Source organism: Phocoena phocoena, chromosome 3 (assembly GCF_963924675.1).
Source record: "Phocoena phocoena chromosome 3, mPhoPho1.1, whole genome shotgun sequence".
Taxonomy (NCBI): Eukaryota; Metazoa; Chordata; class Mammalia; order Artiodactyla; family Phocoenidae; genus Phocoena; species Phocoena phocoena.
The window spans coordinates 153319284-153457639 of record NC_089221.1 but is presented as its reverse complement, the minus strand read 5'-3'; the positions used below and the strand labels follow the sequence as shown (position 1 = coordinate 153457639).

At 49.6% G+C, this 138356-nt stretch overlaps 8 protein-coding genes, 1 non-coding gene and 1 pseudogene across 11 annotated transcripts; 5 read left to right on the top strand and 5 right to left on the bottom strand.

Annotated features, from left to right (window-relative positions):
• Nucleotides 1-7128: 7128 nt before the first annotated feature.
• Nucleotides 7129-20044, top strand: F12 (coagulation factor XII). The gene is given in 17 exon segments (XM_065873752.1): nt 7129-7185; nt 7541-7598; nt 15669-15786; nt 16485-16521; nt 16524-16557; nt 16841-16951; nt 17091-17222; nt 17389-17493; nt 17640-17781; nt 17867-18096; nt 18194-18425; nt 18688-18808; nt 18811-18826; nt 18922-19071; nt 19635-19732; nt 19734-19784; nt 19877-20044. Coding segments are annotated over 17 exon segments (1860 nt in total).
• A 2647-nt stretch (nt 20045-22691) lies between these two features.
• Nucleotides 22692-23213, bottom strand: LOC136121455 (mediator of RNA polymerase II transcription subunit 28 pseudogene; annotated as a pseudogene).
• A 761-nt stretch (nt 23214-23974) lies between these two features.
• PFN3 (profilin 3) lies at nt 23975-24517 on the top strand. The gene has a single exon (XM_065875237.1). It carries the CDS (start codon nt 24051-24053, stop codon nt 24462-24464), a length of 414 nt encoding a protein of 137 aa, XP_065731309.1. The 5' UTR covers nt 23975-24050; the 3' UTR covers nt 24465-24517.
• A 1272-nt stretch (nt 24518-25789) lies between these two features.
• SLC34A1 (solute carrier family 34 member 1) lies at nt 25790-38647 on the bottom strand. The gene is made up of 13 exons (XM_065873158.1): nt 38572-38647; nt 37506-37635; nt 37208-37357; nt 36994-37122; nt 36597-36740; nt 35544-35655; nt 35225-35420; nt 35046-35141; nt 29522-29591; nt 29066-29233; nt 27706-27822; nt 27481-27605; nt 25790-26822 (listed from the first exon to the last, which is right to left on the bottom strand). Exons 2-13 carry the CDS (start codon nt 37612-37614, stop codon nt 26319-26321), a joined length of 1920 nt encoding a protein of 639 aa, XP_065729230.1. The 5' UTR covers nt 37615-37635; nt 38572-38647; the 3' UTR covers nt 25790-26318.
• An 8869-nt stretch (nt 38648-47516) lies between these two features.
• RGS14 (regulator of G protein signaling 14) lies at nt 47517-61357 on the bottom strand. 2 transcript variants are annotated; one of them, XM_065874451.1, is made up of 15 exons: nt 61167-61357; nt 54295-54316; nt 53927-54105; nt 53474-53566; nt 53245-53388; nt 52742-52885; nt 52514-52625; nt 52074-52186; nt 51410-51613; nt 49398-49471; nt 49024-49150; nt 48865-48946; nt 48716-48762; nt 48523-48637; nt 47517-48240 (listed from the first exon to the last, which is right to left on the bottom strand). In XM_065874451.1, exons 1-15 carry the CDS (start codon nt 61209-61211, stop codon nt 48038-48040), a joined length of 1704 nt encoding a protein of 567 aa, XP_065730523.1. In that variant the 5' UTR covers nt 61212-61357; the 3' UTR covers nt 47517-48037. The 2 variants fall into 2 exon arrangements, with proteins under 2 accessions (XP_065730523.1, XP_065730524.1); XM_065874452.1 differs by lacking the exon at nt 48523-48637 and having other exon boundaries at nt 48223-48240; nt 49398-49474; nt 61167-61211.
• Nucleotides 61358-64463: 3106 nt separating this feature from the next.
• On the top strand, nt 64464-84200 carry LMAN2 (lectin, mannose binding 2). The gene is made up of 8 exons (XM_065873331.1): nt 64464-64714; nt 64885-65003; nt 77936-78053; nt 78884-78963; nt 79112-79273; nt 79365-79479; nt 82184-82303; nt 83514-84200. The coding sequence occupies exons 1-8, from the start codon at nt 64498-64500 to the stop codon at nt 83672-83674; spliced, it is 1092 nt and encodes a 363-aa protein (XP_065729403.1). The 5' UTR covers nt 64464-64497; the 3' UTR covers nt 83675-84200.
• Nucleotides 84201-113055: 28855 nt separating this feature from the next.
• LOC136121835 (U6 spliceosomal RNA) lies at nt 113056-113162 on the bottom strand. Its single transcript, XR_010655836.1, has one exon. It is a non-coding gene; the product is annotated as a U6 spliceosomal RNA (small nuclear RNA).
• Nucleotides 113163-127378: 14216 nt separating this feature from the next.
• Nucleotides 127379-131907, top strand: MXD3 (MAX dimerization protein 3). Its single transcript, XM_065874469.1, has 6 exons — nt 127379-127521; nt 127789-127894; nt 128552-128581; nt 128713-128827; nt 131152-131335; nt 131410-131907. The coding sequence occupies exons 1-6, from the start codon at nt 127452-127454 to the stop codon at nt 131523-131525; spliced, it is 621 nt and encodes a 206-aa protein (XP_065730541.1). The 5' UTR covers nt 127379-127451; the 3' UTR covers nt 131526-131907.
• A 253-nt stretch (nt 131908-132160) lies between these two features.
• PRELID1 (PRELI domain containing 1) lies at nt 132161-135583 on the bottom strand. 2 transcript variants are annotated; one of them, XM_065873951.1, is made up of 5 exons: nt 135297-135583; nt 134499-134724; nt 133109-133222; nt 132917-132995; nt 132161-132706 (listed from the first exon to the last, which is right to left on the bottom strand). In XM_065873951.1, the coding sequence occupies exons 1-5, from the start codon at nt 135386-135388 to the stop codon at nt 132555-132557; spliced, it is 663 nt and encodes a 220-aa protein (XP_065730023.1). In that variant the 5' UTR covers nt 135389-135583; the 3' UTR covers nt 132161-132554. The 2 variants fall into 2 exon arrangements, with proteins under 2 accessions (XP_065730023.1, XP_065730024.1); XM_065873952.1 differs by having other exon boundaries at nt 132555-132673; nt 135297-135388.
• A 64-nt stretch (nt 135584-135647) lies between these two features.
• On the top strand, nt 135648-137921 carry RAB24 (RAB24, member RAS oncogene family). Its single transcript, XM_065874110.1, has 8 exons — nt 135648-136160; nt 136244-136312; nt 136522-136600; nt 136708-136775; nt 136864-136963; nt 137191-137241; nt 137379-137441; nt 137561-137921. Exons 1-8 carry the CDS (start codon nt 136044-136046, stop codon nt 137623-137625), a joined length of 612 nt encoding a protein of 203 aa, XP_065730182.1. The 5' UTR covers nt 135648-136043; the 3' UTR covers nt 137626-137921.
• Nucleotides 137922-138356: the final 435 nt, after the last annotated feature.

The window sequence follows — 138356 nt, the reverse complement described above, 5'->3', positions numbered from 1 at the left end:
GTTGATGGAAGGGACCCAGATGTTCAGGGGGAACTGGGCACGCATGTAGAAATTGCTGAGGCGGGGGGTGGGGTGGGGTGGTGTCCACATGGGAAAGTTTCTTTGTAAACTCCTACTGAGCCCCAACCATATGCCAGGCTCTGCCCTTTCACATGCATTCCCATTCAAGCATCTCTACAAGCCTGCCAGATGGTGTGACTGCCATCCCCTCCCTAAAGAGGCGTGGCCTCTTTAGGTTCAGAAAAACTTAGCCCCTGACCCATGGTCACACCAGGGGTTGGTAGTGATTTGAGGTTTTGGTAGTGATTTGAGGTTCAAGACGGGATTTGAAGGTTTCCTGATTGAAGTTCGTTGCTGTTTTTTTCCCTCCAGTCCCTGCTTCTAAGGTCATTGTTTTCCTATTCTTTAAGCTACTGACTTACAGAGCTGATCACTAGCGGTTTTGTTTTGTTTTAGGAACTTCCTGGTAACGATGCATGAATTCTTGCTTGCATCAGTTAGGACTTTTGGTTGCAACTAAAACCGGCTTAAGTAAAAAACCTGAATTTATTGGTTTAAGTAACTGAAAAGTATAGGTGGTGGTTCTGATTTCAAGTGTCATTGCATCCCAGGTCTCAAATGGTGTCACTCAAAATTTGTCTTTCACATATTCTGACTTGGCTTTTAAAGTGTTGTGTTTATTCTCAGGCAGTTTCTGAGATGCTAAACATGGCTGCCAGCAGCTTCAAGGTCACTTCCTACCAACATGGCAACTTTTTTAGAAAGAGAAAGCCTCTATCTTGATTCCAGCAAAAATCCCGGGGTTGCCTCTCATTGGTTTGATTTGGGTCAGGTGTTCATTTTGAACCAGTCACTGAGGACAGAAAGAGGCAGGTTTTTTTTTTTTTCATTGTGAAAAAGTCTCTTTATTTTAAGAAAAAAATTTAGTTAACAAAAAATTTAACAAGTTTCATTTAGCAAAATACACCCAAAAGGAAATCACAATACAAAGAAAGTTTTAAGTCAAGTCCTCACCAATTCCTACAGTATTAGTAATGTGTTTCAATTTCCAAAACTAACTCTTAAAAAGCTTAAACTTAACCTAAAAGATTTTAAATGAAAATAAACTAGAATAACAAATATGAGAAATGTTCCTCTTTGAATAAGGGATCTAGCACCCTGAGTTTTCCTTAAGAGGCAGTGTTCTAATTGACCAGGTCTGGATCACATGCCCACTCCACCCTCAGCTGAGAGATGGGGTAATCTTTCTTATATCCACTTGATGGAAGGGGGAATGGGCCCCTCCCCAAAGGAACATTGAGAGCTCTTACTAGATAAAGGGAGAATGAATGCTAAAGAAGGGAAATGACAGATATCCACCAGAGGTTCTCAAATTATGTTCCGCCCCTGTATATACCTTTAATTTTACGGAAGTCAAAGAAAGAGGCAGTGGGAATGGAGAGAAGTGGAGGGATTTGAGAAATATGTGGGCAGTGTAATGAACAGAACTTGGAGGCTGGTTAGACTTGAGGGATAAGGGAGAGTGAAAGGCCTTGGCTGCAAGCAACAGAACATGGCTCTAGCTACTTAAACAAAAGGGAATTTACTTTATGGGAATGCCCTCAGCGGTTCATAGCATCAACTAGAAGGAACAGGCTTGGAAATAAGAAGGAATTAAGGGCCACTAGAGGATAAGGAAGCAGGAATTACAGCAGACACTTTGGTTGTTTACCTAATATCCAATACCACTCCCCTTCCTCTTTTGCAGAGTCCCAATTCTGTTTCTGTGGCTACTTTACCTCACAGCCTGACTTGGCTCCAGGGTTGATTGGACTAAGACAAGAGATCCCCTTACCCTTGCCAGAGATTGGTTTAGGAGTGTCTGGTAACCCAGTTGTGGCCATTGAGCCATGAGGGGAGGTCTTCTTGGGATTTTGGGGGGAGGAAGGTTTCCTCATTTCTAAGAAAGATCTACTGGAAGGGAAGGTTCCTCTTCACTGGAGTTTAGACGTGATTCTTGGAGCTGTGGCAGCCATCTTGTGACCATGAGGGAATCAGCCTGAAAGTATACACACTGAGGACCATAGTAAACAAAAAGAAGAAGGAATATGGGTTCATGATGACATTGTTAAACCACTGAAAGCACTGTTCCTGGAGCCCCTCCACTCTAGATCTCTTATGATACGAAATGATGCATTTGAATTTCCTTGCTACTTAAGCTTGGCTTTTGGAAGGCATCCTGACTTATGCCATGTAGCAGGGACAATCTGGTCGGGGCACAGTTGGTGCAATGGCAGACTTCCAACCCCAGCTCTTTTCACCATCCTTGGGTGGCCTGTTCAGGATTCAGAGTCCTGGGAGAGAGTGCCCATTGACCACGTTTAGGCCCCTCTGACTATGTTAATATAGGGAGAGGGTGATCTGGTCCATTAGGCTTCCAGAGTGGGAGGTGATCACTAGAAATTTCCCTTCCCCCACACAATGGGGGAGGGGTGACCCCAAATAGAAACTGGGAGACTAGAGGAAGAGGAAGGGGGAATAGATGTTGAACATCCAAATACCCATTAATGTCCATCTCCAGTCCCAACAGACTGGATGCCTCATCTCACATTCCCTACAAAGCACCCTGTGCTCATCACATTCTTCATTTGACATGCTACATTCAGGTTTCTGTGAAGTTGTAGTACTCACTCTGCCTGGAAGCTGTTCTCTCCCTTTCCCACCTACAAAGCCCTATTCATTGTGAAGACCTGTTTAAAAGGCCCCTTCCAGGCTTCCCTGGTGGTGCAGTGGTTAAGAATATGCCTGCCAGTGGAGGGGACACGGATTCAAGCCCTGGTCCGGGAAGATCCCACATGCCGTGGAGCAAATAAGCCCATGCGCCACAACTACTGAGCCTGTGCTCTAGAGCCCACGAGCCACAACTACTGAAGCCCATGCGCCTAGAGCCCATGCTCCACAACAAGTGAAGCCACCACAATGAGAAGCCTGCGCACCGCAACGAAGAGTAGCCCCACTAACCACAACTAGAGAAAGCCCACGTGCAGCAACGAAGACCCAATGCGGCCCAAAATAAATATAAATAAAATAAATTAAAAGGCCCCTTCCATTTGGAGGGAGAGCTGGCTTCTTATCAGGAGAAAGGAGCCAATGTGGGACCAGCTCTGGGCCATGGACTGTATTCAAGAACTGCAATCAAGAACTGACAAAGGGGGCTTCCCTGGTGGAGCAGTGGTTGAGAATCCGCCTGCCAATGCAGGGGATGCAGGTTCAAGCCCTGGTCTGGGAAGATCCCACATGCCGCGGAGCAACTAGGCCCATGCACCACAGCTACTGAGCCTGTGCTCTGGAGCCCGCGAGCCACAACTACTGAGCCCGCAAGTCACAACTACTGAAGCCCGTGCACCTAGAGCCCCTGCTCCACAACAAGAGAAGCCACCACCACAAGAAGCCCATGCACCATAACGAAGAGTAACCCCCACTCACCGCAACTAGAAAAAGCCCATGCACAGCAACAAAGACCTAACGCAGCCAAAGATAAATGAATAAATTTAAAAATACTATATAAAAAAAAAGAACTGATGAAGATGCTTTCATTTTAATGATCTCATCTATACAGCTCACAGTTTCACTTTCATACAGTCTTTTTTTTAATATTTATTTATTTATTTGGCTGCACTGGGTCTTAGTTGTGGCACACAGGATCTTCATTGCAGCGTGTGGGATCTTTTTTTTTTTTTTTAAGTTGCAGCATGCAGGATCTTTTAGTTGTGGCATGTGGGATCTAGTTCCCTGACCAGGGATCGAACCTGGGCCCCCTGCACTGGGAGTGTGGAGTCTTAACCACTGGACCACCAGGGAGGTCCCTTACCATGGCCCTCATCATAGTCTTAATAGCTGTCCCATCAACTTTTTTTGTTTAATCAGTTTTTTAATTTTTTTTTTTTTTTTTTTTTGGTACATGGGCCTCTCACTGTTGTGGCCTCTCCCATTGCAGAGCACAGGCTCTGGATGTGCAGGCTCAGCGGCCATGGCTCACGGGCCTAGCCGCTCCATGGCATGTGGGATCTTCCCGGACCGGGGCACGAACCCGTGTCCCCTGCATTGGCAGGCGGACTCTCAACCACTGCGCCACCAGGGAAGCCCAAATCAGTTTTTAAATTAAAAAAATTTTCTTTTTTAGCTGTGTCAGGTCTTAGTGATGGCATGCGGGATATTTCCTCGCAGCGAGCAGGCTCTTCGTTGCAGTGTGAAGGCTTCTCTCTAGTGGTGGCATGTGCGTTTTCACTCTCTAGTTGTGGCATGCAGGCTCCAGGGTGTGGGGGCTCTGTAGTTTGCAGCACGCAGGCTCTCTAGTTGAGGCGTGCGAGCTTCAGTAGTTGTGGCGCATGGGCTTAGTTGCCCCACGGCATGTGGGATCTTAGTTCCCTGACCAGGGGTCGAACCAGTGCCCCCTGCATTGCAAGGCGGATTCTTTACCACTGGACCACCAGGGAAGTCCCAATAGCTGTCACATCAACTTTTGAAAACAATTGTTGAAGTGGTGCCTCTACTCCTGCCGACCTGTTGCTGTGTTTCTGTTCCAGGAAGTTTTCCATGGCCTACCTCTCTTCCAGCAGAATTAAGGAATCGCTGCATTCTGTCTTCACTTCATTTCCCACAAATTACTTTGTATCAGTCAGGACTTCTTTGAAAGCAATGGAAGTCCATTCAAATTGGTTTTAATTGGTGAATGTAACGGAGAATTCTTGAGGGTATCTCTAGTTTTAGGATCCAGGTTTGCAAATAAAAGAATCAGTAATCAATTTATCTGTATTAGTTATCAAATGCTGGGTAACAAATCATCCTAAAATTTATGGCCTAAAACAACAAAAATCAATTAGGATTTTCTCAAATTCAGAGGTTCAAGAATTCAGGAGCAGCTTAGTGGGATGATCTGGCTTGAGGTCTCTAATGAGGTTGCAGGCCAGATGGTCGGGGCTGCAGTATCCATATCAAAAGTGGTTCATTCACATGGCTGTCCAGTTGGTGCTGGCTGTTGGCAGGAGGCTTTACTTTCTTCCCTCATGGGCCTCTCTGCAGGGCTGCTTAAGTGTCCTCACAGCATGGCAGCTGGCCTCCCCCGGAGTGAGTGATCCATGAGACCAAGGCAAAAATTGCAATGCCTTTTATGATCTGGGCTTGGAAGTCAAACACAGTCATTTCTGCTGTATTCTATTGGACACACAGAACAGCTCTGAATCAGTTTTAGAAGAGACTATTCAAGGTCATGAATCCCAGGAGGTGAGGATCAATGGGGACCATCTAGGAGGTTGCCTCCTACAGCATTCCTCCATCCTTCCTTCCCTGTTTGCTCTGCTATTCCTATATGTGTGCTTCATTCTCAGGTAGGCCTTCCCCAGGCAGTGACAGAGATGGCCATCAACATCTCCAGGCTTGCATTCTTAGGGACCCCAGTGGGAAGAAAGTACCTTTATCATAAAAGTTCTGGTGAAAGTCCCAAGGCTGACTCTGATTGGCCAAACTTGCGTATAGCTTATCCCTGAACCAATCACTGTGGTCTAGAGATACCATGCTCTGATTGGCCAGACCTAGGCCACACCCCCAGCACTAGAACTGAGGGTAGAGTGGGCAGCACTAGAGACTCATGGAGCGGATGAAGGAGGAGTGGTTCCCAAAGGAAAAATCAGGGTGTCCTTACTGAACCAAGGTGGATGGTTGTTGGGCAGGAAAAATAATACATGCCCAACCTATCTCCCTCCTTTGTGCTCCAGTTGCATATTTTAGCACCCCTTGGTTTAGTATTTTTAGTATTTTTATCATGGGATAATTTACTTTCTTTGTAGGTAGAACTCTAAGATGACCCCCAAGTTCCCTGGTGTAAACATACCTTCTCCCAGTCATTTAATCAAACACTAATCTAGAGGCTTCTGTAGAAGAATGCTGCAAATGTAAGTAAGGTCCCAAATCAGTTGACCTTAAGACAGGGAGATGCTCCTTAGTGGGCCTGACCTAATCAGATGTGCCCTTAAAAGTGACAGGGTTCTTCCTGGCAAAAGAAATTCAAAGGGTAAGAGAGTCAACGTGGGGGAGATTCTCTGTTGTTGGCTTGGAAGATCGAAGGGTCTCTATGGCAAGAAATGCAGGTAGCTTCTAGCAGCTGAGAGCAACCCCTGGCTTGCAAAGAAAAAGGGACCTCAGTCCTACAAACACAAGGAACTGAATTCTGCCAATGACCTGAATGACCTTGGAAGGGAATTTCCCCCAGAGCCTCCAGAAAACAGCCTTGATCTCAGTTTTGTGAGACCCTGAGCAGAAAACTGAGTCACGCAGTGCTGGACTTCTGACCCACAGATTTATGAATTAATTAATGGGTATTATTTTAAGCTGCAAAGTTTGTGGTTAATTTTAGGCAGCAATAGAAAATGAATATACTTCTCCATGGACTCTAAGATTCCTAAAGTAGGGAGCTTCTCTTGGATCTCCTTAAACTCCTCATCCCCAATAGGACCCAAAACAAAGATGGTCCCCTCTTCCTGCTTCCAGTTCCACTATCTGGGAAAGAGAGGAGGAGCCCCACTCCTTATTATGCTACTCCCACCCACCAGCTCCCAACTTTCCCATCCTTGGGGGCCCACCAAGGAAACTCTCTGCTTGGCTTTCCATAAACAGCCCAGGAGGGCAGCTCGACCAATCTCTGCTTCCCAGGCCTCAGGGACCTTTGACCAGTTCTATTTTTTTAAAAAATTATTATTTATTTATTTATTTTTGGCTGTGTTGGGTCTTCGTTGCTGCGCACAGGCTTTCTCTAGTTGTGGCGAGCGGGGGCTACTCTTCGTTGTGGTGCGTGGGCTTCTCATTGTGATGGCTTCTCTTGTTGTGGAGCATGGGCTCTAGGCATGCAGACTTCAGTAGTTGTGGCATGTGGGCTCCAGTAGTTGTGGCTCGCAGGCTCTAGAGCTCAGGCTCAGTAGTTGTGGCGCACAGGCTTAGTTGCTCCGCAGCATGGGGGATCTTCCTGGATCAGGGCTCGAACCCGTGTCCTCTGCATTGGCAGGCAGATTCTCAACCACTGCGCCACCTGGGAAGCCCGACCAGTTCTATTGATCTGGACTCCTGGACAAGTGGTTGGACCAACAGAAAGACCCCATGAGGGCTCTGCTGCTCCTGGGGGTCCTGCTGGTGAGCCTGGAGTCAGCGGTTTTGGTGAAGGCTGTGGGAACCAGGAGGGTTGTATTGGGATGGCCCTGGGGGGTCCCTATCACAGCCTTGGCCTCTGCCCATGACCTTTTAGTCTAGGTGATTGGAAGGCCTGTTTGGAAAGACTAGGCAAGCCTATAAGGCCAAAGTAGAGGAGAGAAAGACAGACAGTGCTGGTGGATATGAGCATTACTGGGGAAGGGGGACCTTGAGGAGACAATGAGAGGAGGAAGGAGGGGTCCAGGCCTTCTGAGGAAATCTCTGCGTTTCTGGACTGTGAAAGGAAGCTGTGGACTAGCATGGGATCGGGGCAGGCAACGACTTTCTGGGGAAATTCCCGGCTTTCTTCTCTCTCCCATAGACTCCACCTTGGAAAGCCCCCAAGCAGCATAAGTTCATAAAGAGTGAGCACACAGTGGGTAAGTAGCCTGGGTCCACCTCCTGAGAGACCCTTGAACAGGGATGAGTATGGCAGAGAGTGTGCAGATTGTTAGTCTCTGGCCCTTGGGGTGAGGGGAAGTATCCTGGGCACTCTTCACTCTCATCCCCAGAGTTGTCTGGCTGGCATTCAAACCTGAGAGCCTACTATATGCCAGGTCTTGTGCGCATGGGTGCCGGGGATCCAGAGTGATAGTGAACTATGTGCTCCTTGAGGGCAAGGCTGGAGCTGTATCTGAATGTCTGGTCCAGTACCTGCCAGTCTTCCTCGGTTTCCCCAGCCTCCCCCTTCCTTTCCTCTCCTCAATACATCTCGCAGGCATCAGTCATGCCACACAGAGGCCAGGGCCCTTGACGGACAAGGAAGGATCAAGAGCAGGGCTCTGGAGCCCAAATGCCTCTGAATCCCAGCTTCATCACTTATGTGCTGGATGGCTCTGCACCAATGACTTGACTTCTCCAAGCTTAAATCCCCACCTGTAAAACGAGGCTGGTAATGGTAAAACTCTTAGGGTTGTGGAGAAGGAGAAATGAGTCATTAATCCCAGTGAGGCGCTCAGCCCACAGTTTGGTACATGGTAAATGCTTAAAATATATTGGCTTTTATTATCAAGCTCCCTTTTAGATGGTAGATATCTGCCATCTTCCCCCTGCCATAGCTCCCCATTGCCTGTATTTTTCCAGGCACTAAATATTTACCTAGAATTGTAAACTAGATTGAGCCTGCCCTGGCAAGCCTGCCCTGATGGGATCAGGCCCAGCCCCTTAGCATGACACTGAGGCAATCCTGAGTACCTCACCTCCTCTCCTCAGCACTCCACACCTAGCCAAACTGCTCTCCTCCCTCTAGCCTGACTCAACCTAGCTGCTCTGCCCTTGCCTAATCACCTACTTAGGGTCCTACTCTTCCATGTCCATCCCATTTGCATCTTAAAGGTCCGTCTCAGACCTCTCTCTCTTCCTTTAATGTCCTGTCCCTGATTTGGCCCTCAGCACAAGCGTCATTGGGCCTCTAATAACAAAATAGCAGCTAATGTACTATGTGCCAGACTCTGTGTGTTTTATAGACACAATCTCATTTAAGTTTCACAACACTCCTCTGAAATAGAGTCAATTCTCATTATTCGTGGTAGCCATGTTCTATAAAGTCACCATGAACACTGAATTAGCAAAAACTGAACCATTGCTCCTAGAGGAAATATAGGGTTAGGTTTCTGTTAGCTCTGGTCACAACATTTTCATCAACATATAACCTTGTTTTATGTGTGATTCTGTTTAAAGACACCTTACTTAATATATATTGTTGATTCATTGATATTGAATTCATGGCCAGCAGCACTATAGCTCATGCCTGGACGAAGCTTATCTAACCCACAAGTGTTCTACATAATGTACATCACAGCCCTTTTGCACTTCGGAACACTGGACAGCACTTCAGCACTCTATTTGGGGGCCATTTTCAACAGCAAAATCATGTATCAAAAGCACAAAATTTGAGGGCTTCCCTGGTGGCGCAGTGGTTGGGAGCCCGCCTGCCGATGCAGGGGACACGGGTTCATGCCCCGGTCCAGGAAGACCCCACATGCCGTGGAGCGGCTGGGTCCGTGAGCCATGGCTGCTGAGCCTGCGCGTCTGCGGCCTGTGCTCCACAATGGGAGAAGCCACAACAGTGAGAGGCCCGCGTACCGCAAAAAAAAAAAAAAAAAAAAAAAAAGCACAAAATTTGAAAAGCATGGCACTAAATAGAGCATGAAAAGTACACTTGTTGAGAAGTAAGAAGAACTACAGTCCTGCAGCCTGTGGAACAAAAACCACATTCAGAGAAAGATAGATAAGATGAAAAGGCAGAGGGCTATATACCAGATGAAGGAACAAGATAAACCCCCAGAAAAACAACTAAGTGAAGTGGAGATAGGCAACCTTCCAGAAAAAGAATTCAGGATAATGATAGTGAAGATGATCAAGGACCTCGGAAAAAGAATAGAGGCAAAGATTGAGAAGATGCAAGAAATGTTTAATAAAGATCTAGAAGAATTAAAGAACAAACAGAGATGAACAATACAATAACTGAAATGAAAAATACACTAGAAGGAATCAATACCAGAATAAGTGAGGCAAAAGAACAAATAAGTTACCTGGAACACAGAATGGTGGAATTCACTGCTGCAGAACAGAATAAAGAAAAAGAATGACAAGAAATGAAGACAGCCTAAGAGACCTCTGGGACAACATTAAACGCAACAACATTCACTTTATAGGGGTCCCAGAAGGAGAAGAGAGAGAGAAAGGACCCAAGAAAATATTTGAAGAGATTATAGTCAAAAAATTACCTAACATGGGAAAGGAAATAGCCACCCAAGTCCAGGGAGGGCAGAGAGTCCCATACAGGATAAACCCAAGGAGAAACACACTGAGACACATAGTAATTAACTTGGCAAAAATTAAAGGCAAAGAAAAATTATTGAAAGCAGCAAGGGAAAAACGACAAATAACATACAAGAGAACTCCCATAAAGTTAACAGCTGATTTCTCAGCAGAAACTCTACAAGCCAGAAGGGAGTGGCATGACATATTTAAAGTGATGAAAGGGAAGAACCTACAACCATGATTACTCTACCTGGCAAGGATCTCATTCAGATTTGTTGGAGAAATCAAAAGCTTTACAGACAAGCAAAAGCTAAGAGAATTCAGCACCACCAAACCAGCTCTACAATAAATGCTAAAGGAACTTCTGTAGGTGGGAAACACAAGAGAAGAAAAGGACCTACAAAAACAAACCCCAAACAATTAAGAAAGTGGTAATAGGAACATACATATCAATAATCACCTTAAACGCGAATGGATTAAATGCTCCAACCAAAAGACACAGGATTGCTGAACGGATACAAAAACAAGACCCATACATATGCTGTCTACAGGAGACCCACGTCAGACCTAGGGACACATACAGACTGAAAGTGAGGGGATGGAAAAAGATATTCCATGCAAATGGAAATCAAAAGAAAGCTGGAGTCGCAATACTCATATCAGATAAAATAGACTTTAAAATGAAGAATGTTACAAGAGACAAGGAAGGACACTACATAATGATCAAGGGATCAATCCAAGAAGAAGATATAACAATTATAACTATATATGCACCCAACATAGGAGCACCTCAATACATAAGGCAACTGCTAACAGCTATAAAAGAGGAAATCGACAGTAACACAACAATAGTGGGGGACTTTTAACACCTCACTTATACCAGTGGACAGATCATCCAAACGGCAAATTAATAAGGAAACACAAGCTTTAAATGACACAACAGACCAGAGAGATTTAACTGATATTTATAGGACATTCCATCCAAAAACAGCAGATTACACTTTCTTCTCAAGTGCGCACAGAACATTCTCCAGGATAGATCACATCTTGGGTCACAAATCAAGCCTCAGTAAATTTCAGAAAATTGAAATCATATCAAGCATCTTTTCTGACCACAACGTTATGAAATTAGAAATCAATTACAGGGAAAAAAATGTTAAAAAACACAAACACATGGAGTCTAAACAGTACGTTACTAAATAACCAAGAGATCACTGAGGAAATCTAAGAGGAAATCAAAAAATACCTAGAGACAAATGACAATGAAAACACGATGATCCAAAACCTACGGGATGCAGCAAAAGCAGTTCTAAGAGGGAAGTTTATAGCAATACAATCCTACCTCAAGAAACAACAGACATCTCAAATAAACAATCTAACCTTACACCTAAAGGAACTAGAGAAAGAAGAACAAACAAAACCCAAAGTTAGTAGAAGGAAAGAAATCATAAAGATCAGAGCAGAAATAAATGAAATAGAAACAAAGAAAACAATAGCAAAGATCAATAAAACGAAAAGCTGGTTTTTTGAGAAGATACACAAAATTGATAAACCATTAGCCAGAGTAATCAAGAAAAAGAAGCAGAGGACTGAAATCAATAAAATTAGAAATGAAAAGAAGTTACAACAGACACCGCAGAAATACAAAGCATCCTAAGAGACTACTACGCCAATGAAAGCAACTCTATGCCACTCTATGCCAATAAAATGGACAACCTGGAAGAAATGGACAAATTCTTAGAAAGGTATAGCCTTTCAAGACTGAACCAGGAAGAAATAGAAAATATGAACAGACTAATCACAAATAATGAAATTGAAACTGTGATTAAAAATCTTCCAGCAAACAAAAGTCCAGGACCAGATGGCTTCACAGGTGAATTCTATCAAACATTTAGAGAAGAGCTAACACCCATCCTTCTCAAACTCTTCCAAACAATTGCAGAGAAAAGAACACTCACAAACTCATTCTATGAGGCCACCATCACCCTCATACCAAAACCAGACAAAGACACTACAAAAAAAAGAAAATTATAGACCAATATCACTCATGAATATAGATGCAAAAATCCTCAACAAAATACTAGCAAACAGAACCCAACAACACATTAAAAGGATCATACACCATGATCAAGTGGGATTTATCCCAGGGATGCAAGGATTCTTCAATATACACAAGTCAATCAATGTGATACACCATATTAACAAACTGAAGAAGAAAAACCATATGATCATCTCAATAGATGCAGAAAAAGCTTTTGACAAAATTCAACACCCATTTATGATAAAAACTCTCCAGAAAGTGCACATAGAGGGAACCTACCTCAACATAATAAGGCCATATATAACAAACCCACAGCAAACATCATTCTCAATGGTGAAAAACTGAAAGATCAGGAACAAGCAAGGGCAAGGATGTCTACTCTCACCACTATTACAACATAGTTTTGGAAGTCCTAGCCACGTCAGTCAGAGAAGAAAAAGAAATAAAAGGAATACAAATTGGAAAAGAAGAAGTAAAACTGTCACTATTTGCAGATGACATGATACTATACATAGAGAATCCTAAAGATGCCACCAGAAAATGACTAGAGCTAATCAATGAATTTGATAAATTTGCAGGATATAAAATTAAGGCACAGAAATCTCTTGCATTCCTATACACTAATGATGAAAAATCTGAAAGAGAAATTAAGGAAACACTTCCATTTACCATTGCAACAAAAAGAATAAAATACCTAGGAATAAACCTACCTAGGGAGACAAAAGACCTGTATGCAGAAAACTATAAGAAACTGATGAAAGAAATTAAAGATGATACAAACAGATGGAGAGATATACAATGTTCTTGCATTGGAAGAATCAATATTGTGAAAATGACTATACTACCCAAAGCAATCTACAGTTTCGATGCAATCCCTATCAAATTACCAATGGCATTTTTTACAGAACTAGAACAAAAAATCTTAAAATTTGTTTGGAGACAAAAAAGACCCCGAATAGCCAAAGCAGTCTTGAGGGAAAAAAAACGGAGCTGGAGGAATCAGCCTCCCTGACTTCAGACTAATACTACAAAGCTACAGTAATCAAGACAATATGGTACTGGCACAAAAACAGAAATATAGATCAATGGAACAGGATAGAAAGCCCAGAGATAAACCCACGCACATATGGTCACCGTATATTTGACAATGGAGGCAAGGATATACAATGGAGAAAAGACAGTCTCTTCAGTAAGTGGTGCTGGGAAAACTGGACAGCTACATGTAAAAGAATGAAATTAAAACATTACCTAACACCATCACAAAAATAAACTCAAAATGGATTAGAGACCTAAATGTAAGACTGGACACTATAAAACTCTTAGAGGAAAACATAGGAAGAACACTCTTTGACATAAATCACAGCAAGATCCTTTTTGATCCACCTCCTAGAGTAATGGAAATAAAAACAAAAATAAACAAATGGGACGTAATGAAACTTAAAAGCTTTTGCACAGCAAAGGAAACCATAAACAAGACGAAAAGACAACCCTCAGAATGGGAGAAAATATTTGCAAATGAATCAACGGACAAAGGATTAATCTCCAAAATATATAGACAGCTCATGGAGCTCAATATTAAAAAAACAAACAACCCAATCCAAAAATGGGCAGAAGACCTAAATAGACATCTCTCCAAAGAAGACATACAGATGGCCAAGAAGCACATGAAAAGCTGCTCAACATCACTAATTATTAGAGAAATGCAAATCAAAACGACAGTGAGGTATCACCTCACACCAGTTAGAATGGGCATCATCAGAAAATCTACAAACAACAAATGCTGGAGAGGGTGTGGAGAAAAGGGAACCCTCTTGCACTGTTGATGGGAATGTAAATTGATACAGCCACTATGGAGAACAGTATGGAGTTTCCTTAACAAACTAAAAATAGAATTACCATATGACCCAGCAATCCCACTACTGGGCATATACCCAGAGGAAACCACAATTCAAAAAGATATATGCACCCCAATGTTCATTGCAGCACTATTTACAATAGCCAGGACATGGAAGCAATGTAAATGCCCATCGACAGACGAATGGATAATGATGTGGTACATATAAACAATGGAATATTACTCAGCCATAAAAAAGGAACGAAATTGGGTCATTTGTTGAGACGTGGATGGATCTAGAGTCTGTCATACAGAGTGAAGTAAGTCAGAAAGAGAAAAACAAATATCATATGTTAACGCATATATGGAACCTAGAAAAATGGTACAGATGAACCAGTTTGCAGGGCAGAAATTGAGACACAGTTGTAGAGAACAAATGTATGGACAACAAGGGGGGAAAGTGGCAGGGGTGGTGTGGTGTGATGCATTGGGAGATTGGGACTGACATATATACACTAATATGTATAAAATGGATGAGTTATGAGAACCTGCCGTATAAAAAAATAAATAAAAATTAAAAAAAAAAGACACTTGTTTACAGTAGGAGTTGAAACAAGATGCAGAGCATCACCTTGTTTGACCTCAGCTGGGAATGTGCACTTCAGGTGACTCAAATTTTTCACCGCTCTGTGCATGTCCACAAATGACAGTGAAAGCCCCTTGAGTATTGGTTTGGGGTTACAGCTAAATTTTAGCAAGAAGTGCAGATAAGCAAATATAGAATCTGAATGAGGCTCAATTGTACTATTTTTAAAAATTACAATAGCAATATTTTTATTGTAAAAACTTTATAAATTACGGAAATAGAAAAGAAGGAAAAGTCACCCATAAATCCACTATCTTCCAAAAACCACTGTTACAAATTTTGGAGATTTCTTTCTAGATTTATTTTTTATGCATATGTAAATATATTTTTACAAAAATAGGACCATACTGACATGCTGGGTTTTTAAAAAAAAAAAAAATCATTTATTTATTTATTTTTGTCGGAGTTGGGTCTTTGTTGCTGTGCGCGGGGTTTATCACTAGTTGCCGCGAGTGGGGGCTACTCTTCATTGCGGTGCGCAGGCTTCTCATTGCGGTGGCTTCTCTTGTTGCGGAGCACGGGCTCTAGGCATGCGTGCTTCAGTAGTTGTGGCTCACGGGCTGTAGAGCGCAGGCTCAGTAGTTGTGGCGCACAGGCTTAGCTTCTCTGCGGCATGTGGGATCTTCCCGGACCAGGGCTTGAACCCGTGTCCCGGGCATTGGCAGGTGGACTCCTATCCACTGCGCCACCAGGGAATCCCTGTCTCAACCATTTTTAAGTGTACAGTTCAGTGATATTAAGTACACTTGTATTGTTGTGCAATCATTACCACCATCCATCTCCAGAATTCTTTGCATCTTGCAAAACTGAAACCCTTCATCTGTACTATGTATGATTTTTGCCATTTTTAACAGATGAGAAAACTAAGGCTCAGAGTGGTCAAGTGACTTCAACATTCAACAAGTATTTATTAAGTGCCTACTTTGTAGCAAGCACTCTTCTAGGCCTGGAGGCTGCAGACTTGTCTAAAGTCACGCAGTTAGTAGTTGGTGGAGTCAGGAGTCCACCAACTGACTCCAGAAACCCAACTCTTAAGCAGGATGTGGTCTTGAAGGCACAATGATCTTTTCAAAGGTCTATCCTTTTTCCAACCAGACTCTGAGGGATGGTACCTGGGCAATGGGGCACGGGGAAAGTCATCAAGGAGTGTGTTACCCCTGCAGTTCTCACTGTCACCGGGGAGCCCTGCCACTTCCCCTTCCAGTACCACTGGCAGCTGTATCACAGATTTATCCACAGAGGCTGGCCTGGCCCTGACCCTGGTAAGACTACCCTGGAAGGGTTGGAGCAGGGGTCTGGGGGAGGTGGACTCTGCCCATCCTTCTGTCCAAGGAACCCTGCTTGGAGAGAAGGGGCTGTGATAGGGAACGGCAGCCCAGCCTCTTGGGCAGAGCTAGGAAGCTTCATCTCTTTCTTTCTTTCTTTTTTTATTTATTGAAGTATAGTTGATTTACAATATTGTGTTGGTTTCAGGTGTACAGCAAAATGATTCAGTTATATATATATATATATTTTTTTCAGATTATTTTCCATTATAAGTTATTATAAGATATTGAATATAGTTCCCTGTATTATACAGTAAATCCTTGTTGCTTATCTATTTTATGTATAGTAGTGTGTATCTGTTAATCTCATATTCCTAATTTATCACCCCCACCCCCACTTTGCCCTTTGGTAATTATAAGTTTGTTTTCTATGTCTGTAAGTCTGTTTCTATTTTGTATATAGATTCATTTGTGTTATTGTTTAGATTCCACATATAAATGCTATCACATAATATTTGTCTTTCTCCATCTGACTTACTTCACTTAGTATGGTATCCCCTAGGTCCACCCATGTTACTGAAAATGGCAATATTTCATTCTTTTTTAATGGCTGAATAATATTCCATTGTGTATATACCACATCTTCTTAAACCAATCATCCATTGATGGGCACTTGGGTCACTTCCATGTCTTAAGCCTTATCTCTGTCTACAGGTGTGCTACCACCCCCAACTTCAAGAAGGATCAGCGATGTGGGCATACTGCCTGGAGCCAAAGAAAGTGAAAGGTGCCACACAACCTTTGGCGTGGCACAGGGCCCTTTCCCCGACCCTAGCTACTCTCCTGGGTATCATCAGATCTAAAACATATGGGACTCTGGGCCCACCTACCTCCTTCCCTCCCAGAGGGAGAAGTTCTAAGAGGGGGTAGCCCCATTTTTCAGGTGGGTAAACTAAGGCTTGGAAATTTGGAGGGCCAAGGTCAAAAGACAAGCAGGTTTGGGTAGGGACTTGGCCCCATCTGTTTGATTCAGGCTCCCCACTCTTTCTCCCCCTGTGTTCATCTCTCAGATCACTGCAGCAAATACAAACCCTGCCAGAAAGGAGGGACCTGTGTGAACATGCCAAATGGCCCACACTGCATCTGTCCAGATCACTTCACTGGGAAGCACTGCCAGAGAGGTAAGGAGATGCTGAGGCCAGGGGAGGGGCTGCTGGGGAACAGGGGCAGCCACGGGCCTACTGAAGAGGTCCTGTGGATTCCCAGAGATTTGGCATGGTCCCACACTCTCCTGAGACTACCCTACCCCTTTGTCCCCAGAGAAGTGCTTTGAGCCCCAGCTTCTTTGGTTCTTCCAGGAGAATGAAATATGGCACAGGCTTGAGCTGGCAGGTGTAGCCAAGTGCCAGTGCAATGGTCCGAATGCCCAGTGCAAGCCACTGGCCAGCCAGGGTGAGTAGATCGGTGGGGAGCTGGCCAGGGAGGAGGGCAGAAGGTGGGAAAGAAAGGCTGGCAGGAGGTCAGGTGGTGTGCCAGCGTAAGAGGGAGCTCTCTGGGTGGGGGGGGCGGGGCAGGGGTCTTTGAGCCTAGGGGTGGCTCAACATGCTCCTTCTCCCAGTCTGCCGTACCAACCCATGTCTCAATGGGGGCAGCTGCCTATAGGCGGAGGGCCACCGCCTGTGCAGTTGCCCCACGGGCTACGCTGGACGCTTGTGCGAAGTGGGTGAGTTAGGGTGTCTGGGAAGCAGAAGCCCCGCCCCCACGTGGGAAGGGCTTGCAGAGAGGGAGGAGGGAGAGTGGAGAAGTGGGTGAGAGAGCGGCAGGACACCGTTCCATACCCTAGCTGTAGGGAGCCTTCTCTCTCCCCAGACCACAAGGCGAACTGCTACGGCGTGGCCCGGACTAAGCTCTGGGGTGCACCCTGTCAGCCGTGGGCCTCCGAGGCCACCTACTGGAATGTGACCGCAGAGCAAGCCCTGAATGGGAGACTGGGCGACCACGCCGTCTGCCGGTGCGCGGGTGGGGCAGGGCTGGGCGTCTCTTTCCGCCCCAGGGCCCTCTAGGGCTTCTCAATCACCCCCACCCCGTGGTTGCAGGAACCAAGGCAACGACACCCGCCCGTGGTACTTTGTTTGGAGGGGCGACCGACTAAGCTGGAATTATTGCCGCCTGGCACGGTGCCAGGCCCCAGCCCCGGCGGCGCCCCAAATCCCTCCTCCGATACGGATCTCATCTGGGCACCAGCACTTCCCTTTGCCCTCGCTTTCGGCTTTGCAGAAACCTCAGTCCACGACCCAGACCCCGCTTCGACCCCTGACCTCAGGTTGTTGGGAAAAGTTAAGAATCCGAGCAGAGAAAGCACGGGACGAGCTACATTCCAAGATCGTGGGTCTCCCGGCCCTCAGCCTGGGCTTCTCCCACAGGCTGGTGCTCGCCGCCCGAGCAGCGGACTCCCCTGCCCAGCGCGGGCCCGGCGGGCTGTGGACGGTGGCTCCACAAACGGTTGTCCTCGCTGAGCCGCGTCCTCGGGGGACTGGTGGCGCTCCCCGGGGCGCACCCCTACATCGCCGCGCTGTAGCAGGGCCAAAATTTCTGCACCGGCAGCCTCATCGCCCCCTGTTGGGTGCTGACCGCGGCTCACTGTCTGCAGAACCGGCAAGTGCCTGAGCGCTCAGCTCCCGGCCCTGGATCCCTAGCTCCTCTCTCCTGTGCCCAGCTTCCGCGCGACACCTGAACACGTGCCCTACCTCTACGCGTCCCCTACCTCTACGCGTCCCCGCCCACCTTTCCCCCTTCTCCCTTTCAGAGCTCCCCAGGAGGAAGCTGAAACCCAAGAAGGGGCTCGGAAAGAGGGGGGTCCCGCAGGATGCCTGTGGCCGGCTCTGAGCACGCTTCCTTTTCCCGACCCTGCCCCCAGACCTGCGCCAGAGGAGCTGACAGTGGTACTCGGCCAGGACCGCCATAACCAGAGCTATGAGCAGTGCCAGACGCTGGCCGTGCGCGCCTACCCCCTGCACGAAAGCCTTCTCGCGTTATCACCTACCAGCACGACCTGGGTGCGTGGGGGCGCCCCAGCGGGGATCAGGGGAAAGGGTGGGCGGGGCTCGAAGTCCTAGCGTCCCGGTCTCATGCTCCTCCCCGCTTGGGTTAGCTCTGGTGCGCCTGCAGGAGAGCGCTGAAGGCTGCTGCGCGCACCCGTCGCCTTTCGTTCAGCCAGTGTGCCTGCCGAGTAGCGCCGCCCTCCCGGCCGAATCCGAAGCCGCGCCCTGCGAAGTGGCCGGCTGGGGTCACCAGTTAGAAGGTAGGCAGAACCGCTAGGGGCGGGAGGGAAACCTCTGGCCACCGGGGTAGGCAAGAGAAGGCCGCAGGTTTGGTACCGCCAGGGACAGGTGGGGCCGACCTGGTGGGTTGTGAGGACGTGCAGGGCCCTTGTCTCTGCAGTCTTCTTCTCCAAGAGCTTGGTATTCACTGTTGGGGGGCGTCCCCAAATCTGAGGCGTATCGGGAGAATCGCACTTTCTCTTGATTCCCTCTGGGCACAGAGCTGCAAGGGCTACTAGGACGCTGGCCCGCCCTGGAGCAGTAGGTGGGCTGGATGTGGACCAAGGTTTTGAGACACTGGATGGGAAGTGGGGGTGGGGTTCCGAAGCAGTCCTGCTTCCTCCTGGTTCATTCACATAAACGCTCCTCTCTGGCCTCAGTTTTCTCGTCTATGAAATAGTGTTAAAGGCAAGTCACTCTCTCTCGGGCTTGTTGCGAGGGAGGCAGGAGATTAGCGGGTTTGGAAGAGCCTGGCGCAGCCAGGTCCATGCCCTGGGCGGAGAGGAGTTGGGAGGGGTGTGAGGAAGGCGCTCTCGGTTCGCAGGGTCAGGGTAATATTTCAGCTTCCTGCAGTAGACTCAGGTGCCACTCATCCGCCCGGAGCGCTGCTCCGCCCCCGACGTGCACGGAGCCGCCTTCATCCCCCGGCATGCTCTGCGCTGGCTTCCTCGAGGGTGGCACTGACGCGTGCCAGGTGAGCCCTTGGACCCACTTGGTGCCCTCCTCCAACCCGGTCAAGTGCAGACCCCAAGCCAAGGGCGCTGAGCCGCGTGTCCCCCGACCCAGGGTAACTCCAGGGGCCCTCTGGTGTGTGAGGATGAGACCGCAGAGCGCCAGCTCATCCTGCGAGGCATCGTCAGCTGGGGTTCAGGTTGCGGCGACCACCACATGCCAGGTGTATACACCGACGTGGCCAACTACCTAGCCTGGATCCGGGAGCACACCGCTTCCTGACCGCCCCGGGACTCGTCTTTCCCTCCTGGGCAATTCTGGAATGGAAGTGTGGCTGAGGCGTGATCATAGATAGCAAGGAATGTGTTCCATTCCCCCCAGCGCTGCCAGCCCGGCGCCAGGCATGGCATAGAAATCAGTAAAGTGCTTTTGAAGATGCTTGAAAGGCACAGCTCTTCAGGTGTCCCGTCGGGAAATGCCAAGATAGTATACCTGTGCTCAACTTCTCCACACCCCTTCAGAGAACAGAATCTATTGAGATCTGATGCAAGGTTGAGATTCATGTCCAGCTGACATTTACTAAGCCACACTGTGTACCAACCCTGTGCAAGGTGACTCCACATGTATGAAACTCATATTTTAAGTTTATAGCAGGAGTTCTCAACCTCGACTGTACATCAGAATCACCATGGGGAGCTTTTTGAACCTATGCCCAACATCCACCTCAGGCCAATTATATCAATATTTCTAGGGAAGGGGGGTGGGTGGGTAGCCATTTGTTTTGTTTTGTTTTTTTACAAACAGAAAAAAGTGAAATGTTTATTTGGCAGAAAACTTTTGAAGTTAATAAAGAAATGACAATAACTGGTACACACATTAATTCAAAATATTTTTACTAAGCACCAAATAGAATAGTTCCGGAACTTTTCACTAAGAACCTCTTTCATTATTGAAAGAATGCCTAAAATGTAATCAATTTAGTTAGGTTTTTAATCAAGAAATCTAAAGCTGCCAATCAGAGCTTCTAATTGGCATGAGATGACCAGGTTAACAACCTTGAAATCAGATAATGTGGTTAAAAACAACTTTTAAAAGCTTTGTTTAGGGCTTCCCTGGTGGCGCAGTGGTTGAGAGTCCGCCTGCCGATGCAGGGGACACGGGTTCATGCCCCGGTCTGGGAAGATCCCACATGCCGCGGAGCAGCTGGGCCCGTGAGCCATGGCTGCTGAGCCTGCACGTCTGGAGCCTGTGCTCCACACCGGGAGAGGCCACAACAGCTAGAGGCCCGCGTACCGCAAAAAAAAAAAAAAAAAAAAAAAGCTTTGTTTAACTATATACTCCAAATGAGGGAATTCGTTGCCTCCGGCTGTGTACCATACACACACATACACAAACAAAAATAAGTACTAAGTTATTATATATAAAAGATAATAAATGGTCCCTGCATATTCAGAGGGGAATAATGCCTACTTCTCATGAGGAACAAGGAGACAGATTACTAACTCCAGAGGGAGAACCAAGCAAGGCTGGCAGAAGAGACAAGAAGTCCTGTGTCCTGTGGATACGACGGAGAGGGCCTTTGGAGGCTGCAGAGACCAGGTGGCGTCCAGGCCAGAGGGGAACTTGAGTGGATGTCAAGGTGGGTGGGGCAGGGCCTTCAAGGCTGGAGAAAAAGCGAGCCAAGACACCGAGTCACAGAATTACTGCCTGTTCAAGAGACAGTGCAGCACTTGGTGAGAGAGAAGGGGTGTAATCTAATGAGGGAATGTGAACAACAGAGAGAGGAAAGCCTCATCCAAGGAGACCAGGCACAATGCCGGTTTGTATTTCTCAACAGCAGACCAGGCACAATGCTGGTTTGTATTTCTCAACAGCGGTTCAACAGAGAATCTGAGGTGGCCTGTGCGGCTGGCAGAGGGTAAAATATCTTCCCAAACACCGAGTCTCCCATGCACCCTGCAGCCAACCTCCCACCTCGAGGCCCCAGTCCCTTGGAATCAACACCACCCATTAGCAAGAAATTCATTAATGGAAAAATCTGCTCCAAATAGCAGAACAAACAAACAAAACTCAAAACTCAGAGATGATCACAGCAAACTTTAACCCTCATACTTCACCTATGCCCCTATTGAGAGCAGGGTCCGCTCTGTTACTTAAACTGATTATTGTGGAAATGAATATCACTAGCATATCACTGCTCCGACCACCCCCAAAAGTAAATAAACACTACACAAAATATAAACTTACCCCAAATAAAAGTCAACATTAACTTAAGGATACTACTGGATTCCTATAGCACTAGGTTACTGCAGTACAATAACAGTTACTACGCTAACCTACAATATTATAATCCTCTTCCAACCTATTTACAAAATAGCCTCATTCTGAGGTTCTGGAAGGGTTACATTGTTGCATTAGACTACTCTTCTTGAGGTAGTTCAAAGTCTTGAAAAACAGCAAATTTACATATTTTTATATACTGCCACTGATGGGTAAATTATCATAAAAGGCCTACAACCGAAATCCTCATCCTTTGATATGCAGATCAGATCATACAAGCTTTTCCCCTCAGATCATACAAAGTAATGTAAAACTGGAAACAGAGAGATTAACACTCATTCAAAAATAAAAATAATAACAAGCAGCAAAAACCAAAAACATAAAAAGGAATCTGTAAATGGCATCACACTAACAGCCTTAAACTTTGCTAAAGACAATACACTTGGTTTACCAAAGCAATAAGCATTTTATAAAGTACTCCAGAAATAACACTTATAAAAATAGGGGGAAATTTTTAGATGAGAGCACAAAACTAAAATCATATTCTCTGGCAAAGAGTTCTCCCAAAATGGCATGTCTACAAGAAGTGATGTTTGACAAAACTGTGTTGGCTAACTCAGCCACCAGCTCATGTTCAGGTGGCTTTTCCTCAGGTTTGCTTCATCGGTGAAGGGGTATTTGCAGATGCCTGCTTGAGGTAGGCCAGGGAACCCTGAGGGATGTTGGCTGGCTTTTGGTGCTGCCTGTTGATGTCCTCCAGCACCTGCTGCCAATGTCTCAGTTTTGTTAAGTGCTTCTGGACCAGAGCACCCTTCCGCTGTAATTCGTTCCTCAGTTCCGAGACATCCTCTTTGATAACTTGCTATGGCTTCTGGACAGATAACTGCAATCTTTTTTGGAGGAAAAAACATTCTGTCTGTCTCACAATATCTAGAAATTTCTGGATACACTGATCAACACCAGTTCGAATTTCTTCCTGATCTGTACCATTGACATAATCCTGACTCACCAGAGAAGCAAAGCAGGCCTCGAACTATGACTCCTACTCGTCCACCAAGGTACTGTTAGAAGTTCTCAGAATGCCTGGTATGGCCTGAAGAAGCGAAGCCTAGCCCAAGAACCCCGGCGGGGGTGGCTGCCCGGGGAACATGCCTCCCAGTGGAGCCGCCATTTCTAAAATGGCCTAGCCATTTGTTTTAAAACCTCCCCAGGTGATTCTATCTGCAGCGGAGGTTGAGAACCATGGTTAGAAGTACTCAACATTAAATCAGTGGTGTGGACCCTTAAGGCTGATGGCGTGGAAGACCCTCACCCCTGCCCCAACTGTCACTAGGGCAGCGAGTCTCAAAGTGTGGTTCCTGGACCAGCAGCAGCATCGCCAGGGAACTTGTTAGAAATGCGTATTCTCTGGCTGCATCCCATACTGCAGAATGAGAAACTCTGACTTGGGGCCCAGCAATCTGTTTATCAGCTTTCCAGGAGATTCTGATACTCCTAATGTTTGAGAACCACATTCTGGGAGTTGAATGGTTATCAGGCTGAGAGGTCAGTCAGTTTAGACATGGCACCTTTCTTTTTATTCTTAAACTCGTGTGCTGTGCTTGATGGGCCATTTAAGTGTTCGCTTGTTTGTTTTGACAGTTATTTTGACTCGTGCGATTCCCTCCTTCAGGCTAACTTTATTTTTTTCTGCTTATCACACTTTTATTGTAGAAAATTTGAAAAATATAGGATAAAAGTACGAAGAAATGAAAATCACCTGTATCTTACCATCTAGAAATAATTGCCATTATCTACTAACGTTAGAACTTCATCAGGTGTAAGATATGAACGCCGCCCCACCCTCACCCCATTCTCCAGCGTAGGTATCCGTTCTGTGACCTTGCAGCCATCTCTACGTCACAACCCCGCCCCCCCGAATACGTCATAGTGACCCGGGCGTTCCAGGTGCGCGGCGCAGCAGGACAACCCTCGAAAGTGAGAGGCGAGGGACGCACTCTGAGCCGGAATGGGCGACTGGAAAGGCTACATCAGTGCGGTGCTGCGGGACCAGCGCATCGACGACGTGGCCATCGTGGGCCACTCGGACAATCGCTGCGTGTGGGCATCGCGGCCCGGTGGCCTGCTGGCGGCCATCTCACCGCAGGAGGTGGGTGTACTCACGGGGCCAGACCGGCGCACCTTCCTGCAGGCGGGCCTGAGTGTGGCGGGCCGCCGCTGCTGCGTCATCCGAGACCACCTGCTGGCCGAGGGCGATGGAGTGCTGGACGCGCGCACTAAGGGGAAGGACGGGCGCGCCATCTGCGTGGGCCACACGCCGCGTGCACTCCTCGTGCTCATGGGCCGGCGGGGCGTGCATGGAGGCATTCTCAACAAGACGATGCACGAGCTGATCCATGGGCTGCGCTCGCAGGGCACCTAGCAGGACAGCCAGACAGCGCCAAAATAAAGCCTGACCTGGGCATGGCAGACTCACCCTCCGGTCGTGAGGGGGACAGGGAGGGTTGCAGATGCGGAAAGTACTTTACTAGAAGATCCTTGCAGAATGGGTATCTGGTGAGGTTGGTATTATGAGTCCAGAGGCTTCCCAGCCTCCTGAGCCCTACATCAGGCCCTCCCATGGGTGCCCTGCCTGTGGCCTAACTCCCTAGGCCAGAGTCCAAGGGCCTTGGTGCCTTCTCAGGGTCCTAAGGACGGCCAACCCGAGGAGGGAGTTCTCAAACCCTCTAACTCAGGCCTGAGCATCCTTTCCCACAAAACTTTCCACAGATCTGTGTGGGACATACTGCAAAGGAAGTCCCGTCCCCACCCTCCCACAACACTCACTAAGTTGGAGGCCAGGGTACTTCTCACCCCCTCCACATGGCAAGAGGAAGCACTAGTAAGGGTTGTGAGTGGGGGATGGTGGGGCTGGTAGCCTGGAGAGCAGCTCTAGGGCTTGCAGGCCCTTGCATCTCCCTGCACATACTTCATAGGGGACAGAGGTGGGGGTGGGGAGACACATGTTGCAGACCATCACAACTAGGTCTGGGGCCCTACAGCGTTCCTGCCTCGTTGGGGGTCCAAAGGCCCTGGATATGTCCCTGGACTAGAGGGAGGAACTTTGGCACCCCCCCCACCCCTTGACCCTCCCTCTGCAGGCCTCAGCTCAGGGGACCCTATGGAGGAGGAGGAATTGAAAAGCTTGGGTGGGTTTAAATGAAGGCTGGTTTATTGCCCAAAAGTAGAGGATAAAGGTGAGAGGGAGAGTGGCTAGTTTCTACGCCCTGTGCACTGGGGTCCAAGGCATGACCTCTCTTGCCCATCTCCACCCTGCCTCTCCTTCCCCGAGTGGCCCTGACAGGCCCCCACCTATCACTTGTTTTCTGGAGAACTGATTTTTATCCCAGAGAGAAGGAGGGAGGGAGGCAATGAGGTGGATGAGCAAGAGGCAGATAGAGACCAGAGGAGGTCAGCCTAGTGGGGTTAGCAAAGAGCCTTCCTTACACTTGCCTTAAGGTGGCCCTAGCCGGGGCTCCAGGAAGTTTGAACTGTGGATTGGACTCATTAGGCAGGGCCAGGAGGATTGCTGGGGAGGGCTTGTAGGCTGGCTCCTGCAGGGCACAACAGGCTCTCTTTGGGAGGGGAGATAGTACTGCTGAACCCCAAACCATGGTCTCTCCTCCCCCCTAGATGGAGAGCAAGCAGACCTCCAAGTGCACAATGAGAGTTTCATTTCTTTTCTTTTTTCTTTTTTTTTTTTAAATCAAACAGTGTTGGGGAAGAGGGTTGTAACAATGATACAGAAAACCTGGGTGAGGATGAGGAGGATGATATGATGGAGGAAGGAAGGTGGCAGGGAGGGGGCGAGAATTCAGCCAGTGACTCAGGCTCCCACATCTGTGTGCGAGCAAACAGCTGTAGGTCATGAACTCAGACTCACCCTTACTCCCACCCAGCCCAGTCAGAGTTGTGTGTGCACAAGGACACAGTGCAGGTCTCCAAACACATGTGCAAAGGACTCAAAATCATACCCAAATAACAAGCAGTTGGCATGCACCCCCTCACCCCACCCCCCAGGTGCATCAGTACGCATATGCAGGCTGTCACACAGGCTCACCCCAACATGCCCACATGAGCACATAACACTGTGTCTCAGTTACAAAAGCCCAGACCTCTGAGGACCTGTGCAAGGACAGGTGCATGCCCAGAGCACACAGACACACCCCTCTGCCCTTCTACCCCGGGCACCAGGCACAGGCATTTCCTGACTCCAGGCAGCAGTCTGGGCTGGAGCCTAGAGACGGGTGGCGTTGTGGTGATTGGGCATCGCGAGGCGGGGGGAGGGTGTGGCAGGGGGCAGCTCCTCCAGGAAGACCCTGGCAGGCAGCGGGGGTGAGCGGGGCTCGGGCCTGGCACAGCACAAGGTAGCGCGGGTGATGAGGTGGTCCAGGGGCTGCAGGGAGTGCATCCAGCGGGGCAGGAAGTCCCATGTCTGCAGCCACTTGGGCAGGTGCCCGGGGCTGCGACTCTGCAGCATGCTGACAAGTACCACGAAGGCCAGCAGGGCCCCAGAGGGTGTGCCCACACCTACCATGGCCTGCCAGCCTGCCATGGAGATGCCAAACACCAGCGACGGCAGCAGCAGGAAGCACAGGAGGAGGTAGAGGACGGCGAACCAGCGGTACTTGGCAGTGCGTTTGCCCAGCGCCTTGGCCATGCGGATGGGCAGGCGCGTGCAGGGCACTGGGTACCACAGCAGGATGCCTGAGATGTTGAAGAAGAAGTGGCAGAGGGCAATCTGCAGGGGAGAGGGTGGAGGGGTGGAGGTGGGCAGGGGCGCCAGCTCCTGAGTCAGGATAGATAGCAGTGGCCCTACAGGGTCTGGGCAGCAGGAAAGTCAGCACTTAGGGCTGACATTCCCCCAGTAAAACACTGAAACACTTCTGGACCAGTAGGTAAGTAACTGCCGCCCTGAACTCCCCACATTTCCCCCACTGATCTCCCTCTCAGGAATTCCCCAGCAGATCCTGTCCAGATCCAGTAGCTAAAAGATTCACATCAGTTTCTGGCTTAGGAGCTCTGGCCTTCTGAGTGGGCAACATCCTGGCTTATCAGTTACTCCTTTGCTCCTAGAACAGCAACCCCTTTGCTGTCTGCCCCCCCAGTCCTTGATCCCCCAAACTGAGCCAGCACCCCTTCCTCAGAGTACAAATCCCTCTCCCTCTTGTTTGATTGGTGTGGCTCTCAGTAATGTCTCTCCCCTGTTAAACACTAAGGTCTTGAGGGCAGCACCAGGTATACTTTGTCCGTATGGTTCCCATAGAGTCTGGCATAGCAGGTGGCCCGTAGTAGGCAGTCAAAAACTAATTTGTATGTGTTGTCCTACGTTGGGTCAGGCTCCAGGCACCAGTCCTAGCCCTGTCCCGCCTCTGGCAGGGTTACTCTCCCAAGCGCACCTGGAAAGCACTGGACAGCTTCTCCCGGGGGCTGGCCAGTGCAGCCAGGATGGCCGTGGTGGTGGTGCCGATGTTGGCGCCCAGTGTGAGTGGGTAGGCACGCTCAAGGCTGATCACACCCAGGCCTGGGGGTAGAGGAGAGGACATGGTCTCCCCAGCTCCTTCCTTCAGCCCTTTTCCTGTCAGCCCTGCCCCACCTGATCCTGCCTCGGCGTGGGGACTTACCGATGAGTGGGGTGATGGCCGAGGTGAATACAGAACTGCTTTGGACAACGAAGGTCATGCCAGCGCCCACCACCATGGCAAAGTAGCCTGTGGCCCAGGTGAAGGGGGTGGGAAAGTCTGCGAGCAAACGGTCCCAGCAGGGTCAGTGGGAGGGCATTGGGAGGGGGCGGGGACTTTCCTTTGGGAGGAGGAATCCATGTCAGCTTCCAAGTGGGACCTTGTCAGTCCCCTGCTCGACTGCGGTGGCTTTTCCTGGTCCTCTTGGATCTTGGATTAAAGGCCCTTCTCAGCCTGCTTCTATCATGCTTTTGCTCCCTTGTTCCCTCTACCTGGGACATCCTCCTCACTCCTAAATATTCATCCTCGGGACTCAGCGTGGATATCACTGCCACTGGAAAGCTCTCCCTGACCCCAGCCCCTGGGCAGACGTTGCTTCTCCCTCCTCTGAGCTCCCATAGATCCATGGATGCCCCTTATTCCAGCGTTTGTCATGCTGCCTTTGCCAGTGCCAGGCAGTGTCCCAAAAGCTCAAAATGAGGCTTAAATGGAAGTCAGATGGTATCACTGCCCTGCCCAAACCCCCAAGTGCCCCTATTACCCTGGATAAAGTCTAGGCTCTGAGTGCAGCCTGGGACCTGCTCTGTCCCTGTTACCTCGCTGACCTCTCCCTACCTCTCTCCACCTCACTGAGCTCCCACCACACTGCTGGCCACCTTTTTGTGCCACAGTCCTGCCCAGCTGAGTCCTGCCTTGGAGCCTTTGCACTTTCGGGTAGGTTCCCTCCACCCGAAAAGCTCTTCAGCCACATCTGACTGCTCCACATTTAGGTCCTTGCTCAAATGTCACCTCTGCACAGAAGCCACTGACCACCCATCAAAAGCAGCCTCTTCCATATTCTATTTGCTGTGTTTTGCTTTCTCCTTGGCAGTTACTGCTCTGTCTAAATTTATCCCCCCTCAATCACTTATTTATTGCTTGTCTCTCCCTCTGGGCTGTGAGTCCCCTGAGGGCAGGAGCCATCTCTGTGTGGCTCACCTCTGTATCCCTGGCACCACGCCATGCTTGGCATACAGTAGGGGCTTAATGACTATTAATTGAATCCAACAATGGCCTCTGAGAATCTCTTTGGAGCCACCTGCTAGAATGGAACCACAGCCGGAAGCAGCCACAGATCCCCAGCTGTCAGCACCTCAGGGGCCTCAAAAATCACCTCGTCCAATCTCTTCTGTGTTCACATGGGGAAACTGAGGCTCAGAGATGGTAGGGCTTTACCCAGATCACACACCAAGGCAGTGGCAGGACTCAGCAAGATCCAGAAGGGCCCATCCTGGGGCCTGCCCACCCACTGCTCGAGGCTCACCGGTGTTGATAACCGTCTGAATGACCTTGGCCACCTGGCCCTTGAGCAGAGAGTTGAGCATCTTGACGAGGAGGATGAGGCAGGTGCACAGGAGCACCAGGGAGCCAGCCAGCAGGATGAGCCCCACAGCCAGGTCAGGCAGCCCTGTGTCCACGAAAATGTGGCTGCCTGCGGGAGGGTGGTGGTAGTGGTATCAAGCTTCTGAGAGCTGACTCCCTCAATCCAGCTCCTAGCCCCCAACCTTTGCCACCCTCTTGGGCTCAGAGCCAAAGGCCTTGCCTCATGTCTCTTCAACCTCTAGAGCAGGTTGAACCTCCAGACCAAAGCCCAAGAGCTGGGCTGGCTGACAGCTGTCCTTCTGGGGCTGGAAGCAGCAGTGGCCAGGTGGGAGATGGCCCTGCCTCTGCCAGACTCTGCCCTGCCATGCCAGACATCTCCCACACTGCAGGTACTCACATTTCTCCATGGTGGCATTTCCGAGCATCCGGCTGGTGCTGGCCTCTGCCCTGGGCCTGCGGGAGGGAACCTAGATTAAGAGGAGAGTGACTTAGAGAATTCAGGAAAATGCAGCCTGGGATGGGGGCTAAGGTAGGGGTTAGGGAGAGATGGGGGATGGAGGGGATACAGATGGTCCTCTTTTTTTTTTTTTTTTTTTTTTTTTTTTGCGGTACGCAGGCCTCTCACTGCTGTGGCCTCTCCCGTTGTGGAGCACAGGCTCCGGATGCGCAGGCTCAGCGGCCATGGCTCACGGGCCCAGCTGCTCCATGGCATGTGGGATCTTCCCGGACCGGGGCACGAACCTGTGTCCCCTGCATCGGCAGGCAGAGTCTCAACCACTGTGCCACCAGGGAAGCCCCAGATGGTCCTCTTGACTACATGCCCTTGAATGCTTTGCTTGCCCTCTCTGAGTCTGTTTCCTCCAATGATGAAATGGAGTTGAAAATATCTGCCACAGGAGAATCTGGCTGTAGTCGGCCCTCAGAATATTCAGCCCCATCAACCCACTGATCTGGCTCTCACGGGGGCCCGCAGGGGCCTCCTGATCTGATGGTGTCTTGTCCATGTTTTCTTCTACCTCTCCTTGGCATTGGAGGCTGCTGACCATGGCCCACTTCTTCTGAAAACTCTCCCTTCCCCATCTTTTATTATCAATCCCTGTCTCAGGGCCTCCTCTTCACCAGCATCCTTGCCCTGTCCTCTCCCCTCAGGCACGTAGCCCACGTTCTGTTTTCCTCTTGCTCACTTCCTTATCTGGAGGGGGTGGGGCAGAGGGCCCAGGACCAACATCTCTTCCCTCCCCCACCTACTATCGGTGAAGAGGGGGTTCCTGGAGAGGGCCCTTAAATCAGAAGGCCCAGGACCAAGCAGGTAGCCTAAGTGAGGGGCTCAGCCTTGCGTGGGGGTGGCGGGGAGTGTCCTGGGCCTAAAGGGGCAGCAGCTACTCAGCTCCAGGCCACTGTCACTGTCCAGGGATTTAGCCCAGCTTAGCCAAAGGGCCTGATTCTACAAGAGAAACCACAACTCTGAAGGTTTAGATAAAATCTCCCAATCTGTAAATGTTGGCAACCGCTTTAAGACATACTTTACAATTCTGTGAAGGCCAGTCTGGCCAGTCTGGAACCACTCATTCGTAGCCTTCTTGGGTTAAGGAGTTTTTTCCTTTTCCTTGGCACAGCTTGTGGGATCTCAGTTCCTCGACCAGGGATCGAACCCAGGCCCCTAGCAGTGAAAGCGCGGAGTCCTAGCCACTGGACTGCCAGGGAATTCCCTAAGGAGTTCTTTTTAAAAATGCAACCTGGGCTCCTTACCTTTCCCCCAGGGTCCCATCAGTGAAAGTAGAGAGCGGGCCAGCCTTGGCTAGGAAGAAGCCATGTCACAAAGGAGGACTTGAGCCGCAGAAAGGGGCCCTTACTCCTTGGGCCCCAGGCAAAATGAAAGAGTCACAGCTTCTCCCCGTCACCACCATCTGCCTCCTCTGGGAGCTGATATGGACCCTGGTCCCGTTCCCCCTGTGGGGTCTCCATCTCACATCCCTCTGACCTTCCTGGGTGCTGAGGGTAAGGGCTCAGGTGTGGTGCTGGCACTTGGATTTACAGCTCCTTTATGTTTTATTCTAATCTGTGTCATTTAAAAAAAAATGTGTGTTAGAGATAAGAACCATTTATGGCACCTGACTTTAAATCGGGGTTTATTTTAATGGCATGTACTCCCTTGAGGGGGGGCAGCGTGCTCCTCTGTGTACCCAGTTGGCCATACCAGGGCCCTGGGGCATCCTCAAGCCTGGGCCAAAATTGCAGGCCGAGAAACCAGGAGAAAATAGTCTCTGATGGGCTTGATTGGAAAAGCCGGCTGGGAAAGTGGTGGTAACTGGGAGACAGTCGGGTGTTTGCTGTCTGGCAGATCTGAGTTCAAATCCTGCTTTTATCTCAGCTACCTTGTGCAAGTCATGCCGCCTCACTGAGCCTGTTTTCTCTAAAGCAGGAAAAGTAAAGAGCTGTTGCAAAGGTTACAGGAGGAAATATGTGTGAAGCACTCACGACAGGGCTTAGATCATGACAAGCCTTCGATAAATTGTGCCTCCAAATAAGGATTAGACCCCCTCCTTCCCTGGGCCTATCTAGTATCACATGGTGTGTGGGTACAGGTTGACTTCCTAGGTCAGGGTCAATGGCTCCTGCAGACATGCCTGAAGATCCTGGCCCTGCTGGGAAGGAACTTGGTGGACCATCCTGCACTGCACTGGGTCTAGGGGTCTCTTGGGGGAGGGTTCTCTGGGACCTGGGGAGGCTGGAAGAGGAGGAGAGGAGCTCCACTGGGGTCCCACTCAGTGCTGACAATGTCGGGGCAGGGCAAGGCTGGAGGCTAAGACTTCTGAGGTTTGGAAACTTGACCTTCCTGCCTGGGGTTATGTGGCCCTGGCTGAGCTCAAAGGGCCAGTCCAGAGACCCTAAAGCGCAAGAGAGGAGTGTGGAGGCAGCAAGAGTGGCAGAGAGGGTGTCAACTGCATTGCCAGGTTGGGTGGGCAGAGACGGGAGGGGAAGGAGCAGGCCCTGGGGTTTCCCTGGCCAGCAGAGGGGAAGGTGGGAGCTCCAGCCTAGATAAAGAGCTGCCAGGCCCAGGGTCTGGGGCATAGCCCCAGGATATGCCCATTCCTCCTGGGCCTGGGGTAGGTGGAGGTGGAGGAGAGGGAGGGGCATGTGGAGGGGGTGCCTTAGCCCTGGGCTCAACCCCAGCTGAGCACTCCCTGCTGTGTGACACTGGACAAAACAGGTAACCTCTCTAAGCCTCAGTTTCTTTGTCTGAAGCATGAGGTCCATAATGCTGCCCACATCTCCCCAGGGGCTAGTTGTGAGGAATCTGGGAAGAAAGAGTTTGGGATTTATGTGCTTGCAGAGACAACCCAAATTCAGGAGACACCTCTGGGAACTGAAGCATATGATTAAGCTCACAGAGGAATGTGGGCTCCAAGAATCCTTCCCCTGGGGAAAACCGTGCAGGATGTGGGTGGGTGTGCGCAGTAGTCTCCCCTCCAGGAGAAGAGGTGTTTTAGGGTCCTTGCTTTTCTGGAAGCAGAGCGTGAGTGCTCTGCTAGCAGCGCCATCTGGTGGCAAAGAGGAGAGTTGATATTTACGGCCACACCTACCATCCCTGGAGGTTCTCAAGTGGCTGTGGTCACCTGGAGGCATTCACGCCTGATAGGCAGAGTGGGAAATGGACACATATGGTGGGATATACATCTGGAAGGGACAGCGAAATGGAGAGTCAAGAGTGTGGGCTCCAGATTCCACCAGGATTTTTGTCCTACCTCAATCACATAGACTTGGACAAGCCTGTCTGAACCTGTTTAAAATGGGGTTGTGACAATCCCTGCCTCCCAGGATGCAGGTCCTCAGAAGAAGCTGGTTTAAACCAGGTATGTAGGGTTGACAATCCACACTGTGACCACACAAGAAGGTAATTCCCAGGACAGTGTCAGGACCCTGGAACATCAAGAATTGTTAGGATGCTAACAAACACTGCCTCTGGTTTTTCTTTCACCATCTGGAAAACCCCAGACTGTCAGTCACATAGGTGCCCTGGAGGCTGGCTTAGGCGAGGTTGGGCCTAGCTTGGTGAAAGCTGGAAGCAATGAGAACAGGTTGGAAGGGGCCACAGGAGACTCGGTGGCCAGAGGAAAAACGTGAGTCTTCAGTGCAGGAGCTGCCAGTGCGCGTGGCTGAGTGAGCCACTTTCCAAAGGGGACTGTCCCAGAGAGAGGGCCAGAACAGGGAGCTCACATCCCAGCCCCAGCTACTCTCCAAGCCAAGGAAATCCAGTCTGGACCCTGCTCTCAAGGGAAGGTTTCCCGGGAGAGCTGGGACGAGAAAACAGTGCTCAGGCGAGTGGTAGCAGGCGCAGCGGAGGAACCAGTGAGGACAGCCCCGGCCCAGTGAACTTGGGTGGGTTGCTTCCAGTCCCTTGGCCTCAGGACCAGCATCACTGAGGATTCCATTGGGTGAGAGCTACATTTGCCGGTGCATCCTTCAAGGGGAGACCAGGTGAATGCAGCTGCAGGCAGGCAGCAGGGATTTCAGAGGACTCGAGGATCGCCACGGCTGAGGAGCTCCCTTCCACAGCTTGCTTTCTGTGAAGTTCAAAGTGTGTGACTTTGGTCTCTTTCAGGTTTTGCTGTGAAGCAGATGGGATCTTGGCCATTCAGAGAGCTTGGAGAGGGCCCAGACTGCTCATGAGAAGGGGAGATGTGTTAGAGGGGTCACAAAGCCAGCGTGAAAGCTGTCTGCATGGGCTTTTTGATGTCAAACTGCCTTGAACACTCAGAAGGACTGAGCTGGAGCTGTGTGCCACTCAGATGCAAAGGAACCTCGCAGGGCCAGTTGAAAGAATGTTCTCTGTTCACACTGGGATAAAGTATGGGAACATCAAGTAGCAAGTGAAGAGGGTGTGCTGGGCTTCCGGTTTCCTTGTCTTTCATTCTAAATGGTGTTACTTCTTGTATGTCATAATCAAGAGGGAGCAAATACTGTGGATTATGGTTTTGATGAAGCATTTTCCTTTTTATGGCTGAGTGAGAAAGTGTGCTAATAGTTAGCTTCCATGTTAGCCTGGTGTAATGGCTGGTCCACAAGTGTCCAGCTGATCCAAACGGAGCCTCATTCCAGGCATTAGAAGCCAGAAAGCAGCAGGAAGAGTACAGCAGGACAAGGGGACACCGGCCTGTGGGAGTCTCCAGGGGAAGGAGCCCAATATCAGTACAAGTGGCTGTTGTGTCTCCAGTGAGGTGTCCATGGCCCACTTGTCCTGCTCCTGGACCAGTTTCCTGTTGGTCCTATTTTTCCCAGGCACCCTTATAGCACTCTCTCCCCGCCCACCTCCGCACATTACCTGGGCCCCCAAACACGGCAGAAGTGAGACATTAACCCCCCTGGCCCCCAGGGGAAGAGAGAGCCCTAGATTGCAAGACCTGCGCTTGGGGCCCTGAAGCGGTAGGACAAGCTCTGGAGAGTTTCTTAGCCCCTTGGAGCCAATTTCTCTACCCATGAAACCACAAGGTTGAGCCATATCAGTGGTTCTTCAACTTGAGCGTGGAACAGCCCTAGAGGGCTTGTTGAAATGTAGGCTGCTGGGCTCCACCTGTTTTTTTCTGATTTAGTGGGTCTAGGAGAGGGCCGGATAGTTTGCATCTCTAATGGGTTCCCAGGTGGTATGTGTGCCACTGGTCCACACTTTGAGAACCAATCTCTGGGCTAGATCGATGACATGCTAACTCTAATTGATTGGCAATGGCTGCCTGAAGCTGGTGTGAGGCTGGCAGGGTGTAGCAACATCTGCCATAGGCACAGTATCACCGCAAAAGTGCCCCATATTTGTCCTCCCAGGGTAAATGATCCCCTAGGTCTACATAGAGCTTTTGAACAGACGACACTGGCAGTCAGCTGTCTGAAGAAGGAGTCTTCTCACTGAAGCCAGACCTGGGACTCACCTCCATGGGGTTTGGGTGGCACCAGATCCGGATGAGACTGTGATTTCTCAGGGACTCATCCCCCGTGGCAATGCTGGTAATCACGGACTTGTCCAGCTGTGGGTAAGGTGTGGGAGGGGGGAGTGAGGGTGGGGTCCTACAGTCCCCCAGCCCCCACCCCATGACAGCCCTGCCTCCACCTGAATGATGAGCTTAGTGAAGGGCTCTGTGATGATCTTGAGCAGGTCAGGGGCATCGCGGCCGCCGCGGATGTTGAAGGAGGCCACCACAAGTCGAGTGATGTGGTGCAGGTACCCGGTGGCAGCCTCCAGGGGTAGCAGGACCAGAACTGACAGCCAGTTAAAGCAGTCGTGCACTGTGGCCCCCGCGAAGGCCCTGGGCAGGGAGGCCACGTTGCAGTGCAGGCTGGAGCCAGGATGCACTCAGACTGGGGGCTCCTGGCGTCTGGGACCACCCTCCCCCGACAAGGACAGGCCCCTCACTGCTCCACCCCCTCACCGCCGGAAGTCAGTCCTGTCCCCCGCCTGCATCAGGGCCACGATGGTGTTGGTGACGGAGGTGCCGATGTTGGAGCCCATGATGATGGGGATGGCAGAGCTTACCTCCAGCACTGGTAGAAGAGGGCGCCTCTTAACTAACTGGATAAGGGCCACCCAGCTCCTGCCCCACAACCTCTCCTGTCAGACCCACTGCCCTCATCCCAGCCCCCAGCAGGCATTCCTGCCATGCTGCTGACTCCGCTCAGCCTCAGCACCACAGGTACATGGGGGCACATGCTGTGTGTTTACATGTGTGCATACATGTGAACTGATGTTCACATATGTGTACTGCACCTGTGTATATGTGAACGAGTGTGTGGGTGCATGTCCACGAGGGCATGGGTCCTAAATTCAAATGTGTCTCTGTGCTTGTGTGTGTACATGTGTACACAAGTGTGATGTCACTTTCATGCATCAGCTTGGCTAGTACCCAGTTATTCAGTCCAACACTAACCTAGATGTTGCTGTGAAGGTGTTTTGCGGATGGATTTGCCTCAACCATCAATTGACCTTGAGAAAAGATTAACCTCAATAATCTGGGTGGGCCTCATCTCATGAGATTAAAGGCCCTAAGAGCAAAACTGAGGCTTCCCTGGGGAAGAAGAAATTCCACCTATGCACTGCAGTATTGGCTTCTGCCCAAGAGGCCCAGCCTGCCTCACAATCACGTAAGCCAATTCTTTGCAATAAATTATAGATCTCTATATATCTCAAGCAGGTTCTGTTTCTCTAATTCCTCTGGTTCTGTTCCCTTGATGGATGGAATGAGCGACTGTGTGGCGACATGAAGGTGAGCCTTCCTGAGGCTGTACTCCCTAGTTGCCACCCTTCCCAGCTCCTGGGGCGCCCCTCCTGGCTGAGACTCCAGGCCATGCTTTGGAGAACAGAGTGGGAGACACCAGAGCTGCCCATTGCCCGCGGTCCCTGCCCCGACTCCTGCTCTTCCCACCCCAGCCGCGCGTCCAGCATCCCAGCCCCCAACTCCTTCCCTGGCCCTGGTGGGCTTACTCACAGCCGGAGGAGACCATGCTGACTACGATGGATGTGGAGGTGCTGGAGCTCTGCACCAGCACGGTCACGAGGATCCCCACCACCAGCGCCGCCACCGGGTTGGACAGGATGGCATTGTCCTTAAAGATGTCGCCAGCCACCTTCCCTGGGGAGCATGAGCCAGCGTTGTCCGAGACCCTTCAAAACCCTTCCCTGGTCCCCTCCCCTCCGCCCTACCTCTCCCCTGAGGCTTCCCTGGGGAAGGAGAAATTCCACCTGTGCACTGCAGTATTGGCTTCTGCCCAAGAGGCCCAGCGTGCTTCACAATCACGTAAGCCAATTCCTTGCAATAAATCATAGATCTCTATATATCTCCTGCAGGTTCTGTTTCTATAATTCCTCTGGTTCTGTTCCCCTACCTCCGGCCAGCTGGAAGGCTGAGCTGAGCACGTCCAGGGAGCAGACGAAGAGGTAGAGGAAGACGAGGATCAGTGGTACCTTGAGGAGCGTCAAGCCAGCCCGGCACAGCTTCTGGGCCAACCCAGGCTCTGGAGAGAGGCCAGTCATGAGCACAGTGGCTGGAGGGCTCTGCCAGTGACTGCCGACACCCCTGCCACCCCGACCCAGGCCCACCTGGCTTCTGCTCATCCTCCTGGGCCAGCTTGGCAGGCAGCGGGTCATGGTGCTCCAGAACCTCCCCGTAGGGGCAGCCTTGCTCGGCGAGGGCCACGGGGCCCAGGCTGGGGAAGGCATAGGCTGAGGTCCCTGGAATCCTGTGCAGGACTGGGGAGCGAGGCTGGTCAGGAGTTCCCTGAGGCCCCAGGTCCTGGGGAGGTTGGGAGGGGTGGGCAGAGGGGTGGAGGCCTCCCCACCGGGGCAGGACGTGGGCAACTGAGGGCAAGCAGGGTCCAGGGGTGGGAGCAGCACTCACCCTGTGGGCTGGGCACATAGGTAAACGCCGCCCCACACGTCATGTGCCCCCCACAGACTGAGAGTGGGGAGACAGCCCGGCCCTCCAGCCTCTCTCCGTAGGACATCATCCTGGGTACACACTGTGGGCCCTGCACATCAGGGGCACAGCAACACTGAGTGAGAACTGCTGTGTCCTGGAAACTCATACACACTCACACACCCATCCCTCCACACCCACACCCATACACTCACGTGCTCACTCACACCCATGGTGTGTGATCACAAACATACCTCCAGCGAAGCACACCCTCCAACCCCACACACACACACCCAGAGCTGCACACTCAGGTCTCAACACAGATTTAGGGATTCATTCATTCATTCATTCAGCAAGTATTTATTGAGCATCTACTCTATCTAAGGCACTGAGCTTGATGCTGGGGTACAGCTGGCTAAGTACAGATGCAGCTCCTTCCCCCAGGAAGCTCAAAGTCTAGTGGAGAATCAGATGTCAATGAAATAATCCCTCAAATAGATGGAACATGGCAATGGGAGCAAGTGTTCTAATGACAGATACAGGTGTCACCAGAGTGCCCCTGGGGCACAGGGGTTCATCCTCACAAATGAACTTCTTTCCCCATCCACCCTTACCCCCCAGCAATAAACAAGCACTGATGGGCCTTTCTGCCATGAATGAGGCTCAGACCAGGACTCGTTTAGTTAAGGAGGGCCCCCATCCTGTCCCCAAGTCTGGGAAGCCCTTGACTTGCTTTAGCTGCCCCTGAATTGCCACAGGAGTTCCCGGCTGTTGGGGTGGGAGTGCCCCAGTCTGCTTCAGCACTCCACACTTCACCCCCAACCTTATTCCAAGGACCCTGGCTGTGGGGTTGTGGGGCATGCAGAGCTGAATTCCAAGCCCTAGAAGAGCATGAGTCCGTTTTACTCTGGGGCAGTGAGCCAGGCTGGGCTGGGACTGAGATGTTATAGGGGACAGGAAACAAGAGGCACAGTAAGGACAGAGGTGAGGAGCCTGTTTCCTACTAAGAGTTGGGGATGGGGTTGGGATGTGGGGACCCTGGACTCACCTTGGTGTTCTGTGTTTCAGCTCCTGCTCAGATGCTCAGGGAAGCCCTAGGGGCCTGAGGAGAACCTGGGATCCTCTTCTTTATACCCTCGGGTAAAGGGCAAAGTCCCTGGAACCCTAGCTGCCCTCCCTCTGTTCCCCAACTAACCTCACCCCCCTAGATTCCTCCCGGTTAATTGCTAATCGTCAGCTCTGCAGGGGGAGTCTGTGGACAGGCTCTCCCCTCCCCCACACAGATACTCAGCTAGAACCATGACCCAGACCCAGCAAGGAGGGCACAGATGCATCCCATGCCCCCAGGCAGAGACCCTGATGCCACTCAGGCACCTCGTTCCCAGGGTCCCCAGAGATTCCATGGCTCTGGCCCCTTTCCCTCCTTCTTGGCCTGACAGTACTCTGCAAGGAGTAACACAAACACTCTTCAGCCTTGCCTTGCATCTGAGTGTCTGTGGGTCTCTCTGTGTGTCTTGAGGGGCATTTAGAGGAGAGGGAGTGTGTGATGGAGGAAGCAACAGAAGACAAACCCAGAGAAGCTATGTAGCGCTGAATTGTGGAGGGTCCAAGACCACAGATCCAGGATGTGAGCCTGAGAGAATCTGCCCCTGGCCAGATGGGGCAGGGCCTGGTCTGCATTTTAGAATGGTCCCAGGTGTGTGGGGTTCGGATGTGTCAAAGGGAGTGAGTCTGGAAGCAGAGAGACCGGTTAAAAGGGTGATGAGATGGTCCAGGTGAGAGAGGATGAGGTCTGAATCTAAGTGGGAAGAAGAGGGATGGAGAGGAGAAGATGCATCCCAGGGATACTTGGGCAGGACAATTGGTGTTGGGAGGGTGGGAGGGAGAGGAAATATATCACAGATGGGCTTCTGGATCAGGAAGTTGATGATAACATGAGGTCTGTTGTAGAGTGCCTGAAACCCAGACAGGGGTCTTAGGGAGTCTTTGAGAAGCTCATTTCTATTTACAGGACCTCGGAGCCTGAGTTGGGGCCCATATTCACAGAGAGATGAGAAGGGAGCTTCCCTTCTAAGGGACTAAGATTTTCTCAGATCCAGGAGTGGTGAGTTCCATTCAAGATCTAGCTTGGGCAACTGTCTGAGTGACCTAACATCCATCGGCCCATCCATCCATCCATCCATCCATCCATCCATCCATCCATCCATTCATCCATCCATCCATCCATCCTTCCATCCATCCACCTAGCCAGCCAGCCAGCCAGCCAGCCTTGTGTCTATCCATCCATTTCTAAGCACAGTAGTTGAGTTCCTATTCCATGCTGAGCCAAGATTGCAAGGCCAGCTTCTCTCCTGATCCAAGAAATGGTCCAGTCCCTGAGTCGGCCTGGGATTCTAAGTACTCACCTCCCTGAGCCCTAGTCCCTTCCCTTATAAAATGGCAATGAGCATGAATTTTTCAGTGAGTTGTAGGATTCAATGAGATAAATGACCCATCTCAGTGCCTAGAACAAAGTCCCTCAGCATGTTTGTTCTCTTCATGCCCTCATGCCCTTTTCACTGTCTCCAGGATGGCTGAAGTGTCCCCGCCAAAGAAATGGCCCCATCTCCTCTAGATTCTCAGCCCTGTTTCAGGTCAACAACTCTTGGCTCACCAGCTACTCTGTTTGCTATGGGTCCCCTGAGCTACAAATCTTACTCAACATCTTACACATCTTAGGGCGACACAGACAACAGACTCTGTCGAAGTGGCTAAGAGCAGAGAACAGGCCAGCCTGGGTTTGGATCCCAGCGCCAGCACATTGTGGCCGTGGTAGTTTAGGCCACAGAACCCACAGGGGAGAGAGGGGTTGCGGAGGCGGAGGTGCGGCTGGGATTGGTTTTGAGGAGAGTGACTGTAAGTCCTGGTTTGCCTGGCCAAGTCCAGGTTTATGACCGTTGGCCCAGAGTCCCCTTTCACTCTGCAAAGTGCCCTGGTTTGGACAATAAGCCATTATAGTCTTATGGCTTGTTCTGGAAGATTCTGGGGAAATAAGGCAGGGAATCAGCTACCCAGTGCTTGCTAGAAAGGTCTCCATTCATATCAAAAAGGAAAATAAAGACAATCCTGCTTCTCAAAAACATCACCGTGTTGTTTAAAACACCGCCTTTTGTCCTTTTCCCTGTGCCTTTTCTATCTACTTTGGACTTTGTTGTCTGTGGAAGACTGCATCTTGCTTTTTTTCATCTAACATTATAACATAAGCCTTTTCCTGTGTCTTTACACTTTTTTAATGGTTGCATCACATTCTGTCATGAACCCTAATTTACATGGTGAACCCTTGGGTGTCCTAGAACCTCTCCTACCTGGAGGGAGTCATTTTGGTAAGACTGGCATTCATGCACGGGTGGGAGGGGCGTTGCTGATCCAGGGAAATGCAATTATTACTGAGTTCTTGTGTTGGATTCATCCTTGAGCTGATGGGCTCAGAGATTGTCTGGGTACGTGCACCCCTGCCCACAGGCATGGTCCTCTCCCCTGCCTGCTCCAGTCAGACCCCGGGCAGGAGCAGAGGTATCCAAGGCACTCCTTATGAGCTGGGGGTGTGTCTCCTTTTTAATAAGGGTTGGATCTTTGACAGCTTTGAAGCCTACCTTCCCTGCCCTCGTGGAGCTCAGGGTTTAGCGGGAGAGGCAGTTATTAATCAAATGCATCGCAAGAGAAACAATTACATAATGCTATGGATCTCCACCACTTGCAAAAATATTTTGTGGGGAGTGGGGCTGCCACAGCCCTAGCAAAAGCATGGAGACTTGGGAGCTGACCAGAGCTGCCTTTGGGACTCTTGAGAGCAGTGGAGAAGGTGGCCACACCCCAGACCCCAAGCATTTCAGCCCCTCTGCTCATCTCAGCCCACTCCTGCTCATGGCCTGCCTCCTCTCTGTCTGTGACAGACGCTGTATTCCCCTGAATGGTGAGTCCTGCCCTGTCTGCTCACCTGCACTCTGGCCACGGCCTCTGGGCCCGGAGCCTGGGTGGCTGGTGGTGTCTCACACTGAGAAAGGCACCCAGGAGGAGGAGCAGTTTTGGAGGGAAGATGCAAAGATCCGTCTGTACTGAACTGTACCACTGTGTCTGAGGTGTCTCTGGCGCGAGCAGTTGGAGCTGTGGGTCTGAAGCACGCGATGTTCTCCTTTCCCCAAATGGGGCCTCTTGCATGTTCCAACCTCAGCGAGCAGCGTGTGGTCCAGACACGGAGCCAGACATGGAGGAGGCATCTTCGACACGCGCTTCTTCTCTACCTCTTGGTCTCAAATTCATCCCCCAATTCTCCCAATTTTCCTTTTCTGGGAGCTCCCTAATCCTTTTGCCCCCTCCCTGGTCTGGCCACCATCTCTCAGCTGGGTTATTGTAGTAGCCTTTCTCTCTGATGGCTCCCCTCAATCTAGTCTCCAAAAAAGCAGCCAGCCAGCCTTCCAAAATGCAAACCTCACCATGTCACCCCTCTTCCTTTTAAATCCTACCCCTGCTAGCCCAAAGACCAGCATCCTGTCACAGCCTCAGGGCGCAGCGTGACTTGGCTTCCTGCCTGAGTGGCCTCAGGTGAAGGTGCCCCCAGGGAGAGTGTGCACAGTGAGGAGAGACCCAGCCAAGCCCAGAGGAGCACCCACATTTGAGGGAGGACACAGGAAGAGGCACAGCAGGGATAGGGAGGAAGAGCAGAAAAGCAGATGCCCCAGAAGCCAGGGTTGCCCACGTTTTGAAAGAGATACGCTGGTCAGCAAGATCAAATGCTGCTGAGGTGTCAGGAAACATGAGAACAGAGTGGATTTAGTGGCCCTCGAGAGCCTAGTCGGGGCAGTGCTGTAGGAGGGGAAGGAAAAGGAGGTGGGAGCGGAGATAGCATGGCTAACGTGCATGGGACAGGCTGACAGACACTGAATTTCGTCACACCGACGACAAGGATTTCTCCAGGAGCGGCATGATTGCTGAACGGAGTAGAGAATGGTCCCAAGAGCAAGTGTGTGGTCCAGAAAGGGAGCAATCTGTGGAAGCTGGCACAACCAGCTCCAGTTATTCTCCCTTTCTACAATTCTCTGTTAAGATCCATTTGCTCCTTAAATACACACAATTTGCTGCACGTAAGTTTTCTGCAGGACCTAAAGTTTAACGACAATCAAAGGAGGAAAAATTGACATTCCAGACCATCTGTTCATGACCTGGATTTTTTGAGGGGATCTGGTTAATGACAACAGGGTTTCCCATCAGCACAGTTTGAGAAACTTGTGCCTCTTCTCATCAATATGTTTATTTAATATTCAACCAACATATAAGCCCCACGGAGGCGGCACAGTGCTGTATATCGGGAATATGGGCATCAACATTCCCGCCCGGCATGCAGCCAGCACAACTGCGCACCAACACAGCATGAGTGTGCATTGCACACATGGGTGCATCCTCTCTGTGTCTGTGGTCAAAGCACCCACTCTCACTAGCAGGCTGAGTGACACGGTAGGGGTCACCTGTCACCTCCCTCTGGGAACAGAGCAGTCCCTCCCCTGGCCCTCTTGACTGTCCTCTCTTAGAGAGCCTGGATTTTGATCTGAGCTGCCCGGCACAGGTCAGGCAGGGCCCTGAGACATTGTCCCATCTGAGCCCCACTTTCCAGAGGGGTAGCCCAAGGCTACATTAGATCCTCTGGGTCCAGGGCAGGGGCGGCTGACCTGAGGATGCCCTGTCCTTGTTTGGGGGATAAGTGCCCCATGTAATGATTAATCCTGGTGGCCCAAGTGCCGGTCACTCATTGACTGACAAGGCCAAAGTCTGTGGCCAAAAGAGCTGAGGCTGCTTTGGGCTTTTCTCAGAAATCACCTCTTCCCCCGCAGTTCCCTTCCTTACATGGCCCCAGCCCTATGCCCTTCCTGCTGGCCTCAGGCACCAGGCCTGAACGGGAGGCTGTGGACTCCCAGTTGGTGGTCCCAGACTCTGGCTTCTGGGTTCCAGACCTGAAGCTCGGAGGTTGGCTTCAGACTTCAGGTCCTGGCCTTCATGCTCTGGGCCTGGAGCTTGTCTCCAGTTTCTGGGGTCCCCACTCTGGTTCTGGCCTCAAGTGGGCTCCAGTATCTGAGTTCCAGTCTCGGGCTTCAGTTTTAGACATCAGATGTCAAGCTCGGGGCTCTGGTTCTTGGCGCTGGGCTCTGGGTTCTGAGCCCTAATCTTCAATTTCAGGTTCCAGACACCAGGTTGGGCTTCTGGCTCTTGCCTCCAGGTTCTGGGTCTGTGCTTCAGGCCCCAGATCCAGGCTTTGTGCTCCAGATTCCAAGCTCCAGTTCCACACTCCAAGCTTCAGGTTTTCGGTCTGGGTTCTGGGTTCCTTCAGTGCTTTGGCAATGGGGCAGGAAGATGGGGGCCTCCTTGGCTTGTAGGGTTACCCCGGTCCACCAATCTTAGCTGGCCACTTCGTCCTAGCAGCTGGCACTCTGGGCTGGCCTGCAGGTAGGACGCTATTCATCTCCTTGGCTTTCTGCCTCCGCTTTACCCCCAAGCCAGTTCTCTGGAGACAGGAGTTGAGATGGTCACAGAGCACCACTCACTCAGTCCCTCCCTGCAGGAGTCACAGGACACATGCCCATGTTCATGTCCCTAGCTCTTCTTGGACACCCCCGGGACCATGGTGGACATGAATGGCGCCCCTGTGGTTGTACAGTGGTACGGGCCTGTGCCCAGCTCTGGCTACATTTGACTCACTGTAACCAACCATAGGTGTTCCTCCCCATCTGGGCCTTCATTTCCCTGTGGAAGCTGAATTCCAGCCTCTAATCCCCCACAAGTCTGAGTCACCTGATCACCAGACCAGGCCCCCTACCGGGTGCACTCTGTGCTCGCCCTTGGTGGGGGGGGGTGGCTGTCCCCAGAGAACAGTGCATCAGCACTGGCAGCCCAGCTCCAGGTGAGCAGCCAATGCCTGTAACTGCCCCCACGCTGGCCCAGAGCCAAGGTCACTGTGTGCCCTGTTCTCGCCCTGCGCCCATCCCGTACCCCAAGGCTGTTAAGGTGGGTGGGGGGACAAGAGACAGATTCTTTCTTAGAGGTTTGGAGCCACATGGGGTTGGGCCCCACGGGTGTCCTTGAGGAAGTCACGCCTCCTCTCTCAGCCTGTGAACTCTGTAGGATGGGGGTGTTGGAGGCTGCAGAGTGGTCAGCTGATGCGTGTTCTCTCCCTTCCTTCACACTGGGTGCTGGGTGAACAGGCCGACTCCTCTCCGGGCTTCCCACCTGGTGGGATGAGGGGAAGCAGCTCTGCTACCTTTCCCGACCACCCAGGAGTCCACCTCTGTGCAGTGACTTTGAAACATGGCCTCAGGGGTTAACCAGCTGGTGTTCCTGGCCCCCTTCCTTGTAGCTGGGGCCTGGCCAGGCTGGGACAGTGAGGGCTCAGGGCTGCTTCAGGGGGCATGATGGGGAGGAGATCACGAGGGGATTGTGGCAGAGGGACACACCCAGCCAGTCAAAATGGGCTGAGGGGGCAGTGGGCTGAAGCCCCTAATGGAAGAGTTGGGTACCACTTCTGGAGAAAGGGATGGCAGGCCAGCAGTGACAAAGAAGTGGCTTTGGGGAGTTCTTTGTGATATTATAATTATTTTTAATTGCATCTTTTAAAAAAAGTTAAAGCAAAGGTGAAAGTCTCCTTTGACCACTACCCCTTCTTGGTCTGCTTCCCATCTCCCTGTCAGTTTGGTATGTATCCTTCTAGAACATTCTCTCTCTTTTCTGTACATTTATAAGTGCCTGTGTGTTTGTGGTTTATATAAAGGTATCATGCCATGTTCATTGCTCTGCATTCTCTTACCAAACTGTCTTGGAGAACCTTCCATGGCAGGACATGCTGTACCCAATTCTTTATCTGCTGTGTGGTGTCGCAGAGCATGTGTGTGTTACCCTACCCCCCACCCCTATCCACTTTTGCCCGTTTTCAGGCAATAGACAACCCTGCAGCAATGGGTCTCCACGTGCCCAGAAGTGAGTGATTCTCTAGTGGCACTGCTGGAGTCACATGCTGTGTGTTTTTAATTTTTAGCAGAAATTCCCAAACTCCCCCCAACCTAGAGTAGCCACATCAATGTGCCCTCCTCTTAGAGGGCCCTGGCTCCCCAGTGGGGGTTTCTGCAGCATCCAGGCCCTCCTTGGTGTGTGTCCCTGAGTCAGACAGCCTGAGTGCTGGTGACACCCCAGCGGCAATCCCCTGCATGACCCTGGACTAGTCACTTACCCCCCTGCAGCCTTGATTTCATCCCCACCAGGCTGTTTTGTTGTGAGGACAAAATGAGATAAAGGATGGAGCATGCCTAACTTGGGGACCTCAGGAGATGTGAATTCCTCCTCCTGTAGGGGCTGACCTCTACGGAGGCTCTTCTACCTAGGCTTCAGCCCTCTGCCCCCTCAGCCCATTTTGTTTGGCTGGCTTGGCCCAGCCCTCTGGCGGTTGAGGTCATCTCATGAGCCAGGCTTGGCTACTCAGTGTGGTTCAGGAATGACCCTCTGACCCCAGTCAGAATCCCAATCCTGGTCATTTTCTACCGTCCTTTGGGGATTTGCAGAAAGGACATGCAGGGAGAGAACACGCGTGCAAATGAAGCCAACACAAGAAAGCAGGACTGAGATGGACGGAGATTCCTGACTAAAATGATCTAAACTCCTAAATTTACCCAGCCACTCCTAGACTTCTTCATTAGATGAGCCAATGCATTCTTTCAGTGTGTGTGTGCTTGTGACTCTGAGTGGGATTTCTAAGACTTACAAACACAGAAGTCCCGCTTCATTGAAGGTCTCAGCTTACACATCTCAGCAGAGCTTTCCTGGTCACCTTGTGCTACGGTCTAAATATTTGTGTCCCTCTGAATTCATATGTTGAAATCCCAATGCCCAAGGTGATGGTATGTGGAGGTGGGCCTTCGGGAGGTGATTAGGTAATGAGGATGTAGTGAGATTAGTGCCCTTACAAAGAGACCCCAGAGAGCTCCCTGACCCCTTCCACCATGTGAGGACACAGAAGTTGGCTGTCTACAACCTGGAACAAGGTCCTCACCAGAACCCCACCATGTTTGCACCTGATCTTGGAGTTCTGACCTCTAGAACTGTGAGAAATAAATTTTTCTTGTTTACAAGCCATGAAGGCCCCCTGAGGAAGGCTTGCGCTCGACTTCTAGAGAAAGGCCAGCAAACCGCACTGATCTCTCCCAGGAACTTCAAGGGTGAGGAGCCAGTTACAAGATAGGGGGCAGGTATGGGGAGCCCCTGGCGGAGGGCACAGAAAGTAAAAAGAGCTAGAGTGGGGAAGAGAGCTCAACCTGTTGGAGGTGGTCAAGAGGGCCCCTCACTCCCCCAGTGCCTTCTCAAGGCTCCTGCGTCCCCTTGTTTCCTCTGTCACAGCAGCACCAAGACTGAGTCTAGCTTCTCTGCCCCCAGGCTGGGGCTCTCCTTCTGGGGTTCTCCTTGTTCCTCCTCCCTGTGTGGGCTGTGGGCTTCTCTGGCCACTGGGGGGCAGAGAAGACCACCCAGCCAAAGCAGGCAGGGGGCAGAACCTGCCCCCACCACAAAAACCAGTGTCCTCCTCGAGGCCTTCGATGAATCCAAAGTAGCCCACCGCCATGTCTAGGGACACTTTCAGTCCCCAGTAGAAACAGGACAGTGACCAGACACTGTACTCAGATTCAGAGAACAGCACAATGACACCAGCAGAGGCACAGCTGCCCAGAGGGGTCTACCCCTCCCTCCTCTTCCTCCCCTGCTTCCTCCTTCCCTCCCTCCTTCCCTCTGGCTGTCTCTGTCTGTCTCTCACACTCACACCCCATACTCTGTGCAGTCAGGAAGACAGGTTCTGACAACAGGAAGTCAGGGGGTACATCCTGAGGTCCCCAAGGGCTTCCTGGCGTTGACCCTGGTGACAAAGGCAACACAGTTTGGGGGTGGGGGCGGCACACAGGGTAGACTGGCACACAAGGAACACACCCTATGGCAGAATAATAATTATTATTATAACAATATCATACATCCAGGACAAACCCAGCTGCCCCAAGCCAACTGCAAAATCCAAAAGTCCAGTAGCATCTCTGTGGGTAGAGGGAGGGGCTGCCTGCCTGCCTGCACCCCCAGACCTTACTCATACCAGCTCCCTGAGGAAGAGCCGGCCCCTCTTCCTACTCATTGCTGAGGCCTGGCACATGGTGGGGAGGCTGGCACTGCCAACGCCGCCCCTCCGTGTTGGGCACACCTGCACTGGGGGCTAGGCCCACTTCCCCCTGGTGGCCTGGCAGCAAGGGATGGACGAGCAAGCCTGTAAGGGACCAAGTGGTGGCAGCTGTGGAGTGTCACTCCTCTGAGTCGCCTCTCCATCCCCTCCCAGCTCTTCCTGCGGGCCTGCCCGTGGCAGGAAGGGGCCAGGGACACTCATGGCACAGACAGGGCATGCAGAGCGGGCCCATGGCATGCTTGGCCCGCCAGGTGCCATGCAGCCGGCCTGGACGGTTGGGCAGCTGTCAGAGGGCCGAGTGCGCAGTGGAGTCTGAGGGGCTCCCCTTGGGCTGGGCCGCTGATTCAGTCTGTGGTGGGGCTTCCTGGGAGTTGGCTCCTTGGGCAGGCAGCTGCAGAAATTCTGGAAGCACCAGGTCCTCTTTGCGCAGAAGGCCCCTCTGGTCATGGGCTCCACTGCTCTGCACCCGGTTCAGCAGCTCCACCAGGCCTGGGGATGGCCGCAGAGTCAAGGGGACCATGGGTGCAGACCCACCTATGCTAGCCTACCACAGTCCTGCTGCCCTTACTATGGCCACAGCCTCCCTGACCCCAGCACCAATGCCCCCATCCCGCCCCCTGTCCCAGCCTTTCTGGTCCCTCAACCCCAGTGGACCCTGTTCCAGCCCCAGTGACATCCAGGCCCCTGCCTCAGCTCAAGGCTCTCTAAGGCCACCCACCCTCAACGGTCCCCAACCCTTCTGGTCCCTAGCCACCATCATCCCCAATGTACCTTCAATGTCACAGGTCTGCCGCTTCCCAGTGATACTACTGGGTGCCTGGGCCAGCGAGTTCAGGGACAGTGGAGGGCGGTGGGCGGCCTTGTCCTGGATTGTAGGCGGGCCACCCTGTGAGAATGTGGGGTTAGAGCCACAACCGGAAGGGGAGGCTGGAGGGCAAAAGAGGGTGCCCAGTCCCTCGCTCACCTGGCTGAGGCAGGGGGATATGTCACCAGCTTCAGTGATCTTCACACCTGTGGCAGAGAGGGCCACCGTTCCTGTCTGCCTCTCGCCTGGACCCCCTTCCTCTTGGGCCAGAGCTGTCCCTTACGAGCCCCTGGGCCAACGTCCCTTACCTGGGAGACTGTCCAAAACCAATCTCTCGGCCGCCACCGAACTCACTAGCTTCCTCAGATCTAGTGGCTGCTTCTCGCCTGGCTGAGGGGACAGGTCAGCAGCCCGCGGGACAGGCAGCCCGCCCCGCTCCGCCCCTGCCCCTCGGCTACACGGCTCACCCGACGCAGCGCCACCTGTTGCGGGCTCAGGCCGTGCTTCGCCAGGATGGGCTGCAGCGCCTCCTGCAGCCGCTTGGTGGGCTTGGCGGAGATCCGCACCACGCGCTCCAGCGCCGCCAACTCGAGCCTGCGCGGGACCCTGGCTCTGCGGAAGGTCGGAGAGCCCGCCGCGCCTCTCCCCCAACCCACCTGGGACTGGCCGGAGAGAGGGTGGAGCCTGAACTGGGGAGGTGGGACCTCTTGGGGGTGGGGCCTTAGCCTAAGGGGCGGGGTTAGCACCAGGGGCCGGACTTGGAGGGAGAACAGCAGCCAGAACTGGGACCCAAACGAGTGCTGGGACCCCCGGACCCTAGACTGGAGCGACAGACACTTACTCGAAAGTGATTCTGTTCTCCAGCCGCACTTCCTGGTCCGCCAGCACGGTGCAGTCCTGATCCAGGACCAGGGCCTTCTGCAGGAGCCAGGCAGGGTCTCAAAATTCCTTCTCCTTCCCTCCTCCCCCATCCCCGGGGTCTGAGGGAATAATCATCACTTCCTCCCAGGGCCTCCACTGAGGCTCCCTAAGGGCCAGAGGGAAGGGCCGGTGGTCGGGTAAGCCATAGAGATGCCGACAGAATACAAGACCGGTCTGGATCAGAGCCTAGTGGCAAGAATGCTGGACATGGGGCTTCTCTGGTGGCGCAGTGGTTGAGAGTCCGCCTGCCGATGCAGGGGACACGGGTTCGTGCCCTCGCCCGGGAAGATACCACATGCCGCAGAGTGGCTAGGCCCGTGAGCCATGGCCGCTGAGCCTGCGCGTCCGGAGCCTGTGCTCCGCAACGGGAGAGGCCACAACAGTGAGAGGCCCGCGTACCGCAAAAAAAAAAAGAATGCTGGACAGACTTGGAAAAGGAACAGAGTTATGAGAAACATGGAGGTGGGGTGGGCACGAAATGGTAATGGGGCTGCTTGGTTAAGGGGCAGGCTTAAGTCCTGGATCATGGGGCCACCTCTTCCTGAGCCAGGTCAGGATCTGCCTCCTGGACAGCTGCCCCTTGTCCCTCAGGCATGGGAAAACCAACTGGACCAGCTGGACGCATTTCCTCTCTCACCACCTACCTTTGGTCAGCCACCCAGGCCTTGTCCCTTTTTTTTACACTTGTCCACTTCTCTCCATTCCCACCTACTAAGGACACTTCTTGTCTCCTCACTGCAAAAAGGGCTTTTCCCTGCAAGACAGCTGTGAGGCCAGAAGGATGCGAAGTATCTGGCACAGTGCCTGGCACACAGTAGGTACATAAAAGTAGCTGTAGTAATTACCACCCCTGGAGGCCCTGCTGCCTGCACCAGCCCGGGGCTGGGAGGCAGCCTCTTCCAGGCAATAGGCCTGTGCTGTGCTGCAGGGACAGGTGGAGTGTGGGTGGTGAAGTTATATTTAGCAGACATGAAAACCCATCAGGGATGCAGAGGCTGCCTGGGTGGCCCAAGAAAGTGGGCAGAGCTTCTCTTACTGTGGCCCTCATACTCCCATGCTCCAGGCCCCTGAACCTGCCCTGCACTTCTTCCCACCTGTGCCTGGAATGTCCTCCCCCCACAGCTCTGCCAGGCAAACTTGTCCTCATTCTCATCAATGGCCACCTCTCCCATGAAGCCTCCTGGGACCAACCAGAAATGCCTTCCTTGACCCAGAAACTCTCTGGAACTTCAACTCCTCCTCCTGATCACATCCTGCCTAGCTCACCTCCAGCCTTTGGACCTGGAGGACAGAACTCAGCCTGGCTCCCTCTACCCCCACCTGGCAGGAGCTTAGGACTGTTTACTGGGTGAATGAAATCCTGACGCGTCTCCCTGGGATACAGCATCCTTCCTTTAGATTTCCCCTTATTGGATGGTTTAGTTTAAGTGAATTTTGCCCTAGCCTCCTCTTTAAAGCTATGCTAGTTTGTACCTAAAGGAAAGTTTTTCATAGGTTGGGTGCAGTTGGGTGCCCCTGGTGGCAGAGGAAGTAAGGGATCCCCAAATGGCCATTTCAGGGATGGGCAGTCTGAACTCTGGGAGTGACAGGGGAAAACTCAGCTCCAGCAGTGGTTTTCCCCTACTCTTCCTCCCAGAGACTATCACAGTGAGGACAATGGCTGAAGCTGGAAACCAGGATGGGAATGGGGTGGGGACAGGATTTCCATGGGATGAGAGTGGATATCTGAGTTTGAGTGAGGAGTTGGTGCTGGGTTGATTTGGAGCTGGGCATGGGGCAGGGGGCTGGAGTTAGGAAGGGGGTGGGGATAGGGGATGGGGTTGGAATTAGAAGTGGAATTGGTGTTGGGGTCATGGCTGAGCAGAGACAGGAATGGGGGTGGGTTCAGGATCAGAAAGGGAGTTAGAGTTGGGGAACAGGCCAGGTTCGCACCTGCTCATTGCCCACCAGGTAGACCTTGATGTCAGGTAGAGAGAGGCCTCGTTTCTCACAGATGCCTTCCAGCATGTCACGGATGGTGAGGCCAGGTCGGGCTAGGGCCAAGGAGGCTGTGCCATCAGGCAGGTACACGCAGCAATACTTCCCTGGTCGGCTTTCACTCTCGCCTTCTGAGCTCCCAAGGCTCTTCCGATGGCTCTGATTCAGAGCAGGTGTCAAGGGAGGTGATGTGTACACACGCAAGGACACACAGACAGGTACACAGACAACGTAAGCTCACTGGGGCACACACAGGCATACACATGCCCAAGGGCACACTTGTAGGCAGGCAGGATACATCCTCCTACAGGAATACATGTATGCTCACCCAAACGTATGGGCACCCAGAGACAGGTCCACCCACTGACTGCTACACACGTGCTGTACACACCTGGGCACCCACACATGCACACACATCAGCTGAAGAGGATGTGCACCCATAACATGCATGGGGCCCAATGTGGTGAGGACAGGAAGAAAGTGAGGAGGCTGAGTGGTTGGCCATGTGGATCAAGTGGAGGATGAAGTGGGGCCGGTGACTTGGAATGAGGGTGGCCACACAAAGGGGCCTGAGTAGTGGCCCGAGCCCACACCACGTCTCCCCCAGCAGTGGGCTCACCTCAGATTTGCTGCTGACAAAGGCAAGAAAGCCGAGGTCCAGACTGGCAGAGGAGTTGAGGGACCCCTGGGACTCTCGGCGCAAGGCTGAGTTTGACGCGCTGCCCCCTAGTTCTAGGGGAGAGGGAGAATGAGCAGGACAGCCCCTCCCCCAACCCCTCTGCCGGGGCCTCTCCCCAGCCAGGCGAACCCTGTTGGAGCCCTTTACAGGGGTCTAACGTGGTTTGGGTTCCTGGAAGCTTCGCTGCTGAGGGGGGCTTCCCAAACTTCTGGGGTCTAGCGTGGGAACCGAACCACCAGGGGAACATGGGGGTCACACGGACCTGCATTTCGATTTTCACAGTCTTAGAGACTGCGGGACCAGTAGGAGGAAGGGGGTGTCCTCCAGGCTTGCCCAGACTCCCGACCCCGCTCATCTCTGCGGCCCGCTCCTGCCCTCACCTCTGCGGAAGGACAAGCGGAGTGGGCGGCCCCCAGGGCCCTCAGCAGGAGGCAGCTGCCCCAACTCCTCCACGCCCAGCGGCAGCGACTTTCCGGGCTTCAGCTTCGGCTTCTGCAAGATACAGGGAAGCCACTGGCACTGGGCCGGGCCCCACCCGCAGGCAGACCGTGGGCACACCCTCGCAGATCTGCACCCGGTCGCCTGCCCCCACAGGCCGTCGTCCGCACCTTTCTCGTGGCGTCAGGGCTGCCAAGGCGCGAAGAGCCAGGTTCCCGCAGGGGGCGACCCTCGGCCTCCGCAAGGAGGCACTCGCGGTACAGCGGGGATTTGACGAAGCGTGCATAGCTGTCAAACTTCATCAAGTTGAAGATCTGCGGAACCGGCGCCGGGGCGGTGAGCTGGAGTGGGCGCTCTGCGAGCCGCCAGAGTCCCAGACCCGGCCCTGGGGCTTGGCGGCGTCCGCAACCTAGGGAGCGAGCCCCTAGCCCTTCCTTGCTCCAGGTCCCGCCCCTAGTCCCTCCTTCACTGTCTCCTCTAGTCTTACCTCTGAACCGCGCCCTGCCCAACGTTTAGCTGGGTCCCAGCATCCAGATTTGCACTCTTCCCCACCCCATCCCCACCATCTCTGCCGCTCAGGGTCCGCCGCTGGATCTGGCCCTGCCTCTGCTCCACCGAGCTCCCTTCCAAGGCGCCGCCCCTTATCTCAGGCCGCGCCTCCGGGACCGCTCACCTGAAGCTGCTGTGCCCGGAACATGTCCGGTCGGGGCTCTGCCAGCACCTCCTCGCCGAGCCAGGCCTGCCTGTCGATGTTCACAGGGCTCAGTGCCTGGCTGGACAGAAACTCCTGGTAGATGTTCCGGGCCTCCTGAGCTAACTGGGGCAGGACGGACAGGAGAAGGTCAGGGGCATGGCTCAGGCCCTGGTCTCATCTCGCCACCTCAGTTCCCCCTTCTCCCCACCTGCTGGGTGTCGCTGGCGGGGATCTGCTGGAAGCGCTCGCAGGCCTTCCAGAATGTCACGTTCTCAGCACTGAACTCCTTCTTCAGGAACTCCTGGGGGTGGGGAGAAGGAGGCACAGACACAGAGGCGAGACACAGAGACCCAGTCAGGGGATGTGGTCCAAGAGATTGGTATAGAGAGAGGGCCAAGAGGCCAAGCCAGACAGATAGGGTCAGGCAGACAGATGGGATGAGATCCGGAGGCACAGAGAGAAAATAAGAGGCAGAGAGAAGGAAACTTCCCAGCTGGGAGAAGAGTAAGAGAGTGCCAAAGAAAGGCCAGATGAGGCAGCTGACAGAGGAGTCCCACTCTGGCCAGCCTGAAACTCCATCCATGCCCTCTCCCATGCCCCCCACCCTTCCCCCCATGGTGGCCACTGCCATCTGCCCTCCCTATCCCACCCCAGGGCTTACAGTGAAGTAAGCCAGGCCCAGCGGGTCCTGCAGCAGCCGCTCGAAGGACAGGCCCCAGCTGGCCACAGGCTGCTCCTCGGTGGGGAAGGGGCTGCTGGGGCCACTGGGAAGGCTGTGGATGCTGAGGGAGCTGCCTCGGCCCTCTCCCTGGCCCTGGGGCCCCGCCGTGCTGCTCAGCTCTGCAGGGGGATGGACAAGTGCAGCTGAGCCTTGCAGCCTTCCCCAGCCCCTGGCCCAATCCCATCTCAGGTACTTTTCCTGGAAAGACAGCAAATGGCAGGGGTATCCCCACGCTGTTTCCACATACACCCCCCTCAGCCCCCACCCCCACCCCAGCCCAGGCTTCCTCCACATACTCTGTCACTTACCTCCATCTGAGACAGCCACAACCTACAAGAAACCCGAGGTAGAAAGTCAGAGTAGAGCCCAGGGTGGATTCTCAAGGGATAGTTCTAGGCCCAGCCCCCAGGACTGGAGCTGTGTTCTCTGCCTGGAGGGCCACACTGGGCATTCTCAGCCAGGTCACTCAGGGTTTTGCTCAGGCTGTCCCTGGCTCCCCTTCCATCATGTGCCAACCACTGTGTGCCCTGGGACTTATACCAGGTACACCCCAGTCACCCCTGTTGACCCCCAGCACCCACTGGGTGAGCCTGGGTGTAGAGCACGGTGGGTAGGAACACAAACTTTTAATCTTGTCTCTGCCACTTGCTAGTTGTATGACTTTGGGCAAGTAACTTGTTTGTCTCCATCTGTAAGTGAGGGATGATGATAATAATAGTTAACTTACTTCCTAGGCCTGCTGTGAGGATCAAATCAGTTTAATATATTTCCAGCGTCTAGAATAGTGGCCAGCATGTGGCAGGTGTTATAGCAATGTTTGCTGTTGTCTTTGAGGAAGGAGAGGTGTCTCTGTAACTGATGATCTCCTTATTGCAACTGCCTCCTCTTGGAAACACCCCACCATGGGCAGGGCATAGGATGCTATTTTATAGTAGAGAGCAGTGGTTCTCAAACTTTAGTGTGCATTAGAATGATGGCGGGGCGGGGGGGGAACCTCCAGAGATTCAGTTTCAGGAGAGCCTAAGACTCTCCATTTCTGACAAGATCCCAAGCACTGATGCTGCTGGTTATGGACTACCCTGTGAGTAGCTGTAGAGGCCAATCCCTTCCTCTGCGCATCCCCCCTTCCCCCACATGCACAACTCTGACTTCTCTGGGAATCCCAACCATTAGTGAAACAGAAAACCCCTCCTTTCAAAATGACTCTTGCAGTGGTTTCCCTCGGTCTTCCTAGCAAATCCTCCAGTTTCCTCATCATCTATACACACAAGGTGGTCTCTACCCTTCTCTGACTCTGTTCTGGGCCCTTTCTCCCTCCCACATCTTCCCAGCTTCAAACACACATAGCCAACTTCCTGCTGACATCTCCACCCAAATGCCCCACAAGCCCTTCCAACTCAGCCAGTCCCAATTGGAAACTACCTCTGCCACCACCAAAGCAGGGCACGGAACCAACTTCCCTGAATCTGGTTTTCCTCCCATCACCTGGGCTCCTAACACCAGGGCTTGACTGATCCCCAGTTCCTTCCTCCCTCTCACCTCCTACATTTTCACTAGGTCCTGTCACAGGAGCTTCTGCCACCTGTCCCTTCGTTCCATCCCTACTGGAAACAAGTCTGCAAACATCTCCTCCCCAGGAAGCTTCTCCCTGCCCTCCCGGCTGGAATCTCCCTCTCTGTTCCCCAACCTGGGAGCACCCGGGTCACACATCTGTGGGCCAGAGCTGGCCTGCAAATAAGTAGGACATTATTAATATCAGAATGTTTTTGGGTTTTTTTAACTTTAAAGGGGTTTCCCACATATGAAAGTCAGGAGTTTTACATGAAACCCCAGCTTTCTGCCCCAGCTACCTTGAGCTTCTTCCCAGCATGGCAACCTTGGCTGGCCCTGAGTAGCAACCACTTTCCCTAGAAGGGGTTCACACTCTCCTCAGAGGTCTCTGGGGCCAGTTTGATGCATTTATGTTATTTATGGAGGCAGGCCCCAGACTACCTGAGTTCACATTTGTGCTGTGTGACCTTGGGCAGAGTACTTTACCTCTCTGTGCCTTAGTTTCTCCCTCTATACAGATGGGGCAAATAATGGTCAGGACTTCAAAGGCTTGCTGTGATTAAATAAGTTAAATATACATAGAAAGAGAGCTCATAACACTGTCTGGCATGTGGTAAATATTCAAGGAACATTACTATTATTGTTGTCGCATTAGTATTGGTGTCTGGCCCTGCTTCAGCTTTCAATTTTGCCAAGCCCTGTGGTCGAGGGACGAACACAGGGATCGGGTCTGTCAGACACGGATTCAAATCCTAGCCCTGTCCTTCTCTAGTTTTACAACCTTGGGCCCCTCCCTGAGCCTGCCTCCAAGCTGGAGCACGGGGCTAAGACATTATGGAGGAGGAGGGAAAGCCTGTGCAGAGGGAGGCTGGACGTGGAACTACCCTGCACGCCCTCCCCTGGCTGCCCCAGCCTTCGCCCTCCTGCCTTTGCACTTGCCCATCTCACAGGTTCATGGGAATTCTCTCCCGGGGCTGCAGGACAAAGTCTCAACTCCTAGGGTGTGTGAAGGGGACAAGTTGAAGCCCAAGGTCCCTTCCAGCTGTTCTTTCCCTTTCCTGGCAGCTGCCCTCATGCCTGCACCTGCCTGTCCCACGTTCTTCCTCCCCAGGCTGCTCTGTGGCTGTTCCCAGCCTTGGTTACTGCCCTCCGTCCAGGTCTCCGGGAACCATCCTGACTTTCCCCTCCCACTCCGTGGTGGCCACCTGGCCCTCCCTCTTCCCCGCACCCAGCACACACCGGGCCTCTCTCTGGCCCGCCCTCCAACCCAGGACTCAGCCTCTCCCTTGCTCAGGGCTCTCCACGGCACTTTTCATGTGTCAGGGGGTGGGGCACGGGATGCTCTTGGGCAGCCCAGGACCCCAGGGAAGGCAGAGGGCCCTGGGCTTGGCTTCACTCCTATTTCATTTTGTTCTTTACATCCTGTTGAATGGATCGTGTCTTTATGTGGGGCTGGCTCCCAGGCCCTCTTCCGGCCCCACTCCTCACTCTGGGAGGCAGAGCAGTTGCTGGGTTACCGCTGAAGCTCTGCCTGAGCCTGACTAATAAACCCCTTCAGCCTCCCCCATTGCCCTCCCCCTCACCTCCACCCTACACTTCATCAAACTTCTATTTTCCCCACACCCCTTCACACTCCTGCTTCCTGCTTTACTGTTTCCTCTGCCTGGTATCTGCTCCTGCTTCCCCCACCTTACAGCTCTCCAGTCTCTGACTGTTGACATCAGTCTTCCCTAAACACCAGTTGCCTCGAATCCCCCTGCCCACCACACTGCTGCCCACCTATTTGTAGGCCTCTCCCCTACCAGCCTGTAGCTCCTGGAGGGCAGGCCTATACCATAGGAGAGAATCAGCCTGAACTCCCTCCTCAAAGAGCACCCTCTTTGCCCAGGTGCTCCCAAGCAGCCACAAGGGCCCAAGTTGCCCTCCCCTGCCCTCACAGGAGGCGCTGGCACCCCCTTTGCCAGGGATGCTTTGATTCCGAATGCCCCATGCAGTTCTTCCTGGGCCCCTCTTGCCCCACTAGATATTAATAACCTGGTCTGAGACAGGACGGAGATCCAGAGGTGGCAGGGAGCGGGGATGGGGTCCAATTCCAGATTGACCATTCTGAGGCATGTAACTTCCCTTCTCTGGGGCTCAATTTCCCCCCGGGTAGCATAGGGCTCAGCATTCCCAACCTCCTGGAGCTGCCAGGAAGGGTGAGTCAGCGAGGCCCCATTTGTGAATGTGGCAGGTGTGCAGCAGGGAGAGTGGCACGCTGCTGCTGCCACTGCCTGGTCTGCCCAGGCTCCTGGGTCTGGGGAAGTTGTGCTGAGCAGGGCTGGCCTTGCCCCACCCTGGCTTGCCTGAGGAGAAGTGGTGAGTGAATGGGAGAAAAGGGGAAGAAAGGAGGAGGAAGTGTGTGGTGGCCAAGCGGCAACCCCAACCCATGGTCTGGACTCAGTTTGCCAAACATTTTTCCTTGGAAATGGGCCCTGGGGGAGCCACTGGTATCTGAGAATACAAAGATGAGAGTGACCCGACATTTCCTGAGCTCTCCGACAGACAGAGAACATGGACGGCACACATCCATGTCACACATCCAACCTCACATCCTTATCCTATGTGGCAGGTATTATTACGCCCATTTTACAGATATGGAAACCTTGGCCCAAAGAAATCACACAGCTGGGAAGTGCCTGAGCTGAAATTAGGGCCAAAGTGTGCCTGACTCTGGAAACCTAATGTCTCCCCTCCACTGAGCTGCCTTCCTGGGTGAACAGCAGACGTACCGGGGACCTGGAAGCCCCAGGGCCTCAGCCCTTGTGGCATAGATGGGCAAGGTCGATTGGGGTAAAGGGCTCAGGGGCTCCTGGATGAATTCTGCCCCCTGGAGGGGTGACTTCAAAGGGAGGGCTGATTTACCGAGCATCTTCTGGGCTTGGCGCTCTATATCATCATCTTATTTCATCCCGGCTTGGGGTGACTGAGGCCCAGAGATCCTCTCTGGGTAGACCCACTGAGAACCCTGGCTGCCTGGCTCTTCAGCCTGAGTCAGCTTTGTGGAGCTGGCCTTATGGCCCTGAGCTAGACTCCAGGAATGTAGGCCAAGGTACTGTTGGCTCTGCTTTGCAGGTCTTCCTGTGCAGGGAGACTAACTGGGCACCCTGAGAGTGACAGGATGCAATAACTGCTCCTCTCCAGGCTTTAGGCTCGCCAGCCCTTGGGCCTTGTCCCTGTACACACATCCTGTTTCCCTGCGTGTAGGCCTTTCCCCATGCTCTTCCCTCCTCCAGCTGGCACATCCTTTCAGGACATCTTCCACACCAACAATGCATGAAGTGAGTGGAGAAGTTTGTTCTCCCTCCCGGCCTTCCTCAAGCTTTCTCTATTCCTGACCTACTGCTCTTACCCAAACCTTAATTTTATTCTGGTATTTGCGCTCGTGCCTTTTGTGCCTTGCCAGACCAGGAGCTGTTTGAGGGCAGGGCCTAGGGCTATGGGCCTTGGTCTTGATGCCTGGGACAGGGCCAGCACTGAGCAGGCCCTAAGGAGGGATTACTGAATGAATGCATGAGTGAACAAATGAAGTGGGAGTTGGGACTCTGTGAAGGCATCTCTGGGAGGGAGGCTGGGAGCCATCTGTAAGTGACAGGTTTCATTGCAACCCCCTGACAAGCTGAGTGGCAGAAAGACGAGGCTGACAAATGAAGTTGCCTCAGCAGGTAATGATGGTGGTGGTGGGTGGGGTTGGTGGCAGGAGGAGGTGGGGGAGGACGGAGCCAGGCAGTTCTGGGAGGTGGAGGAGACCTGGCATCGAGTCAGATTGGCCTGGTTCAAATGCGGGTCCCTCTCTTGCCAGCTGCCCTTAGCACGTCATGTACTCCTTTGAACCTCCCTTAGGAGGTGACTCATGGAAGGAGGCTGACAGCTGGCCTACATCTATGCATATCCGATGCTGGTCTGTCCCTCCCTGTCTCAGCTGAGTGTGGCCTCAGAAGGCTGCCCGATGGCCAGCAAGTGGCCAATCTGTGACCCTCAGGATTCCAAGAGGTGGCACAGAGTTCAGAATGGGCCCGGAAAGGGCAAGGATAAACCTGTGTGTGAACGTCGCTGAGAAAAGCAAGTCCATGGGCTTGCAGGGCTGGGGGTAGAGCTTGGGGGCCTTCCCTGCTCTGAATGACTCTTGAGTAGAGAAGCTATAAGTTGATGTGGGATGGGCAGAGGCTGGGTCTCTCTCTGGGCCCCCTCAGCTGCCCTGCAGTTCTGGGCACTGCCCAGAAGCAGCAACCCAGTTGCCCTCTGGGGTGGGCGTGGGAGTGGGTGTGTTCCTCCTTGGCCTGGATGCTTTGGGAGGGGTGAGCCAAGCATCATGCCTCCAGGGAGTGCGAGGCCCATGGATGCTCGAACTTCCAAAGTCATTTTGATGGTAGAGATAGTGAGGTGGGGGACATGGTCAGCTTGGAGGGATTTGCCTCTCTCCTGCCCAATAAAGAGATGCTGGAGGAAGAGGTATGGAGACAGGTCTTGGGAATTAGGAGGAGGAGTAAGGGTGGGGAGTGGCTCAGCTTCTTGGTGAGGCAGGGGATCCTTGAAAAGGGGCTGAGAATGAAGGGGGGCATTGGGCTGACATTTATGGAACCCCCATGGTGGGTCAGGGGGCTCATATTCATTATTCCACTTAATCGTCTCAGCAAGCCTTTGAAATCCATTTCAAACTCCTCCTTTTATAGATGAAGAAACTGAGGGTCAGAGAGGACCCTCTAGTAAGGGACAGCAGAGCTGAGATTAGAACCCAGGTCTCTCTGGACCCATTGGCTTTGTCCCACAGTACTAGGCTGGGGCTGGGTAGGCGACTAGGACACTGGACTTTCTGGAGTTTTTAGGAGGGGCTGGGACTCTGCCAAGTGGCCTGGTGTCCTAGGGAGAGAAGAGAAGACCGACACAGCCAGTTCCATCTGCTGAAGCGGGTCTCTTCATGGGCAGCTCTCACCTGGATGCCAAGCAGCCAGGGAGAGGATTTAGCAGCAGCCAGGGGCACCCTAGTGCTCAGCTCCCCCCACCCGTCCTAGTAGCCCAGGAATAGAACAGACAGAAGCTGTGCCAACCGGGCCTGACCCTGCTGACCCATCCCAGGCTGCCCAAGGACTGCTAGTTCTGGCAGGAAGCCTTTGGAGTAGGTCTAGGTGGAGGTCAGTGACCCATTAAGGGCTGCCCCTTACCTGACCTTGGGCATCAGGACACTGGGTGAGGGAGGGGGCTGAGGTTAAGTGAGGTATGGGGGCTTGGGTCCCCGTAGGGGTATACAGGGGGCAAAGGGCATGCCGGGACTCCCTGCTACCCTAGGATGCAGTCAGCCCCAGATGGTGCCAAGGTAGTAGGTAAGAGAGCAGTGGGGACTGGGCCAGAAGCCTATGCCTGCTCTCCTCTGGCCTCATCACCGGAGTGGCCCCAGGTCCCCATCAGAACCATCCGGAAGGTCCTGGGATGAGGGTGCCAGGTTCTACCACCTGCTGCTGCCTCTCCCCAACTTCTCCCGCCCGCTGGCAGCATGCAGGCTCTAGCCCAGCCCTGCCGGGTGTGCCTGTTGGGCTCCACCCTGGGTGTACCCACCCCCTCCCTGTGGGCCTGGCCTGGAGCCCGCACTCACCATGCGTCCGTTGGGGACGCCCAGGTGCTTGGGCTTCCCTGGCATGCCGCTGCTGTTCACGGGTCCCCACTGCGGGGGGCGCCCACCATGGGGACTGTGGGCAGCTCTGGCCAGAGCCTGCACAGCGAAGGGCAGGCAGCAGAGAGAGAGCCCAGCTCCGCTCCTGCGGGCCCTCACATCCTGAAACACCAGCTCACTACCTCTTTTCTCTTCCACAGGAAGTGTCTCTATAGAAACCGAACCACAGAAAGAAGCAAGGTCTAAGAGAGCGAATGCTTCTTCCTACACACATACACACACACACACACACACACACACACGTGCGCGTGCGCACGCGCACACACACATTCACACGCACATACACATGCTGCCAATGCACCCTTGGCAGTGTCCCATGCAGGCACCAACACACAGCAGAGGCCTCTGTGTGCCCAACAAGGAGCCCAGCCTGGTCTGGCCAAGCCTGGGGAGTTCCAAGGGCACATCTGGGCACACAGAAGTACACATTCACACACCTAGGCAACTTCATACACCCTGCAGGGGCTACCATAGACACGGGGACACGTGTACTGTGAGGTGAGTGTCCACTTGTGTACTTTACTTAGCACATACCTATCCCACACCGGCTGTGTGCTTGGCGTGTGCACACTCAGCACCCCTCCCCCGGCAGTTGTGCACATGCAGTTACTACCTCTGTCCTGAGACATCTCCAGGCTGTCCTTTGCAGGCCTGTTCCTGGGTGTGGACAAACAGATACATTGCATGCATGGTCATGCACACACAGACCCTTCAGGTGTACAGGTTAGAAACACACAGGTTCTCCCTCATCAGGAACACCTGAGCGTTCGGTCATATGTATGCACAGCCCTTCGGACATGTGCATGTGACAGGCACATCTGCCTGTCACATATGAACACAGGCACATATGAACTCAGACACCCCAGTGACATGTGCAACCAAGTATGCACACGCTCACCCACCTGGGCAGGGAACAAATCAGGCGCATCTGTGCCCAAAGACACGTGTGCGTTTATAGTCATTCACATAAAAGTCCCACCTTGGTGTAGTACTGTCGACTGAAGAGGGACACCCTGCTTCCTCAGCCTGGCCCAGTCCTCAGTTGGCCTCTTTCTTACATGTGCATGTACCCACTATGGGACTTGTATTTTACCTAAGTATGGGCTTACTTAGAGCCCTCAAGTCACCCACCACTCCAGTTTGGACCCCTCTTTCTACAAGGATAAGGTGACACCCCTCTTTCATATTCTACCCTCTACTCCACTGCCCCCTTCTAGGGCCATGACCCGAAACCTTCAGAGGTGGAAACTGAGTGATTCTTCACCACAAATTCATGTCCTAGTCCTCCTGGGCACACAGCTAAACTTTAATTTCCCAGGCTCTCTCACAGTCAGGTGTGGCCATGTGCTAACTAGTTCCCGCCAACTGAATGTGAGTGGAGTGATGTGTGCCGAGGCTTTTCAGCCCTTTGTGTCCTCCACATTCTCCCTTCCCCTTTAGCGGACTGGATACAGAAGATGATGAAGCCCTAAGGGCTTGTGGAGCCACAAAAAGGAAGGAGCCTAGGTCTCCACATTAGTGTAAGAAGGCAAGCCATCCATCAACCAGGAACACCAGCCTTGGACTGTTAAGGGAGAGAGAAATCAACTTCTTCTAGCTGTTTTACACATTAGAGTCTATTTGTTATAGCAGTTAGCATTATCCTAGTTAATATACCTCTTCACCCAGTCCTAACTCACTTCTTTCCAGACACCTTGTTCCAGGCCAGACAGACAGAGGGATTCAATAAAGTCAGACTTGGTGTGTGTATTGGGAGTTGCATTTGGGCCTGGAGCATTGCCAATGGTGGTCTTAATAAGGTGCATGACGGTGTCAATATACCTGTGATGGGTGGGTGGCTGTGCCATGGATCAGGGCCTAGCCTCATAGGGGGTTTTAAAGTTTACAAGCTCTCCCCCCTAACATGACCTCTAGACCAAACATTCATTCTTTCACCAATTACTTATTAATCAACTTCTATGTGCCAAGCACTTTTCTAGATGCTGGGGATTAAGTAGTGACTATAGCTGATAAAAATCTAAGCCCTCATGGAGGTCTAGTGGAATGCACATGTCCTTGTTTGCACAGATACAGATAAATCTCTGAAATATACATACATATATATATCGCTAATTTTAAAAAGATGTCTCAGCACTTAATCCTGAAGAAATTCATTCATTCAACAGGACAACTTCTTAAAGGAGCAGGAAACCAACTGTCCCACCCTGTGATCTATAACAGGGGTCATTAATTCAAGTGTCTAGAAGGGCCAGGCAGGTGCTGTAAATTAGTGGCCAGAGTGGAGACTAGCTTAGAAAAGTAAGGCATTTTTAGCAGGGCAGCCCCATGAGCCTAGTGTGGTTGGGTCTTCCAATTTTTCCTGAGAAGCTGGAAATTTGGATTTTTAATTTGAATTTGTCTCCTGATTTAAAATATCGGTAGTTAAGTCATTTACTGAAATAGCATCAGCAAGAGCTCTATTTGGCTGTGGGCCACCAGTTTACCACCTTTGCTCCACGGCCAGCTTTCCCGGACCTTTCCTGGACGCTTCCTGCTGCGCCAGGCAGACACTACAATCGTTTGGATACGAATGGGCCCCAGCTATCACTGGGACGGGATTCGGGTCTGCTCCTCCTGCTGAAACCCAACTGGGCCTGAGGAACTGGGAATGCTGGACGCCATCAAGTAAAGGAATTCTGTTTCCAAAGGCGTGGAGCCAGAAATGGCTAAAAAGTCTCGCCCTAGTGAGTTCTAGGCGGCGCGGGAGTTGGAATTCTAGTCTCCGCCTTCAATTTAGAACTCACGTCTGCTTGGACTGGGAAAGGTTACTCCAGGGACGCCACCAGTGGCCAGAGGCCAAGAGAGTTCCAGGTTTCGTCTTCCCAGCCCGCGCGAGCGGCCCATGCAAACTACAAGTTCCAGCATGCCCCACTTCACAGACGACCCTCGCGCTGCCCGCCGACACAAATCATCCCTCTGCTCCCCGTTGGCCCACAAGCCGAAAGTGCTGTTCCATGATTGGTTGCTGCTCTTGTCGCTCATAAGAACCCATTGCTGAGGCTGGCTGACAGGTGCCTCGCAGCCGCCAAGGCACTCGACCAGGATGGGAGGCTGCTCAGCAAATTACAGCCGTCGTCTCCACGGCAGAGAGGCTTTACTTTTGCTGGCAGTTCCCCGGTGACACTAGGGTTGGAGGGCTTCCGGCCGGAGGCTATTAGATGGAACACCCGGAAGGCGGAAGTCCTAAGACGGAAGTGGTCGAGAGGAAGGGAGAATGGCGGCGGCGGCGGCGGCGGAGGCGGCGGCAGGCTGGGTTTGGCGCTGGGGCTGGGGCCGGCGATGCCCGGGGAGGCCTGGGCTTCCCGGCCCCGGCCCTGGCCCCACTACACTTCTACTTTTTCTCCTGTTTCTGGGGCCGGTGGCTGCCGATATAACTGACGGCAACAGTGAACACCTCAAACGGGAGCATTCGCTCATCAAGCCCTACCACGGTGAGGCCTGGGGCGGGAATGAGTTCAGGGTGAGGGCGAGGCTGGATGGGGTTGGGGAAGGGGTGCCCTTTATTCTGGTCAGAGCAGTTCTGTGGGTTCTCTGCCTCTGGCAAAGCGAGTCCTGGCCTGGCCTTTTACGCACCTGTCTGTGCCCGTGTCTCTGCCCACAGGGGTCGGTTCCAGCTCCACGCTCCTCTGGGACTTCCAAGGCAGCACAATGCTCACGAGCCAGTACGTGCGTCTGACCCCTGACGAGCGCAGCAAAGAGGGCTCTATCTGGAACCACCTGGTGAGTGGTTCCCAAGAGGCTAGGCAGAGCATTAAGTAAGCCACTGCAGTCAGCAGCCTAGACCTGAGCTTAGTTTGAAGGCCGCCCTTCCCTCCTCCGCCCCCTTCCCCATCTTGGTCACACCCGTCAGTAATAACAGGTAATGACAATTGAAGTAACCATGTGTAAGGAGCTGTGCTTGACATTTCGTACACTCTTCTTACTTCATTCCTTCAAAAGCCATGTGAAGTAACTGATGTTATCTCTGTTTCACTGACTAAGAAGCTAAGACTCAGAGTTGAAAGTGCCTTCCCCAAAATCACATAGCCAGTAAGTAGTGGGGCTGTCATCTGCCTGAACTGAACCCTCTCATTAGTGGGATAAATGGAACGAGTGGGGTCTTCACTGGGTATTTTTTGTGTGTTAGGCACTGACTTTAACGTGCCTTATCGCACTTAATTCTCAAACAGACTGATGTAGATGGCTATCCTGAGTCTTTGCAGAGCTAACAGACAGCGAATGGCATAAACAACGTTTAAACTCTGATCTGTCTCATTTCCAAGCCCAGCGATTCATTTGCTACACTTGACCCAGCCTGGACAGTGGAGGAACCCCTTAGAAATACTTGCAGACTCAGTCCCCTTCCTTAGTGCTTGGTTGAGGGTCTAGTCATCAGTGGACTCATGGGCAGTTTAGTTTCTGTGACCTTTGCTGCAGAGGTTAGGGAGCCTCAGGTGTCACTGGTGTGTCATATATAAGCAGTGGCCAAGATCAGCTGCTGCACAGACTCCACACCAAGGAAGGTCAGGAAAGGGGTGAGAGGGGAATAATTGGGGGCAGAATGTATTCCTTCCTCAGCCTGCCTGATCCCAACCGTTCCCATGGCCTAAGCTGTTGGCGAGTGTCCTAGTTTTCTTTGTTACCCTGCTCTTTGGTCCCTTCTGGATGACGTCCCCATTTAGTTCTGAGATCCCACACTGTCCTTGTGTTGCCTCATCTGCCTGTTACCTCAGCTCCACCTCTCCTTCCAGCTAGGGGCATTTGGGAATACTTTGTTTAGCTTTCACTCTGATCCTCAGAGCCTGGGGACTCCTGTGAAGGGATAAACATGCATTATGTCTGCACAGTCCGGCCCCTAGTGCCTGACATTTCCAGTCATTTGCTCTGTTAATTTTGTTCCAGCCTCTCTGGCTACCTTCTTGCCTCAGGACCTTTGCACTTGTTCCCTCTGTCTGGGACACTGTCTCCAGTCTCTTCATGCTTGCTTGGTTTCTTCTTATCTGTTAAGTCTCAGCTCGAGTGCCACCCACTCAGAGAGTACTTCATTAACTATTTCCCCCGGAGTCACATTCTGTCACATTTTTCTGTCATATAAATTTTTAAAAAAATTTTATTTTATATTAGAATATAGTTGATTTACAATGTTGTGTTAGTTTTAGGTGTACAGCAAAGTGATTCATTTATACATATATCCATTCTTTTTTCAGATTCTTTTCCCATAGAGGTTATTACAGAATATTAAGTAGAATCCCCTGGGCTATACAGTAGGTCCTTGTTGTTTATTTTATATACAGTAGTGTGTATTTGTTAATCCCAAACTCCTAATTTATCCCTCCCCCACGTTTCCCCTTTGGTAACCATAAGTTTGTTTTCAAAGTCTGTGAGTCTGTTTCTGTTTTGTAAATAAGTTCATTTGTATCTTTTTTTTTTTTTTACATTTCACATAGAAGTGATATCATATGATGTTTGTCTTTCTCTGTCTGACTTCACTTAGTGTGGTAATCTCTAGGTCTATCCATGCTGCTGCAAATGGCATTATTTCATTCTTTTTTATGGCTGAGTAATATTCCATTGTATATATGTACCACATTTTCTTTATCCATGTCAGTGGACATCTAGGTTGCTGCCATGTCTTCACTATTTTAAATAGTGCTTCAGTGAACATTGGGGTGCATGTATCTTTTCAAATTAGAATTTTGTCTGGGTATATGCCCAGTAGTGGGATTGCTGGATCATATGGTAGTTCTATTTTTAGTTTTTTAAGGAACCTGCATACTGTTCTCCATAGTGGTTGTACCAGTTTACATTCCCACCAACAGTGTAGGAGAGTTTCCTTTTCTCCACACCCTCTCCAGCATTTACTGTTTATAGACTTTTTTTTTTAATAGTTATTTATTTGGTTGTGCTGGGTCTTTTAGTTGTGGCATGAGAACCCTTAGTTGCGGCATGCATGTGGGATCTAGTTCCCCTGACCAGTGATTGAATCCAGGCCCCCTGCATTGGGATCATGGAGTCTTAACCACTGCGCCACCAGGGAAGTCCCTGTAGACTTTCTGATGATGGCCATTCTGACTGGTGTGAGGTGATACCTCATTGTAGTTTTTTTTGTTTTTCTTTTTATCCTTAGGTAGCTTTTCATTATATCATCATTCAAAGGAGCATATGATAAGAGAGCAGTGGTATAAAGTGCTAAAGAACATCAGGAGAGAGTTGACTTGTTGACTTCAGGCTGGGGTGAACATGGCTTCACAAAAGAGGTAGCCCATGAGCAGAAGTAGGTTTCTTCTTTCTCGAGAAACCAGAACCCCTTTTGCTTTCTCCCACAAAACATCCATTCAGAATACTATTCTTTGCCAAAAGATCATCTGAGGCCATCAAGGAATTACATAACAAAAATCATGATAGGTTTCCAACTTTCTTCAACATGCAGGGTTATCTGCTCCTTCATGGAAGCTAGAATAGTGGTGGCTGTGGTCTCGGGTTCCATGCCTGGGCCAGTGGAGGCAGCTTCCTGATGGGTCTGTGGTTGCCTCTCCTCCACCAATGAGGCCTGCTCAGGAGCTGGCATTCCTCTTTCCAGGTTAGGCAGCGGCCATTGTCACCCTGGGGATCAGCTCCAGAGGTCGCCTCTGCGGCACCCCAAAAAATTTTAAAGAGTGCCACAGCCAAGCGGCTGCCTGCCTTTCCTTCTCCCACCCGCTCCCTACCCGGAAGTGGCTCTCCTCACCAACCCCCGCCACCCCCGCCCCGGCAGCGGTGGTGGCCCACTTGCCCCTCTACCCTTGCCCGTGGTGCCACCCCAGAGCCCCCTCTACTGCCCAGAGGCCGCTGCCACCCACCTAGCCGCCTGCCTGCCTGCTCAGCCACCCCCTCATTCTAGTGTTGATGTGCACTTCTCTAATAATCAGTGATGTTGAGCAGCTTTTCATGTGCTTCTTGGCCATCTGTATGTCTTCTTTGGAGAATCGTCTATTTAGATCTTCTGCCCATTTTTTGATTGTATTGTTTGTTTTTGATATTGAGCTGCGTGATCTGTTTGTATACTTTGGAGATTAATCCCTTGTCCATTGCTTTGTTTGCAAATGTTTTCTCCCATTCTGTGGATTGTCTTTTTGTTTTGTTTATGGTTTCCTTTGCTGTGCAAAAGCTTTTAAGTTTAATTAGGTCCCATGTATTTTCAGATAACTTTTTCTTTTGGCCTCACTGTGTGGCATGCAGGATGTTAGTTCCCCAACCAGGGATCAAACCCGGGCCTCCTGCAGTGGAAGCGTGGTGTCCCAGCCACTGGACCGCCAGGGAAGTCCCCATGTTTTCTGATAACTTTTAAAAATTATAATGTAGCCTTATATTTTTCAAGGAAGTGAGTTCAGCATAACATTAAAAAAAATTTTTTTTTTTAAATGAGGTACAAATAGTGCTGGAACTGCTAGAAATTGGTTCAGTCCCAAGTAACTTAATTATGGTTGGAGGTAGTTGGTGGTTGGCAGTGTCACAGGCTGAGAGAATTCTACACTTGCCTTCATCAAGTTTTTCAGTCTGGAATATAATTGTGCTGTCTTTCTTCCCCCGCCTCCTGTTCAGTGGAATCTAAATATTGCAATTTGAGATCCACTCTTTTATTTATTTATTTATTTTTGGTATCTTTATTGGAGTATAATTGCTTTACAATGTTGTTAGTTGCTGCTGTATAAGAAAGTGAATCAGCTATATGTATACATATATCCCCATATCCCCTCCCTCTTGAGCCTCCCTCCCACCCTCCCTATCCCACCCCCTAGGTTGTCACAAAGCACCAAGCTGGTCTCCCTGTGCTGGGCAGCAGCTTTCCACTAGCCGTTCATTTTACATTTGGTAGTGTATATATGTCAATGCTACTCTCTCACTTCCTCCCAGCTTCCCCTTCCTGCCCTGTGTCCTCAAGTCCATTCTCTACATCTGTGTGTTTATTCCTGCCCTGCCACTAGGTTCATCAGTACTGTTTTTTTAGATTCCGTATATATGTGTTAGCATACGGTATTTGTTTTTCTCTTTCTGACTTATTTCACTCTGTATGACAGACTCTAGGTCCATCCACCTCATTACAAATGACCCAGTTTCGTTCCTTTTTATGGCTGAGTAATATTCCATTGTATATATGTGTCACATCTTTATCCATTCATCTGTCAATGGACACTTAGATTGCTTCCATGTCCTGGCTATTGTAAATAGTGCTGCAATGAACATTGGGGTGCATATGTCTTTTTGAATTATGGTTTTCTCTGGGTATATGCCTAGTAGTGGGATTGCTGGGTCATATGGTAATTCTATTTTTAGTTTGTTAAAGAACCTCCATACTGTTCTCCATAGTGGCTGTATAATTTACATTCCCACCAACAGTGCAGGAGGGTTCCCTTTTGAGATCCACTTGAATAAGCCCAAATTGTACATCATTTTTAAAAATTGAACTTGTATTTTCATTTCATTTCCCACACAGAATTTTAACTTAATGCAGTATATTTAATGCTTGAAAATTTTACTGATTAGCCTATCTTGTACCTCTGCAAATAAAATAAGTGTAATAATTTAAGCTTTTAACCTTGTTGGGACCTTGAAATTAAGTTTTAATATTTTCTTTGGGATTATTATAATTATCATTGGTATACAATTGATCAAAAGAGATGCCTTACACAATTACACAATTTTTGAATAATTATTACACAAAGTAAACATTTATTGAAATGCATCTCATCCAGCTGTCATCTCCCCACGCCTGTTTGGATGGATGTCATTGTCAGAATGAGAAGCTTTAGCGTGACTTCTGCTTTTTGTTCTTATCTGTGTGAATGCTGAGAACTTGTGTTTGCTTAAATAGTAGATGGAGATGCAGGGAGTTTTGTTATAGCAGGGTCACTCAATGTTTTGAACTTTTTTGGTTTATAAACCCTAAATCATGTAGTGATCTTTCATCAAAAATTTTAACAATGTATCAGCTGACTGTTAGATTAGCTCTGCCTTGATGTGGATAGACCTAGAGACTGTCATACAGAGTGAAGTAAGTCAGAAAGAGAAAAACAAATATCGTATAATGCTTATATGTGGAATCTAGAAAAATGGTACAGATGAACTTATTTGCAAAGCAGAAATAGAGTCACAGATGTAGAGAACAAACTTATGGGAGATTGGGATTGACATATATGCACTACTATAGACAATATAAAAGAGATAACTAATGAGAACCTACTGTATAGCACAGGGAACTCTACTCAGTGGTCTATGGTGACCTAAATGGGAAGGAAATCCAAAAAAGAGTGGATATATGTATGCGTATAACTGATTCACTTTGCTATACAGCAGAAACTAACACAACATTGTAAAGCAACTATACTCCAATTTAAAAAAAAAAGGAATTGGTCTGCCTTTCACTTTATTGCAAGTCAAGACACAGAAACTACCTAACTGTAAAATGGTCTGTGACTGCCAATGATTGATTCTGATTTAGTTGGCCTGGGGGAGGGCCAGGGCATTAAGATTTCTGAGCTCCCCATGTGGCTCAGCTGTGCGGCCAGGATGGAAAACCATGGCCATGTCATGTTCTGCCCTCAAAAGCAACTTCTACATCAGTTCTAGCCCGTACCTCATCTGCTTAAAATCCTTCTTTATATTGTCTGTATCACAGTATTCTGTCTGATGATCTGCAGTCTTACCTGCAGCACACAGAGACTTTCTAAGGCCGGGATAGTCTTGGAGGTCTAGGTCTAGGTCTAGGCCTTCTAGGTCCTCAACTTCCATGTGTACTCTTTCCTGAAACTGATCTCCCTGCAAACATGCCAGGGACAGGAGGGGAGGTTTTCGTTTCCCACCTTCCAGTGCATCGTTGCCCTTCTCAGAGGCACACCTCCCACCAGCTTGGGGTCTTATTCTCAGTGCATTGTTCCCAGGCATAGAAAACTCCTGGGCACCAAAGAGCCCATTTGAAATCTTAGTTTCTGAGCTGACTTTTGTGTATGTGAGATATGTTTTTAAGTTTTTTCAAATACATGAGGGCTTTTCTAGTTATCTTTATTTTTTAAGTTATTGATATCTAGTTTAATTTCATCGTGGTCAAGGAACAGTTTCTGTGATTTCAATCCTTGGAGGTCTGTTGAGACTTGCAAATGGTCCTTCGAATGATCAGGATTTTGGGGAAACATTCCATGTGTGTTTCTGAAGGATGTGGATTCTTTACTGCTTGAGTGAAATGTGCCATTTAGATCCTTAGGTCATGTTTGCTGATTGGGTTCAAATCTCTATATCTTTCTGACATTTTTGCTTGTTTTTATCAGTTATTAGGAGAGGTGTATTAAAATGCCTGTGTATGGATTTGTCTTTATCTTTGTAGTCTGTCAGTTTCTGCTTTATATATTTTGAGACCAAAATTTTCCTGAAAAATGGAGTCTTTTGTTCTTAAGAAGAGTCCCCTTCTAAACTTTGTTATTGGCAGAGCTGCACAAGCTTGCTTTTGCTTAGTTTTTGCATGCAATATCTTTTTCTATCCTTTTCTTTTTCCCACTTCTTTATGTTTTAGAGTTGTCTCCTGTAAACAGCATAAAATTAGGCTTTTGGGCGGTTATTCATTTATTTTTATTGTGGTAAAATACAATAACATAAAAGTTACCATTTAACCTTTTATTGTTTTTTACTTTTAAATACTTTAATTTTTTAAACCATTGTCTTCAGTATGATACTCAATGGCATTGGGACAGTTTTTTTTTTTTTTTTTTTTTGCTGTACGCGGGCCTCTCACTGCTGTGGCCTCTCCCATTGCGGAGCACATGCTCCAGACGCACAGGCTCAGCGGCCGTGGCTCACGGGCCCAGCCGCTCCACGGCATGTGGGATCCTCCCAGACCGGGGCACGAACCCGTGTCCCCTGCATCGGCAGGCGGACTCTCAACCACTGCGCCACCAGGGAAGCCCGGGACAGTTTTTTTAAACGTAATGGTCACCACAAAGGATGCAAGAATATACAATGGGGAAAAGACAATCTCTTCAGCAAGTGGTGTTGGGAAAGTTAGACAGCTGCAATACAGCTGCAATCAATGAAGTTAGAACACACCCTCACACCATGTACAAAAATAAACTCAAAATGGCTTAAAGACTTAAATATAAGACATGACACCATAAAATTCCTAGAAGAGAACATAGGCAAAACATTCTCTGACATAAATCCTACCAATATTTCCTTAGGTCAGTCTCCCAAGGCAATAGAAATAAAAGCAAAAATAAACAAATGGGACCTGGTCAAACTTATAAGCTTTTGCACAGCAAAGGAAACCATAAACAAAATGAAAAGAAACCTATGGACTGGGAGAAAGTATTTGCAAATGATGCGACCGACAAGGGCTTAATTTCCAAAATATACAAACAGCTCATACAATTCAATAACAAAAAAAAACCCCAACCCAATCAAAAAATGAGCAGAGGGCTTCCCTGGTGGCGCAGTGGTTGAGAGTCCGCCTGCCAATGTAGGGGACGTGGGTTTGTGCCCTGGTCTGGGAAGATCCCACATGCCGCAGAGTGGCTAGGCCCGTGAGCCGTGGCCGCTGAGCCTGCGCGTCCAGAGCCTATGCTCCGCAACGGGAGAGGCCACAACAGTGAGAGGCCTGCGTACCGCAAAAAAAAAAAAAGAGCAGAAAACCTAAGTAGACATTTCTCCAAAGAAGACATACAGATGGCCAATAGGCACATGAAAAGATGCTCATCATCTCTGATTATTAGAGAAATGCAAATCAAAACTGCAATGAGGTACCACCTCACACCGGTCAGAACGGCCATCATTAAAAAGTCTACAAATAATAAATGCTGGAGAGGGTGTGGAGAAAAGGGAACCCTCTTACACTGTTGGTGGGAATGTAAATTGGTGCGGCCAGTATAGAGATTCCTCAAAAAACTAAAAATAGATTTTCCATATGATCTGGCAATCCCATTCCTGGGCATATATCCAGACAAAACTCTAATTTGAAAAGATACATGCACTCCAGTGTTCATTGCAGTACTATTTACAATAGCCAAGACACGGAAACAACCTAAATGTCCATCGACAGATGAATGGATAAGGATGTGGATATAGAATGGAATATTACTCAGCTACAAAAAAGAAGGAAGTAATGCCATTTGCAGCAACATGGATGGACCTAGAGATGATCATACTAAGTGAAGCAAGTCAGACAGAGAAAAACAAATACATCAATTATATGTAGAATCTAAAATATGACACAAATGAACATACTTATGAAACAGAGACTCACCGATATAGAGAACAGACTTGTGGTTGCCAAGGGGGAAGAGGGTGGGGGAGGGAGGGAAGGATTGGGAGTTTGGGATTAGCAGATGCAAACTATTATATATAGGATGGATAAACGACAAGGTCCTACTGTACAGCACAGGGAACTATATTCAATATCCTATGATAATCCATAATGGAAAATAATATGAAAAAGAATATATATATCTGTATAACTGAGTCACTTTGCTGTACAGCAGAAATTAACATTGTAAATCAATCTTCAGTATTTAAAAAAATGTAAATACTGTAAAAAATGTAAATACTTTGATTACTGTAAATATGTATCTGCATGAAAAAGAAAATAAAATTTCTCAAAAAATTTTTATTGTAACATAGCATGACATAAAAGTTACCATCTTAACCACTTTTCTTTTTATAATTTAGAAAAATCTATTTATCTATTTTTGGCGGCATTGGGTCGTCGTTGCTGCGCACGGCTTTCTCGGCGAGCAGGGGCTACTCTTCATTGTGGTGCGCGGGTTTCTCATTGCCATGGCTTCTCTCGTTGCGGTGCACAGGCTCTAGGCATGCGGGCTTCAGTAGTTGTAGCGTGCAGACTTCAGTAGTTACAGCTCGTGGGCTTCAGTATTTGTGGCACGCAGCCTCAGTAGTTGTGGCTCGCGGGCTCTAGAGCTCAGGCTCAGTAGTTGTGGTGCACGGGCTTAGTTGCTCCGCAGTATGTGGGATCTTCCTGGACCAGGGCTTGAACCTGTGTCCCCTGCATTGGCAGGCAGATTCTTAACCACTGCACCACCAGGGAAGTCCCTTAACCACTTTCAAGTATACAGTTTAGTGGCATTAAGTACATTGACCTTGTTGTGCAACCATCACCACCATCTATCTCCAGAACTTTTTCATCATCCCAAGCTGAAACTGTACTCATTAAACACTAACTCCCCATTCCCTGCCTCCCCACAGCCCCTGGTAACCACTATTCTACTTTCTGTTTCTGAATTTGACTCTTCTAGGTACCTCACATACATGGAATCATAGAATATTTGTCTATATCTGGCTTAATTTCACTTAGCATAATATCTGCAAGGTTCATTCGTGTTGTAGCATGTGTTAGTACTTCATTCCTTTTTATGGCTAAATAACATTCCTGTGTGTGTGTGTGTGTGTGTGTGTGTGTGTGTGCACGCGTGCGCGCGCACACACCACATTTTGTTTATCCATTCATCTGTTGGTGGACACTGGGTGGTTTCCACCTTTTGGCTATTGTGAACAGTGTTGCTACATACATGGGTGGACGTAGGTGGCTGTTTTCACTTTTTTTTGGTAAATACCTAGGAAGTGGAATTGCTGGGTCATATGGTAACTCTTTGTTTAACTTTTTGAGGACCACCAAACTGTTTTCCATAGCAACCACACCATTTTACATTCTCACCAGCAGTGCGTCAGGGTTCCAATTTCTCCACATCTTTACAATACTTATTTTCCTTTTTTTTAAAAAATTTATTTATTGTTGGTTGTGTTGGGTCTTCGTTTTTGTGCGAGGGCTTTCTCTAGTTGCGGTGAGCAGGGGCCACTATTCATCGCAGTGCGCGGGCCTCTCACTGTCGCGGCCTTTCTTGTTGTGGAGCACAGCGTGCAGGCCCAGCAGTTGTGGCTCACGGGCCCAGTTGCCCCGTGGCATGTGGGATCCTCCCAGACCAGGTCTCGAACCTGTGTCCCCTCCATTGGCAGACAGACTCTCAACCACTGCGCCACCAGGGAAGCCCTTTCCAGTTTTTTGATGATAGCCATCCGAATGGGTGTAGAGTGGTATCTTGTGGTTTTGATTTGCATTTCTCTAATGACTAATGATGTTGAGCGTCTTTTCATGTGCTTATTAGCCATTTGTATATATTCTTCTATGAAAAAATGTGTATCCAAGTCCTTTGCCCATTTTTGAATTGGGTTTTTTGTTGAGTTTCAGGAGTTTTCTATATATTCTGGACATTATCTATTATGATTTGGAAATATATTCTCTCAGTCTGTGGATTGTCTTTTCATTCTCTTCATGTTCTTTGACGTATAAAAGGTTTTAATTTTGATGAAGTCCAATCTGATTTTTTTGTTGTCTGTGCTTTGGTGTAATATCTAGAAAATTATTGCTAAATCTGGTGTTGTGAAGATTTTCCCCCGTTGTTTTTTCTAAAGAGTTTTGTAGTTTTAGCTCTTAAGTCTTTGATCTGTTATTTATTTTTAAAATTAAACTTTTTATTTTGAGATAATTATAGATTCACATGCAGTTGTAAGAAAAAATACACAGATTAAGAGGTGCAGACTTCCAGTTATAAAATAAATAAGTCATGGGGATGTAATGTACCGCATAGGGAATGTGGTCAATAATATTACAGTAACTTTCTATGGTGACAGATAGTTACTAGGCTTATTGTGGTGATCAATTCGTAATGTATATAAATATCAATCCCTGGGTGGTGCACCTGAAACTAATATTGTATATGAACTGTACTTCATTAAAAAAAAAAAAAAGAAGAAAAAATAATACAGGGAGGTCATGTGTACCCTTACCAGCATTTAGTCTATCTACATTTAGTAAAATTACTGATACGTTTATTTGGGTTTAACCTGCCATCTTACTATTCACTTTCTGTTTGTACTGACTGTTCTCTGTTCATTCTTCTCTCGGGTCTTGGCTTCTTTTGGGTTGGCTAATTTTTATTACACTTTTACTCTTCTATTAGGTTGAAAGTTCTGTGCTTATTTCCCAATATTTTAATGGTTTCTCTGGAGTTTAAAGCACACATAATGTTTTACCAAAGTCTAATGATAACGCGTACTTCTAACTCCTTCCAGGACAATGCAAGGCTTTTAGAGCACTTTAACTCTTTTTACCCCGTTGTTATTAATCTTTCTGTTTTAAATCACACAAAGCATTATTGTTTTATGCAGTCAAATATTTATTTAGATTTTTAGTCTCACATCGACTTTAGTCATTGTTCTTCATTCCTTCGTGAATCTCTGTCTTTACGTCTGGATCCGGATCACTTTTCTTCTCCCTGAAGAATGAAAGATAACTTTTTTCTTTTTTTTAATGAATTTATTTCTGGCTGCATTGGGTCTTTGTTGCTGTGTGCGGGCTTTCTTTAGTTACGGCAAGCGGGGGCTACTCTTTGTTGCAGTGCGCAGGCTTCTCATTGCGGTGGCTTCTCTTGTTGCGGAGCACGGGCTAGGTGCGTGGGCTTCAGTAGTTGTGGCTCACAGGCTCAGTGGTTGTGGCTTGTGGGCTCTAGAGCACAGGCTCAGTAGTTGTGGCGCACAGGCTTAGTTGCTCCGTGACACGTGGGATCTTCCCGGACCAGGGCTTGAACCCATGTCCCCTGCATTGGCAGGCGGATTCTTAACCACTGCGCCACCAGGGAAGCCCCTGTGTTTGCAAGATTTTTTTTTTGCTGAAATGTGAGGCTTGGGTGAGTCTGTTTAGTCTAATTTCAGGGATTGTGAGGACTCATAGCTGAGCTACAATCCCTGGGAGGCCTTTCTCATTCATTACTTTTCAGTTGCAGTTTTTGTCATCTCAGTCCAAAGCAAGACTGGTTCACCAGGCCTTCCATCCCCTCAGCAGGTCTTGGACTTAGATTCCGTGCCCATATGTCCTTGAGACCTGGTTCTTATCACCTCACAGTTGCCCCCTCCAGAATCTTCAGGGTCTCCCAGGGCCAATGAACTGTCAAGAACTGGGAGGGCTGACTTCACACTGTGTCAGGCTGTAGTGCAGGTGCCTGCAAACCCTTTGTTCTCAGGGGCCAGGTCTCCTCACCTGGGCTCCTGGTGCCCAGGCCCAGAACAGTGAATCTGGTAAATCAGTGATGCACAAGCCAGATCACCCACAATGGGACATAGGGTTTTTATTTTTCATTTGAGTTTTTTCTAATTACAGAAGTAATATGTTCAATACAGAAGATTCAGACATAGAAAGTAGACATTCCCCTCCCAGAGTTATCTTTCATTAATGTTGGTTCATATTTCTTTCAGTTCCTTCTTTCTTGACACATATGCTAATTTCTTCCTTTTTCAAAAATGAGCACATAGTGCTGATACTGTTTTGCAACTTATCTTTCCTCTCTTAGTATCTTTAATATCTTGATCTTGAACTGTAAGTGCTTATGGAACTCCCTCATTCTGTTAAAAAGCTGCCTCAGCAGCCTTGGGATACTCTGTGACCTCCAACTCCCGACCTGGGAGGCCCAGCAGCCCCTTTCTCCCTGCTGAGAATGCTGGGGGGTCTGTTGGTCAGTGACACTCATGACCCTGCTGCCTGGCCCTGTTCTGAGTGTCATCTCAGTGCAGGGTCTGTGCCGGGTCACCTCCATCTGGCAGACAAGCTGGGGAGCTCTGAACAGCCCTCTCTGCTCTCCCTCTAGCCTTGCTTCCTCAAGGACTGGGAGATGCACGTTCACTTCAAAGTCCATGGCGCAGGGAAGAAGAATCTCCATGGTGATGGCATTGCCTTGTGGTATACCCGGGACCGCCTGGTGCCAGGTAGGGTGGTGCTCGCACAGGTGGGACCTGTGCATCTGTGGCCAAGGATCCTCCACTCTGCCCCCCTTGTTAGGGCGCTGCTGCTCCTCTTTGAGGAAACCTGGGACCTGGGGGCAACTGAAGGGAGCGTTCTTTTAGAAGATGACCCTGTGGCTCAACTCTGTGCCCCATTGTGGCCTGGTGTTCTACACCAGCTAAGAATGGTTTTACCATTCTACCATTTTATTTTATTTTATTTTATTTTCTTTATTTAGGTTGTGCCGGGTCTTAGTTGCAGCACGGGGGATCTTTAGTTGCAGCATGTGGACTTCTTAGTTGTGGCATGCATGCAGGTTCTAGTTCCCCAACCAGGGATCGAACCTGGGCCCCCTGCATTGAGAGCACGGAGTCTTACCCACTGGACCACCAGGGAAGTCCCTGTACCATTTTAAAAAGGGTAAAACAAGGAAGACTGTGTGACAGAGACCATCTGTGGCCCACAAAGCCTAAAATGTTTGCTGTCTGGCCTTGGACAGAAGGGTTAAGGGATGGTTCTTACTGCAATGGCCACCTGTTTTTCACAGGTTGGGTATCCCCTTGTCACCTGACACCTCAGAGCACATAGGCAGGTGCTGTTCCTTCACGGTTCAGGCTTCAAACTTGAGTCCTCTCTGCCACACCCCTGAGACCACCCTCCAGTCCCCCACCCCACCCCCACTTAAAGATCCCTTCTCTTTCCTGGGAGAATGACCACAGATTAACCCACCCATGCTGGCATTACTTTGTCCTTCAGGTATCCATGGGACAACTCCAGTTTCTCCCGTTACAGGAGCATCTCCTTCTAATTCCAGGGCCTGTGTTTGGAAGCAAAGACAACTTCCATGGCTTAGCCATCTTCCTGGACACGTATCCCAATGATGAGACCACAGAGGTAGGCCCCTGCTCTCCTGCAGAGCAGAACGGGACTTCTCCCTGGTCCCTGCATGAGAGGAGCCTCCAGGGATCAGGGTGGTGGGTGCCCTGTGGCCTCCCATGGGCTGGGCTGGCCTGGCCTCAGAGTAACCCGTGTCTTGTTTCAGCGTGTGTTTCCGTACATCTCCGTGATGGTGAACAATGGCTCCCTGTCCTACGACCACAGCAAGGATGGCCGCTGGACCGAGCTGGCAGGCTGCACGGCTGACTTCCGCAACCGTGATCACGACACCTTCCTGGCTGTGCGCTACTCCCGGGGTCGCCTGACGGTGAGCGGGCGGGAGGGGCGGCTCTGGGGGGGGGCTTGGGAAGGTGGGCAGGCCGGCCCCAGGCTGCCCTTGACCTGCTGGTCGGCCGCAGGTGATGACTGACCTGGAGGACAAGAACGAGTGGAAGAACTGCATTGACATCACGGGCGTGCGCCTGCCCACTGGCTACTACTTTGGAGCCTCAGCCGGCACCGGTGACCTGTCTGGTGAGTGTGTGGGCTGAGCGAGGTGTGAAGTCTCAGTCTGACCTTCCCTGGTATTTTGGGAGCTTGTGACACAGCCAGTCCCTTTCCTTCTGACCTTCCTTCATTTGATTCCACGCTTGCCTGGTTTTCTTCCTCCTCTTCCCATATCCATGAGCAGTCCCTCAGCCGCCATCTCTCTCTGTCCTCTAGGGGCTGGGGTGCTTTGAATCTGGATGCAGTGGACCCCCAGATTTCCATCTCCAGACCTGTGTCACCAGCATCCCGCTCAGCATCTCCGCCTGGTGCCAAGCAGGCCTCTTAGCCTTCACACACCCACAGCCAGAGATAGAAACGAACCTCTGTCCTTGTAGTTGCTCAGGTCAAAACACCTTGGTATCATTCTGGTCCCTGCATTTTCTCTCACACGCCACCTCTCATCCGTTGGCTGGTCCTGCTGGCTTTGTCTTCTCCCTGCCTCAGACCACTTTTCTCCCTTCCTTTATTGCTGGCAGGTTCCGGGCCACCATCCTCCCTCACTCGGACAACCACAGGAGCTTCCCGAGGGTCCCTCCTCCCACGCCAGCCCCAACGGTTTCTCCCAGCACAGCAGCAGAGCTGCTCCTCCCACCTCCCTCCCAGCGGCACACTGCCAAGCCTGTGTGCCGCCTTCCCACCCCCTTCCCTCTGGCTCATCCTCCCTGCTCCCTGGTGACACTGCCCCTGGCCGCTCTTCAGACCCACCCCTGCCCTCCTGCCTTGGGCCTTTGTGCTTGCATCTCTCCCTTGGCTTCTCCAGGTCTCGCCCAGATGTCACTTCCTCAGTGGGACTGTCCCTGATTCCCTCATTTAAAGTCGCATACACACATCCCAGTCCCCTGCACACTTCCCATCACCTTTCCTAGCATTATTTTTCTTCATAGCACTTAACCATCCTGGAATCTGCCATGTAATTTATTTCATTATCTGTGTCCCCCTCACTGAATTGTAAGCTCCATAGAGTCAGGGCTCTGTCTTGTTTGGCCCACGGTGCGTGCTGTAAGCATTGGGATGCTGCCTGCCTACACAGGCCTCTTGGGGCCACCAGGCCTGGGTGGCACTTGATGGTGGCCTTTGGCCTTGGTCCTTAGTCCCTTCTCAAGGCCCTTGGGAGGCACCAAGCCTGGGGCTGGCTCCTGCCTACCAGAGCTAGGAAGCAGTGTGGAGAACCAGTCAGAGGCTTGTTTATTGTCAGGATAGATGTTTCCAGGGCCTGTGAGCCAGCACCGTTCAGGAGCCTGCCCTTCACCATGCAAATATCTGGGTCCACCCTGTCCCAGTGTCTATTTTGCGGGGTGGCGGGGGGGGGGGGTTTGTTTTAAAGTTTTTAATGTGGAAATTCCACTAAATACCCATAAGAGGGGAGGTGGTCTAATAAGCCCCTTGTTGCTGTTAACCAGCTTCAGTAATTACCAGCTCATGGCCCGCCTTGTTCCATCTGTGGATTCACTACAGCCCTCCTCTGGGTTACTTGGAATTCCATCTGACAGTGTTTCAGCAGGTGTCGTGAGAAGGTTCTGGGAACACAGCTAGATCTGTGGCAGGTGGATATTCTCTAAGGCTGTTTAGAGAGGCCCCGGGAAGGGCAATGGAGGGAGCCATGCACACAGTAGTGTCCGACCATTAGTTGGAGGGTTGTGCACGCCAGCCTCCTGTCAGGCATCGCATGCATAAAGGCACGTGGTGTGTTCTTAGGTAGGTAGTGGTCTCTTTCCCATTTTATACACCTGGGACCATTGGGCATTTGGGAGTTGAAGGGATCTTGTCAAGTTCATGCACCCAGGGGACGGCAGAGCTCAGATGGGACCTACCTGATGCCTGACTCCAGAGTCCATGCTTGTCCCTGGGCTTCCAGGGGCTGTGCATACTGGTGTCAGGTATGGCTGGGCTCTGCCCAATCCGGCCACGGGGGTCCTTGCTCTTTAGGCTCTCCCTTTTCTGGACCTTTCCTCAGATTCTAGTCAGTTAGCTGAGCTGATAGCTGGAGTCAGGTCCTTGACCGGGACCCTTGTCTTGGTTCGGAGCCTCAACCTCCCCATCTCAAAAATGGGTTGATCAGTTATTGTCAGTGTCATTTAGAGGTTCTCTCCTGCCCATACTAGTTGCACCCAGGCCTTTCTCAAGTCTCCTCAGGTACAGTCGCTTGACTGTGTGTCTGGCCGAGCTTTCAGCTGGCTGCCAAGTCGTTTGTCCGCATTCTGTATTTGGGTCTCTGTGACAGGAATGTCTGGGGGCTGCCTGCCCTTGGGAGGATCAGGCTTCTCAACCAGTCATAGAACAATGTGTGGGTCCTTATCTGGTTCTGTTTTCAAAGACATACTATCTGCAAGCAATACGCCTGTGCCTTGTCTGTACTTCCTCATTTATATGCCTTGATAACCATGCAAGATGGAGATTACCACCTGCATTTACAAATGAGGAAACTGAGCCTCACAGAGGACAGCAGAGCCAGGATTAGACCCAATGATTTTGATTGTAAAACTCCTACTTTTTCCTGTCCGCTCTGCCTCCTTCCAGGTTTCTTGTTGCTGAGTTCTGGAGGTGTTCCAGCCCCTGGAATGCTGCCTGCTGGGGGCTGCTGGGTTCTCCCCAGGGAACCTGGCCACTTTATGTGGTGGTGGGGGTGGTCGTTGGGCCACGTGCGCCGAAGCGTCTTCAGGCCCCTTAGAAGCTAACTCTCATCCTGCAGACAATCATGACATCATCTCCATGAAGCTGTTCCAGCTGATGGTGGAGCACACGCCTGACGAGGAGAACATTGACTGGACCAAGATCGAGCCCAGCGTCAACTTGCTCAAGTCGCCCAAAGGTATGCACTTGCAGCCCCTCCTGGTGGGGCCTGGGCCGGCTCGGGCAAGTGCCCGGGGTCCATCTGCCCTTCCCTGGTCCAACCAGGCCCTTGGATCAGCAAATAGTGCTCATGAGCAGGTGTGTGGGCACCTGGTGTCTGCATCCTCCTGCACTCAGTGCTGGGATAACGGCCAGTGAAGCCAGAGGGGCTGTTTGTTGGTGTGGGTGGTGCGTCGGGCACTCTGATACCTCAGTGCGCGGCCTCAGTGAACGGCGTGGAAGTAGGTCCTGTGACTGCTGGGAGAGCTGATCCTCAGGTTTCCTCAGCTAGGAAGAGGTAAAAAGGCAAGATGTGAACTTGAGTTTTGGCAAAACCCCAAGCCTGAGTTCTTCCCAGAGTACTAGTCAGCCACCACTTCGTCCTCATGGAGCAAGGGTTCTCATGCGGGAAGTGAGGCCCCTGTGTGTGTGTGTGGCGAAATCTATCCCAGGAGCCCCAAAGTTGTGCATGTGGGCCCAGCGGGTGATAGAGCACCAGTGGAACCCAACATTTTATGTGACATCTCACTTTTCTAAGATTCAAGTTGCTTTTAAATGTTTTGGGGGCCAAGCAAATCCTGCCATAGACCAGTTTTGCGACCTTTGGTTGAAGGCTTTCTGCTGCCGAGGGTTTTCGGACACATCATCTGCTCTAGCCCACCCAGCAACCCCATGCAGCTGGCCAAGCAGGGGTTAACTCGTTTTCAGTTGGGTGGACCCATTGGGGTAGAGGGTCAAAGCAGAAGGATGGGGGTTGGGGGTCGGGGCCCTGGGAGAAACCGAACGCATCCAGATGTGACTGAGGGCAGCCTGTGGCCAGGGCTGTGTTTCTTCAGATGGGGACCTCAGACCACTGCATTGGGCTGGGAGTGGGCTTGTGAAAGCAGGTCCTGGGCCTGCCTCAGGCAGACTCAGGCTGTCAAGGAGACCCCAGGAGTCCAGTGTTCACCAGTTCCTTGTAGCAGAAAGCACCTCAGCCTGGATCCCTGGGAGCCTTGATCCCGGGAACCTTGGTCCCAGTGAGGTTGGACAGTCTCTTGTGCATGCCCCTGCCCCTCACTGGTGCGGTGTGAGCAGGCCACAGCTGACGCCTCTAGGGTGGGTGTGGGGGCCTAAATGGGCTGTTGCCCTGCTCCCCCATCTCCTGGGAGCCCGTCCGGCCTCTCATTCCCCCCTCTCTCCTCCCTCAGACAACGTGGACGACCCGACGGGGAACTTCCGCAGCGGGCCCCTGACGGGGTGGCGGGTATTCCTGCTGCTGCTCTGCGCCCTCCTGGGCATCATCGTGTGTGCCGTGGTGGGGGCCGTGGTGTTTCAGAAGAGGCAGGAGCGGAACAAGCGTTTCTACTGAGCAGCGGGCGCTCGGCTTGGGGAAGGGCCCTGGCGCTAATGTGAACTTTTTTTTTTAACTAGGATTATAAAAGAAAAATAAGATGACCTTATTTCTTAACCATTTCAAAGAAATAATTAAAGAAGTATTTTCGTACATTTTGCTTCTTGCCCAGTGGGGACAGGCTTCAGGGCTGGGGAAAAGGGTTTGACATCCCCACAGCTGGGTGCAGAGGCCCTTGCCCTATGCCAGCCTCTCAGGAGCAGGGGGTCTGTGCCTGGTGCTGGGTCGAGACCCCCGCAGGTGGCTGTTGAACACTGGAGGCCCCCAGACCACACTGGGGTGGGCACCTGAGGACATGAGCAGTGATCTTGTTCTGTGCTGTGTGGTGTGTGTGACAGAAGAGGAGGCCACCCGGGGAGCCTGGGCCTTCCTGTTCACCCTCTGAGCTTCTTTCCAAGGCAGACCCTTGGGGGAGGCTGGAGGAGCAGTTTGGTGGGGCCCATAGTGTGACGGTTTGCTAAATAAAGTGAAATAACCAACCTCAGCTGTGTGGCTGTCCTAAGAGACTTGCTTTTCTTTTCTTCAAATGACATCCAGCTGGCCACGCTTTACAGCTCCTAGCCTCGTCCCCTCAGGCCTGCGGCACAGCCCCAGGAGGCAGGTGCTGTGGTCCCCATTTCCCAGGTAGGGAATCACAGCTCTTGCAGGTCAAGCAAAACGTGCCCAGTGTCACACAGCTGGTGGCGTCATGGGCGCGGGGCCTGCGCCATCTCCATGTTCCCTGGGCCTCTGTGTGAAAGGATCCGGTGAGGTGAAGATGTGGTTCCCATGTGGTGGGTGCGACCTCCACCCAGGGGAACTCTAGGGGGCTCTGGATGATCTGGAAGGGATTGTGGGTGCAGGAGGGCAGGTTGGGGTCAGCAGTGGTGTTCCCACTGGTGCCATGAAGGGTCAAAGGCGGTTCAGGGAGTGAAGAAAGCCCACAGTGGAAAGTGCCATGTGTGGCAGCCTCTGAGGCTCTCACCGCGGTGCAGCTGACTGCTGCGTCCAGTCCTCCCCTGACCCCCTGCCCGCCATGGGACAGGGCCTCCATCCAGTCCAGCGTCTTCCCACTCACAGTTAAACAACATTTCAGCCATCACTAACTTCTTGATCATGTTCCTTCTCCACAAAAAGAGTCATGGGATGGCCAATAAATTGAGAGTTTCTATTTTTTTTGGCTGTGCCCCGAGGCATGTAGGCATGTAGGATCTTAGTTCCCTGACCAGGGATCGAACCTGTGCCCCCTACAGTGGACATGTGAAGTCTTAACCACTGGACCACCAGGGAAGTCCCTGAGAGTGTTTCTTCACGATCTCCTTTATTCTTCTTTCCTCCAAGGACTTGGTTTGGTCTTCTTTCAGATACAGAATAATCTTTCTTCTACAGCCCATAGGTTTGCCTGTGTCAGTCCTAACCAGATGGTCCTTCTACAGAAGGCTCTAGGCATACTGCTCAATGTGTTTGGTGATAAAGACCACTTTCAGCAACCAAATAGGCAGAATAAAACTCGACACCAAACTGGTCAGTCACAGGGAGGCTTTGCACCAGCCTGCAAAGCCTCCATGAATGCTTTGGTCCCAGACTTGGTGATAGCACCAAGGGTATTGATCAAATCATCCTTGGTCATCCCTGTTTTGGTACCCACAATAGTGAGGGTTTGATCTTACTTGTCTGGAGTGAGATTAATGTGCAGCTGTTTCCCAGAGTCTAGTTTACTGGGATCTGTCAAGCTTTCATATCATGATTTTGTCCAGAGCATCTGATGAATTTGAAATAAGCTCCCTCAGAAAGAGCTCTCTATTCGAGTAGAAAGTATTGATGCTTAGCAACATCAACTGGGCAATTTCTGCCTGAAAGGCAAACGTCTCAACCTCCTCCTCCATCTTGGATCTGGGTTTTCTTAAGCGTCTTGGCTGAAGAACCACACGGGCTCTGCATCGACACAGTGCCAGGACACAGAAGCAACTGAGCCTCCATCTTAAAGCAAGTGCAAACCCTTGCTCCCCATTGCAGCCAGGCTTTCTGTAATTGACGTTATCAGTTAGATTTTCGTTGTGAAATAGATCGTGTGGAAGTAGATGAGGTGAAGGGTAAGAACTTATTTTCTCCTCGATCTTTCAGGCTCACTCCCAGAGCTCTTCTCTGATCTACTCTTAACTGTCTCCTGTCCCTCTCGATGTTTCCTGCACATACACAGGTTAGGTGTTGAGAGATTGTTCACAAGTTTGACCAGGAGGTCTGAGCTGCCTTTCCTTTCCCTCACATGGGTCTGGGAGCTTGCTCATGAAGCCATAAGAGTAAACATGATCCTCATTAAAATATTTTATTGAGCACTTTCCTCAAAACAGTTTACTTACTTGAAAAGTAGCTAACGTGGAGTGCTTACTATGTGCCAAGTGAGGTTCAAAGCGGTTGTTGTGGATTAACTCACTTCACTCCATGCCATTTACTCACGTGGAGGCAGAGAATCCTCTAGGGAGGGTGGCTCCGCCTCACCGAGCATCTCCCTCCTGGAGGGGAGCGCTGTGTCCACACTGATGCACGTGGCCGAGACCTGGAGCTTGGAACCCTCCGTGGCCTCAGCAGCCATGTCATCAGGACCATACTCGCCATACTTGATCTCCCCTGAATTTCTGAAATAGGCAAGTTGGCATCTGGTACTATATGGTTCTCACCCTTGACTGTGTGTTAAAGTCACCTGCAGAATGAAAGCGAGCCTGCCTCATTCTCCAGCTCTGGTTTAAGAAGTTGGTGGCCCGGGCAAAGGCAGTTTTACAGTTTTAAAAGCACCCCCACTCCCACCCGAGGGTTCTCATGACTATCCAGGCTTGAGAACCAGCAGGTGTTAAGGTACTGATTTGAAGGCAGAGGTTAAAGTGATGGTGCTGGTCTGTGCTTGGCTCAGGGGCTCGTTTGCATCCCTTTCAAAGTTCACACCCAGAGGTGCTTCCTCAGAAGATTAGTTGGTTAGATGTGTGTTCTTAATCTGTCTTTTCACACATATGGGATCATGATGCTGTAACCTACATTTTTCCCAAGTGTGTTTAAAAATTGAGTTATTTGATGGTTTGAAAGTTACATATAAATTTATATCCCTGGAGCTGCTGTGCAGTATGGGAAAAAACATTGCCGACATGCTTGCATACCTCTTTGTCCCCTGCCTTAAACCTGTGTCCTTCCCCCCCGAGGTGACTGCCCCTGGTTCTGACTTTTTATGTGCTTCTGAAAAATTTTACCATGGAAGTATGTATACCTAAGTACATAGTATTATTTTGCATTTTTAAAAGTTATAAATGGCACACAGATGTATTCCTCAAAGTTTATTTATTTATTTTTGGCCGCACAGCACGGTTTGTGGGATCTTAGTTCCCCAACCGGAGACTGAACCCTCGCCCTCAACAGGGAAAGCGCAGACTCCTCACCACTGGACCGCCAGGGAATTCCCTTCCTCAGCGTTTAAAATTCAGCATTGTTTGTGAGCCTTTGGACCTCGTATAGCTCAAGATGTGGCCTGAGCGGACTCTAGTTCTCCATTCTGCACTGTTGGACATTTAGGCAGTTTCCAGGTTTTTCCCTTAGAACGCTGCTCTAAACATTTGTGAGCAGTCTTTACGCACAAGTGTGCAGGAGCTACTGTTGTAACCCATGTGCGTTTCAGTTTTACTACAGGTCAGGGTGCTCTCCAAAGGGGGTTGCATCCATTCTGCACCCATCTTGGCTGCCAGCTACCTGCCACTTCTTAGCACTTGATGTCATCAGAGTGCTTAATTTTTGATAGTCTACTGGGTGCAAAAGTTTTTTTAACATCTTTATTGGAGTATAATTGCTTTACAGGGTGCAAAAGTTTTAATTTGGGTTTCTCTACTAGTCAGTGGAGGATCTTTGTATCCTCAAAGAGGCATCAAGAGCTTGGAATGCCCTATGGTTGGTGCTCAGGCCTCTGAGAAGGTGGGAACTAGGAGATACTTGGACTCCAAAGGAGGCACAACCTGGGCGGGGAGGAAGTGCAGTACAGACACTGATGGACTGGGCAAGGTCTGTGCCGCTGAAGAGGCTGGAGCCAGCTGGCTACTGCTGCCGGCCTTGGAGAAAAGGAAATCAGCCCTTCTGCCTTCTGCTTCCAATCTGCATCTAGTACTTTCCAACAGCAGAACCCAGCAGGAGGCTGGCTGGCTAAGGAGGCTGTGAAACATAACTTACATAGTTCCAGACCCAGAATCACAAAACAGTATAGAAAAGTGGGCTTGTGGCTTAGAGGCGATGATGAATAACCCACAGGCAGCAGGCTGCTGGGCGCGAGGCTGCCTGGAGGGTGGCACACCAGGGTCCCTGGACCTGCCACTGCTGAAGCGGGCATTCACAAGGAGAGAAAGCAACTTCCATGCATGTTTTGTTTCCTTTTATTCATGGTTGAACCTAATTCTAACTCGTGCAAGTGTGATCAGAGGGAGAATCTAATATGTAGAAGGAGGAAATACATTAAATGGCTAAGTTGGTAAATTTAGGAGAAATTTCACCAGTCATTGAGAATGTGGGAGGGAGTGGATCTCATGGAGAGGGAAGGTTAGGAGGGAAAGGGGCAAACCCTACACTGCCTTGCCGGAAGCCTTGCAGGGGAGATGATGATTCATAATAAACTGGGTGGCTTGGGGCAGACCCTCCCAGTCTCAGCTTTACCTGAACCGGGGTCCTCTAGGGATCCTGTGGTAATAATCTTGCCCTCACCGCCATCCTGGGAGGGGTGGAACAGAAAACCAACAGAAAATATTTGGGATTTTGGTTTTAAACTGCTACTTTAAAAATATGCACTGACTTGCCTTCCTTGTCTCTTTGCTCTCCAATTCTTGTGTCCCAGGTCCTCCTTTTGTGTTTTTGGGTTTTGTTTTGTGGCACATGCCCTTTAGATACTCTCTTAGAGATGGTTCAGGGGAGGTTATCATTCTGAACTCTCCTCTGCCTGAAAATAGGTTTATTTTGATCTTATACTTGTGTTTAGTGTTGCCAACTAGAAGTCTGATGTCATCTTCTGATTCTTGTTCCTCTTGAGTAGGTTCTTCTTTCTGGAAGTTTTTAGGAGTAGTTATCTTTGGTGATTTGAAACATTGCCAGGATATGTCCAGATTTGAGTCTTTTTTTTTTTCTCCTACTTGGCACTGGGGAATCCTCTTTCGATTTGAAACTTGTGTCCTTTTTCAGCTCTGGGAAATTTTCTCCTGTTATCGTTTATTATTTACTCTTCTGATGACCTACTATGTTGGTTCTACAACATTGCCCCAAGTTCTTTGATGTTTCTCCCCTCAAGAGGTAGGGTCCATGTTCTCTTTCCCCCTCCTTGAGTCTGGCGGGTTTGTGATTGCTTCCATTAGTGGAGTATGGCAGAGGTGACACACTATGACTTCCAATGCCGGGCCATAAAGGCCAGGCAGCTTCACCTGGTTATCTGGGACACTGGCCCTTGGAGGCACCTTGGAAGCAGGCCTACCTTCTGAAGCCCTAGACCGGGGAGCCCTGGGCAGGCCTCCAGGTGACAGTCCCAGCTGGTCCCCTTCCTTAGCCATCGGAGCCCAGATGTGTGAGGGAAGAAGCCATCTGGGCTCCCACATCAGCTGTTCAGGTCATCCCAGCAGAAGCCCCAGATGTTGTGGAGCAGATGAGGAGCAATCTGTGCTCTTTTCATATCCTGACCCACAGAATCCATGAGCATAAAAAAGGATTGCTGGGAAAAAAAAAAAGAAACATTCCAAATGCCCATCAATAGGTGAATGAATAAACAAATTGTGAAAAAAAAAAAGGGGGGGGAGGTTGCTGTTTTACACCACCAAGCTTTGGGTGGGCTTTTATGCAGTAGTAGATAATTGGAGCATACACCCCCACCCCCACCCCTCTTCACCATCTCCTGATTCTCTCCTTCTAAGCTCCATTCGAGGGGAAAAAGTGTTGAAGTGGCCTTGGCCTTAATCATCCTGTGGTCTTGTGCTCTCGGTCATCTGATCGTTGGAAAACAGACATTTCCCACAGCAATGTGAGCCTTTTGCCAGTGCCTTATGTTGACTCTGCCGTTCAGATTGGTGATGTTTGGACTAATGTTGTACTGACCCTTGGAGACATGGCACCACCACTCTGGCCTCCTCCCACTTCTGGCAGGAAAGGGCAGTCCCTGCACATTCAGGGCCACAGGGATGCATTATCAGGATAAGTGGCTGCTGACCTATCCCACCTACTTTAACATACCACAAGCATGCTGTGCAACTAGTAACCAGAGAAGTTCTTCAGAGCATTGGGTGCCGAAGCCCAGGTCTTTGAGGACCGTGAGTGTTCCCCTTTCTAGTCTTGGGAAGGTTGGGTACAAAAATCCAAGCAATCAGCATAAGGTAGACTATGGCTCTCAGAGTGGGGTCCCAGAGGCACCAGGCCTACTGACCCAAGCTGTTGGGGGGCGGTGCCTGGGAATCTGCATTTTAATAAGCATGTGAGGGGAGGCCTGTGCACACCACAGGTTGAGTCATGCTGTCCGAGTTAGCATTCTCTGGTGGCTTACACAAACCCACTACAAAACATTCTGAAAACCTATGATAATAGTAAAACAATCCAATAAAAGTAATGCTTTATCTGGTCTAGAATGAAACTGGGGAAATTTCAATATTCATCATCTTGGACACAAAATCCATTTGGTAATGGTATTCCCTACTCTCCCCCAGAAAGCAGACAAGCACAATATTGAAACTCTAGAGCCCATCCATCTCCTTAGCCAATCTCCACTTAAGGGTTGGTGTGAGGAACAGGGTTGGGATAAGCCCCAGAAAGCGCCCCCTGGTGGCTTATTCCTGCTAACACTCCAGAGTCAAATATGGAATCACTTAGTAAGAAAATTTGCAAACTGAGGACGGAATCCAGTTGGAATTTTAATCTCATATTTTCTATCTCAGAGACCCAATGTCAGAGTTCTCTCAGTTTCCGAGAGCACAGCCTCCCTTGAAGGGAACTTCATTCGAGGGAGAGCCCCCAATTTTTCCTGGGCTGGTTTTTGAAGCCCCAGAGTTGTGGGTTGGAGCTACACTTTAAGCCAGCTCTGCAGCCTTGAGCGATCTGATTCAGGATTTTGATAAGGAGACTCTCTCTAAAATCTACTTATAGAAATTTCAACCTGGAATGCAAAAATAAACGTTTTTAGGATGCAGTCTAATTCTTAACATCATTACTTGAATTGCTTATGTTTCTGTTCATCCCTGCACATGATTCGGAAACAAATTTAATATCACCCAGAGTGTGCACAGCAGTACAAGTTCCCTTAAATAAGCCAGCTCGCCATTTAAGTAAGAGGGTATCATCCCCCTGATGCGAGAGAGTCATGCCCCAGAAATGTTTATGACCCTGAAAAAGGATGAGACCCTCTCAAAGTAGAAACTTACCAGGAACTGAAGTTTTCACCAAGGAAAGAAAAGACTGTGCTAAAAACAATCGTGTGGGTTAATTGAAATAATTTATACGTAGTATCAATTCTGTTCTGTGTTTAAAAACAGAAATAATACATGCAGTTATTTAAAAATCAAATATACCGGGCTTCCCTGGTGGCACAGTGGTTGAGAGTCCGCCTGCCGATGCAGGGGACACGGGTTCGTGCCCCGGTCCGGGAAGATCCCACATGATGTGGAGCGGCTGCGCCCGTGAGCCATGGCTGCTGAGCCTGCGCCTCCAGAGCCTGTGCTCCGCCACGGGAGAGGCCACAACAGTGAGAGGCCCGCGTACCGCAAAAAAAAACACAAAATCAAATATACTGCGCACCGCAATGAAGAGTAGCCCCTGCTGGCCACAACTAGAGAAAGCCCGTGCGCAGCCAAAAATAAATAAATAAATAAACAATAAAATAAAAATCAAATATACCAAAGGCCATAGCAGCAGCAACAAAAATGACCACTCTCCCGTGATCCCCAGTTCTCTCCAGGGACAGTGATTTTCAATTCTTTTAGCTCTTTCTCCTGGCAGTTACTTTTGTATTTCTAAATGATATGCCTGTTTTGTCTTAATTTGTAAGTGTTCAGCATTATATATTCACTTCCTTGTATGATGCTTGAGGTTTAGCTCTTTTACATCCGCCTTCTCTCCAACCTCCAAGTGTGATTATGTCCCTATTTTTAGCTAAATACATGATAATTATCAAGATGCAAATGTATTCTACTCTCAAGCCAGGTAGAGCGCCCCAGATACAGCACCCCGATTGTGCAGCTTTGAATTTTTTCTTGAGTTGACACTTGCCTCATTTTTAACTTGGAATATTTCCCATGTACAAATCCTCAGTTCTTCCTAAAGCTCCTTCACGTCATCTCCGCCTCCTTTCCCAGTCGTTCCCTCTCCGGCCCAGGGTGGCTGCCCGATGCCCAGGTCTTGGTTCTTTGCCCTCCTGAGTTGGAGCCACTTCTCCAGGGCCTCATTCTCTCTCTTCCCAGGCACAGCTTCCTAGTTTTGCTAGAATCTAAACTCTGACTCCTGGTGTGACCTTGGGTTCTCTTTCTACTCCCAACTCTAGAATAACCATAGACAGAACTCTAATCAAGCATCTACCTCAGGCTGTTACATGCACCCAACAGCTCCAGGCCCCTCCTTCCCAAACACACCATAAAGAAAGTACTTTGACCTATACAACGTTATGTCAACTGTACCTCTGCAAAGCTGGGGGAAATTACATGAAATTTTAGATTGAAATAGTGACAAATGCAGTGGTTCTAGACATCTGGCTGTGCTTGAATCCTTCCTTCATCCTTTTCCAGATGTAGGAAAGGAGCAAGTCCAAATCCTGTGTGTCTTAGCGTAATCTTAAATAGGGGGTCATGTTACCGTCTGCCTCAGGACTGCTGAGAGTAACGCATGCATGAACCCATTACACGGAGTAATGTCTGTCTGCTACAGACGGAGCCCCCGGTAACTGTTGCCATCATTAAAAATTATTCTCATGCTAATTCTTTCTATTTTGTAACATAGACTCTCCGGTTGTGCAGATTAGTTTTGTGTCCCTCAGAAAAGTTGGTAGTTTTCTGTTTAAAATTTTCTATTTCTCATGACTTTTTTTTCTTTTTTTGGCTGCGTTGGGTCTCTGCCGCTGCGTGCGGACTTTCTCTAGTCATGGTGAGCGAGGGCCACTCTTTGTTGCGGTGCCCAGGCTTCTCATTGCAGTGGCCTCTCCCATTGCAGAGCACAGGCTCTAGGTGCGCGGACCTCAGTAGCTGTGGCACGCGGGCTTCGGTAGCCGTAGCTCACGGACTCTAGAGCGCAGGCTCAGCAGTTGTGGTGCACGGGCTTAGCTGCTCTGCGGCATGTGGGATCTTCCTGGACCAGGGCTTGAACCCGTGTCCCCTGCATTGGCAGGAGGATTCCCAACCACTGCGCCACCAGGGAAGCCCTCTCATGACTTTTATTCTAATTATTTTATTGTATGTTGAACTCAATCTAGTTTATTTATTAAATCTTTTATATTTTCTGATCTCTCTTTTAAAAATAGGCGATTTTTGTTTTGAATTAATTGAAATCCAGTATCCTTTTTACTTTCTAGTCATATCACCCTCAAACAATAAAAGAGTTTCTATCTAAAAAGTAAAAGAAAGAAGGGCTTCATACATTGCAGTTGGGAGACTGCTAGCTGTCTCCTGGATACGTACTGTCTCCTTCTTCCCTCCTGTCAAAACCTGGATTTAATCTGGGGTGACCTTTTCCATCTCTCTTCCTGATGGTGGTTAGAAGTTAGTGGGAGTCATCAGGTGGTGCTTCTAGAATGTTCTTTGAAGGGGCTGGCTCAGCTGGAAGATCAACCTTCTGCCCCTGCCCCTGCTCCTTCTTGGGATGCCCACCTAATGTTTGGAAGTGCAGTGGCCATCTAAGACCATGAGGTGAACTTCAGAATGGCATCCCATGCTAGGTATGGCCTAGCAGAAAGGCAGAAGGAGCTGCTGGCTGCAGCCGTTCGGCTCCGCACACCTGATGCTGAGCACTTCCTCTACCTGAGAGAAAAACAATATATAACAAAACAGAAACAGACTGGGACTTCCCTGGCGGTCCGGTGGTGAAGACTTTGCACTTCCACTGCAGGGGGATGCGGGTTCCAGTCCCTGGCCAGGGATCTAAGATCCCGCATGCCACGCGGCGGCTCAAAAAAACAAAAAGAAAAACAAAAAGAAAAACAAAAAAAGAAACAGATTCACAGATTCGGAGAACAAACTAGTGGTTACCGCAGGGGAGGGGGAAGGGGAGGGGCAAAATTGGTGAAGGGGATTACGAGATACAAATTACTATGTATAAAATAAATAAGATACAAGGATGTAATGTACAGCACAGGGGATATAATCACTATGTTATAATAACTTTGGTGTGCAATCTATAAAAATATCGAATCACTGTTGTACACCTGAAACTAATATAATTTTGTAAGTCAACCATACTTCAATTTAAAAAATTAAAAGCCCTATGTGATTAAACCACAGATTGGCCTCTGTCACCAGCAGCCTGACTCAGTTTTTATTTTTTTATTTTTTTTTATTTTTTTGTGGTACGTGGGCCTCTCACTGTTGTGGCCTCTCCCGTTGCAGAGCACAGGCTCCGGACACACAGGCTCAGCGGCCATGTGTCACGGACCCAGCTGCTCCGCGGCGTGTGGGATCCTCCCGGACCGGGGCACGAACCCATGTCCCCTGCATCGGCAGGCGGACTCTCAACCACTGCGCCACCAGGGAAGCCCCTGACTCAGTTTTTAACGGATGCGTGAGAGACTTCAATTATTTAATGAAAAGACTGCTTTCCCTAAAGGATGATTCTGAAGAGTCCCAGTTAACTATGAAGTGATGTACATTTACCCAAAAATGTGTCTGGGAGCTAATTCTTAACTCAGAAAGGTTCAAGCCCTATTTGTTTTTTTATTTATTTATTTTTATTGAAGTATAGTTGATTTACAATGTTGTGTTAATTTCTGCTGTACAGCTGTGATTCAGTTATACATATATATGTGTTCTTCTTTTAATGTTTATTTATTTTCTTATTAGTCATCCATTTTATACACATCAGTGTATACATGTCAATCCCTATATGCATTCTTTTTTAAAATATTCTTTTCCATTATGGTTTATCATAGGATATCATAGTTCTCTCGTGCTATACAGTGGGATCAAGCCGTATTTGAAAGTAGAAAAGAAATCGCCACATTTTCATGAAAAATGTTTATGATTCTGCAGTTATCTCTTGTATGCTCTGAGTCTCACCTAAGGGCTCGCGCATTTTACCCAGCTGTGATACCCCTCATCCTGTGTGCAGGGCGGTGTGGGGAGACGGCTCACCTGGCTCTCCCGCAAGCCCTTCCAGGTATGCAGGGGCAGAACCCTGCTGGCATTTCTGCTTCTGTTTCCCATGCCTTTCCCATTTCCCTGAAGTTTTTCAGTGCTCTCCCCTCTACTCCCCCAAACGATTGCGGCCCAACTTACTCTGGTCTGCCCCTGGATCTGCTCACTATTTGTAGAGCAAATTACATGCCCACCTCCCCAGACCACACAGATGGAAACCAGTGTCTTATTTTAGTTCTCTTTCCTTGAGTGCTATCTACTTCTGAACAGTCTTATCCTGTGGGTTTTGGGGTTTTGTTTTTTTCTGCTTTAGTTTTTCTGTTAGTCTGTACTCAACTTCCCGAAATTTCTCTCAACATTATGGGGGGTGTGTGTGTGTGTGTGTTTTCTAATTAATGGGGTTTTTGGAGAGGGGAGAATTAGACACATGTGCCTTCTGTTGGGATCTGGTCTGTATTACTCTTCTGGCAATCAGCTGAGCTTTTCTTTGTGATGTAAAATGTAGATAAGCTCTTGCATTGTGATTGTACAGTTGGTCTTCAGAGGTGGAGCTTGGTCTGTTTGCGTTAGATCAACCTTATTCTATTGCTCAGATACTCTATATTTTTCCTTTTTGTGGTTTGTGTGATGGACAATGAGAAAAAACAAATGAGGTTGTTTGTTTTAGAGTACTGTTGGTATTTCTGATAACTTTTTTTTTTTTTTTGCGGTACGCGGGCCTCTCACTGCTGTGGCCTCTCCCGTTGCGGAGCACAGGCTGGCTCCGGACGCACAGGCCCAGCGGCCACGGCTCACGGGCCCAGCCGCTCCGCGGCATGTGGGATCTTCCCGGACCGGGGGCACGAAGCCATGCCCCCTGCATCGGTAGGCGGACCCTCAACCACTGCGCCACCAGGGAAGTCCTCTGATAACTTTTTATTCATGCATAACCATAGGTGGTATTTTTTTAATGTTCTTTTTTCTAAGAGGCGTATGAAGAAGAGCTTGACTTTCTTCTTGTCTGTCTCTAGTCTTTAGTTTACCAGGCTGTCCTTATACAAACTAGAATGAAGCAGTCTTTGAGTGATTATATTGTTCCAACTGAATGAAAACAATCAGTACTACGGAAAAATATCCATTGGGAGATCATGTAGATTACAGGCTAATAATTAGGGGAGATCTTAATAAGATATTGATTCTTTGAAAATAGGACATTGACTTGCCTTTATCTACAAAACCACCCAGGTTTGTGGTCAAATGTTAAACAAACTGCCTGCGCTAAGTCAATTTACTTTTAAAAAAATGTTTAATAAAATGTATATAAACATTAAATTGACCATTTTAACCATTTTTCAGCATACAGCTCAGTGGCATTATGTTTTGCATTCACAGTTTTGTGCAACCATCACCACCATCTGTCTCTAGAATTTTTTCTTCATCCCAAACTGAAACTCTGTACCCATTAAACAGTAACTCCTCTTTCCCCGCTGCCCCAGCCCCTGTGAACCTCTATTCTACTTACTTTCTCTTAATTTGCCTATTCTAGATTCCACATTTAGTGGAATCATGTAATATTTATCCTTTCGGGTCTGACTTATTTCATTTCACATGTTTTCAAGGTTAGGATTAGGGCTTCAGTGTCATCAAGGTTAACAAGTATCAGAATATGATGACCAAATAATATTCCATTATATGGATAGACCACATTTTGTTTATTTATTCATCTGCTGTTCGACCCTTGGGTTGCTTCCACCTTTTGGCTATGGTGAATAAGGCTGCTGTGAATGTGGGTGGACAAGTGTCTGAGTCCCTACTTTCACATCTTTTGGGGATAAACCTAAGGGTAGAATTGCTGGGTCATATAGTAATTCTGTGTTTAACTTTTTGAGGAACCTTCAAGCAGGTGACCTGACTTCGCATGGTGCTGTAACCACTGGCATAGGCCCAGTCAGTCGGCCCTCCTTCCTGAAGGGTATTGCTGGATAGACCGGACTTGTGACCATGCCGCGCCCAAGCCGTGTCCCACTCAACTCAGGGCTGGCTGCCCTCCCTGGGAGCACACGTGGAAAAGATACCTGTAAAGTGTTTCAGGAAGCAGACCTGCTGTTGGTTTGATGGTCCATGAATTCCCAGCCTATGGGCAGTAAGGAGGTCACTTCCTGGCAAGTCAGGCACGTTGGTGAACTTGGGATCTGAAGAAAGACGAGGAACTGATTAGGATCTTAGATAATACTTCTTGCTTGACGGAAGTTGTGAAAACTATGACCATGGGGGCTTTACCAAGCCCCAGCCTCAGTGCCAAGGTCAAGTTTTGTCAACTGCCTAAAGAGGCTCTAAGTATTAAAGAACAACTTTCGTTCCACCTCTGTAGGGAAAACATGCCAAATAGTACTGCACAGCAAGGTAATTATACACATTGAAAAACATGGTGAAGGTTCTTACCTCACTGATGGAATTATTGGTTCCCTGACATGGTCTCAGGATGAACGGGTTGGCTTTTCCAAGGAGCAGTGTTGTTGGTGATGGAGCTGTAATTGTCCGAGGTACTTGCATGTGCTTTTGGATCATAGTATCTCATTGAGCAAATTCTGTTCCCTCCGAGCCTCTACCTTGACAGGCACACGGTCCTAGGACAGACGGAAACCAAGCAGCTCTTCGTACCGGATGCCCTAGGGCACCTCCTCCATCCTCTTGGCTATTTTGAACCTCAGTGGCCTACAGAGGTGACCAAGTCCATGACACCCCCTTGTATTTATTGACTTCCCTGCCTCTCACTCTCATTTCCTTGGCCTCCATTTCTGTTTCGTTGGATTGTTTCTCAAAATAACCCACTTGCACACAAGCCCTGGCTGCAGCCACCACTTTCAAGGGTGGGGAGGACCTGGCCTAGAAGCCCATCTAGTCCAGCCTAAACCCTGATACCTAATACTTGTTCCCATCCCTGCCAAATGCAGAATATGACCAAAAGGGGAAACTGAGGAAGGCCCTGACCACAGTAAGTGTTGGACTCCCATCTTTGCTTGGTTTCCTGCTCTGGGTTGGTTTTGTCAACATCAGCAGAGAACAGACAGCCCAGCTTTCAGAAAAAACAAAGTGTAATAGACTGGATCAACCAACACAGTCCTTTGGAAAACCACAAGTTCACAGATCAGTAACCAGCCCAAGCTGTGCACTGCTGCACCCAACCAGTTCTGAATGGACCACCCACGGGCTTCACTAATGGACCATTCAATTTTGTGTGGGGATTTTGGTTTTTGATCTTTTGGCTTTTGTAAGCCTTGCCTTTGTGCTTTGTTCAGGAGAAAGTCTTAAGAGAGGCTGTTCTCTCTGGCATGAAAAACATCAGTCCTATGGTCCCCATGCTCTAGCCTCAGGGAACCACTTTTTAAACTCCTCTAGTTGTTTCTCCCAACCCAGGATAATAGTGGTGGGAGGACACAGGCCCACAGAGAGGCAGAGGCCTAAGGAGCACCTGGCCCAGATGAGAGCAAAATGACACAGGACTCAGGTTTGGGGCTTGGGGTGGGGGTAGATCTTAGGGGCAGCATCATATCCTGGGGACAGAACATTTGAGAAGAGAAATGTGTTAGGTTAAGAAAAATGCACACAGAATATATTTGGCTTTAGGGTTTATTAAGGTGCGTGTACATCATAAGATGAGCTTAGAAATAGTCTATGATATATCTGGAGAAACAGCATTAATAGATTTGTGAGGACATAGCTTGGTCCATGTACTAGTTTTCTTTTCTTTTCTTCATGTACTTGTTTTCTGTTGCCGCTGTAGCAAACGTCTGCAAACGTGATGGCTTAAACAACACAAGTTTAGTTCTTGCAGTTGTGTTGGTCAGAAGCCCAACCAACTGAAATCAAGGTGTCACCAGGGCCACAATCCTTTCTGGAGGCTCTAGGGGAGAATGGTGTGCTTGCTTATCCGGGTTGTGCCAGGATTCACTTCCTTGCGGACATAGGGCTGAGTCCCTTCTTCCTTGCTGGCTGTCAGCTTAGGGCCATCTCCCGCTTCCAGAGGCCACCCGCATTTCTTGGGTCGTGACCTGCTTTCCCCATCTTCAAAGCCCGCAATAGTGGACAAGTCCCTCTTACACTTTGGATCTCTTCCATCATCACATCACTCCGACTTCTGCTGCTGCTTTTGAGAGCCCATGTCATTACATGGGGCCAACATGGATAATCCAGGATAATCACCCTATTTTAAGGTCAGGTGATTAGCCATCCTAATTCCCCTTTTGCGATGTAACATTAACATATTCACGTGTGTGATGCCAGGGATTAGGATGTGGATATCTCTGGGGACCATCATTCTTATTACCATGGTCCATAAGCTGAGACCTGAGTAAAGGTCTTGCCTGGACTGCTGAGTATTTATATTCAACAACTGCTGGGAGGGCAGAAGCCAAGATCACAGAGTAGCTGCCCTGAGCAGAGGCTCCCCTGGGTCTGAACTGCACAGATATCAGGGCCTTTCCTACTGTTTGGATTTTTTTTCCACCATAGTCTAGTCTTGCCTCCTTTAGAACTTCTTCTCAATGGAATCATACAGTATAATTTTTTGTGTAAGGCCATTTTCACTCAGAATAATGTTTTTGAGATCCGTCTCTGCTGTTGTGTGTCTTAGCAACAACATGTAAAGACCAGCCACAGATTGGGAGATGGTTTTCACAGATACGTGTCAAAGAACTTGATCTAGAGCATATAAAAAGCTCTTAAGGGGCTTCCCTGGTGGCGCAGTGGTTGAGAGTCCTCCTGCCAATGCAGGGGGCACAGGTTCGTGCCCCGGTCCGGGAAGATCCCACATGCCGTGGAGCGGCTGGGCCCGTGAGCCATGGCCGCTGAGCCTGTGCTCCGCAGCGGGAGAGGCCACAACAGTGAGAGGCCCGCATACTGCAAAAAAAAAAAAAAAAGCTCTTAACACTCAATAGTGGTTTTTTTATATAAGTGGGGTGAATCTACATGCATTGTTCTATTGCTAGTTTTTATACTTAATAAATAGATTGTGGGTGTTGTAGGCTAAATAATGGCTTCCCCAAAGATGTCCACATCCTAATCCCCCAAAAGCTGTGACTATGTTGCTTTAGATGGCAAAGGAACTTTGCAGTTGTGATTAAGGATCTTGGGATGGAAAAACTGTCCCAGGTTACCTGGTTGGGCCCAATGTAATCACAGTGACCTTAGAAAAGGGAGGCAGGAGGGTGAGAGTCAGAGGAAAACAGATTTGAAGACGTTACATTTTTGGCTTTGAAGATGGAGGAATGGGTTACAAGCCAAGGAATGCAGGTGGCTTTAGAAGATGGAAAAGGCAAGGAAATGAATGACCCTCTAGAGGGTCTAGAGGGAACCCAGCCCTGCTGTCTCCTTGATTTTAGCCCAGTGAGATTTCTGATCTACAGAACTATAAGATAATAAATTTGTGTTGTTTTAAGCCAATAAAATTCCACACAAAAGGCAGTAATAAGACAGTTGATCCAATAATACAAGTGCAAAAGATTTGAACATATGCTTAACAAAAGAAGACATACAGATGGCCAATAAATACATGAAAAATACTCAACATCGTTGGCCCTGCCTGCTTCTCTGGGCCTTTCTCTCCAAGAAAAAATACTGAATCTTCTCAGTTTCCTTTCACTTTATTTATGATGTCCTTTGAAGAACAAAAGTGTTACATTTTTTAAAAATAAAATTTTAATTTCAGAACAGTTTTACAGAAAATTTGCAAAGATAGTACAAAGAATTCCCATACACGCTACACCCAGTTTCCTGTGTTATTAACATCTTACATTGGTATGGTACATTTGTTACAATTAATTAACCAATATTGATGCTTTATTCAGATTTCTTTAGTTTTTACCTAGTGTCCTGCTTCCGTGCCAGGATCCCATCCAGGGCACCACGTTACATTTAGTGATTGTGTCTCCTTAGGCTCCTCTGGGCTCTGACGATTTCTCAGACTTCCCTTGTTCTTGATGACCTTGACAATTCTGAGGAATACCAGTCAGGTATTTTTTAAAATGTCCCTTAGTTTGGGTTTATCTGATGTATTTCTCTTAATTAGACTGGAGTTAAGTGTTTTTCTGGAGCAATACCCCAGAGGCAAAGCGCCTTTTTCGTTACATCGCATTAAGGGTACATACGCTCAACATGGTTTATCACTGTTGATGTTGAACTTGACCACTGGGCTGAGGTAGTGTTTGTCAGGTAAAGTTGCTCTCTCCCCCACCCCCTTTCCAAACTGTCCTCTTTGGAAAAAAATCACTATGTGCAGCCAACATTTAAGGACTGTGGAGTGATGCCAACTCCTTGAGGGCAGAATAGCTACATAAATTATTTAGAATGCTTCTGCATGGGTGACTTGTCTCTTCTTCTCATTTATTTATTTATTCAATCATTTATTTATATCAGTATAGACACATCAATATTTATTTTTATACACCAATACAACTTTATTTATTTTGTTGCTCAGATTGTTCCAGCTCTGCTTTGAGTTGGTCCTGGGTTCCTTTGACATTATTCCCATCACTCTGTGTGTGTGTGTGTGTGTGTGTGTGTGTGTGTGTGTGTGTGTGTATCACTTCTTTACTTTCTGGCACTATAAGATGTTTCAGTCTCATCTTGTATAATTCCTACCTGGTAGTACTAGAATCAGCCATTTCTCCAAGGAGCCCTGGTTCCTTTTACTGGAGAATGGTATTTGAAACCAAGATCTCAGTACTAGATGTACTCAAAGTTTTAAATTTTTATGAAGTTCAATTTATTTGTTTTTTCTTTTGTGCTTTTGGTGTCATATCTAAAGAGGCTTCGCCTAACCTAACTTCATTCTAAGAATTTTATAGTGTTACCTTTTTCATCTAGGCCCATGATCCATTCTGAGTTCATTTTTATGCCTGGTGTAAGGAAGAGCCTAGAGCCCATGCTCCACAACAAGAGAATGAGAAGCCCACGTACCGCAACAAAGAGTAGCCCTCGCTCGCCACAACTAGAGAAAGCCCGTGCGCAGCAATGAACACCCAACGCAGCCAAAAAATAAAATAAATAAATTAATTTAAAAAAATCAATTGATATTTCTTCAATTCTTTTCTTTCTTCATAAATTTATTTATGTATTTATTTTTGGCTTGGAGCACGGACTCTAAGCATGTGGGCTCAGTAGTTGTGGCACATGGGCTCAGTAGTTGTGGGTCATGGGCTCTAGAGCGCAGGCTCAGTAGTTGTGGCTTGTGGGCTCTAGAGCACAGGCTCAGTAGTTGTGACGCACGGGCGTAGTTGCTCTGTGGCATGTGGGATCTTCCCGGGCCAGGGCTCGAACCCCTTTCCCCTGCGTTGGCAGGCGGATTCTTAACCACTGCGCCACCAGGGAAGCCCCTTCTTCAACTCTTGAATGTATAATTGGAAAAGACACAGCTGGCAACTGGAAGAATGTTGATGTTGGCTCCCTGACCCATGGAGTGAAAGCTGCCATGGTAGGGAACTAAGTGTAAGCACCAGAAACTTCCCCTCTGTACCAAAATAAGAACACAGAAACAATACTGGATCCCAGGGGTAATTGCAGAGGTTAATGCCACATCCCCATTTAACTCAGCTGTTTGGACGGTGCAGAAGTCAGATGGAACTTGGAGAATGACTGGCCTGTCATAAACTTAATCCATTGGTGACTCGGATTGTATCTGCTGTCCCAGGTGTAGTATCTTCACTGGAGCAAGTCAGCACAGCTCCTGGCACTTGGTAGCTATTGATCTAGCTCATGCCTTTTTCTCTATACCAATTTGTAAGGACCTCCAGAGGCAGTTTTTTTCATCTGCTGCGACCAACAGCTCACCTTCAGTCTTGCCTCAGGGCTATGTCAGCTCTCCTAGATGTGTCTTCCTTGCCCCTGATACTTCTTTCAGCTCCACTATTCTGGACTCACACAGTGATCTACCCACTGTCATGGTACTCTGCACAGCGTTGCTTCTGACCAAGGAATTAATTCCACAGCTAAGAAGCAGCATTGGGCCCACTACTGGTCTTGTTACCAAGTCCAAGCTCCTACAGCTCCAATAAGTCGAGAGACGAGGTGTTGGGGCAAGGAATAGCAACCTTATTCGGAAAGCCAGCAGGTTGAGAAGATGACTAGTGTCCCAAAGGACCATTTTACCTGAGTCAGAATTCAGGCTTCTTTTATTCTAAAAGGGGAGGGGGTGTGTGACTGGTTGTTGTACACTTCTTGGTGCCATATTCCCTTAATCCTTTGTTCTTGCAGCTCTCAGCATAAGTCTGGTCACAATGTTCCTGTAAACCTCCAACAAGACAATTGTTATTTTCTGTTCTTCAACTTTTTATCTCTATATGAATGGAAAAGTGTTATACCTTTAAAGGTCAAGCCTGGAAGGCAGAGCATCGAGAAAGGCCTATTATATATATTTCAGGCTCTAGGCAACACTCTTTCAACAGGCAACAGGGCACAAAGGTTAGAGCTAAAGGAATAGATCCAATATGCAGTCAGGTTTGTTCTTCTCTGTCACAGCCTTACCACATACTCTGTCACCCAGGAGTGGCTGACCCGGTGGAAATGTGGAATAGCTCTCTGAAGACTTAGCTATGGTACCTTCTGGGAGACAACACTGCGAAAGAATGGGGTTCTGTCATACAGAATTCTGAGGCCATTATATGGTGCTGTTACCCTCAGAGCTATGAGTCTGAAAATCAAGGTGTGGAAGGGGCATGACTCATTGTACCAGTAATTATGCCCAATAATGAGGACTATAGTGGCTTTGCAAGTCTTCTTTTTGATGTCTATATGTGAGTGTTTATTTGTATATGCTATTTTCTTTTTTTTTTAAAGTTTTTTAGAAAGTTGTATTTATTTATTTATTTAGGCTGCGTTGGGTCTTCATTGCTGTGCGTGGGCTTTCTCTAGTTGTGGCAAGCAGGGGCTACTCTTCGTTGCGGTGCCCAGGCTTCTTACTGCAGTGGCTTCTCTTGTTGTGGAGCACGGGCTCTAGGCACGTGATCTTCAGTAGTTGTGGCTCGCAGGCTCCAGAGCGCAGGCTTAGTAGTTGTGACTCACGGGCTTAGCTGCTCTGTGGCATGTGGGATCTTCCCAGACCAGGGCTCGAGCCCGTGCCCCCTGCATTGGCAGGCGGATTCTTAACCACGGCGCCACCAGGGAAGTCCCTCTTGTTTTTCTTTATTCCAATTATTATGTCCAAATGGTTGGAGATTAAGTTTACAATTTACTCTTTAGGTAACAATATTCAGTGGGGCTGTGACCTGAGTCTGAGGAGTAATTACTATAGCCAGTAATGGCTACGGTGATTGTTGGGGCAGTGCTTCTTCTTGTGCTGAGGAAAGAGTGATAATAACTTCTTCCCTTGTAGAAAGGACAGCTGTATGCTGGTGGAATGCAGAGTTGATTTGTTGTCATACAGAAGTTTAATCTATATAGAAGGCTGCCTGTGGAAGCTGAGTAGCCAGGAGGTAGACTGTGTCAGTTATCAATTTATTGCATCTTAGCTCCGAATCCAGCCTTCACTGCCTTGCTTGGAATATTGGAGCTGGACCCTGCAGACATTTTTCTTTGCCCTCTGCCATGATAATAAGCTTTGTCAGTAGAAGGAGCTGGACAGATACTATGGGAGGAAGGGGCTTCTCTTCATGGTCAAGATGTGTCTTTTTTCTTCTGCTCCAACAGTGCAGCAGTTTGTGTGCAAGACATTCAGGGGTGCTCGTCTTCCAGAAAATTTTGTAGCAAGTTACAGCTCACAGTTCCCTGCCTACCGTCTGTGGCCCAACAGGACCTGAGCATGGGCTTCCAGCTTGCTAGTTCTGGCCAGTGGTTACCTGCCTACCACCCTCGGTCCAGCAGATGTGGACCAGCTGTGGCCTGAGACAGGCCAATAAAAATTCTTCACCATCGAGTGAGCTGCAGTCACAGCCTCTCCAAGGATGTCTAAATCCCAGCCTTTGATAAAGGATCCCCCCAACTAAGTTTGTTCCATCCATAGGTATTCTCTCTCAGCCTAGGGTATTCTTTAGAATTCTCTTTTATCTTCTATTAGTAGTTAATTCCCTGTAAATAGCTAATAATTCTTTACATTAAACTTTCTCTGTTCACATTTCCCTGTTTGGTTTTGGTCTTCTGGCCAGACCCTGACTGATACAGGCAAGCAACTCTCTTGGGCTTATAATCCCAAGAGATAGCAGAGGTCTACTATCACTGGGGGAGGGGCGGGAAAATCCTCCAAAGAACAACCACAATATCAAGCAGATTCTGAGTGCCACAGGGAGAAGGGCCAGGGATGCTTAGAAGGTGCATCCTTGGGCTTCCCTGGTGGTGCAGTGGTTAAGAAGCCTCCTGCCAATGCACGGGTTCGATCCCTGGTCCAGGAAGATCCCACACGCTGCGGAGCAACTAAGCCCGTGTACCACAACTACTGAGCCTGTGCTCTAGGGCCCGCGAGCCACAACTACTGAGCCTGAGTGCCACAACGACTGAAGCCCGCACACCTAGAGCCCATGCTCCGCAACAAGAGAAGCCACCGCAATGAGAAGCCAGTGCACCGCAATGAAGAGTAGCCCCCACTCACCACAACTAGAGAAAGCCCACACACAGCAATGAAGACCCAATGCAGACAACAACAACAACAAAAAAAAAACTTAAAAAATAAAGAAGCTACACCCCCAAGGCCCAAGCAGACAGGACCTGCCTAAGTCTGCATGTGGACCAGGACAACAGTAGATCTCCCTGCCCCACCACAAGCATAGCATCCAGTCAGAGAAATAGCAGCCTATCACTGAGGAAGGGGCAAGAGGATAAAGAGAGACCATCTCTGTGGCACAGGTGGGTAGGAAAAGATGAAAGCTCAGGGGGAATAAGGAATACTAAGAAAAACCTCTCTGGCATTTCAAACATTATCCTAAGCATTAGGCACCAGCAGCCCTCTGCTAGAAGAATTTGAAACCTGTGGTACACTTAAGGTAAAAAGAGCAACTGTAAAATGCAATCTCAGCCCAACTCCTGCCTAGCTGGACTTAAGTCACCATATTAACAGCCTGACTGAAGAAGAGGTGTGGCCATTTCCAGGTATAAAAACTATTTACTGCAGTCTCTTCTGTTTTACCCTTGAAGTCTTATTATTCAATAGGAAAATTATTAGTAAACATAAAAAGGGAGAAGAAAACAATCCATCGTAAAGAGATAAAGCTGTGAACAGACCAGACGTAGAGATGACAGGGACTCTAACTATGGTTAGTATGTTAAAGATATAGTGGAAAGGTTATGCAACGTGCAAGGACAGACGGGGAACTTCAGAAGAGACAGAACCAAAAGGATAAGAAGTCAAATGGAAATACTAGAAGTAAAAACCATGAAATCAGAGATGAAGAATTTCTTCAGTGGATTCACTAGTCAGATTGACTCAGTGAACTTGAAAATCGGTCAATAGAAAGCATCCAAACAGAAATTCAAAGAGAAAAAAGTAGGAAAAAAAAATCACAACAGAACAGAGTAACCATGAGTATGAGACAATATCAAGTGGTCTAACATTGTGTAACTGGAGTTCCAGAAGGAGAAGAGAGAAAAGTGGCAGAAGAAATATTTGAAGAGGTAATGACTGAGAATTTTCCAAAACTGATGAGGGACATCAAGCCACATATCCACAAAATTCAGAGAACCCCAAGCAGGCTAAGGCTTCTCCCCTTCAGAATAAAAAACAAATACAGAGAAACAACATAGTAAATCTGCTGAAAACCAAAGATGGAGAAAATCTGGAAAGCAGTGGGTTGGGGAGAGACACATTACATACAGAGGAACAAAGATAAGAATTATAGCATATTTCTCATCAGAAACTATGTACGCCAGAATAAATGGACAACACGTTTGAAGTACTGAAAGATAAAAAGCTGTCAACCCCAAATGCCATACCCAGTATAAATATCTTTCAAAAGTGAAAGTATTTTTCTGACAAGCAACAGCTGAGAGAATTCATTGCTAGCACATCTGCATTACAAGAAATATTAAAGGAAGTTCTTCAGGCAGAAGGAATATGATTATGATAACTGAAAGAAACTTTGGTCAACCCAAAGAAATGAAGAGTACCAGAATGGTAAAAATAAATAAAGGTAAAAAATATATATTTCTCATTTTAATCATGTTAGAAAGTAAATAACTATCCAAAGCAAAAAGAGTAACACTATATTCTGGAGTTGATACCATATGTAAAAGTAAAATGTATGAAAACCATAGCACAAAGGATGGAAGGAAGGAACTGGAAGTATACTCTTGTAAGTTTCTTACACTGTATGTGAAGTGACACAATATTATCTGAAGGTAGACTGTGATAGGTCAAAATATATATATTGTAAACCCTAGGGCAACCAGTATTTTTTTAAAGTATACTAGCAAGCCAATAATGAAACTAAATACAGTCATTTTAAAAACTCAGAAGTTAATTCAAAAAGTACAGATGGAACAAATAGAAAACAACTTTCACGATGTAGCTTTAAATCCAGCAATATTGTTAATTACATTAAATGTGAATGGTCTAAACAACACAATTATTAACCCCAAAACGTATCCAACTATTAGATTAGATAAAAAAGCAAACCCAACTATTTGCTTTCTACAAGAAATACACTTTTTTTTTCTTTTTCTTGGCCGCACCACGTGGCTTGCAGGATCTTAGTTCCCCTACCAGGGATCAAACCCTCACCCTGGCAGTGAAAGCACTGAGTCGTAACCAGTGGACCGCCAGGAAGTTCCCAAGAAATACACTTTAAATATATAGACACAGGTAGGTTAAAAGTAAGAGGATGGAAACATTAATCAAGGGAATATTGGGCTTATATGTGGAATCTAAAAATATGGTACAAATGAACTTATTTACAAAACAACAATAGAGTCACAGATGTAGAAAACAAACTTTTGGTTACCAGAGGGGAAAGGGTGGGGGGGGATAAATTGGGAGATTGGAATTGACATATACACACTACTATATATAAAATAGATAACTAATAATGACCTACCGTATAGCCCAGGGAACTGTACTCAATACTCTGTAATGACGTATATGGGGAAAGAATCTAAAAAAGAGTGGATATATGTATATGTATAACTGATTCATTTGGCTGTACACCTGAAACTAACACAACATTGTAAATCAACCATATTCCAGTTAAAAAAAATTGGATTGGGTATATAAATATTAGACCAAGTAGATGTCATTATAAGGATTATTACTGGGGATAATTAGGGTCAGTGATAAGACGATCAATTTATCAAGAAGTCATAACAATCCTATGTGTACATGAGTCTTCAAAACACATGATGCAAAACTGATAGAATTCAAAGGAGAAATAGAGAAATTCACAATTATACTTGAAGACACTCTTTAAAAATTAAACAGAAAAAAACCAGAGTAATAACAAAGAAGACCTGAACAACACTATCAACTTGGCCTAACATTTATAGGACACTTTCCTGAAAACAGCAGAATGCATATTCTGAAAACAGGTACATGTGGAACATTTACCAAGATAGACTGCTGGACCGTGAAACAAAGAATTTAAATCATGAAAATATGGTCTATGGCCACAAAGGAACTGAATTAGAAATAATTCACAGAAAAATATCTGGAAAATTCCCCAATATTTGGAAATTTTAAAAAAACTTCTGAATAAACATGCAAGCTTCTAAATAACAAATGCAGCAATGTATAAAAAGGATAATACATTATGACCAAAGGAAGGAGGCAGTTATCCCAAAAATGCAAGGTTGGTTCAACATTATAAAATCAGTTACTGTAATTTGCTATATCAACAGACCAAAGAATAAAAATCATAGGATCATGTCAAAAGCTGCAGAAAATGCGTTTGACAAAATTCATTATGATTTGTGATTAAAAAACTAAGCAAACTAGAAACAAGAGATCTTCTTCAACCTGATAAAGGAATCTATGAAATTTCTACAGCTACATCGTTCTTAACGGTGAAAGACTGGATGCTTCTCTACTAAGTTCAGGGACAAAGCAAGGATGTCCAGTCTCATGACTTTTATTCAGCACTGTACTGGGAGTACTAGCTAATGTAATAAGGCAAGAAAAAATAAAGTCATATAGATCAGGGGTCCCCAACCCCCAGGCCGCGGACTGCTACCAGTCTGCAGGTTAGGAACCAGGCCGCACAGCAGGAGGTGAGCAGCTGGCCAACGAGTGAAGCTTCATCTGCCGCTCCCTATCACTCGCATTACCACCTGAACCAAACCATCCCCACCTTTCCCCCCTGCCCGCCCACCACATACATGGAAAAACTGTCTTCCGCGAAACTGGCCTCTGGCGCCTGAAAGGTTGGGGACCGCTGACATAGATTATAAAGATACAAAACACAGACTGCATGATTGTAGTCCTATCTAGAAAACCCTAAAGACTCTACAAAAAATTACTAAAGTCAATGTGAGTTTAGCAAAGTTACAGGTTACACAGTCAAAGTACAAAAAAAAATCAGTTGTATTTGTACACACTAGCAACAAACACTTGGAAATTGAATTTAAAAATAAAAACCAGTACTGTTTATAATAGTGCTGAAAATTGTAAGATATTTAGGAAAAAATCTATCAAAATATATGTAAGAATTGTATGCTGAAAACTACAAAATATCTGTGGGACTAATCAAAGAAATGCTCAATATATGAAGAGATATATAGTATTCATGAATGAGAAAACTCAATATTGTTAAGATTTCAATCCTTTGTAAATTGATCTATAGATGCATACAATCTCACCAAAAAATTCAGCAATTTTATTTGTAGAAACTGAAAAGCTGCTTCTAAAATGGAAATGGAACAGTAAAGACCTAGAACAGCCCAAACAATTTTGAAAAATAAGAACAAAGTTGGAGCACTCATTGCCCCTGATTTCAAGACTTATTCTAAAGCTATAGTAGAGTAGCCATAGTAGACACTGTGGTATTGGCTAAAGGATGGACATATAGTGGAAGACAATAGAATCTATAAATAGATCCACACATATGTGATCAACTGATTTTTGACAAAGGTACAAGAGTAATTTAATGGAGAATGGATAGTCTTTTTAAAAATGGTGCTGGAAAAAAAAAAATGGTGCTGGAACAACTGGACATCCACACAGTTTTACATTTAGGTTGATGATCCATATATAAACATACCTTTGTATATGGATTATCAACCTAAATGTAAAACCTAAAAGTAGAAAATGTCTAGAAGAAAATCTTTGTGATTTTGGGGTTAGACAAAGACTTCTTGGGAATATCATACAAAGCAAGACAAACAGGAGCAACGTTTTGTTTTGTTTTGTTTTGTTTTTTTGCGGTATGCGGGCCTCTCATTGTCGTGGCCTCTCCCGTTGCGGAGCATAGGCTCCAGACGCGCAGGCTCAGCGGCCATGGCTCACGGGCCCAGCCGCTCCGCGGCATGTGGGATCTTCCCGGATCGGGGCATGAACCCGTGTCCCCTGCATCGGCAGGCGGACTCTCAACCACTGCGCCACCAGGGAAGCCTGAGCTGGAGATTTTTTAGTGCAGGGAGCAGGAGAAGGTGGGGAGAGCCTTCAGACCAAGTTGCAGGCCAGACACCTGTGCACAGAGAGAGGGAAGAATGAAGAGCCGGGTGGGAAAGTCTCAGACTGCAGCACGGTTCCAAGAAAGATTCAGTCAAGCATTAGAGGAGTTCTCAAGCCAAAAGGGAGACTCATCTTGCCTGAATGGGTCTGCCTTTCTACCCAAAGCCTTGTGGTCAGGCTTTGGCTCGGGGACGTGGGGCTCTAGTGAAAGCTTGGCAGTGGGTCCAGAGAGCGAGAGGCAGGGACCATTTTCACACTCTCCAACCAGCATACACTCACAGCCACGACAGTCCACTTGTTGCACCACACAGATCTCCAGGCTCAGGAAGGACCTCCTCCATGGGTCCTGTTGGCCTCTTGTCTTGCAGGAGGATAACTTAGAAAAGGAAGGTTAGTGAGACAAACTACACTCACCGTTGCCTGCAGTTGGTGTCAGGGCTGCAGCTAGTTTCCATCCTCACCTTCTTCCAGTATCCACTGTAAGTTTTCCTCATCCTCAGCTATCACCTTAACAGGTCTTGGTGGCTTATCTGGTAATGTAACCCAAACCCTCATTTCTGAGAGATCTGGATTCCTGATAATCACACCTTTCTCAGGCCAGTCTTGCTGCCTGTGAACATTAATTGGACTCCATTCTCAAGGGCTTGGGGAGAGCCAGACCCAGATGTTCCTGTTTCATTAAACGTTGAGCCACTGGTCTCCAGGGATGGCCCCTGACATCCCACTGGGTCAGGGGACGAATGGTGACAGTAACAAGCAGACAACGGCAAAGAGGTTTGCCACCCGAAAAATGACGTTTGTAGGGTGCCATGGTCCCTTGAGGAGTATACTCTCACACTGACTCCACAAATGGCCCGTGACACACAAGAGAGCAGATAGTGGAGTACTCTCCCACTACTCCACAGAACAGGCCAGAATTTTGACTCAGCAAAGCTCAAAGGGAAAAGGGGTAGTGGTTTATCAAGTGCCCCAGGAGCATATAACATCCCAGACACTAGGCACTTTCTATAAATGACTCAGTCAGCCCCACCAATGGTCAGTGCTGCCTGGTCAGTGGATCAGACTTATCTCATGGCACCAGGAGGGAAGTCACTCCTTGTCCTCTGTAGGGACTTTTTGAGAAACTAATGTAGCTAGTTACCTGTACACCCCCAGGCACTCTGTCCTGGACCCTGGGTGCTTTGCCTACATGGAGAAAGATGCCCCTCGGCACTCAGTCTCAGACACTTGACACTGTAGCCTATGCAGCAGCTCAGGGAGGACTCAGCTTTTCATGATCCACAATTTAGGTTGGGATTCCTTAGCAGCACCCCACAAAAACCAATACTGTGCAACAGCCAACAAGAGGCAGGCACAGCAACAACCAGCAGTGCCTTCCTGGCAATTGCTGCGGCCTGTTGGATCCAGTTAGTAAGCCAAGAGCAGTTTGTAACTATCCTGCTCCAATTGTTAGAGTTCCTGGGATTTGTTTTAATCAAGTATTGTAAGACACACAGACAGGAAATGACCGTCATGAAGGAAGAAGTTAATACTCAGAGTCCCTAGAAACTGGAGGCATGCCAGGCCATGAAGGGCCACACGGGGTTAAACTTCAGGTGGTTTCAGTCTCCTAAAATGGATTGGGAAGCATTCCCTCCTTGGTCAGGAGGCAGAGGGGGAAATATGGGCAAAAGCCTGTATTGCGGTTTCTGCAGGAGGGAATGGGTGAGGTGGGGTAAGTAGGCTTAGAATTGGCTAATTTGAATAATTTCAGTGGACTGTCCAGCGCTGTCTGTTAACTGGCTCTGGGGTGATCAGGGAAGGGGGAGGGTGACCCAGAGTGTAAGGGGGGTGGTGTGGGCTCCAAATTGGTTGGTTTGAGTATGAAAGGTATACTCGCAGATGAGTCGCTCACTGTCTCTAGGAATTGGGAGAGACGGTGGGGTATGATGAAGCTTTCATTCCTGGAGGGCCATGTGTTCACCATGGTACAGAACTGCAGCTATGCCTTGATCAGTTACTGGAGGCAAAAGTCAATAATGGGAGTTAGAAATGATAGAATCCACTCCCAAGGAGTTGGTTCACTTGATGCATAGGGAAATGCAGAGTAACAAGAAATAAGTGAAATGCACTCTGCCTTGTGTTATCTGTAATAGCTACAATGAAAGCAAAAGAGAGTGTTGAGGCAGATCCTGAGACTGGACCAAGCTTGGATTACAGTTGATCTGAGCTATAGACAGTAGTCTTAGGGCCACTATCGAAGGGAAAAATGATACTGAAACAACAAACAGTGAAGATGGTTGGAATGAGTCACAAGAGACTGGGGAAAAACAAAGGGAGGGTCATGGGACGCATCCTAGCAGCATGGAAATCTGTCAATGATTATTTAGTAATGGGATGAATAAGGCAGACCTTTATGGGGTCAAAACAAAGGTCATAATCCAGCACTCTTGGAAGTTTTGTGGACTGATGAGAGCCCTGATATATATATATTTATTTATTTAAATATGGAATGCTTCACAAATTTGCATGTCATCCTTGTGCAGGGGCCATGCCAATCTTCTCTGTATCGTTCCAATTTTAGTATATGTGCTGCTGAAGCGAGCAGGAGCTCCAATAATGAAGGGCCGTAAATAAGTCTGCTTTATTTACCCTTGTATGGAGGAATTTTAAAAGCTGGAAGGCAAAGATGGCTAGAGACCTCCAATTACCTGGGGCAATGGTCCTGCAGTTTAATCAAGATAAGGACTGACCCCTGCTGGAGGCCCAAGGCCATATGAACTTGAGTGAGTAAAATGGTCAGAGGATGCTGAAGAGACTTTTCTGGGACTCCTTGTTATGGGATCCCCCCCCTCCATGCACTGTGATTCCAAAATCTGTATGTGAAGTCCTAACAGTGCTATAACTAGATTGTGAGGATATAGGAATGCAGTGGTTGATGGGATAAAGGTGAAAGTTTGGATGAAAACTGAAGGTGTGAACAGACTATGTGAAGTGGTTGCATCTTCTTTACCTGAATGTATTATGGGGATGGATATTGTGTCTGACTGGGGAAAGCTTCCCCTACCAGCGTTGTAAATCAGAAGGCATGGAAATCTACCCTTCCTCCAGTATTGATTGAACACGCCAAGTGGGAACCAGTGAGATTGCCAGAGCCCAACAGGTTGTTAATTTGCTGTACCAAAGCCCGGTGTGGAGTGCAGACTGGAGTTTACAGCAAAAGCCTGTGAGTGCCACCTAGTGGCAACTTCTGGGATTTGGGACCAGAATATTTGCATTTGAGAGAAAATCAGTACTAACTAGCTTGCTTTTGGACTCTGAGATTTCCCCTGTGACTGAGGGACATAAAATAACCTTGAAACCGGAAATACCCACAATTCCTTGGGTGATGTTGGAGAAATGCTCTAATGGGGAGGGCAATGCCCAGGAGGGTCGCATCATACAATAGAAATGGTACAGGAACGTGCTACCAGAGAAGGGGAAGGGTGTACTCACTCTTTTCCTCCAGTGCTGACTCTGGAACCACCTGAGGAACTGCTGGATCCTATGGTCACAGGGCTACTTGGCCAGTGCCCTATGAACAGCCCTCCACTGACCACCAAAGAGCTGCTTGATTTGTGGATGGTAGTTCCATGGTGAGTGGACAGCTTCCTGTGTGGAAGGAAGATAGAAGAAAATCTTTGATAGAAAATTTGACTTTCTTTGATAGAAGAAAATCAAAGCAAATCAACTCAGGGAGCCAGATTGCTTTTTCCCTAGCAGTGATGGAAGAATTGGACAATAGTAAAAAGCCCTTATATTTGGGTTTTTACCGACTCACAGACAGGGGCCAATGGCCTGACCATATGGTCAGGCAGAGGGCAATGCAAAACTGACCTATTAACAGGATGACCATATGGGGCACAGCCCTGTGGAAACCACTGTGGGAATTTGAGGGGTGCATTAAAGTAGTACATGTGATGCCCATCAGAAGAACCCCTTCCAGGTTTGGAAGATGATTTGAATTAACAAGTAGGTTTCCTGGGGTGCAGGTGGCCGCCTGGGTTCATGAAGTGGGTGGACAGAGATGTCATCCTCAGAGTAAGTTTTATGGAGAAGTGAACAGACAATTCAAACATTTTTAAATTGAAGTATAGTTGATTTACAATGTTGTGTTAGTTTCAGGTGCACAGAAAAGTGATTCATTTATATATACATATATAAAACTAATCTGAAAAGGAATATATATATATATATTCCTTTTCAGGTTATTTTCCATTAGAGGTTATTACAAGATATTGCATACAATTCCCTGTGCTATACAGTAGGACCTTGTTGTTTACCTATTTTATATAAAGTAGTATGTATCTGTTAATCCCAAACTCTTAATTTATCCCTCCCCACCCCCTTTCTTCTTTGGTAACCATAAACTTGTTTTCTATGTCTGTGAGTCTGTTTGTGTTTCATAAATACGTTTATTTGTATCACTGTTTTAGATTCCACATGTAAGGGATATCATATGGTATTTGTCTTCCTCTGGCTTACTTCACTTAGTATGATAATCTCTAGGTCTAACCATGTTGCTGCAGATGGCGATATTTCATTCTTTTTATGGCTGAGTAATATTCCACTGTATATATGTACCACATCTTCTTTATCCATTCATCTGTCAATGGGCAGTTAGGTTGCTTCCATGTCTTGGCTATTGTACATAATGCTACTATGAACATTGGGGTGTGTGTATCTTTTCGAATTAGAGTTTTCTCTGGGTGTATGCCCAGGAGTGGGATTGCTGGATCATATGATAACTCTATTTTTAGTTTTTAAGGCCTCTATACTGTTCTCCGTAGTGGCCGTATCAATTTACATTCCCACCAACAGTGTAGGAGGGCTCTCTTTTTTCCACACCCTCTCCAACATTTATTATTTGTGGACTTTTTGAGATGGACATTCTGACTGGTGTGAGGTGATACCTCACTGTAGTTTTGATTTCCATTTCTCTAATTAGCAATGTGAAACTCTTTTTTTTTTTTTTTGTCTAAAACGCGGAGAAATAAAGGCATGAAGGGCTGGTTTATACACCATTATGAGTGTGCACTCACAGTCAGCATGGTGGGGGGGCAAGGGATAGTCCCCACTAGATAGATCCTCTGCTTTTGGGGGAGTGGTACTTGGGGAAGAGGAGGTGGGAAGGGTGGTATAACTGGTATAACTATACTTTTTTTCTTTTTTCCTCACATCACCTCAACCTCTTTTGTCCTACCTAAGGCAGTGGTCCCGGGGCAAGGGCTGCAACTGCAGGTGCTGGAAGCAGATATGATCCCTAAGAAACTCACTATACCTTTAAACCTTTATGTCAGATTCCTAAGGATCTGATGGTGTGGGTTGTGCCTTCACCCCATGTGGCAAAATTGGCACTGAGAGTGAATGCAGCTACATTGCTTAGTAATTGGGATGGCCCACCAGTTCTGTACCCTTTTAACCCTACCCCACAGGAGTGAGAGTGGCCTGTGGGAGGGCAAGTGCTAGACTAGACTTGTATTTTTTTTTAATTAATTAATTTATTTATTTTTGGCTGCATTGAGTCTTCGCTGCTGTGTGCGTGCTTTCTCCAGTTGCAGCGAGTGGGGGCCACTCTTCGTTGCGGTGTGCGGGCTTCTCGTTGCAATGGCTTCCCTTGCTGCAGAGCACGGGCTCCAGGTGCGTGGGCCCCAGTAGTTGCAGCGCGCAGGCTCAGTAGTTGTGGCATGCGGGCTCAGCAGTTGTGGCTCACGGGCTCCAGAACGCAGGCTCAGTAGTTGTGGCACACAGGCTTAGTTGCTCCACGGCACGTGGGGTCCTCACAGACCAGGGTTCGAACCCTGGTCCCCTGCATTGGCAGGCAGACTCCCAACCACTGTGCCACCAGGGAAGTCCCATAGACTTGTATTGCTGCTGACAATCTGGACCAGCACAGTGGCCACCCCTAATGCCCCCTCCCAAAGTGGGAAAGTTAGGGTATGAATGGAGAGGAGGAGGAGGAATGGTAGCTGAGCGTAAAGTTTAATGGTTTTTGCAATGAGAGAAATCCAATATTACACTGGTGCCTTGGGAGAGGCTCAGAGTGAGACGTTATTGTCTCTTAGCTCAATTACACCAGAATGCCTGAAAGGATGATGACATGTTGCTGAGACCACTCCTGCTTTTGGAGCCTAAAATAATTGAATGGAAGTCTGCAAACCTGAATGACATCCATCACTCTGGGAGACATTTCTATAACTGGACTAATTGTTAATGGCCGAGTGGGACTCTGGTCATGTGCCAGAGCTTTTCAGGTCACGTCTGCTGCCACACTGAGGATAGGGTATAACACTGGCCTTGTTATGATACTGATATTCATAGTCAAATGTATTGGGAAATTGAGTTAAAGCCCCCTAAGGAAGTAAAACAGGTGGAAAATGACTGGCCTGAGGAAGGACTGGATTTACCTAATCATCAGCTAATTTCTATGCTAAATAGTTCTGCACAAGTTTATCATAAGATACAAGGGGGAAAATTAATAATTGAATTAGTACAAAAATATGAAAATGTATGTACTGGCTTTATAGGACAGATAGTTGTTTCTTTAAGTCTATCCCTATACCAACACTGGCCCCCCAACTCTTAGGCAATATGATCATTTTGCTGTAAGAGTCTTGGCCAAAAGCAAGGGGTGGCCTGTGTCCTAAAGAATTTAACTTTGCCCCAGAAGAGGTCTGGATTTTGCCCTCAGGTTCTGGGTGATATCTTTGTTTCCCCTAAATTATGCCTTTTTCTCTGGGGGCCTTGGGCTAGCCAGAGAACAAGGCATAATTTAGGGTGGGTGCTGACTACACCTTAGGGTGGGGACAGGTCACACCAGAAAGACTGCACAGGTGATTTAGGGTTACATGGTATCAGTTGATCTGGAGACTGAGATTAACCAATCAATCAATCGTGCCTAAGTAATGGAGCCCCTAAAACTGAATACTGAGGCTCAGAATAGCCTCCCTAGTTCACAGTAGTCTGTGTATATTGTCACATGTTGATACTGGGAAAGTAATATGTCCTGACTACACAGAAAGCAGGAGCAGAAGTCCCACATTTCTTTTTTTTTTATTTTTAACTTAAGTTAATTTTTATTTATTTATTTTTTGGTTGCATTGGGTCTTCATTGCTGCGTGCAGGCTCTCTCTAGTTATGGATAGTGGGGGCTACTCTTCATTGTGGTGCACAGGTTTCTCACTGCGGTGGCTTCTCTTGTTGCAGAGCATGGGCTCTAGGCACACAGGCTTCAGTAGTTGTGGCACATGGGCTCAGTAGTTGTGGCTTATGGGCTCTAAAGCGCAGGGTCAGTAGTTGTGGTGCACTGGCTTAGTTGCTCCACGGCATGTGATATCTTCCTGGACCAGGGCTCGAACCCGTGTCCCCTGCATTGGCAGGCAGATTCTTAACCACTGCGCCACCAGGGAAGTCCCAAGTCCCACATTTCACACTTCCCCAGACTCATGAGCTTCTTCCCTTGGCTAATCTTAATCTGTATCCCTTCCCTGTAAGAAACTGTATAATACAGTGTTTATAGTGAGTATAATAGCTTTGAGTGGGTTCTGTGAGTCCCAGAAAAGTGTCATCCCCAACAGTGGTTTTGAGAAACCCCTGAACTTGCAGTTAGGGTCAGAAAGTGATGGTGGTCTCGTGTGGAGTGTGTTCCTTCTAACTGTACAGTTTGCTAAACTTCTCACAAAGCTCAGCTCAAGAGGAATCTGAATGATGGGCCTCTCCTTCTGACTGCCAGATAGGTAAGGACTTGCACTCTTAAGAAAATAACCAAAACAAAGCAAAATAATATATACCTCAATATGGTTATACTCCATTATATTTTCCCTCACTTTTATATTCTAGAATCAGTAAAAAAATTATAAGACATGAGAAGAAGCAAGAAAATATGCTTTAATTTTTTTTTTTTGCTTTAATTTTAAAGAGAAAACAGAGTCAATAGAAGAAGTCCCCTCCACATAAAAAAAAAAACAAAAAACGCCAAGTTATTGGAATTATCAGACAAGGACATACAACAACTATTATAAATATATAAAATAATGGGAAAAGAACAATAATTGGGATAGAGAAGGGGGAATAATGAGTTGAATAGTGTCCCTCAAAAATTCATGTTCACCCAGAACCTTTGAATGTGACCTAATTTGGAAATAGGGTCCTTACAGATATGGTTATAAAATGAGGTCAGCTTGGGCCCTAATCCAGTGACTGGTGTCCTTATAAGAAGAGGGAAGTTTGGGACTTCCTTGGTGGTCCAGTGGGTGAGAGTTCACGCTCCAATGCAGGGGGCCTGGGTTGGATCCCTGCTCGGGGAACTAGATCCTGCATGCATGCCACAACTGAGTTTGCATGCTGCAACTAAGAAGTCAGCATTGCCGCACTAAGAAGCCCACATGCCGCAACTAAGACCCAGTGCAGCCTAAATAAATAAATAAATAAATATTTTTTTTTAAAAAAAAGAAGAGGGAAGTTTGGACACAGAGAGACACAGGGGAGGATGCCTTGTGAAGATGGAGGCAGAGACTGAAGTGATGCATCTGCAAGCCAAGGAAAACCAAGAATTGCTGGTAGCCCCAGAGGTGAGGAGAGAGGCCTGAGATAGATGCTCCCTCAGGAGGGAACCAACCCTGCTGGCACCTGGAGTTTGGACTTCTCCAGAACTGTGAGAGAACAAATTGCTATTTTTGTAAGCCAATCAGTTATAATACTTTGTTATGGAAGCCCTAGGAAATTAACACGTGGGATAATGAGATATTCTGGGATATGGATAGAAAACTTTCAAAAACTGACTAAGTGGAAATTCTAGATCTGAAAAATATGATAGCTGAAATAAAAACTACAATGGATGGGCTAAACACCAAATTGGATGTTACAGAAGAAAGAATAAGCAAACTTGAAGACAAGTAAATAAAACTTATCCACATTGAAGCAGAGAGTAAAAAAACACATAAATACATTAACAGCATCAATTACCCTTGAGATATACTATGAAACTGGGAAACATACATGAAATTGGGGTCAAAGAGATGAGAGACAGAATAGGGGAGGAAAAAATATTTGAAGAAATAAAGATTGAAAAACGTTCCAGAAGCTCAAAACACACCAAGCAAGACAAACACAAAGAAAACCACACGCAGGTGTATCATATCCAACAGCTGAAAATCAAAGATAAAGAGAAAATATTAAAACAAAATAGATCTTTACAGACTCGCTGGTCCCTGACAGCACATGACCCCCAAGAGGCCCTAGTATGCAGATGAGGATGTGACAGTGAGTTTGGAGTGGCATTCAACTCTGGAGGTAATAGAAGCACCAAGCAGAAACTCTTAGAGAAGCTGAAAGAAGCTAAAGCATTTAAGAACATATTAAATGGTTATCACTTCTTATCTTGGGATGTTCTTAAATATCATAGTATGAGAGAATCATGGTGGCAATGTGGATGTAAGATCAAAGAAAGATGGCAGGAACAGGCCATGGTGCACCTCTGCAGTCTGCTGTCCATCTCCACAGGAACCTCCTGCCTCCACAGGTCCCACCCAAGGATTCTCAGAGCTACAGGAATGATATTTTTTTCCAACTTCTTTCCTCATGGTGACTCCCCATGTACCTTCTTTTTTTTTTTTTTTTTTGCGGTACGCGGTCCTCTCACTGCTGTGGCCTCTCCCGTTGCGGAGCACAGGCTCCGGAGGCGCAGGCTCAGTGGCCATGGCTCACGGGCCCAGCCGCCCCGTGGCATGTGGGATCCTCCCGGACTGGGGCACGAACCCATGTCCCCTGCATCAGCAGGCGGACTCTCAACCACTGCGCCACCAGGGAAGTCCAATATAAGCAATTTAAATACTGCCATCTTATACGTGAGAGAGGCAGTAGAGAAGAGTATCACAGATATTTTTTACTACAGAGAAATAGTTTACCACAGCCCCCAAGAAGGTACATGGGGGCTTCCCTGGTGGCGCAGTTGTTGAGAGTCCGCCTGCCGATGCAAGGAACACGGGTTCGTGCCCCGGTCCGGGAAGATTCCACATGCCGCGGAGCGGCTGGGCCCGTGAGCCATGGCCGCTGAGCCTGCGCGTCCGGAGCCTGTGCTCCACAATGGGAGAGGCCACAATAGTGAGAGGCCCACGTACCGCAAAAAAAAAAAAAAAAAAAAAAGCTTATATTTAATGTACTGTCATATTTCCAAAATTATTTACATGGTAAAATAAAAATATACTCTTTGAATCTGCAAAAAAAAAAAAAAAATAGAGCAAAAAGACACATTACATATGTGGGGGGAGAGCGATAAGAATTCCAGCTGACTTGGAAAAGAAATACTAGTCAGAAGGCAAATGAGTGACATAACTAAAGTGCTGAAAGGCAGTCAACCTAGAATCTTATATGTAGTGTAAATATGCTTCCAAAATGAAGATGAAATAATACATTTTCAGTCAACAAAAGCTGGTAGAATGTGTTGTTAAAAGTCCCACACTATAAGAAACGCCAAAGGCAGTTCCTTTGGTTGAAGGAAAACGGTACCAGGTTAAACCCAGCTCTACAGGACAGAATGAAGAATGCTGGAAATGGTAAAGTGTAATGAAATATAAAAAATTGCTTATTCTTAATTTTTAAAAAGTCAATTGACTGTTTAAAGCAGGATTATAGCAATGTTTTAGGAATTTTAACACATATAGAAATAAAATATATAACAACAGTAGTAAAAATGGTGGTAGAGAGTGAAAGGGGGCATAATGGTATGTTTCTTACATTATGTTTAAAATTGTATAATATTAATTCAAGGTAGACTGTGATAATTTAAAGACATATATTATTATAGTTCTTTTTTTAAAAATTAATTTATTTTGGCTGCGCCATGTCTTAATTGCAGCACTCGGGATCTTCGCTGTGGCGTGCAGGATCTTTAGTTGCGGCATGCATGTGGAATCTAGTTTCCTGACCAGGGATCGAACCCGGGTCCCCTGCATTGGGAGCACGGACTCTTACCCACTGGATCACCAGGGAAGTCCCGATATATATATATATATATATATATTTTTTTTTTTTTTTTTTTTTTTTTTTGCGGTACGCGGGCCTCTCACTCTTGTGGCCTCTCCCGTTGTGGAGCACAGGCTCCGGACGCGCAGGCTCAGCGGCCATGGCTCACGGGCCCAGCCGCTCCGCGGCATGTGGGATCTTCCCGGACCTGGGCACGAACCCATGTCCGCTGCATCGGCAGGCGGACTCTCAACCATAGTGCCACCAGGGAAGCCCAGATGTATATTATTATAGTTCTTAAAGTGAACACTTGAAAGACCACTTGAAAGAGGTAATGATAAGAAGCCAATCGTAGATACACAATGGAAGTCTGATAAAGACAAATAATCCAAAAGCAGTCAGAAAAGGAAGGAAAAGGGGAAAAGGACAGATGGGACAAATACAAAATCAAAATCAAAATGATAGACCTAAAATCAACTATGTCAAAATAATTTTATTAAACACAATTCAAAGGCAGAGATTATCAGACCACAGGGGGTGAACTCCCCAATCATATGCTATTTGCAAGATAAACATATTAAATACTGACACTGTTAGGTTAAGGGTAAAAAGATGGGAAAAAACACACTATGAGAACACTAATCAAAAGCTGTTGTGACTATATTAATATCAAAATAGTATTAAAGAAAAGAAGATTGCCAAAGATAAAGAGGGATTTTTCAGAATACAAAAATAATTAGGTCAACAAGAAGATATAACAATCATAAATGCATATGCACCTAGAGTTTCACAACATATAAAGTAAAATGTGACAGAACTAGAGAGATAAATAGACAATTCTACAATTAAATTTGGAGATTTTTAAAACTTATCTCTCGGGCTTCCCTGGTGGCGCAGTGGTTGAGAGTCCGCCTGCCGATGCAGGGGACACGGGTTCGTGCCCCAGTCCGGGAAGATCCCACATGCCGCGGAGCGGCTGGGCCCGTGAGCCATGGCCGCTGAGCCTGAGCGTCCGGAGCCTGTGCTCCGCAACGGGAGAGGCCACAAGAGTGAGAGCCCCGCGTACCGCAAAACAAACAAACAACAAACAAAAAACCTTATCTCTCAGTACTTGATAGAACTAGTAGACAAAACAAAATCAGTAAGGATATAAACTTTTTTCTTTTTTGCAACACAATGAACCAACTTAATTTTTTAAAATTAAATTAAATTTTTTGGTTTTGTTGGGTCTTTGTTGCTGCGCGTGGGCTTTCTCTAGTTGTGGCGAGCAGGGGCTACTCTTCATTGCGGTGCGCGGGCTTCTCATTGCGGTGGCTTCTTTTGCTGCGGAGCATGGGCTCTAGGGCGCACGGCCTTCAGTAGTTGCAGCACACGGGCTCAGTAGTTGTGGGGCGCAGGCTTTAGGGCGCGCAGGCTTCAGTAGTTGTGGTGCATAGGCTTAGTTGCTCCGCGGCAGGTGGGATCTTCCCAGACCAGGAATCGGACCCGTGTCCCCTGCACTGGCAGGTGGATTCTTAACCACTGTGCCACCAGGGAAGTCCAACCAACTTAATTTGACACTTTGAGAACACTACACATAACAACCGGAGGATGCACGTTATTTTTACATGCCTATGAACCTTCATCAAGATAGATCATGTACTGGACCATACAAGCCTTGATAAATTTCAAATGATCAAAATCATAAGAGTATATTCTCTAACCACCATAGAATTAAATTACAAACCAATAACAAAAAGACATCTAGAAAATTCCCAAATATTTGGACATTATGGAAAACACTTCAGATTACCCACAGGTCTCAGGTCAAAGAAAAATTCTGAAAATATCTCTGTGTGAATGAAAAACAAAATAAAACAAAACTATAACACATCAAAGTTTTTGGGATGCAGTGAAAGCAATGTGCAGAAAAGAAGAAAAGAATAAAGTGAATTATGTACATTTCCATCTTAAGAAACAAAGGAGCAAAGGAAATCCAAAGTTGATTCTTTAAACAAATTAACAAAATTGATAAACTCTCAGAAAGACGGGCGGGGGAGAGAGAGAGAAACTACCTATATCAGGAATAAAAAAGTGGACATACTACAGGTCCTACAGAGGCCTTTTCCCGGTGACCTCATCCAGGGTAATTGGGACTGTAGTCTAGCAAGGCCTGGCCTCATGGCCTATTCCGCTGCACTTAAAGAGGGAGCAGCTAGCCTCCCTGACTCTGTCAATCACTGTGTTGTACAGCTCCTGACAACATGCCTGGGGGGCGTGGCATTCCAAATGTGGCCTCCAAGTTGGGGGCCTGTTGACTGCTACAACACCAGCCTCTTGTGCACATAGAGACCCAGGCCCACCAAGGCCCACCGCCCCCTGCTCCTCCACTATAGCTTGGCCAAGCCCCTTTCTTAACACTGGCTTCCTCTATCACCATGGTTATAGTCAGACAGAGGTGGCTGACCCTGAGGGACACAGGGCCACTGCTGCTTTCAGAAGGGTGCTCTGAAAACTGGAGGCCTGAGAACTTCCTGGAGGAAGTGACAGTTAAGCCAAGCTGGCAGAGGCAGGGAAATGGGCAAGGGCAGGGTGTGTGGCCTGACATGGCAGGAGGAGGGGCACAGCCCAGCTTGAACTTTGTCCTGAGGGACGAGGGATTCCTGGTGGGCCTTTCAGCAGGGGTACAACCTGGTTAGCTCAGTGACTAAGGAATGCTACTCTCTGGGAAGAGGGGAGGATGAGTGAAGTGGGAGAGGCTGGGACAGGGAGCATAGGGAGGGGGCTGGGCAGGGTCCGGGGTCTGAGCCAGGCCCTAGCTCCAATACTGCCCCAACTCCCACCTCCCCTCCCGCTGTTACTCTCAGCTGTGGGGAAGGAAGTGAAAAGGTTCTAGGGGAACAGCAGGAGCCATCTCCTCAGGCATCCTGTCCTTAGGGTGGGAGAGGATGGTGACCCTGGTGCCAAGGCCCTGCAAGCTGCCCTCTTCAAGGAGTCCTACAGGGGCAGGACAGCAGGGTAGGGGTCTCCTTCTCCTCTCCCACTCAGGGCACAGAGGCAGGCACTGTCCCTTGGAGCCCAGAGGATACTGGTTTCTGACAGAACCTGCACTGAAGTGCAGGCAGCATAGCCACAGTTACTGTAGGCAGGAAGGGCCAAAGGGTGGGGAGACAGCAGGGAGGCCACAGGCTGCAGTGTGCAGGCTGGACCATGCAGGACCTGGGGGTCTGGGGAAGAGCTTCTAAGACCAGTCACTGCTGAGGGGGCAAGAGCCCTGGAGGCCTCTGCCCAGCCCTGTGCAGATGGCACTAGCACTAGCATTTTCTCAGAGGGGCCCAGAAGGGCATCCAAGGGCTTGGGGCAGGAGCCCCATCCTCTCCACCTGCCTGCTTCCTGGGAAGGATTGCTTCCTGTTCCTCTGGCAAGTGGCCCTGGCCCAATTCATGGGAGCCCTAAGGCCATGTTGTTCCCTAGCTCGAATCCTACCCTCCGAGGACGAAGTCCAAACTCCTCAATGTGGTTACTTCAGCTCCCCTTGCAGCCCCTGCCTCACTTCCACAGCCTCCAGCTGGAGCAGCCCTAACTCTTTTTTTAAGAGCTCCCTTCCTCTGCTGGGAGCTCTCCTCCTTCAGACACTCCCCCACAACCCTGCCCCAATCCTACCCCTGCTCCAAGGCTGGGCCACCTGGGTCCCAGATATCTGACTAGTGGGTTTGTGCCTACACTGTGTGGGTGCTGACTTTAGTGAAATAAAATTGGAAATTCATTCACAAGTCTTGTGACTCCTTTCTTCAGACATAACTAATTGCAGGTGGGGGTTTGGGGAACACTTCAGCCTGTTCTGGGCCCTGCCAGCCTCTCCAGTGTCAGCCTGCTCCATGCTCTTTGATCTCTCTATGCTGGCCACATTGGCCTCTTTCCATCTGCATACATTCCTTTCAGCGTCAGGGACTTTGCACCTGCTGTTAGTGTGACTGGGATTCTACATTCCTCCTATACATAGATAAAACCTACTCATCCACCTCCCCAGAAAAACCTTCTTTGACCTCCCTGATTAGGTCAAATGCTCCTTAGGACATGCCCTTACATTGGGTCTTTTCCTGTGAGGACCTGTCAGAGCATATCTCTACTGTGTGATTACTATGTCGGTCTCTCTGCCCCTCACCTGAGAGCTCTGCAGAGGCGAGAACCCTGTCTGGTTTTGCCCACGCTTGTATTCTCCAGCTCCCAGCACAGCGCCTAAGGTCCAGCAAGTGCTCAGCAAATATTTCATGAGTGAATGGATGGGTGAAGGGGTGGATAGTCCCAGGCAGCAGTTCTGGCTGGGCATGTCAGTGACTCCTCTGGAATTGACTCTTAGAGAAACTCAAAGGTTTTTTTCCAAGGAACTGAGGACTGACTGCCATGTGCCACGTGTTTACCCAGGACTGTCTCTTTATAGAGAATCTAGTTCCTCCTTCTCCCTCCTCTCCATTTCCAGGTCACAGATTCAGCCCCAGCCTGGCAGTAATCCTCCACCCCGTAACAGCTGCTTTTATCTTCCGGTCTCCACCCTTAGACTGTCACTGTCGCCGAAGGTGTGGCTACACCTACTGGTGCTGCCCCTAGAAATCACCGCATCATCTTCTTCGTGAGGCTAGAAAGTCACGTTAGAGAGGGGCTCATGGGGACTTCCCTGGTGGTCCACTGGTTAAGACTCCACGCTCCCAATGCAAGGGGCCCGGGTTCCATCCCTGGTCAGGGAGCGAGATCCTGCACGCTGCAACTAAGACCCGGCGCAGCTAAATAAACAAATAAATATTGAAAAAAAAAAAAAAAGAAGGGCTCATGGACTGAGTAAGGCAACCAGGGGCTCTGTGGGAGGAAGAAGCCTGCGTGAGATTGCAACAGGCCTTGGAAATGCACGGCATAGGCGTGGGCTCTGATCTTTCAACGACGCTGTCTCAGGGCTTCCCGAGCTTACGGGAGGGAGGGCACTTCCCGAGTCACACAGCTGAGAAGTAGCGGTGACAGGACAGGAACTCAACTCTGTTGACTCCAGAACCCAGGACTCTGAAGCAAGCCAGTTCTCAAGTTGCTACCCTTCTGACGTTTTCGTAGCAACAATAGCTTCCCTGCAGATGAGGAGGAGGAGCCCAGCGGGGGCTACGGGGGCAGATGGCAAGCAGGCAAGGGCACAGACCCTGGAGCGCAGGAGCCAGGTCCGCGCCCCCTCCCCCGGCGCTTGCGCACTGGGGCCTGTTCCCCGCTCAACCCCGCCCCCATAGCCAGGGTTTTCAAATTTGAAACCTGCTCCTTTTCCCGCCCGAACGTGTTGACCAGCAGCGGGAGAGGGCGGAGCCGCACACAGCCAATAGTGCCTGAGAGGCCCCACTGCCCCGCCCCCAAGGTGACGTCCGCGAGCCTCAAGAGGCAAAGAGCAAATGGGCGAGGGTGCCCGCCGGCCCCACCTCCGTGGCGCCCACGTGCAGCGGCGGAGCCGGGGGCCTCCCCGGGACCACCGGCCCCCAGAGCACCACTCAGTGTGCGCGCCTCTTGCCACTAGCACGGGGCTAGAGACTGAGGCCCAGAAAAGCCAAGTAACCGGCGCTGGGTCGCTGAGCGAAGCGGCAAGACGCAGCACAACCCCACCCCCACCCCCAGCCCGGGAGTTCGCCCAAGGGCCGGGCCTGGATCCGGCGCCCATAGAAGCCCTACGGGAGTCCTAGGGAGCGGGCGGGCTCGCGGAGGGTGGGCTGCGGTTCCCGGGCGCGTTCCAGGGGCGGGGCCAAGAGCTGGGCTGTCCCGGGGCGGGGCGTTCCGGGGGCGGGCCGGGCGTCTGTGTTTGTTGCACCGTGTCAGTTACATTGTAACAAAAGTGGTGCAGCCGCTGCTCCGGCCAGCATCCTAGGCCCACCCGCAGCCAGCTGTCGCCGACATGGAACCCGTGGCCAGCAACATCCAGGTCTTGCTGCAGGCGGCGGAGTTCCTGGAGCGCCGCGAGAGAGGTGAGGAAGAACCCTTGGTCGGACTCCAGGCGGCGACCTCGCTGACACTGGCCTGGGCTGGACTTGGCTCCCAACTTGGAGGATGCATGGCCTTAGGGCAGTAGTCCTGGGGCACCCCCGCCCTCAATTTAGGGGTCCGCGGGCAGTGGGGCTGGAGGGGGTGGGGAAATGGCCCTGTAGCCAAAAGCCCCTCCCTGACCGTGCCGTGCCAGGGGATCCCGCTGGAACTAGCCCCAGCCTGACGTGGGCGGGGGCTGTCTCTCGCAGAGGCAGAGCATGGATATGCGTCCCTGTGCCCACACCGAAGTCCGGGCCCAGTCCACAGGAGGAGGAAGCGGTCTCCCCAAGCTCCTGGCGCGCTGGACAGTGGGCGGTGAGGAGGGCCTGGGGCAGCGGGGAATAGGGGGGGATGGACGCCGTCCTTCATCGGGCCCCTCCACTGCCAACTTCCTCCTTATTGCTCGCATCTTCTGGGCCAGGTACCCTGCTCTGAAAGCATTCAGACACCTCCTGCCGTTTCCCCATCCCCCAAACACACACTCTTCATTCAAGGACTATTTCTCAAGCACCCCTGGTGTGGTTGGAATGGTGAATAGTTCTGGGTCCTGCTTCCACTCACACTCCTAATACAGCACATATCAAACCACTTGCTTTCCCCCACAGGCTTTCTCCTTTTCTCTCCTACTCTCAACCCTTTGCACACTGTTCCCCCCAATTTGAATGCCTCTCCCCCCACTACCCATTTTGGGCAACTTGTGTTGCTGGGCTCTGCTCACATGTCACCTGTTCAGGAAGCCCTTCCTGATTGCTGCTAAGGGGCCTCCTTTGGACCCCACAGTCACCTGGGCAGGCCTCCTTACTGTCTCTGCCTCTGCCTGGGACTCAGGTGCCTGAGGCCAGCACAAGGTCCCCACAGTGGGCTAGTTTGGGATACACATCTGTAGTGAATTTTGAGGCCCTGGGAGCCCTGGGACTGAAGGTGTGGGCAGTAGCTGACACCCCCTCACCCCATCCTCCCTGGCATTGGCAGGTCTGTGCACAACGAGCTGGAGAAGCGCAGGTGAGTCCCAACCCTGCCCTGATAGCACCAGGCCCCAGGAACTGCCTCCCTCTGGCCTTCCCTCCCCTGCCGTCCCTCATCTGGCCAGCAAGCCTGGGCTGGCACTGCCCTCTAGACCCCTTCCCCCACAGGAGGGCCCAGCTGAAGCGGTGCCTGGAGCAGCTGAAGCAGCAGATGCCCCTGGGGGCTGACTGTGCCCGATACACCACACTGAGCCTTCTGCGCAGGGCCAGGATGCACATCCAGGTAAGAAGCTACTCTGGCGCCCCAGGGCCAGCTTGCCAGGATGCTTGGAAAGGGGTAGTAGGGAGGGGCTGGGTGGAACTAGGGAGAGAGGTCTGAGGTGATAGCCCAACTGCCTGACATTGGACAGTTCTCTGTGCTTTTAGTTTCCAAATTTGTTAAGTAGGAAGAAAAGCAGAAAATAACTCAGGATTGTTCTGAGGCTTTAAGCAAGTTCCTCCAATAAAAGTTCACTTGTTATTACAGCAATTATTACTTGGATCCCAACTGTGAGACCCTGAGCGAGTTATGTAGTCTCTCTGGACTTCATTTCCTCCTCTGAATGGGGGGCATTCTGTGAGGGGTCATGTGTAAGGGTCCCTCGGACTGGAGAGGGCTGTTTCTTGCTCTTCCTCTCCCCCATCCTTGAAGGCCTCCTGTTCTCGGCGGTTGGCGGGGTGGGGCGCAGGGGGGTGTCCCGACGCTGCTTTGGGAGGCAGCTCCAGAAGCCAGGAGGGGGAAAGTACCAAGAGGACGCCAGTGAGCCACCCTCCCAGGGCTCTTGCTGCTGCCCGGGCTGAGCTCAGCGCCCCCTGATGGATGGGAGTGGGGTGTGCTGACTCAAGCACAAGGCAGCTCCACAGAGTGGGGATTAGAAGGGACTTGGAAACAATAGAGGCCTCTTCCTGCTCTCCTGGCCCTTTTGACAGAGGAAGAAATGGAGGCAGAGCCGGCTGATGAGAGGCAGATTCAGAACCGAGGCCTAGGTCTCCTGACTTGCATTCTTTTCTTCAACAAGTGAGCACCTGCTCTGCCAGGCCATGTTGTGGGCACAGGGGGCAGTGACAGAGACAGATGGAGGTGCCATGCAGCAAATAAATCGTGGTGTGGAAACTGTCAGCACTGTCCCAAAGGTGCCTGTGTTCTCCTCATTGTGGCTGAATAACACTCTGGCCAGATAGCCGGCTCCAGTTTCTCACATGGAGTTGCTGACTTGGTTCTCGGAGGGATGATGTGTGACCTTGGGTGCTGGCTGGCCCGTGGGCAGGACCTAGGGATTGCTCCTTCCTTGAAGCCCCATCACCCCTCTCCTGGACTCCCTGCTTCCTGTTTTGCCTCCACCTGGCTGTCCTCCCCACCTTGCCCTAGAATGTTCTTTTTTTTTTTTGCGGTATGCGAGCCTCTCACTGCTGTGGCCTCTCCCGTTGAGGAGCACAGGCTCCGGACGTGCAGGCCCAGCGGCCATGGCTCAAGGACCCAGCCGCTCCGCGGCATGTGGGATCTTCCCGGACCGGGGCACGAACCCGTGTCCCCTGCATCGGCAGGCGGACTCTCAACCACTGCGCCACCAGGGACGCCCCCTAGAATGTTCTTTGCACCACATAGATCTGTTCAGGTCTGCCTCCTGCTGAAAACCTTCCATGGCTCCTGACAGGACAGTTTCAGTTTCTTTCTTCCTGTGATACTCAAGGCCCTTCACAACACAGGCCTTGCCACTGGTCTCATCTTTCCCCATTCCGCACCAAAAAAGCTGAACTCTCCATGCTTTTCCCATTTTCCCTCTGCCTGGATGCTTCTTCCTCCCCTGTCTTTGCCTGGACAGCTCTTATTCATTCATCTACTCCCAGTCCAAATGCCCCCTCACCCAATTCTCCCCTTGCTGACTGAATGCAGGATTCCGTCCATTGAGGACCCTGATGGGAGAACCCTTGGTCCTCCAGTCCCTGGAACTCAGGGCTGGCAGAGCTTGCGTGGGGGCAGCAGAAGGGGACTAATGCTGAAGACTTAGGACTCCTGGGAGGGTCTTGAGGAGTTACAAACTGGTAGCCTTTGTTTGGTCTGTAGTTTTCTAAACATTTAAATTAGTTGGCAGCACTTAAAAGGACATTTGACATGAAAAAATGTGATCTCCCTGCTTCTCTTTAAAAAACTGGGCGATCTGGCAACACTGGGCCTGTTTCCATGTGGCAGTAATTGGCCTGGGCCACTGCCTCGAGCCTTAGTATGCACTCGCTGGTGTGCCCCAGTCCCCCACAGTCCCTGTTGCCTGACACCAGACACTCCACTCCTTCACATCACTTGACTGGGCCCCGAGGGCCTTTGAGATTGTGGTGCCCTCCCTTCCCCACCCATCTGGACAGAATTCCTGGGCCATTTACATGGGACAGAAGGGCAGGAGGGCCTAGCTTCCTGTAGGATGTGGGAGCGACCCTCTGGGGCCCAGATCTAGTGAGCCCGTGTGGAGCAAGCAGTCACCACGTGGCCAAGGTCCGCCGTTAAGTGGTGTTGGGCTGAGGCCCAAGACCCCAGGTAGCTGACCCCAGCCCCTTGCTCCCTCGGATCTGCAGAAGCTGGAGGAGCAGGAGCAGCGGGCCCGGCGGCTCAAGGAGAAGCTGCGCAGCAAGCAGCAGAGCCTGCGGCAGCAGCTGGAGCAGCTCCGGGGGCTGGCCGGGGCGGGCGAGCGCGAGCGGCTGCGAGCAGACAGCCTGGACTCCTCAGGCCTCTCCTCTGAGCGCTCCGACTCAGACCAAGGTAAGTGCCCTCACGCGGAGGGGTCGAGTGGGCTGAGTGGCCCAGGTCCCCTGACTGGCCTGCTCCCCGTGCAGAGGAGCTGGAGGTGGACGTGGAGAGCCTGGTGTTCGGGGGCGAGGCTGAGCTGCTGCGGGGCTTCAGCGCGGGCCAGGAGCACAGCTACTCACACAGCAGCAGCACCTGGCTATGACCCTCACCTCCTGGAGCGACCTCTGCCCTCAGCCCACCCTCTGCTCTGCCAGGCTGGAGCCCTCACCAAGCCTCCAGGGCTGCTCAGAGTACTGTTGGAATGGACTAAAAGGACTGTGTGGGAACAGGTGCTCCCCGTACCTTGCTGCTGGCTGCTGGCTGCTGGCAGTCCCACCTAGGACGGGGTGCCGAGCCCCGCTGAGCCCTGCAGGGCAGGCAGCTTGGGCCCAGGCCACCCTTCCAGGCGTTTTTTGTAGCACTTGGCTCTGCTGTCCACAGGGGCAGGAAGCCTCTTGGGTCCTCACGTTCCTTCCTAAACAAGGTCCCCTGGCCTTTGCCCTCCACATACTATATTTTCATTAAAAGCCTCTTTCTTAACTTCCTGTCCATGGTCTTGCCTGGTGAGAATGGGGGAACTCCCAGCCACAGACAAACTGGAAAAGAGGAAATGAGATCCATAGCCACCACAAACACTGCTGTCCACACCAGGCAGTGCCCCTTTACTCCTCACAACTCGGGGGCCTCAGTCCCTGTCTGTCACAGTGGGACTGAGGCTGAGTGACATGACCTTCCTGAGGTCCAAAGCCAGGAAACAGTTGAGTCAAGATTTGAACCAAAGCTTTCTGACTCCAGAGCTGGGGCCGACTGAATTCAACAAGTATTTATTGAGTGCCTGTTATGTGCAAGATTTTGTTTCAGGTACTTGGGACACATCAGAAAATAAAACAAAGGTCCCTGCCCTCATGGAGCTTACAGTCTAGCGTTTATGACCACTTCACCTGGACGTGACCCTGCGCAAGTCACTGTACCTCTATCTTCAGCCACCTGATGCAGGAATAAGCAGGTCCAGCTCAGACGTGGGTAACGGCCTGGTGTGCTGGAGAGGCCAAACAACACACCCACCCCCAGCCCACCACCCAGACAGCAGACAGGGCTGGAAGCTGACTTTTAATAATAAAGTACAAGGAGGAAAGAGCACAGGGACTGGAGCAAGTGGTCTGCTGTGCTGCGGCCCCAGGGCCTGGGCTGGCTACACAAACTGCTGCTGCTGCTGCTGCTGCTTCTTGGTGGCTGCCTTGCTGGCAAGGTCCTTGGCCTTCTCTGTAGCTGCCAGTGCCGTTTCCTTGGCCTTCTCCTTGGCTTCCTTGGCTGTTTCAACAAGGGTTTTGGGAGGGGCCTCACCTGGAGCAAAGGGTGGGGACCGGTTTCAAAGAATGCCAAGACCCACCTAAATCACCTCCCAGGACATTCATCTCCTGTGCACCAGGCCCTGAAGGAAATACCCAGGGTACAGATGAGTTGCTCAGAGTAGGGTGGTGACAGCTCCAGGCTCCAGCCCAGGCAGGGCAGTTAGGACTTGACTCAGCCTCTGCCTGTGTACAGAACCCTCACCTTGCAGCTTGGCCAAGATGTATTCAAAACCCTTCATAGTCTTGGTCACATTGCTTTTGAACCGGGCGAGACCAAATTCCTGGCAAAAGATGAGAAGGGGAAGGATTCTGAGCTGCCCACTGATCCCCAGCCCGGACTCTATGTTACATGCCCTGGGCCCCAGAGCCCCAGCACCACAACAACGCTGCTCACCTGGACAGCTCTGGAGACGCCGAACAAGCTAGAGGAGACCCAGGCTTCCCGGCAGATTTCGGTCCAGCCGCTGTTATCAGAGTTCACACGGTAAACACATCGTTCCTCTACCACCTGTGCAGGCAGTCAAGCCAACCACAATTGTGTGGGAGTCCTTCACTTCGCCAGCTTGCACATAAATTTGATTCCCTGCCTCTTTTCACTAGGGAAAGCAATAAAATGAAAACCGATTCCTTTCCCTTACTGTATTCCCAAGCTGCACTTTGGGAAGAGAGTAAGAAGATGAAAAAAAGTCATTTTGCTCTCTAAAAACCTCTCTTCTGACCCTTCAAACGAAAAGCTACATGGACTCTTGAGATCAGCAGAGGGCCTTCCAGCTCCATCCTGGATGTTTTGTACCTTTACATCTAGACATGTGTGGTGTTTTCAACCTGGCTTCCACCCACTTTGGCCCTTGAGCTCCTGACAATCCAAAAAAAAAAAAAAAGAAAAAAGAAAAATCCGGCAACCACCACAGCTCATTATCAGAGAGGAGCAAGTGGACCTGTACTTCCAAGAGAAACACTTAAGACACCTGTTGTAGCTGCACTGAAAGACATTTCTTAGAGCTGGATCTTTTCTTTGTAATTTACAAAACACAGTTGTAGTGCCCTCAGGGCAGTCAGCTGTGAGGCCCTCAGACAACTCAGGGGCAGAGCATTAAGCTGCCTACTCACTCAGTGACTTCCCCTCTCTGGACTTCACTTTCCTCTTTGCACAATAGAGAGTAATACCCACCTCCCTGTGTTATTGTGAAGATTAACTGAGAAAGAAAATAACAGTTCTCTGGAAGCTTTTAGGGTACTCACAGGTGAGAAGATACTGTAGGATGTTCCTTAAACCAAACCACGGGTTTTCTAGCCTTTTTAATTTTTTTTAAAGCAAAGGTATGTGCAACCCTTTTCCCCTGAAATCTCAGGCAGAAATCCACTACATAAGACAGATAAAAGACTCTAGTCAAACTGGGGCAAGGGGCCCAGATCCTCCCCCTCTAAGGTACATGCAAGGTACCCTTTATGGCTTGACAGACTCCTGTTTGTAAACCACTGCCTCCCTCCATCCCTCAGCATCATGCCTGTGGCCCAACCTACACACATGCCAGGCACAGTGTGAGTGCTCTGCATTTAGTACTTACAATGACTCTGTAAAACAGGTAACCCCTCCACCACTGTATGAATGAGTCAAAACACAGGTCCAGAGAAGATGACCAGCTGAAGAGATCATCTGAGTTTGTACTCTAGAGCCAACACTCCTCAGAACTGCTTGGATCATAGAAGCTCCCTCATGGCTCCCTAGCCACATGTACCTGGAGCTCTCTAGTTCTGGGGGAACCAAGAGGGAGGGGTCTCACCATCAGCCGGGCATGGTTGATGTTCCAGGTGAACGTGGTCATGGTCTGGTTCTGTGGGTCCACAATAGAATCCTCCAGGATGTACACTGAGTGAGCAACATTGGCAGGAAATAGTCGCTCAGCCCAGCGGGGCATCCTGTTCGTCTTGGTCAGGAGTCGCCGGGACAGGAGCTTCTGGTCAGGGGTCACCTCCCGGTGCACTATGTCTTCCGTCAAGACATGTTTGCTGCAGGTGTCAGGGTGAAGGTGACCCTCAGGAGCCTGGCCCTAAGAAACTGCCTGTTGGGGTTCCCATCTGGAGCCTCCAGGCCCAGAATGGCCATGCCTTTCCCCAAACTTGCAGAGTGATCTGTGTTGTGGCTCAGACCTGAACTAGAGTCCCTTGAGCCTAACCCAGGGCAAATTCCAACTCCCGCCTCCTCGCTGACCTGGATTCCTAGGCCTTCCAGCAGGGCTGGACCTCATGATTTATTGCACCACTGGAGAGCGTCATGGCAGAGAAGTAGACAAGCGCCCGGATTTCCAACCCCAAGATCCCTCCCCAGCTCCGGTGCCGCCGCCTCTTCCTGTCTCACCACCCTGAGATGAGAGAACCTTTTACTAGGGCCTCAAGTAAACTACTGCCCAGACCCAGCCTCCTTCCAGTACTAGCCTGGCCGCTTCCCCGATAGGTCCTCTCGTCCTAAACGTGGCCACGGCTCCGGCGATCCCCCCACTCGAAGTCGAGTCTTTCCCGGCCCCCACACTCCGATCTCCAAACAGCGAGGTGGGAGGGTTGCTCTTTCCAGGGCCACGTACCTATAGGGATTCGGGTACCGCTGCCAGAAGGCAGCGAACACTTGGTCCCAGGAACTCCGGAGCACGCTCTGGCCCAGGAAATACTTCACCATTGTCCAGGCCGGGCGGGCTCAGTGCCCGCGCAACATCAGGGGTGCGGAGCCCGGGGGGCACGCGGAGACCGGGCTGGAGCTCGACGCTCGGCCGCCAAGCTAGCAGCTCAGTCACTCCAGCGCCGCACCCAAACAGGCGCCACCACCGCCATGAGGATTTGTCTGGCCGCGCGCCACTTCCGGCGCAGCCGCGCACTGCCCACCTCTTCCGGCGCCTGCCCACGTGACCGGGCGGCCCCGCCTCCCCAGCCTCTACCTCCTCCCACTACGCGGGAGTCGCGGTGGGCCGGAGCCAGGTTGGGGGGACCCTTCCCAGGCTCTGTGGGGAAACCGTGCCGGAGCGGCCCCTAAGCCGGGCGGGCAAGCGAGTAGCGGAGCGAGCTAGCGATCCGGACGCCGGCGTTGATTGCGCTTCCCCGCACACTCCCAGGCCGCCCCGGGTCCTGGGCTCTCAGAAGGAGGATCAGCACCCGGGGCCGAAGAGCGGGGGCGGACGGAGGCGTTGCTGTAGCTCAATATCGTCGCGGCGTCTGGAGCCTTAGATTGGCGCCTGGGGTCGGGGACTGAGGCTCGGGCGCTGCCTTTCGGAGTGGAGATCCGGTTTGCCTCCCGCCCCCGCTCAGGACCCTGAAGCGGGTGAGGCAGCCCCGGGAGCATGAGCGGGCAGCGTGTGGACGTCAAGGTGGTGATGCTGGGCAAGGAGTACGTGGGCAAGACAAGCCTGGTGGAGCGATACGTGCACGATCGCTTCCTGGTGGGGCCCTATCAGAACGTGAGTGCGCCCGACGCGGCCCAGCACGGGTGGGAGGGGGCTAACCCGCATCCGAGGCCCTGATTGCTTCCCCTTGGTTGCAGACCATTGGGGCCGCCTTCGTGGCCAAGGTGATGTCCGTCGGAGATCGGACGGTGACTTTGGGTATTTGGGTAAGTTCTCTGGGCAAATCCTGGGAAAACCCATTCCTGAGGAGGCGTAGATCCTGCCTATTACTGGCTGACTTGTGGCCTCACAGAGGCCATTTCTGTTCTCTAAACCACAGTTTAAAAACGGGGTCTGGAGAACGTGGCATTAGTTTGCAGTTTTGGGGAGTAGCTCAGCAACTCAGGCCAGGGCTGAGCCTCCCCCTGCCCTTCAGGACACAGCAGGCTCTGAGCGCTATGAGGCCATGAGCCGAATCTACTATCGGGGCGCCAAGGCTGCCATCGTCTGCTATGGTAAGGATGGTTTTGGCCTGTTTCTCAAACAAGAAGGGGAGGGTGCCAGGCTGGCCTTACAGAACAGCTTCTGACCCTTGGTTGTTTCCTGCGTGTCCCACACCAAGACCTGACGGACAGCAGCAGCTTTGAACGGGCAAAGTTCTGGGTGAAGGAACTGCGCAACCTAGAGGAGGTAGGTGGCCTGACCTCACCAAAAGACGAGACGGGCTGGGGATCTGGTGGTCCGAGGGGGGTGACCCTCACCTTGTCTTCTGCTCCAGGGCTGTAAGATCTACTTGTGTGGCACCAAGAGTGACCTGCTGGAGGAGGACAGGCGGCGCCGACGTGTGGACTTCCACGACGTCCAGGACTATGCAGACAGTAGCTGCTCCTTAGCTCCCTGGGGCTGGGGGAGGGAAGTGGCTACTTGGGTGGGTCACAGAAAATAGGGACTGCCTTGGCTACCATGGCAAGATCCTCCATGGGAAGACTTTCTCTGGCCTCCCTGAATCTGTGGGGTTCAGAAGATTCCCTGTACTGCTAGCCTTCCCCTTTGTCTGTGTCCACCTAATTCTCAGGTATGAGGCTTTAGACACTTCTCTTTACAGATATCAAAGCTCAGCTCTTTGAAACATCCAGCAAGACAGGCCAGAGTGTGGGTGAGTGCTGTCCTGGGCCTCACAGCAGAACACGCAAGGGCAACAAGGGAGACAGAGAAAAGCCTAGAGGGCTGGTTACTGGGTGATCCCAGGGCCACTGGCATTTGATCCTCACCTATCACCCTTTTTCCTGCCAGATGAGCTCTTCCAGAAAGTAGCAGAGGATTACGTCAGTGTGGCCACCTTCCAGGTGATGACAGGTGTGTCCTTCCCTAGCTCCTGTGGAGACTTCCTCTAGGCCCACAGCATCTGGCCCCCTTCATGAGTTACCTGATCCCCCAATAGAATGATGCTGAGCTGCCACCTCTCTCTCTGACAGAGGACAAGGGCGTGGACCTGGGCCAGAAGGCAAACCCCTACTTCTACAGCTGTTGTCATCACTGAGTCACCACTCACCTGGCCTGGGGGAATTAAAGGAATTCCCCCAGAGAGGCTGGACCTAGCTTTTGTCTGGGCTTGAGTGATCACACGTCTGAGCTACCCTGGGTCCCCATGGCGGCAGAGGTGGCACCTGCCTGTGCTGGCCCATGGAACGGAGGCAGCATTTGGGCAGACTGATGGGCACAAGGAGGGTAAGGGCTGATTTGGACCCCAGGCTTCTGCCCTGGACAGCACTTGTGTCTACAAATTATTTAAGTGGCTTCTGATTTGTAAATAAAATCAATGCACTGTGAATCACACTCAACCCCTTTCCCTGCTGTGTGGATTGGGTGTCAAGATACCTAGTACTTTCTGGGGCCACCTGGCGGCCCTCGCTTCCTATATCAAGGCTCCTCTTAGCTCTTACTTTCCTTTGGAAACCAACTGGCTTCACCCCAGGGTTGCAGCTGAGATAATGGAGAAGCAGAAGGGCCCTTTCCTATTCTTTAGTGGGGGCAAAGGTAGGGCGAGAAGCTGGGGTTGGGGCAGTGCAAAGCTCACCCTTCCTTCTTGGTGCTAAGAGCAAGGAAGGCACTGAAGTATCCAGAGATCGAAGGATCAAGCACTTCTACCTCAGACTGGTTGGCTCTACTGCACCTCTGTCATGTCTAAGTCCATGAGTCATGCCTGTGGCTCAGATCCTAAGCTTCCTAGCAACACCCTATGTGGCTTAACAGAAAAATCATAGGTTCTGC

What these genes read in the sequence shown, in the direction of transcription:
- MXD3 (XM_065874469.1), top strand. Translation starts at nt 127,452, where the DNA reads ATGGAACCCGTGGCCAGCAACATCCAGGTCTTGCTGCAGGCGGCGGAG. An exon ending in GGCGCGCTGGACAGTGGGCG is followed by an intron (nt 127,895 to 128,551) that starts GTGAGGAGGGCC and finishes TGGCATTGGCAG; the next exon opens with GTCTGTGCACAACGAGCTGG. An exon ending in GCGCTCCGACTCAGACCAAG is followed by an intron (nt 131,336 to 131,409) that starts GTAAGTGCCCTC and finishes CTCCCCGTGCAG; the next exon opens with AGGAGCTGGAGGTGGACGTG.
- SLC34A1 (XM_065873158.1), bottom strand. Translation starts at nt 37,614, where the DNA reads ATGATGTCCTACGGAGAGAGGCTGGAGGGCCGGGCTGTCTCCCCACTC. An exon ending in GGAGGATGAGCAGAAGCCAG is followed by an intron (nt 37,123 to 37,207) that starts GTGGGCCTGGGT and finishes GCCTCTCTCCAG; the next exon opens with AGCCTGGGTTGGCCCAGAAG. An exon ending in TCACTAAGCTCATCATTCAG is followed by an intron (nt 35,142 to 35,224) that starts GTGGAGGCAGGG and finishes CCTTACCCACAG; the next exon opens with CTGGACAAGTCCGTGATTAC.
- LMAN2 (XM_065873331.1), top strand. Translation starts at nt 64,498, where the DNA reads ATGGCGGCGGCGGCGGCGGCGGAGGCGGCGGCAGGCTGGGTTTGGCGC. An exon ending in GCTCATCAAGCCCTACCACG is followed by an intron (nt 64,715 to 64,884) that starts GTGAGGCCTGGG and finishes CTCTGCCCACAG; the next exon opens with GGGTCGGTTCCAGCTCCACG. An exon ending in CCGGGACCGCCTGGTGCCAG is followed by an intron (nt 78,054 to 78,883) that starts GTAGGGTGGTGC and finishes TTCTAATTCCAG; the next exon opens with GGCCTGTGTTTGGAAGCAAA.
- RGS14 (XM_065874451.1), bottom strand. Translation starts at nt 61,211, where the DNA reads ATGCCAGGGAAGCCCAAGCACCTGGGCGTCCCCAACGGACGCATG. An exon ending in TGGGCCTGGCTTACTTCACT is followed by an intron (nt 53,567 to 53,926) that starts GTAAGCCCTGGG and finishes CCCCACCCCCAG; the next exon opens with GAGTTCCTGAAGAAGGAGTT. An exon ending in AACAGGTGGCGCTGCGTCGG is followed by an intron (nt 48,947 to 49,023) that starts GTGAGCCGTGTA and finishes CTGTCCCCTCAG; the next exon opens with CCAGGCGAGAAGCAGCCACT.
- RAB24 (XM_065874110.1), top strand. Translation starts at nt 136,044, where the DNA reads ATGAGCGGGCAGCGTGTGGACGTCAAGGTGGTGATGCTGGGCAAGGAG. An exon ending in AACTGCGCAACCTAGAGGAG is followed by an intron (nt 136,776 to 136,863) that starts GTAGGTGGCCTG and finishes CTTCTGCTCCAG; the next exon opens with GGCTGTAAGATCTACTTGTG. An exon ending in CACCTTCCAGGTGATGACAG is followed by an intron (nt 137,442 to 137,560) that starts GTGTGTCCTTCC and finishes TCTCTCTGACAG; the next exon opens with AGGACAAGGGCGTGGACCTG.
- PRELID1 (XM_065873951.1), bottom strand. Translation starts at nt 135,388, where the DNA reads ATGGTGAAGTATTTCCTGGGCCAGAGCGTGCTCCGGAGTTCCTGGGAC. An exon ending in TCAACCATGCCCGGCTGATG is followed by an intron (nt 133,223 to 134,498) that starts GTGAGACCCCTC and finishes CTGCCTGCACAG; the next exon opens with GTGGTAGAGGAACGATGTGT. An exon ending in CATCTTGGCCAAGCTGCAAG is followed by an intron (nt 132,707 to 132,916) that starts GTGAGGGTTCTG and finishes CCTTTGCTCCAG; the next exon opens with GTGAGGCCCCTCCCAAAACC.
- PFN3 (XM_065875237.1), top strand. Translation starts at nt 24,051, where the DNA reads ATGGGCGACTGGAAAGGCTACATCAGTGCGGTGCTGCGGGACCAGCGC.